General features: G+C 40.2%; 1 protein-coding gene, 1 non-coding gene and 1 pseudogene across 2 annotated transcripts; 2 read left to right on the plus strand and 1 right to left on the minus strand.

The window, feature by feature from the left end:
- The first annotated feature begins 1,396 nt into the window (after nt 1-1,396).
- Jph1 (junctophilin 1) lies at nt 1,397-87,198 on the plus strand. Its single transcript, XM_052175398.1, has 6 exons — nt 1,397-1,918; nt 7,111-7,870; nt 67,160-67,278; nt 78,268-78,911; nt 85,770-85,865; nt 86,275-87,198. The coding sequence occupies exons 1-5, from the start codon at nt 1,540-1,542 to the stop codon at nt 85,848-85,850; spliced, it is 1,983 nt and encodes a 660-aa protein (XP_052031358.1). The 5' UTR covers nt 1,397-1,539; the 3' UTR covers nt 85,851-85,865; nt 86,275-87,198.
- On the minus strand, nt 19,968-21,204 carry LOC127680944 (annexin A7-like; annotated as a pseudogene).
- A 29,995-nt stretch (nt 87,199-117,193) lies between the features above and the next one.
- LOC127681926 (small nucleolar RNA SNORA17) lies at nt 117,194-117,325 on the plus strand. Its single transcript, XR_007977264.1, has one exon. It is a non-coding gene; the product is annotated as a small nucleolar RNA SNORA17 (small nucleolar RNA).
- The last annotated feature ends 26,854 nt before the right edge of the window (nt 117,326-144,179 follow it).

A 144,179-nucleotide genomic window follows, 5' to 3' on the forward strand; every position in this document is an offset into this window, starting at 1 on the left:
TGCTCACCTGTCAGGCAGAAGCCTCTCAGCCTAGGGAATAGCAGGGATGCAGTCTCTGAGAGGCCTTCTGAGACCCTGGCTTTCTCCACTGGCATTGTGAAGGACAGGAGAGACCAATGCCACTTGTAGAAGAGGATGTAATGTGTGATTCAACTATGCTGTTGCCAAATCTTGAACTCATCACAGGTGCTACCATCAAAACACCCCAAGTCATTCCCTAAGACAGAAAGGGAAGGGTATTCCCATTGAGAAAATGGTGAGAAGGTTTAGAGGAGGTATCTGAAGTGAGTTCCACAAGGCAGTCCTGCTGCAGGAGAGTGGATCAGCTGGCACCCGGCCCAGGTTTAGAAGTTCATGGCTTCTTTGTTCCTTTAGAGGAGTGCTTTACTTACCATATTCCTCCTTGAAAACTTGTTTACATTTTTTAGACAGTGGGCACCAGTGGAGAGGTCCCAGGTGTGCATTCCAGGCACTCACACAATGTACACAGACTGAGCTTCTTTGGGTACACAGCTCCAAGCTGAAGAATTTCCGAAGTTGACATGAGGGGACAGGCTGGAATGTAAAAAGACAATGCTCTGTGCTCCTGCAACACCAGCTACAAAGCCCATCATTATTACAAATAAAACCCAAACAACTCACGCCTTGCTCTTTCAGACTGCATTGCCTCTCTCAGAATATTCATGAAAAGAAATGCAAACACATGTGCCCTGAAATGGGTAGGTGTAAAAGAACATTCTGCACAATTATATCTAGGTTTGCTACAGATTTATCACATGCAGACATATATTTGGAGCATATTAATTCATGATGACAGCTGCGCATGACAAATCCAACAGGGCACAAGTTGGAATGCTGGAAAAATGCGCGCGCACACACACACACACACACACACACGCGCACGAATTTTCACCCCATCACACACGTGGCCTCACTTGTAGAAGATTAAACACAATTGAAAAGCCCAAACGCCAGAGGTTCCAGCAGCGAAGAGCCCGTTCCCAACACTGGTAGCCGCACCTTTATCCGCAGGCTTGACGGTCGCACGTCTCAGAGTACACTGGCCCTCCCAGAAACAGCCCACTGGTGCGGACACACGTGCGCGCAGAGCTCGCAAGCCAAGCAGCCAGAGGGGAAGCAAGGCTCCCGGGGCTGGGGGCAGGGCCCGGCGGGCTGGCGCGTCGCGGGGCTGGGCCTCGGCGCCTAGGGAGGAGACTAGGGGCGGGCGCGGGGCGGCGCCCGGCTCACGTGGGCGGGTGGGAGCCGCTGAAGGTCCGCTTGGGAGACTGGTCTGTCCTCTCGCGCGCGGCGCTGGCCCGGGCGGCGGCAGCGGAGGAGGGAGAGAGGCGGCGGTGGCGGCGGCGAAAGAGGAGGGGAGGACGGGGGCGGCGTCGGACTGGAGCCGATCAGCAGTGCGAGCTGCCCGGGGCGCAGTCGTGAGCTCGCCCGACGGGCCCCCACCCCCGAACTACAACCTGCCGTGCCAGGCTCTGCCCGAGTCCGTGCCCCCACGGGGAGCGCGCCGGGGCTGCCCCCCGAATGACGGGCGGAAGGTTCGACTTCGACGATGGCGGCACCTACTGCGGCGGCTGGGAGGAGGGCAAGGCGCACGGGCATGGCATCTGCACGGGGCCCAAGGGCCAGGGAGAGTACTCTGGCTCCTGGTCGCACGGCTTCGAGGTGGTCGGAGGCTACACCTGGCCCAGCGGCAACACCTACCAGGGCTACTGGGCGCAGGGCAAGCGGCACGGGCTGGGGGTGGAGACGAAGGGCAAGTGGATGTACCGGGGGGAGTGGTCACATGGTTTCAAGGGGCGCTACGGGGTCCGGCAGAGCCTGTGCACCCCCGCCCGCTACGAGGGGACCTGGAGTAACGGGCTGCAGGACGGGTACGGCGTGGAGACCTACGGGGATGGAGGTGAGCGGCGTCGCGGGCGTCTCCGCGGGCTGGCGCGGTGGGCTCTTCCCGGGCTGCGGGGACGTGGGGAGAACGCGAGGCGTACGTGTCCGGAAACCCGCCAAAACACCTAGGGAGTCTGCCCTCCCTCTCGCCCTCCTCCCCATCCCCGGGAAGACCACTTGGGCATGGGGCTGGGTCGCGAGTGTTTGCGGCTCTCCGGAGGACGGGGTGTCCATACCCCGGGAATTAGGCAGGCGTGCAGGTACCTGGCGGGGGCCGGAGCCGCACTGCCCCAGGAGTGCCGGGCAGGAGAGGACGCTGTCACTTGAGCCTGTCACATTACGTTCCTGATCCCTCCCTCTCCAGGCTGGGTTTGAAATCGCCACTCCGGAGGAGTTAGAGGGACGCCTTGAGCTGTGTGGCTGCCTGTCGGTGCTGACCGCCCCGCGGTTTGGTTTCACATAGTCTCGTATTTCGCTTCTGGTCCTCCAGTTAGCCTAAAGATAGAAGCCAGAACCCCATAAGTAGGATGTTGGGGAATTGGACCTTATTGAGGGTGTATTTTCTAGAGCCCTAGTTACAGGCAGCAAGCGACATTCCTAATTTTCTCCCTAACTTTCACTTGGCTCCTTAAAGTACTTTTGAATCAGCAGAACTGTAATCTTTACTGACCTGGAGATCTTGGGAAAATACTTTAAGAGAAATCGACGGAGTTTCCATTAAATATTTAAATAGGTTAAAGAGTATGCTATATCCTCCATGTACATTAAGGGGTGTGGCCTAAAAAGTAAGCCTGGATGCGATTTAACAAAGTTTGCCTTTGTTATGTATGTTATAGGAGTGAGTGGGTTCATTTTTTTTCACTAGGAAAGCATACATTAGTGAAAAAGGGGCCAAAACTTGATTAGTTAATTTCTTTAAAAACAAAACTGGGAAAGACAAATAGGACTTATGTTTGGGCAAAGTTTATTTTCTGATAATAAACATAGCCATATTTAATTGAAAAGAATTGTAGGAGGCGATGTCACCTTTTGGAATTAAGCTCCTTCAGAGTTGGAAGATATTAAAGGGACCCAATTAAAACTTTCTCCAGCCCACTGAAATTCCCTTATGCTATTGCTTATGTAAAAGCTTATACAATTTGTACACCACTTGCTCAGAGAACTTGGGCTGTGTTTCAAATGCAAAATAGCAGAATGGTAGGATTTGGTTTTTTTTTTTTTTTTTTTTTTTTTTTTTTTTTTTTTTGATATCATTTCACCCTACAGTATAAAGGATATAGTTCTCGTGGATTTGCGGGGGGAGGTCTCTTAGTACTTTTTCTGTGGGCTGATCCCTGAATGCCTTGGTAGTTTGACAGGGGCCCTTTACTGTTCAGAACCACAATAAAATGCCTTGGGTGACAACCTTACAAATATCGTTTCTGGATTTTATTGGAAGCCCTAGCTCTGATATAATAAAATGCTGTGTTCAGCAATAAAAATTTTTGTTTTTTTTAATATGATCATTGTATAGCCCTTATTTTAAAGATTATAAGATAGACTTATTATAATTTAATTACAACATAGACTACCTTTAAACATTCAAACTCATTAAATGAAACTTGGTGATTTAGGGTATTTGTTATGCTTAGTAATCAAAACATAGCACAGTAATACCGATGTGTCTGTATTGTTTGTACAAAACCAAAATACATCTCCAGATAACAATCTGACTTCTGTTTTAAACCAACTTTGAAAATTTAAAAAGATAAAATTTGGCATCATCACAGTACTGTCGTTTTCTTTTTCTAACAAGCAAACAAACAAACAAAACCCTGGTATGCTATAATCAAGAAAAGATGTTAAACATGTAAGTCACTTTTGAATGCCTACTCTATGCTGGCTAGTTTCCTGGTTTTTCTCCTGTTAACACATTTTATCAGAAAATCCATAATTTAAAAACAATGGCCTAAATGGAACTATATTGATACAGTTAATTCATTCAGAGGTCCAACTAGGACTACCAGCTTCTCTACTCCTCAGTTAGCTTAGCCCTCCCTCCCTCCCTCCCTCCCTCTCTCCCTTCCTCCCTACATATAGTGACAGCAGGGAAGGAAGGACTAATCCCATGTGAGAACTCTCACTTGATTTCACTAGAGATTTCATTGTAAAGCCTCCCTGAAATAGAAACTCCCTAAATATTAAAAACTAAATACATCATATTCATGAAATCCAAGTCCAGATGCCCAGATTCTTTTGTGCAAATTCTGATCTGTTATACTTTATTATGAACCTACTATAAAGCTGTAGAAATCTAGGAAGACCCACTGTGCTATTTACGTATTTGAGACAGGGTTACTGTAGCCTGCACTAGCTTTATGCTGTGTCTCTCTGAGCAATAAGCATTCTGCCTCTACCTTTCCAGGACCAGGAAATATGCCATTCTAAGCATATACTTAAGTTTGGCACACAGTAGTCAAATTTGACTAAAATTCATTTTGGTTCAGAAGCTATTGACACTATTGTGTAGTAAAAGAAAAAAGAAAGAAAAATAAAACAGCAACAAAACACATTTGTTTGTATGTTGAACATGGCCTGGGTATTAGGAACAGAATAGTAAATCACAACTCCTTTTGGACAAAAGAGCTTGGAGACCACCTGCTTCATAGAGAAATAGGTCTTGTTTTCTAGGTGCCTTGACTAAACCAAACCTCTTTAAAATTTCAGACCAACTACTTAGATTTTGAACAGACTGGTTTCGGGTGGTACTGTGCATGTCCTGGAGAGATTTTTCTCCAATACTGTGATATTATAACCACTCAGAAGGGAAGGTCACTGATACCCTTGTTCCCTGCCCCTGTTTTTCTTGAGAGTTCCAAGGATATTTAAACTTTGTAATCCTTGCTGTTCTTTATAAACTGCCTGAGTGTTCAGGCAGGTTTTAGGGGAAGTAAATCCGGGTTTGGCTTTGGAGCTGTCTTTTGGAGGAAAGTGGCCATTAAGTTTCCATCACTGTTTATGATTTACTAAGATGTTATGGTTGTGTTTTAAAAGCATAACTACTTATGTCAAGTAGCATCTTTTACAAATTATGCTAGCAAAATCATTCTGTAGAAAAGTTAGAATGATAGAAATATGGCATTTTAACAAAAAATATTAAAGACAGTGGTTTGTTTTATTATGTGTATAAGGTTATATAGCTTTTATCCTACTATTAGGGTTCATCTAGGAACAGTCAAAGTTGAAAGTTATCAATAATTCATTGTTTTTTCCTACTGAGGCAGCAGTGTTTGGAGATACCCATTATTCAGTAGGAAGCTTATTATTATTATGAGGGGAAAATCCCACTAACTTTTTTTTTTAAACTGGGTTCCTCTGAATAGAGCAGACTGACCTAAACACAGTAGCTTTCTGCCTTAACCTTCCAAGTGCTAGGATAGCAGGCATATACTTCCATACCCAGCTTCTGAAATGTTTGTATATAACAATCTTGCCCTGTTTTGAGAGCTGTGCCCTATCCTCTTTAGAAATTTATAGGCATGAAGTTAAGACTCTGAGTCTACTCAGGACATGGCAATTATAGTACCAGACCCGTTAGTATTTAATTGTTGCTCTGTTGTTAGTGTTTTATATAATGTAAATATGTCAGCAAGAAAGGGAAGGGGGGGTCTTGAAAATGACTTAGGAACAGTTCCTATTTATACAGTGACATAAAACATTGGACAGGCATGGTGTTGTGTGCTTGTAATCCCTACATTCCTAAGGCAGGAGGACTGAGAGTTCCAAGTCAGCCACACTACATGCTAAGAACCATCTTCAGAAATAATAGTATCATACAGCATGTCTTGTCGTGTTAAGAATACATGTACCGCAGTCACTGGAAATCTGCAAGGTAATATAAATTACAATGTATAGTCAAAAACAGAACAAGGTCATCACAGACTATAATCATGATTTATTTTCTTTGGCATTGGGAATTGTTAGGAGTAACACCAAAGTAATTACATATAAACTTTTTCCAGATAGCTCTTAGGGAACATACTAGGATGCAAAACTTGCCTTAATTGAAAGGACATAACCTTCACTTTGAAAATTCTGAGCTCCTTACTTTAGCCTTCATTGCTTCCAAAGTGCATTTAAAAACCTCTATCAGGCTGTGTTTTAAAAATGTATCTTAGTTATTAAGTAGAAGAGCTCTGAAACTATTTTTAGGGTTTATCTTATTCCTAAAAAGTATAATATTCATAGAAAAAGTGATCTGGGTCAACAGAATTTTAATGGATGCTGCTGAGTATTCCTCTGAGATTTGGAAATGCATCTTCCATCCTGTCAGTTCTTTAAAGCTCTTAAACATTATCTTCAGACAGCAAGGGACCACAGAACATATAAGCCACGAGTCTGAGACATTTGTCCTCCTTTGAAAGTAAGTTCCTGCCCTCAGATACTTCCAGTGTGATGAGACTCAAAGCTTTGGTAAAGACTAGGGAAACCCATAATGCCCGGCAGAAACCAGATTTAGCAAGTAATATGGTACTATGTGTCCTCCATTCTTTACCCCATCCCCACCCCACCTCAATATTCAACAGCTTGCCCTTGGGTAAGTGGAGGAAAAGCCAGGACAGCTTGTTGGACAACCATGCCCCAAGTATTCTGATTACTGTTATTAATGTTAAACCTGTGTGCTTTTTAGAATGTTATACCTGAGCATAAACCTAAAAGCCATTTTTTCTTTTTCAGCTAAATATTTGAAACCATGACTAGAATTGATTTTTTTTTTCCGGCTGTGGCACTGCCTTACTCTGATGCTTTCAGGCAGGAAAAGATGATTTCTAATGATCATTCCTTTTGTATTAGGAAAAAAAAAATGGTTCTCAGCTCTGAGGGTGTAGCTCTCTGATGGAGCTAACCTAGAGTGTATAAGGTCCTAGATTTAATCCCCAGAGAAACACATACCAAACGGCGGTTCCTATGGATGCCTATTATTCGTAAAAATAAATAAATAAATAAATAAATAAATAAATAAATAAATAAATAAATAGCAGAAGGCAGGCAATCAGGAAAATTTATACATTAAAGCCACGAGAGTCAAAGTTACCAGGTAGAGGTTCAGAAATTGATTAAATTTGTGTGTTAAATTTGACCCTGGCCCTTCCTGCCCAGGGTACTGTACTGTCAGTATGCATATGTGGTCCCTGAAGACTCACACTATGCCGATCTTCTTTCTCGAAGGTACCTACCAGGGCCAGTGGGCTGGAGGCATGCGGCATGGCTACGGTGTACGCCAGAGTGTGCCCTATGGCATGGCCACGGTGATCCGCTCCCCACTGCGCACCTCCCTGGCCTCGCTGCGCAGTGAGCAGAGCAACGGTAGCGTGCTACATGAAGCTGCCGCCGCAGCTGCAGACAACCCGGCTGGCACAAGAGGTGGCTTTGTGCTCAACTTCCATGCGGACACAGAACTGGGCAAGAAGAAGGGTGGCCTCTTCCATCGGGGCTCCCTTCTCGGCAGCATGAAACTCCGCAAGTCCGAATCCAAGTCTTCCATCTCCAGCAAGCGCAGCTCGGTCCGCAGTGATGCAGCCATGAGCAGAATCAGTTCTAGCGATGCCAACTCCACCATTAGCTTCGGTGATGTCGACTGTGATTTTTGCCCTGTGGAAGATCATGTGGACGCCACTACCACGGAAACCTACATGGGCGAGTGGAAGAACGATAAGCGGAATGGCTTCGGCATCAGCGAACGCTCCAACGGCATGAAATACGAAGGCGAGTGGGCCAATAACAAGAGGCATGGGTACGGCTGCACCGTGTTTCCTGATGGCTCCAAGGAAGAGGGAAAATACAAAAATAATATCCTGGTCCGTGGAATAAGGAAGCAGCTTATACCAATAAGAAATACAAAAACTAGGGAGAAGGTGGATAGAGCAATCGAAGGCGCACAAAGGGCGGCGGCTGTGGCCAGAACCAAAGTGGAAATAGCAAACTCAAGGTATGTAAATATAGAGCAGGTAGTTTGACATAAGGTAGGAATGGAGGCTTTTCAAAACGCTGCAGTTTTTGTCTGTCTGCTGATGGCATCACCGAATAGGTTCCCAGTACACTTGGAGGATGGGCAAAGGGGGAGAAGACTCCAAGAGAAACCATTTTCAAAAACTCTTTAAGGCACATAGGACACCTTTCTTTTTCTAAATTATGTCCCTAATATTTAACAACTTATTTTTAAAGGGTCCTCTGAAATATGCACTGCTTTGTGTGTATCAAAAGAAAATATCCCTTTATTTACAAACTTGTCTACAATATAAGTTATATATCTTTATAATGATATTAAGTTGAACATATTTACAACTCTCCAATAAGATTATTCTAATTTAAATAAAATGAAAAATCTGTTCACTGAGGCTTTCTAAGTGAAATCAGCTTTGAGAAAGACATAAGGGGTCTCGCTGAGGCCAACATAGAAGGTAACAAGACTCATGTTGAGAGCCAGAGTTCCTTCTCAGGAACAGACCAGGAGACTGAGACTGTGAAGGATTGTCCTAGCCTGGGCACAAAAGATTAGATCACTTGAGCATTAAAAGGAAAGGGCTGGAGAGAGCTTGATGTGGACAGACGGGCTTCTCACTGTGCCAAGGTTGGAAGAAGGTAGAGCAGTAGAAAGGAGGGCTGGATCTGCAGGAGGAAACCGGTCGGTAGGAGATGGACAAAGAGGTGCAGATGGGTGCAGAGTTTTGTGTTTGCAGTTTCACTCTAGAAACCAGGCTCTGCAGCTTGGCACAGGGGACAGACCACCTGGTAGGAATAGAGGTTTATTAAGCATAGGTACTATCAGTTAGGCAGGAAAGAAAGGGGTGGTTTTGCTTAGAGTTTTTAGTTTTACAGGTTAAGACTGGCCACTGTTGTGTGTGGCTTCAGTCATAAATTAGGCATAGAATACTTAAAAATCCTGTTTCTGCCTCAGTAATACTCATCTTATTAAATCTTCCCCTGAAAGCACACAATATCAGCACATCAGAGTCTTTATTGGTAGTACTGAATATAATATGCATACAATATTCAGTGAGTGACCCCATCCCTTTTGATCAGACCTTAGGAAATTTACAGCACTTAAACTTTCTTTAAAGATTTATTTATGTGTGTGTGTCTGCATGTGTGTGTGTGTGTGACCTCAAGGTCAGAAGAGGATGTGTGGAGCCCAGAAGTTGCAGCGATAAACAGGTGTGAGCTAGTGTGTGGGTGCTGGAAGCCAAAATCTGGTCCTCTACCAGAGGAGCACATATCCTTAACCTCTAAGCCATCTCTCCAGCCTCAGTATTTGAACTTTTAATGCTCAAAAAAAAAAAAAAGTAGCTTCATAACAGTTCAAAGTAATACTTCCAGAATTCTCAGTTTGGTTTGATTTGAATGCTCCTGTTGTAAGAGAACTGCTAGATCTGAAGCACTAATCGGAAAGTGAACCATAGTAACTTCTTAGCTCTCATGGTTTTTTCTCAACCAAAACTTACATGCTGCCCTCTTTCCTGAGTATCCTTTAGTATGACAGTTTTCTTTGTTAAACACTAGATCTGTGGGCATTTCGGGGTGCTTGGCCCATGCAGTCTTTGCTGACCCTCACTCCGTCTTGGAGCTGACACGGCACCCTCTGCTTACTAGGTCCTATCTCTAATTGGCCTGAGGCAATCCTGCAATCTTCCATTTGTTGATATCCTTACAAGTTAGGGACACACTACAAGCAAGAGTTCAGGCTTAGGGATGGGAGATAAACCTGTTGGGGACACTCCTGCAAATGATGTATTCTAAGCGTTGGTTTTTATGATTCGTTTATACTAGAGGAGAGCACCTAACTGAAATGAGCAGGCTTGCACACTGAGACTACCTATGCTTATCCTGACATTATAAAATAGTTGCCCAAGTTAGAGCCACATCTCTCGTGAAAGACTTGGAGAGATGTCTTAGCATGTAGTTTGGGAACATTGTATTACATAGTTAGTAGTCCGTGCATCTTTAGGCCTTATACTTTCAGCAGCTGAGATTTCATCAAGCATTTTAAAAATATTCATTATGCTAAGTGAAATAATCTAGTGGCAGAAGGACAAATCCTACTTAGACAGGCCATCAAACAGGTCAGAATGATAGCAGTCAGGAAGTGGATGAGCTGAGGAGTTACTGCCTAAGGGTCTGCATTTGAGGACATGTGAAATTCATCAGTTTAAGACATCTGTGCAGTGACATGCCTGGAGTTCATAGTATTGGATTGTGCACTAAAAAATATTTTAAGAGGGCTGGAGTTTTGTGAGCTACTTTTGTTTTTGTTTTGCCACAACATAAAGATGGTATTTAGATGACAAATCAGATAAAAATTAAAACTAAAAACACTCAACTAAATGTTTATATCTTCTTTAATTTTTCCATGCCCTTCCTGGATGCAATAAATACTTCAATGTAGACTTTTGGCATTATTTTTGGAAAAAGTGGCTAACAAATTGACATTTCCCATGAAATAGTTAAGTTTGGACTGACATTTTCCATGGAATGGTTGAGTTTAAGGTTCATGACATAGGTAGATAATAAACAACCCAGAACAGATAGGCGATATGAAGATAGATGGCTTACTAGCACATTAGTTCTTTTAAACATCAACAATAGAGCCCGAGAGATAGCCCAGAGGATAAAGGTACTGACCACTAAGCCGCCTGATAACCTGAGTATCTGGATCCCCTACAAGCTGTCCTCTGACTTTCACACACATGCCCACATAAACACACACAAGCAAATGCTTTTTTTTTTTTTAATTTAAAGTCAAAACTATAAAGGATATGGGTAATTTGTTGACCCATAGAACTTTTCCTCAGGTTTCTGCTCTGGTTCAAAAGTACTATAAAAAGTGACATTCTTTTTCTTGTCTTGATTAGGGTAAAATTCATCATCAGTGACTAACACGGGTCTCAGCTTGGTTGCCTACAAAATATTAAATAGATAAAGAGCAGCTGTGATTATTTCAAGACATGCGCATGCTTAGCCACCTCTCAGCTTCCATGCCAACTGCTGCCCTCAGCCTCCCTGCTGTGTAGATGGGCATATCCTCTGAGAGACTGTCAAATCAGCAAGAACTATGCCAGCACCCAAACCTAGGCCCCAGGTCTTTCCTTCACCCATGTTTACCCTTTGATGGGACCTGACCAGCTGGGCACGTTTTTTGACTCACTGAAATAGTTACACCATTATACCTGAAATTGGATCTCTTACAGCATTGGGCTTGCGTGATACACTTTGGTTTGTATAGAAAAGAATAAAGATGGCAGCCCCAGAGCTTAAAGGGCTATGATATCTTATGCGATGCACTCCCCCTCTTTCAGAGATAATGAGGCTTTTGCAAGATCCCTCACTGTCCCTCTGACTGACCTGCTACCAACACCCAGTGACTATCCTCATAGGGCTTTCTGCCACAGTTCCTTCTGGATGCTTCTCCTTTCATCTGTTTCTTATTCAGTCGCTATTTACTCCATGGCTCCCATAATTCCTTTGGTGAGAGGCTCCATCCACTCCTGCTGCTAGGGAAAGATATTGTAAGGAAGGAAAGCATTTTTTTTTTGAAGGAACAAGAAGTAACCTTTACAGAGCCATACTTCTTTAGAAATGATTGATATTCAGGAGGAATGCAGTCAAAAGCAGAGTTTTGTGATAAGCTGAGTCTTGGAAAGCAGTCCTCATAGAAGAGGAATGACACCCTGGGAGAGTGTGAGAGAACAGGAGAGAGCTCCATGGCTTTAAAACCCCTGGAGGTGGGAGTGTGAGCTTATCATAGCTTCAAGAAGAGGGAGGGATGTGATGGGTTAGAGCTCCCAGGAACTCTTCATTCTGCATACCTATCTTGGCCCCAGGCACAATTCACTAAGGCTAATGAGTCTCACTGGTGTGTGGCTAGCCAGGTTTTAGTCTTGAGATATCAATGACTATGGGACTGTTGGTAATTATGGGTAACAAGAATGATGGCTGCCACCATCAATCACATCCTGACTGTCAGAGCAATGTCTGAACACATAAAGTCAGGAAGATCAGAGTGATCTCTGCTGTGTTGTCGCAGGGATGTCTATGGAAAGTGCAGAAGCAGAGCGTGTGTGGAGGGTCTCAGGTTCAGGTGACCTGATGTACAGGTCACTTTGCTGTGTTTATCTTCAGAACTCCAGGGCAGATTTCACACTTACCAGTTGTAGACTAAATATGAAAGTGTTTCATACTTTTCTGTAGGATTTTTAAAGCCTGCTTCCCATACTTTTACAGCTCTACCTATCCTCCTAAGAGTGAGTCAGTTATGTATGTCTCTTTTGTGGGAAAGCCCCCCAACTTGGGCCTGGTCAGTGTTGCAGTCCACAGTCAGAGGTCAGTATAATCTTCAAGGAAGTTACCCAAGACCTATTCTCTCTACCCTACTTCCATCCTCCTCGGCATAAAGTTCCCATGTTAATCTTGGCTGTCATTACATGACGGACATATGTTGAATCTCTCTCTCTCTCTCCAAGTGAATTGAGAGGAGCTGACCCCACTCTGGTCCCTTTTGTGTCCCCAGCATGAGCTTTGACCAGGGAATAGTGGATAGTTAATTAAATTCTCATTGCTCAGGGTTCTGATATGATTTTGCAGTACACTTAGAACTATAGTTTAAAGCAAGAAAATGCAGTGCTAATAATTTGCTCTGCCATAATTTGATAGATGAGGAAGATTAGAAAATGCAGAACTGAGCGGCACAGGTACTCCTTTTCCTCATGAAACCAACAAGATCATAAGGTCTGGCTAATGGCCAAAGCTAAGCTGTAAGTTGACAAGATATATCCATTCTCAATGGAGGTTGAGCTGGTCCAGTAATAAACTAATTTCTCTACAGATTCACAACCTCCAGGAATTCAGTGCATAGTGATTATAATAACATAGATTCATTCTGTGCATTTGACAACATCAAAATATGTAGTGAATCAGAGTAAGAGAGCATGTTGTCTCCTAAGAGTGAAAGCTACCTGAGTATTAAACTGTCTTTATGGTTTTTTTTTTAAGTTTTTTAAGTTTCTGCTCCTTTCTCTGGGCCATCTTTTTAAACTGAATTATATCTGAGCATAACACATGAAGTTGGCTAGATTGATCAACCCTTTATAAAAATACTTCATCTAATTCACAATTCATTTGTAGGTAATTAAAATCCAAAGGTGTGTGTCAGTGTGCACTGCAGGTCTAAACTGATATTTTGTGGGAAATCCTCATTTCATGCCAAATTGTTGTGGAAAGTCAAGACACTGAAATTATCAAATTCTGTCAGAAGAAGAATATTCTTTTTCTTTTGAGAGTCAAAATGAAAAATTTGTGTTCCTCTTGGGTTCCACCCCCCCAGGGGTGGTATTATTATTGGGTCTTTTTTGGTTGGTTGTTTTGTTGTTGTAGTTTTTGCTATCTTAGTGGGCTTTCTGTTACTTAGTATTTGTGAAACAGCCCATCTCCTGTTTCAGCCTGCAAGATCTTGGCCTGACACTATCCCACGTCTTATTTTTAAGAGCAATTTCATGCTACTTTTTGTAAGTTCATGTACTTGTTGTTGTTGTTGCTTCTTCCATTGGAGATCTAGCTAAGTCTTAGTTTTTGCATGAAGAGGAATTCCAGTGACTTCAAAACTAACTTAATGAGAAGGCTACTCAACAGACTACACATAGACTTTTTCTGCTGAGCAGAGCATGGGGTATTATCCTGCCTGTCTGCCAGTGTTCTTCACATCGTTATACCTATGCACTCTCTGCCAAGTTGGACTCTGTGTGCACAGTGCCAATCTGCTCCATGAAGCTGAGAAAGTAGATCTGTATCTAGCACTTGCCTAACAGGCATGAGGCCATGGATTTGATTCTCTGCATCACACACACAAGAAAACCCCATTTCCAGGCTCTTTTCTCTATGGAGTCAACACATAATCCATAGGCAATTATCTTTTTCACAGGAAGGAAAATAAGCAATTTTAGAAGATATAGTTTTCTTTACTAAAGAATGCCCATTCCTGGAGGAGGAAAAAAGGAGCTGGCCCTAACTTCTTCCCACTTACTTGTCTATGGATTGTTTAATGATAGATATGGCCTTCTCCATATCAGGGCCCCAAAGCTGTCCCCAGAATCCTAGGACTGTGGGTGTGCAGAGAAAACAGTTGGAACCAGAAAGATGACCTCTCAGGGACAGTTCTGTCCTGCCCCCAAGCCAGGAGTGAGGCTTAGCTGTTAGAGGGCTGGGAGGCATAACTCAGGGACACAGAGAAACTACTGTGACAGTTCTGTCCCTCAGCCCTGATGTTACATCACTCAACTACTATTTAACAAGCCATTGCACACAACTCAAGAACTTACTGCTAGGAGGGCCTTCTCATACTGTCATTAGGCTGTCTTGATTCTAAGGAACGTTCTTTCAAAACCTATGTCTTGGCTTATTAGGAAAACCAAATCTTGGCTTATAAGGAAACTCTGAGCCAGTGATGTAGACATATGTTTTGATACAGAAGTAGAGGTAATCAAATAACAACTTAGTGAAAATTAATTTGGGCTTCAATCAATGGCACACTGTTAACCAGACTCTGAGATTCCTGCAGTCATTCTTTCTAAAACTCAAGCCATAAGCATGGCTCTCAATTTGACTAAACAAAAGGCAAAGAGAAGATGTTTTATGTGGTGTGACTGGATTTGAGGCAATATTTAATCCCACAGAGATGTGTGTGGTGAGAGAAGCAGCTTTGAAAACCAGAGAAAAAACAAGCTGAAAGACTGCAGTCACAAGTTTGAGGTCATATGTTGACTTTCGACTGTTCCGTCTCATTTAGTGTGAACTAGACCATGTTCCTGGTATCTAAATATGAAGAATTGAAGCAATATCATTTAAGTATAGCCTTCATTTATAATGTCTCTGGGAAGCCCCTCAGAATTGTGACTGCATCCTCAACTCTGTGCTGTGTATACTCCGACATCAGCTCTGTGGCAGAGCTGCTTGCCTTGTGGGCAAGTGGCAAAATCTCATGTGCAAGTGAGTACAGCTGTGGCCTCCTCCCAGCAGCAGCTGCCAGCAGCCCAAGCTCCCCCACTCACAACTTTCCATTATGGATTAAGCTGACTCTGCCAGTCTCTCCTTACTCAAGACACCAAACTGGACGCTTGCAAGACTAGTGCCTTGCAAATCTTTGAGATGCTTTTCTTATTATAGATGAAATATGAACATTGTGTTTAGGAACAGGATCCAGCAAATGCCAAAGGTATTTATGTAAGTCATTCAGCTTTAGTACAGCAGCCTCCTGAGAATAAAATCAAATCAGCTTTTCAGAATTTTGACCTTCTGTTTTAGTTGGTGTTTCACATTTGTTCTATAATATGCTAAATTCAAGCTAAGCTGCTTTCTGAGAAATTTAATTAATATGTAAGAAGTCAAGACTGGCTTCAAAGTGCTGTTCTCTTCTGACAGTATTCTTAGGAGTTCCATGTGGGCCAGAAAAAAACCTATTAAAGCCAACTGAAGCCTGTGTGTGTGTGTGTGTGTGTGTGTGTGTGTGTGTGTGTGTGTTCACTCACTTTCTATAACTTTTAAACAATTACAGAGCTAATAAATAATTTTCATTTGATTTTTGCTATTTTTAGTCAACTTTGAGTTAAGGTTAAAAGTTTTGGAAATTTAATGGTATCAAAATAATCAAATTTTGGTTTTAATTGCTAGAAGTCTTTTTCATTGTATTACTACTGCACTGGTATGAAATATTAATTTGGTTTTTTAATTTCAAGATGCCATACTTTTTTCATGTATTAAGGGTTTGAGATATATTTGAGGCACCGTTTAGTCAGAATACATGGAAGATACACCACCAAGGCTAGCAATTTAGGGCTCTGGAGTGAGAGTGATGCCCCATTAAGCAGTTGGCATTCGTCATCGTCATACCAACTCTGCCCAGTCCTCCCCATCTCCTTCCTGCTCAGCACTTGAAAATCAGTGGATTCATTGTGTGCCTTCCTTACCTGTCATGTCTTACTATGTTCAGTAATACTTTCATGTGAAATCTCAGAAAATAGACATCCTACTTTGTTTTCTGTTGTGATAAAATACTGACCAAAACCAACATAGAGAGAAAAAGTTTATTTCATGTGCTAGGGAAGAACTTGGGGAAATTTACCCCCGACTTCCACAGCTCAGATCCCAGCTTTAAGGAACCAAGATATTTATAGGTCATGCAGAAAAAGGAATCCTGTGCATGTGTTTATAGACACACCTTTCTAAAAGGGACAAGACGAACAAGTTTCACATCAAATGGCTAGAAATCTATTGCCTCAAGATGATGTAATTCAGGTATTTGAAGTTGTGGAATTATGCTTTCTAAGATTTGTGCTCAGGAGACCTCCTACTCAGTGAGCAAGAACTGTGCTTTTGGACTTTTTTTTTCTTGACTATATCCTAGAACAAAATATTGTCCTTGAAAATTATTATACTACAGAAATACCTTGAGCAAACATTTATGTAGTCCAAGCTCTGTCCAAATATGGTACTAAGCCCTGAGGATAAAGAGATGAATAAGAAAGAAAACCTGTCCTTAAAAGCAAACACCCAGCCCAGTGCACAGTACTACTGTGTATCCGGCAGTGGCCATGGAGGATCATCCAAGGAGGCAACTGACACAGCCTTAGCAAGTTTGTCACAGGTACTTGACTGTGGACCCTTCACAGTCATCATTCTCTAGCCATCGTATCTCCACATCAAACCATCCTGCTTTGTCTAACCTCTCTTAGAGGGTTGTGGTTATATTCCATATGGAAAGTAACTAAGTACAGAAACTGAGTAACTGTCCCCACCTTTCATTTTGTTTTTTGAGATAGGATCTACCGTGTAGCCCTGGCTGTCCTGGAACTCACTCTGTAGACCAGGCTGGCCTTAATCTCACAGAGATTCCTGTGCCTCTGCCTCCTAAGTTCTGGATTAAAACTGAGCGCCACTATACCCGGCACTAAAAATGTCTGAAGATAAATGAACTTGATCATCATAATCTTGGTAACAGAATTTCATGTGATGTATGGAAACAAATGTGTTGGTCACTGTAGGCACTCTGCTTCTCTGGCACACAAAATCTTCCCACCCCTACTTCCTAGACTTCCCCTGAGCCTTACGAAATTCTCAACACACACACACATACACACGCACACTAAGTTTAGAGAGTTAAATTATGTTTAAAATATGTTAGAATTTTGAAGGGTAGTGAGATCCTCTTAGGAGTGTTTGAATTCAGTGATTTCAAAGTCAACGATTTGATTTGTAAATTAATTTTGGTACTGTTTTCAGATAAAGCAGTACAAACATCACTAAATGTGTCCTCTATGCTCATGAATCACTAACTCTGATTTTTCCTCTGTGGCTGTGGATAGTACACTGGCTGATACCATTCAGCCATATGAAGAGCCAATAAATCTTGATCAGTTACCTGGTCCTGGAGCTGTAGCTTGACTTGACATTTATCATCTCGTCTAATTCCCCCATCCCTCCCCTCCCCACCCCCACCATAACTGCATCTGTAAGAAATGGAGAATTAGAAGATCACAAAACAAGCGTGTAATAGATCTAGGCTGAGGCCCAAGTTTCACAATCTCCAAGTTTTGAAAATTGGGCTGGGTGTTTTTTCTGGAAGTTGTGTGCCTCCTTAGGTTCATAAAGGCTGACCTGGCAGGGAGCAATAGTATTGTAGTACAAAACAGATCATACCTCAAAGAGATCATTTGAGCCAAACATGAGTGACCAAAGCCCAACAACATGGGTTCAGATTGCCTCACGTGACATGCTGCATTGTGGTGGAAGCAGTTACCTGAACTAATAATTACAAGGGGATTAGTCACAAAGATTTACTAAATGTACCAGTGGAAACTACAAGTAAGACGGTGACAGCCAAGCTGCTCTAGGTTTCAGATGCTACCTGATGGCTTCTGGATTGGTAGAAGCTAATGGCCTGCTAAGTACTTGTCAAGCAATTTATTTCACAGTTATAAAGATGTTATGTCCGACACAGAGGTGAGCAATGGCTAATAAAGAGAGGAATGATAGCCTAAGATGATTTGATCCTGGATCTACAGTGTTCCTAGTGTCTACAACCATGAAGTTCTAATAATTACTCACTCAGCTTTGTGGGATCCTCAATGTGGATATGGCTTTTTTTAGTCCTAGAAGCTTAGTTTTTGTTATTTACTCTCAGATTACACCTTGCTACTATTTTGTTAAACAGATGCTTTTCGTTGAATATCCACAATTCTTGCAGGCCCAATGTAAGCAGATGTTTAATATAATAAGGTACATTTAGGGGAGGGGGAATCATGAGAAGGCTGAGGAGAGAGGGCGACTGAGTGTCACTAAGACCTGTCTATGAAGAGTGAGGGGGATGAGGCAAGAAGCACATAGTAGCAGAGATGCTGGAGACTGAAGAAAGATCCAGACCAATGCAGTGGAAGGAAAGTGCCTGTGTGTAATCATACAAGTGATTGGATTGTATCGTTTCGAAGGTAGTGGTATTGCCTCTGGAGACATCGTTTCTCCTTCCCTGAAGCCCATCACATGGAGAACATAAGAGTTTCTCTTCTTCCTCCACTACACAATGAACATTTCTCAACATGAGGCATAGAAAGAAATTTTCACTCCTCAACCTTCCCAAGGTATCTTAAAGCACACTGAAGGTTAGGAAATAGTGGTTGGTTTATGTTGAGGGACATGATCTAGAAGGTTTGCAGACTGAAGAAAGTCTTTGAAGTTCTTTGTAGACCCACCAGCCTGTGAAATGGATGGTCTGACTGAAATGGAGGAGAGATTCAAGTAGACCCTTATCTGTAAAAGAGACAAGGTTTTGTTAGGTTTTGTTTTATAAAGTGGTTATTTTGTGCTTATATTTATATTTATTTTTTAGAGAACCAATTTTTATTTTTTCACATGCATGTCCTTATATACATTGACTGTCTTAGTCATGGATCTCTTCTGTATTTCCTTGTTCACAATATCAACCTATCATGGTTTTGTGTGTGTGTGTGTGTGTGTGTGTGTGTGTGAGAGAGAGAGAGAGAGAGAGAGAGAGAGAGAGACAGACAGACAGACAGACAGAGACACAGACAGATAGACAGAGACAGACAGAGACAGACAGACAGATACAGGCAGACAGACAGAGACAGAGACAGAGAAAGATTTTTTGTTTCCCATCCTCCTTACCTCTATTGTTGCCTTCAATTCTTTTGGAACCCTCCTTTCCTTCTCACACCCAACCTCCGTCCCTTGCAACTTTTACTTTATGATATATGTGTGCATTTATAGAGATTTTAATTATCACTCTAGTCAAGGGTAGGGATGGTGAAATCTTATCTTGTATCTTGACCACTTAACAAGACTTGGTAGTCTGGAAGTAGTGAACTAGAATCAGAAGCAACTCTAAGATGTGTGTCTGATGCTCTAATACCCCTGTGAGGTTAGCAAAAGACTTCCCAGACTTTTTTCAAATATATGAAAGAAGTCATCTTTCCGATTATTTTTCTTTTTAGTAACATGAATCAGATTGCTAAAGAAACCTCAAGATTCCTCTCCTTTGTCTGGTTTTTGAACCACACTTAACATTTGATAGAGAAATTACTCAGGAAATAGAGTATAGGGTAAAGCAGCCTGACATTCCTCTTTTCTAATTTCAGATTTATCCTCAGTCAAAAGTTGGTAGAATGAAAGGGAACAGGCTATATTAGGTAACTTTTTAAAAGAGATTATTGTGATTTTCATTCAGTTTTAAATCTTGATAAAAATAAAAACAGTGAGAATGAAGCTTTACAAATATTTCAACCTTACTACATCATTGCTATAACTTGTACATTGGTTGGATACAGAAAAAAGGAAAAAGGCATTAAATAAGGCACTACCCTGGCATAGTCCTTAGTAAATGTGACATGGCTGCATATAGGTCTCATTGGTTGGAAGGATACCCTCTAAACAGCTTTATTCACTTCAAAAAAATCCCTGTCACCTCACTGGCCAACAGTGGCCAGAAAGCCCCTCATGTCATTTGCACCCACTGTGCTTAGATTCTTCCCTTACATCTGGGTGAACATCTGTTTTATCTGAACACGGTTAATCTCATTTTGAGTGACTATAATAGTGACTGGGGGGAGCCACCTGTGTCAGCACCTTTCAGAGAATAACAGAGGTCTGCAGAGAAGGTAGGGTGGTTGAGGACACACTACAAGATGGCCTTCAAACCACTTTCAATATATCCAGAAAACTCTGCTCGCACTGCTTAACAATCTTCATTGGCCATCCTGGAATAAGCCTCCATGGTGGCGTTCAGCTGAGGAAAACTTCTTGTGTGGAGAACCATGTTGAAGAAGGACTCATCCATCCCTGGTCTCCCCTCACCAGCTTGATAGAGGTGTCTTCCTAACCATCTGGCAGTTTGTACTCTGGTTCTCTTTAGGTTCTAAGGCTTCTGACCTAGTGTCCTTCTCAAGGTCTTATCCAAATTCTAATAGCCTCTAACGATATGTTGAATCTCTCAATTGTTCTTGTGCAGAAAACCTTTGAGTACGTGTTCCTGAGTCCCTGCTCCCTGTAAACCCAGGCATCATGGTATGTAGAAGGCATGAACAAGGCAAGAGTAGACTCTTTCATATTCCCACTCAACTCTGACTTGATACCTTTAATTAAATCCTTACCATACATGGTCTTAAAAGCTGCCTTCATTTGTTGCCTGTTGTCATTGGAATGGCAGGACATAACATCCACAATTTCTTATCTGTCCTAATCCCCTTCATTGCTTTTCAGAGTTACTATATTTCTCATTACATCAAATGAGAGGTTAGTTGGCTTGTCCTTTGAGTGTCCTGAGTAATTGTAGCAAGCTGACTAGGGTAAGGAATTTGTCCTCTAAGGTACTGAGAAGCCATCTGTCCTCCAGGAAAGCCACCTGATACTGGATCCTAGGCGATTCATGACCATAAAACTGTGCAAGTGGATATAGATGGCCTGAAAAGCCTGCTTCACCAAGTGGGACCTCAAAGCTTTGACCTCTAGGATATAGTAGCATGTTCCCTGACTATGGGGCACCAGGATAGCCCCCAGGAGTTAGGTAGCCTCCAAGTGTACAGTGGTCTCCAGCTCCTCAGGAGCCACCACATCGTGCTGATAGGTAAGCACCTCCTCCCATTGGTATAAAGCCACTGGATGTGGATACTGAGGGAAACAGGACTTCTGACCTCCAAGAGTATATACCTGGAAAGAGGGATAGAAATAGTCCAGGTATGACATCCTGAACCAGTGAACAACATCCCACATTGTTTAAGCTCTTAGGAACAGGATTATGATTAGAGATATGAAAGCTAAAATCTCCAAAGTACCAAAAGCATGGCTCCAAAACTAGTCATTTGTTCATCTCAGAAACTGTTATTAAATACTTGCATGTTCCACATTGAATTAGACATGAGGGAAGAAAAGGAAGTGTGAGCCTGCCTCCCACCACAAACTAAGAGTTAACACAGATGAACGGAAAGCAGTTTATACAGCACATGTTTATTAGTACTCCACCTTACTTTACAACAGTCCCAAGACAGTTTGCACAAATATTGAGCCAGTTGTTCTTAGAGGAATTAAAAGTGAGTAGATTGACTTGTTTATCAGGCTGTTCCAATGGTTCTGCTGTACATGGCTACATGGCCCAGTAACTTTTCTTCATACTGCAATACAAACTTGACAGTACAAACATATCTTTTTCTTGGCGTGCTAAGCATTAAATGAAGGGCCCAAGCATGCTAGAGAAGTGCTCTAGCTGTGCACTGCTTCCAGAGCCAGCAGAAGTTCACTTTCTGCTTTTCAGTGGGTGACTTTCAACCCATTACTATATTACTGAAATCTGGCTACCAAGTAAGGAGATAATTGCTGCTAGTGTTTAATTCCACAGGTGAAAACCAAAGTAAGAAAAACATACTTGGGAACTGGTTTTGTGGTTTGGTTTGGTTTGGTTTTGCTTTGTTGTTTCAGCATTTTCTGTGCTGTATGATTTTTGACTTTAAAGTTCAGTGGCTAATCGTTAATGTTTGCAAGTGTTTAAATTGTAGCTGCTGTGTTTGTCACAGTTATTGAGCCTTCACAGCATATCATAAATACGTTTCAAGGGAAATGGGATAAACCACCAAAGAGAAGATGCAGACAGGCACCCTCCCATACTAGGGTCCTGGTAAACATGCGTGGGTAGATGCTGGCCCCAAAGAAATGACCAGTAAAGTGGTGTGAATCCTGGGAATTCTGGCACAATAAATATACCTTGGGCAAGGTAGAACTGGTTGGGCATGATGTCATAAAGAATTTGGTCAAGACAGAACTTTATACAAGCCCGGGGAGCCAAGCATCTATCTGGGGTCCATATCACCATTTCTTCTCTTACTCTGTGAGGGCTTGCTTTCTTTGGCCTTTCTCACTGGCTGAAGACAGAAAGCCACCTTGACAGACACCTTCCCACAGGTCCTGGATACTAGCAGGTCCTTGCTTGAGCAGTCTCACCTCTCTGAGGAAGCAGGCAAGTTCTAGGAGAGGTCAGAGATCTTCACGCTTCCTAATTGTTTCTGACAGGACTATACTAATTGTAAATTATTCTCTAATCCAACAACAGTCTTTTGGAAAGTTCACAAAACATAAACAAGTGAATCAGAATATTTCTATTTTTATCAGACTGCCCAGATATGAGTTACTCCTGCAAGTCTTGTCTTACACATTTGGTCTATATGAGAATTTTTAATTAGCCAAAGATAGTTTACTTTTAATCCACTGAGTTTAGAAGGGGCTTCTTAGATATATTGATTTGGCTTAATCATTCCACAATGTGGATGCATAAGAAAACACTTTACCTATAAGTATACTCAGTTTTCATTTGGAAAGTATAGTTGAATAAAGTTCTGGGTGGAGGAGTATTTCTCTTGAGGACTAAATGAAACTTTGTTCTTCAGAATTGTTATACCTGCAAGCCATATTCTGAAGTGTAATAAAGACCTGTAGAAATTTTAAATAGGCTATACAGAATTGGATTTTCTCTGGACATTTTCCAGTATTTTTTCTCTTTTTATCCCATCCATTGTTTTCATATAAAATTCTGTTCATATAATAGCTTTTAGAAGTCTGAGTTAATAAATACTGTACCATTAAACCAGATAGATATTCTGAAAGGTTCCTCCTAGTGAGGCACTACTAAAGTGAACCTGGATCCTTTTCAATATGGGATGACTCGCCTGCTGACAGAATAACATACTTCTACAGTAGTAAAAAAGTGATAATCATGCTTCTTCAGGGGCCTGCTTTATGTTTATTAATATAATGTATAGGCCAGAAGAGTCTTTGTGTGGGGGGGAATCTTAAATGGACTCTAACACAAATGGCAGGACATTTGGGACCCTTTAAATACTTGGTTTTAGTCGATTTAGATTCTTAGAGTGATTTTTCTTTAGATGCTTAATTCAGCATGAGGCTAAGACATAAGGTTCTGACAGTTTGTAGATCATTAGTTCAGCATTACAAATATTACAGATATCTTTTAAGATCCTTATTGAGATTACTGCATAAAAATTTATCAGCTTAGTGGAAGAGTTTATTTATCCCTGGGTCTTTTAATGGCCAATGACACTGATTTCCTTGAATACTCAACACATGTGACCCTTGACATGAAATGAGCAAATTAGAGAGCTGTTCTGACCTCAGACCATGAAACTGTACCCATTCCATTCACAAGCTTCTGAAACGGGTTCAAAGTTTTGCCTGCAGGCAAACTACATGAGACTATTCTGATCTTCCTTGGAGTATTGGCCTTGTCCTGAGTCTGGGGACTAGGATGCCAGAATGACGCCACCTGACTTGAGCTAAGGCCATAGTTTGTGTTCATATGAGAATAGCTTGGAGAGGTTGGGAGAATTCTGATATTAAGTATATGTGACTGTCCCTACAGTGAACAGCAGTCAATGGTGCTCACTAACGTATTAAGCAATCAGTTATTGAGTATGTGCAGGCTACATGTCATAAGCAGGCCTCTCTCCCAGAGACTTATATTCTTTTTTTCCTTGTCATTTTATTAGGTATTTGCTTTATTTACATTTCAAATGTTAACCACTTTCCACGTTACCCATTGAAAACCCCCTATCCCATTCCCTCTCCCATTCCTCCCACCTCCCCCCAATTTTTGGACTTGCATTTCCCTTTTCTGGGGAATCGAGACTTCACAAAACCAATGGCCTCCCCTCTCATTGATGTCTGAAATGGTCATCTTCTGCTACATATGTAACTGGAGCCATGGGTACTCTCTGGATGTTGGTTTAGTCCCTGGGAGCTCTGGGGGTACTGGTTGGTATATATTATTGTTCCTCATGCGGAGCAGCAAACCTCTTCAGCTCCTTGGGTCCTCTCTCCACCTGCTCCATTGGGGACCCTGTGCTCATTCTCATGGTTGGCTATGAGCCAGGGGTGTTTTGCTCCACTTTCCAATAAGGATCAAAGTATCCATACTTTGGTCTTCTTTCATCTTGAGCTTCATGTGGTCTGTGAGTTGTATCTTGGGAATTCCAAGTTTTCGGGCTAATATCCACTTATCAGTGATTGTATACCATGTGTGTTCCTTTGTGATTGGGATACCTTATTCAGGATGATAGTTTCTAGCTCCATCCATTTGCCAAACAATTTCATGAATTCATTGTTTTTAATGGCTGAGTAGTACTCCATTATGTATATATACCACATTTTCTGTATCCATTCCTCTGTTGAGGGACATCTGGGTTCTTTCCAGCTTCTGGCTATTATAAATAAGGCTACGATGAACATAGTGGAGCATGTGCCCTTATTACATGTTGGAGCATCTTCTGGGTACATGGAGTGGTATAGCTGGGTCCTCTGGTGGTGCTATGTCCAATTTTCTGAGGAACTGCAAAACCGAGTTACAGAGAGCTTTTACCAGTTTGCAATTCAAACAGAAGTGGAGGAGTTTTCCTCTTTCTCTACACCCTCTCCAGCATCTGCTGTCCCCTGAGTTTTTGATCTTGGCCATTCTGACTAGTGTTAGGTGGAATTTCATGGTAGTTTTGATTTGCATTTCCCAGATGATTAGGGATGTTGAACATTTCTCTCTCAGGTATTCAGTATTCTTCAGTTGAGAATTCTTTGTTTAGCTCTCTACCTGGATGTTAATAGGGTTATTTATTTCTCTGGAGTCTAACTTCTTGAGTTCTTTCTCTATATATTAGATATTATCCCTCTATCAGACGTAGGACTGGTAAAGATCTTTTCCCAATCTGTTGGTTGCCATTTTGTCCTATTGAGAGTATCCTTTGCCTTACAAAAGTTTTGCAATTTTATGAGGTCCCATTTGTCAGTTCTTGATCTTAGAGTATAAGCTATTGGTGTTCTATTCAGGAAACTTTCCCCTGTTCCCATGTGCTCCAGGTTATTCCCCAATTTTTTAAAAATTTTTTTTTATTCAATATATTCTTTATTCACATTTCAAATGATTTCCCCTTTCCTGGATTCCTCCTCCCCAAAAGTCCCATAAGCCCTCTTCCCTCCCCCTGTTCCCCCATCCACCTCTTCCCACTTCCCTGTTCTGGTATTCCCCTGCACTATTGCACTGAGCCTTTCCAGAACCAGAGGCCACTTCTTCCTTCTTCTTGGACATCATTTGATATGTGGAATGTGTCTTGGGTATTCCAAGCTTCTAGGCTAATATCTGCTTATCAGTGAGTACATACCATGACTGTTCTTTTGAGACTGGGTTACCTCACGTATGATGATGTTCTCCAGCTCCATCCATTTGTCTAAGAATTTCATGACTTCATTGTTTCTAATGGCCGAATAGTACTCCATTGTGTATGGAGTATACCACATGTTTTGCATCCATTCCTTCGTTGAAGGACATCTGGGTTCTTTCTGACTATTATAAATAGGGCTGCTATGAATATAGTGGAACATGTATCCTTAATGCCTGCTGGGGTTTCCTCTGGCTATATGCCCAGGAATGGTATAGCAGCATCCTCCAGAAGTGTCATGCCGAGTTTTCTGAGAAACCACCAGACTGATTTCCACAGTGGTTTGTAGCAGCTTGCAATCCTACCAGCAGTGGAGAACTGTTCCTCTTTCTCCACATCCTGGCCAACACCTGCTGTCTCCTGAGGTCTTAATCTTAGCCATTCTGACTGGTGTGAGGTGAAATCTCAGGGTTGTTTTGATTTGCATTTCCCTAATGACTAATGATGTTGAACATTTCTTAAGGTGCTTCTCAACCATCTGAAGTTCTTTAGGTGAAAATTCTTTGTTTAGCTCTGTACCCCATTTTTAATAGGGTTATTTGGTTTTCTGGGGTCTAACTTCTTGAGTTCTTTGTATATATTGGATATTAGCCCTCTGTCATATGTAGGGTTGGTGAAGATCTTTTCCCAATTTGTTGGTTGCCGATTTGTCCTTTTGATGGTTTCCTTTGCTTTACAGAAACTGTAATTTTATGAGGTCCCATTTGTCAATTCTTGGTCTTAGAGCATAAGCTATTGGTGTTCTGTTCAGGAACTTTTCCCCTGTATCCATGTCCTCAAGGGTCTTCCCCAGTTTCTTTTCTATTAGTTTCAGTGTGTCTGGCTTTATGTAAAGGTCCTTGAATACTCAATAAAATTCTTGCCAACCAAATCCAAGAACACATCAAAACGATCATTCACCATGATCAAGTAGGGTTCATCCCAGGGATTCAGGGATGGTTCAATATACGGAAATACATCAATGCAATCCACTACATAAACACACTCAAAGAAAAAATCCACATGGTCATTTCATTAGATGCTGAAGAAGCTTTTGACAAAATTTAACATCCTTTCATGCCAAAAGTCTTTTAAAGAACAGGAATTCAAGGCCCATACATGAACATAGTAAAAGCAATATAGAGCAAACCAGTAGCCAACATTAAACTAAATGGAGAGAAACTTGAAGCAATCCCACTAAAATCAGAGACTAGACAAGGCTGCTCCCTCTCTCCATATCTTTTCAATATAGTACTTGAAGTTCTAGCTAGAGCAGTTAGATGACATAAGGAGGTCAAAGGCACACAAATTGGAAACGAAGAAGTCAAACTATCACTATTTGCAGATGATATGATAGTATACTCAAGTGACCCAAGAAACTCTACCAGAGAACTCCTACAGCTCATAAACAACTCCAATTTCTCTTCTATTAGATTCTATGTATCTTGTTTTCTGTGGAGGTCCTTGATCCACTTGGACTTGCACTTTGTACAGGGAGATAAGAATGGGTCAACTTACATCCTTCTACAAGTGACTGCCAATTGACACAGCACCATTTGTTGAAAAGGCTATCTTTTTTCCACTGGATGGTTATAGCTGCATTGTCAATCAAGTGACCATAGGTATGTGGGTTCATTTCTGGCTCTTCAATTCTATTTCATTGATCTACCTATCTGTCCCTGTACCGATACCATGCAGTCTTCTCCACTATTGCTCTGTAGTTTAGCTTGAGGTCAGGGATAGTGATTCCACCAGAAGTTCTCTTGTTGTTGAGAATAATTTTCGCTATCCTGGGTTTTTTGTTATTCTAGGTAAATTTGGAAATTGCTTTTTCTAGGTCTGTGAAGAATTGAGTTGGAAATTTTGAAGGGGATTGCGTTGAATCTGTAGATTGCTTTTGGCAAGATGACCATTTTTTACTATATTAGCCCTGCCAATCCTTGAGCATGGGAGATCTTTCCATATTTTGAGATCTTTTCAGTTCCTTTCATCAGAGACTTGAAGTTTTTGTCATGCAGATCTTTCATTTGCTTGGTTATAGTCACACCAAGGTATTTTATATTATTTGTGTCTATTATGAAGGGTGTCATTTCCCTAATTTCCTTCTCAGCCTCTTTATCTTTTGAGTATAGGAAGGTACTGATTTGTTTGAGTTAATTTTCTATCCAACAACTTTGCTGAAGTTGTTTATCAGGTTTAGGAGTTCTCTGGTGGAATTTTTGGGGTCACATAAGTATACTATCTATTATCTGCAAATAGTGATACTTGGACTTCTTCCTTTCCAATTTGAATCCCTTTGACCTCATTTTGTTGTCTAATTGCTCTGGCTAGGACTCCAAGTACTATCTTGAACAGGTAGAGAGAGAGTTGACAGCCTTTTCTAGTCCCTGATTTCAGTGGGATTGCTTCAACTTTCTCTCCATTTAGTTTGATGTTGGCTACTGTTTTGCTGTATATTGCTTTTACTATGTTTAGGTATGGGCTTTGAATTTCTGATCTTTCCAAGACTTTTATCTTGAACAGATGTTGAATTTTGCCAAATAATTCTTCAGCATCTAGTGAAGTGATCATGTGGTTTTTTTTCTTTGAGTTTGTTTATGTAGTGGATTGCATTGATGTATTTCCATATATTGAACCATCCCTGCATCCCTGGGATGAGGCCTACTTGATGATGGTGGATGATCCTTTTGATGTGTTCTTGGAATTGGTTGGCACCAATTATATTGAGTATTTTTGCATCAATATTCATGCGGGAAATTGGTCTAAAGTTCTTTTTCTTTGTTGGATCTTTGTGGTTGTGGCTTCATAAAATGAATTGGGTAGTGTTCTATCTGTTTCTATTTTGTGGAATAGTTTGAAGAGTATTGGTATTAGTCTTCTTTGAAGGTCTGATAGAACTCTGCATTGAACCCATCTGGTCCTGGGATTTTATGGTTGGGAGATTATTAATAATCATTTTTATTTCTTTAGGAGTTATGGGATTATTTATATCATTTATCTGATCCTGATTTAACTTTGGTACCTGGTATCTATCTGGAAAATTGTCCATTTCCTCTAGATTTTCCACTTTTGTTGAGTACAGGCTTTTGTAGTAGAATCTGATGGTTTTTTGGATTTCCTCAGTATCTGTTGTTATGCCTCCCTTTTCATTTCTGATTTTGCTGATTTAGATACTGTCTCTGTGCCCTCTGGTTAGTTTGATTAAGAGTTTATCTATCTTGTTGGTTTTTCAAAGAACCGCCTTCTGGTTTGGTTGATTCTTTGTATAGTTCTTTTTGTTTCTACTTGGTTGATTTCAGCCCTGAGTTAGCTTATTTCCTGCAGTCTACTCCTCCTGCGTGTATTTGCTTCTGTTTGTTCTAGAGCCTTCAGCTGTACTGTTAAATGGTTAGTGTATGGTCTTTCCAGTTTCTTTTTAGAGACATTCAGAGCTATGAGTTTTCCTCTCCTTTCATTGTGTCCCATAACTTTGGGTATGTTGTGCCTTTGTTTTCATTAAATTCTAAAAAGTCTTTAATTTCTTTATTTCTTCCTTGACCAACTTATCACTGAGTAGAATGTTGTTCAGTTTCCAGGTATATGTGGGCTTTCTGTTGTTTTTGTTGTTATTGAACACCAGCCTTAGCCTGTGGTGATCTGATAGGGTGCATGGAATTATTTCAGTCTTCTTATATCTGCTGAGGTCTGTTTTGTGACTGAGTATATGGTCAGTTTTGGAGAAAGTTACCATGAAGTGCTGAGAAGAAGGTATATTCTTTTGTTTTAGGATAAAATGTTCTATAGATATCTGTCAAATCCATTTGGTTCATAACTTCTGTTAGTTTCACTGCTTCACTCTTTAGTTTGTGTATCCTTGATCTGTCCATTGATGAGAGTGGGGCACTGACGTCTCCCACTATTATTGTGTGGAGTGCAATGTGTGCTTTGAGCTTCAGTAAAGTTTCTTTTATGAATGTGGGTGCCCTTGTATTTAGAGCATATATGTTCAGATTTGAGAGTTCATCTTGGTAGATTTTTCCTTTGATGAGTATGAAGTGTCCTTCCTTACTTTTTTTTGAATGGATGGCTACATCTGCTAGTTTCTTGGGACCATTTGCTTGGAAAATTGTTTTCCAGCCTTTTATTATGAGATAGTGTCTGGCTTTGTGCCTGAGGTGTTTTTTCGGTATGCATCAAAATGTTGAGTCCTGCTTATGTATCCAGTCTATTAGTCTATGTCTTTTTATTGGAGAATTGAGTCCGTTGATATTAAGACATATTAAGGAGAAGTGATTGTTGCTTCCTATTACTTTTGTTATTAGAGTCAGAGTTATATTTGTGTGGCTCTATTCTTCTTTTTTTGTTGTTAAAAGACAATCAATTTCTTGCTTTTAATAGTATGTAGTTTCCCTCCTTTTGTTGGTGTTTTCTATTCATTATGCTTTAGAGGGCTGGATTTGTGGAAAGATAGTGTGTAAATTTTTTTTTTTGTCATGAAATACCTTGGTTTCTCCATCTATGGTAGTTGAGAATTTTACTGGGTATAGTAGCCTGAGTTGGCATTTGTGTTCCCTTAGGTTCTGTATGACATCTGTCCAGGATCTTCTGGCTTTCGTAGTCTCTGGTGAGAAATCTGGTGTAATTCTGATAGGTTTGCCTTTATTTGTTACTTGACCTTTTTCTCTTACTGCTTTAATATTATTTCCTTGTTTAGTGCATTTGGTGTTTTAATTATTGTGTGATGTGAGGAGTTTCTGTACACATTTTGTATATTCCTGGGCGTCTCTTTCTTTAGGTTAGGGAAGTTTTCTTCTATAATTTTGTTGAAGACAAATCTAAGAGCTCTGGACCTGATCCCTGGCCATCCAGAGGAACCTGGGGGACTTCCAGAGACAGTCTTGAGTAGGATATTGAGGAAATAAGTTCTTCTAAAGTGAAAAGGGGCAGACAAGTTTCCCAAGCAAAGGAACCTGTATTTGTCAGAGTCTGGAAGGTAAAAAGATCGTCTTTCCTGAAAAAATAAAAGTGTCATTTGTTGTCATTCACTCAGTGTGGTGTTCCTGATTAGAAATACACACTCCACAGGCTGCAGTCTGGTAGTTGTCTCAAATCCTGGGTTGACAATAGTGTGAAGCTGAGCCTGGTGCACAGCTTAGCCTTTGCATACTTCATAGTGCTTCATCTGCAGATTGGGAGGAGTTTTGTATTGCAAAGGTCAGAAGAGTTAAGAAACTTAAACAGAAAGTAGGCACTAAATGTTTACAGTGAGTTAAACTTGACAATAATTTTAGCCAACATTTCCCAATTGCCTATTCATGAAAAGAAAGAACAGAGTGCCTTAGTTGGAACCCAAGAAGAAAAAGACACAGTATCTGGGCTCTGGAAAATGTGCAGTGGAGTGAAAGAGATGGGCACGTAAAAACATGACAGTACAGCATTAAACTAAGCTACACAGATGTCCAGCACGTGTCAGAGCAGTGCCAGAGATCCCTTCTGTGGAGAGGGGACATACTTGGGAGAAGGGAGGTTAAGGGAGAATTTTTTCTTGGTATTCATTTTTGCTTCTTCGTGTGAGAATCAGGGAAGGTCCATCCAGACCTGCTCTTGGCCGGCTTTCAATCCCTGTGGCCAACTTGATCTTGGCTCCTCTCTAACCACCTGAATATGTTTACATGGATCCTTTGGGTATGAGACTGTGGCAAGAACAGGACACATGTGTTCTCTATTTGCCTACTAGCCAGACACAGAAATACAGCTTGCAGAAGCCAATGACAAAAGCTGGGGAACTTGAGCCTCAGAGTGGCCCTGAAACTTTGGGCTTGGGGACTCCTTCTTGGTATTCCCCTGCTAGCTTCATCAGGCTGTTTCTGCTTATTTCTATGGGCTTTAAGTGGCTCTGTCACCTTCCTGTCCATGATGAGGATCAGGATCTCCAGCCATTTCCAGTCCCTGTGTTGCAAGGAGTACCACACACCTCCCCAGGAGCTTCAGTGAGACTCTTCAAGATATTCTGTGAGGTCCACACTACCCAATTCTTTCTGACATGCCTCACACTCTGGCACTGTCCTACAGTCTAACCTCTGATAAAAATCTCTGCCCCTTTTTGTCACTCTGATCCTGGAAAAGAGATAGTCAGCTCTAGGTTATTTGTGGATGCTGAAATTAGGGAAAATGTCTTGTGCTTTGTCACCAAGAGATTGAGAAAGGTAGAAAGGTGATGTGTCTTCAGTGTGATGACCCATATTCTGTCCAGAGAGATTTAGGGTATTTTTAAAATTCTTCCTGTAACATGTAATATGTGAAGACATATAAATTGCTAGACCAACTTCAGATGCTGGCATTGTCACCTTTGAGCAGAGTGACCTCAAGAAATCTACTTCAAACTTCCTCTGTACCATGGGATAAAACTTTATAGAATCTCACAGAGCTAGAGGAAGGCTCACTAGATGGATATGTGTGAGCTACTTGGAGTGTGTGGAAGGTCTTAATTCTAGTCATGGACATGGACATGTCAAGATATTTTGGGTCAGGTTTTCTCCAATGCCAGGTGTGTCTTGGAATATGGTAATGCTTCCAAGCCTTTATATAAGGCTTCTATGGTGTTTCGGGTAAGATATGTATTCAGTTATGAGAGTAATGGGATTTTATGAGCCCTCATAGGTCCCTCAAAAGGAAAACTGCTGATAATCCCACTCTAATCCTGTTTGGGGTAAATTATTTTCTCCTAGTCTACTGCATGCAAGTATGAACAAAAGTCCCAGCTTGCTGTATACATAGCTACACTTCTGTTTGGAAGTTTCTGAAGGCTGTGTACAAGACAGGGTGTGTACAAGACAGATTTTTGTGATTCAGGTTTCATTTTTAAAACTTGAGCCAGCCTAATTTACCATTGCCAGCGATCTGCTATGGGTGCTTAAACAGCTTTGAATGAAACACACCTATGTCTTTGTCATAGTTCTTGCCTGGTTCAGCAGGACTCAATTGAGCTTTGCCCACTTACACATCTGCATTTCTGTGTTCCTCCTCACATTATTCTTAGTGAGCCTGCACAGAAGAAATAAACAAACTTTAAATTGTGAAGAAATCCTCCTTACACTACTTAAAAAAAAAAAAAAAACACAAAGTATCTGTCTTAACATTATTAAAACATCTTTTTTTCCAAATGTATGAGTTTAGACTTTGTAACCAATAATCAAAATTAATTCATTATAATTGGAGAAGCTTGCAATTCACAAAATGATAGCAGAAATTTTCACTTAATAATCAGGAGGTACAGGTCAGTGGTGTGTGACCCCTTTATTGTATGTTACACCAATTTGTAGAAGCCCAAGACCCCATCCTATTACTCACACTCAATGCTTCCATGAGTCAACACTGCTGAGTTTTCATGGTCTTCAATGTTAGCGTCAATCATGCCAATGTAAAATGGTGCACATTTCTGTGTTACAAGGGGAGGATTATGCGGTAAGGTAGAATGCTGGAGCTTTCAGAATGCTTTAAGTGCCAGAGTTTAAATGAACAAAGGAATGTGTCCTTGGAGCCCAGGGCAGATGGAGGAGACCATGGAAAAGGTCTCCTGGGGAAAGAACGTAAGCGTCAGAACTTGAGCCAGAAGAATACCGGGGCACATGTAGAGGGACATAATTAAAGAAAAGAAGAAGAGTACCACACTGCCAGGCCTTTGCACCAAGTCCCAGCAGGACTCGCTCTGGGCAGTTCTCACTGTTGCTGCTGAGCCATTTCAGCTAGCTCTCACAGCATCCCAGCCGTGTTTCCTCTCAGGCTTTAAATGGTGGGAATCCTGCACTCCCGCCCTGCACACAAATACCCTGTAAAACATGACTCTTAAATAGTTAACCAAATATATTTATGTATATAAACTCCCAATTACATAATGCCAATTTACATTGTTAAAGATCTTATCCCAATTTTCTAACTTCTCCAAAACACCAGAAATATGTCTGAAGCCATCTGGATACCCATGTTTCCCTGATATCCCTCTTTCCTCCATTCTTGGTGACCTCCCGCTCTCCCTCTCTCTACCCCTCACTTCCCTTAGCTCCTCCTCCCCTCTCCCATCCAATCACTGGCCTTTCACGGCCTCAGTGTGAATGGATAGGAAATATCTTGCAACAGGCACACATGGAGGAAAACTTGCTCTGAATAGAAAAGACACACAGCAGATGTCGGGTATAAGGCAGTCCAGAGAGATTCCAGGGATGACCTGGACACATTCCCACTTCCAAGGTACCACAGGGGCTGTGATGACCATGCTTACAGTGAAATACCATAGTTGCTGCTGGAACTACATTTAGGGTAAGCCACCAAAGTGGTTTCTGTTTTAATCTTACAAAAATAAATAAAATCAGACCAAATACCTTGATCCATTTTCTCAGAAAGGACCGGTAGAAAGAAATTCTCCTTTTAGGGACTGTAAGCACATGTTGCTGGTACCTGTCAGTTTCCACTGTACATATGCTATAGATGAATCAGTGTTTGCCCAGAGTACATGCATACCCATGTCAGAGTAAACTTTTACATGAAGTTTTTGTTCCATCCACAAAAGTTTACTTTTAAACATTCTAACTCTATATAATTAAAACATTATATGATTTTTTTTCCTGTGTGAACAGGAAACATCATTCCCATAGACTGTCATTCATTCAGATTATTTAAGTTGAACTGGGGCAATGTCTCAGTGGATAAATAGGCTTACCATGAAATCATGTAGGATATGAGTTCAGATCTCCATCACCCACCTGTGACCCCCCCCTACCTGTAATCCCCCCACCTGTGACCCTCCCACCTATGACCCCCCTGTGACCCTCCCACCTATGACCCTCCCACCTATGACCCTCCACCTGTGACCCTCCCACCTCTGATCCCCCCACCTGTGACCCCAGTGTTGGTAGGAAGGGGCTGAGACCTGAGACAGGCATATCCCTCGGGCTTGCTGGCAGGCCAATCTAGATGAAACAGTCAACATTGAGTTCAGTAAGAGAGTCGACAGGGAGAGTGATGGACGTAGAGACCCAAAGTTGACCTCTGGTCTCCATGTACCGGGATGCACATACATGCACACACATGCTTGGGCATGCAGCACATTTGATAGCACACACAAATAATAATATTATGTCAGGCTCTATTTTCTACCCCTTACTTGCTTTCTTACTTGGTGATCTCCAATGATGGTCCACAGGTTCACCTATCCTGAGACATCCGAGTGAGAAACTTCCCCTTATACAAAGTGTCCTTGGCTGTTCATATTTTCCTCTTACTTTCCCTCAGCTCCTCCCAGACTGCCTCCCTTGCCCACATTTTCCTTATTTTGCCTGCTTTCCATCCACTGTTCTCTAAATGGCCAGTTCTATTGTGACTATTTTTAATCCCAAAGTCATTGATTGGGCTCATTTAATAGAGATGTAGAGTGCCAACTTACACGTGTTGTTCAAGTGCTGGTGCACCTGAAATTCTGCAGGAGGTAGCAAGGGGAGTAGACAACCAAGGAGGATGGGAACATGGACCTACATATATATTTATCCCCTTTTATACAAATACCAGCATACTGCAATCCACAGTTACTACCTGGAGCTTTCTGGGGAGCCTATCATCTTAGGCTAGGAGAGACGTATGGGAATCCTCCATCCCATCTGGATTCCATAGCGAGACTGTAGAAAACAGGTTCTCAGTACAGTGTATACTTGTATGAACATTTTAAATAAGTTCAAAATGAAAAATGAAAAAGTCAGTTTAAAAGAAAAGAGCAGGAAGATAGCTTGCTTATCTAGCAGTTGAAAGGTCCTAGATTAAATTCTCACTACTGGGACATAAAGAAACAAATAGGCCTTCAGCTTTAAAAAAAAAAAACAAAAAAATCTTCTGAGTAAAGTTATGTTTTACATTCCACACTGTTTTTTTTTGTTTGTTTTTGAAAAGCAATATGAAAAATATAGCTTAGATTCCTGCTGTTCCCTGATGGTTTGGGGTCTAAGTACTCCCAAGAAATCAAAAACATTAATTAATTCTCCATGGAAATTATACACATGCACTAACTAGACTAAAAAGGAACCATGAACACCGTCATATCAGTTGCATTCAGGTGTTCCTGTGAAATTTTGGCTTTTTTCAAATGTTTGGGTTTTTAAAGCTTTTTGTATTTCAGAACTACAGATAAAGATTAGGAGCCCAGGCTAAAACACTGCCTATACTCTGCTTCTGTTGCTCTTTAGCCATATATATTGCAATTCATCTAACATTAATAGATAAATGACTTCACAAGTCTATAAACAATTAAAACTGACTCACTGGAGCCTGGGGGTGTAATTTGCTTATGCATTCCGTGGCCAGCATGTACAAGACCTGGGCCCCATCCCTAGAACTGGCACCAAAAAGAACGTATTCAGTGTGTAATTTGTTCATCGATGGGGGTGGGGGGAGCCTTATGAACTAGACCATAAGTGGTATAACTGCTCCTCATGGGGGTCCCACTGCCAAGAAGCCTATCCAGGTTGCTGTGTCCTGTCATTATCATTCTTCGTGGGAAAGTTGCAGTCAGAGAGCCAGCACGCTGCTTGGACAGTGAAGATGCTTTTTCTAATTGGTATGCCAGCAGATGGCTGAAAGGAGGAGAACTTGTAATAGCATGTGCAGTTGTCACTGTACTCCAGTGTTGGGTACAGAATTCTGACTAAATAAGGCAATGCCCCAGTGAGCCTTATCAGCATTTGACCGGAATCTGGGCGAGCAGCTGATACACTAGGCCTGTCCACTGTCTTTGCTCTCTGTTCACGTCTTAACAGATGTGTGTTTGTCATATCAAAACTTAACTGGTCCCAGCACTGAGAGTTGTTGCATCTGTACTTTATATAAAGTTGAATAAGAATGACATCTAAGTCTCAGGGAGAGAGTTCAGTAGCATGTTTACTTTTAATGCTGGGTTAGGTTTGTTTAGTTTATCCACCAGCCCCGGCTCCTGAAGCCCTCCCTAACCCCACCTTTCCCTTAGCTCCCACTGTGCCCCCCTGCTGGCTTGAGGTTAAGGGATGGGACAACTGTAAATGTAGAGGTTCAGGGAAAGAAAGTTCACACTCACTGCCACCCATTGGAGTCACTGGATACAGGGGCCAGGGGACAAAGGACAGACAGAACACAAATGGTAAATCCCAGCCAGCCGTTAGCTCACTGCTCCTTCTCGCCATCTCTCTGTTGCCTGTCTGTGTTTATAAAAAGAAAGTAGAGAAATTTGCAGTAAAGTAAAATCCAAGGCCACAGTTCTGCTGCCATTTTCATGGCAATATCATTGGAGCTACAACCTGAGCCAGGGCTTGAGAGAAGGAAGAAAGCCCGTATATTCATGGAGATGCTGTTAAAGAAATTTCTGAAAGTAAGTCTTCCATTAAACCACTGCTATACAGATATAACTAACAATAAAAATGGATTTGGGGGCCGGAGAGATGGCTCAGTGGTTAAGAGTACTGACTGCTCTTCCAGAGGTCTTGAGTTCAATTCCTAGCAACCACAACATGGTGGATCACAACCATCTGTAATGGGATCCATTGTCCTCTTCTGGTGTGCCTGAAGATAGCAACAGTGTGTTCATAAACATAAAATAAATAAATAAATCTTTTAAGAAAATGGACTTCTGGGCCAAAGCTCAGAGGCAGCCTTGGAACTTATGTCCGTCCTCGGTTATCTGCATGCATACATTTTTACCCTCCCAGGCTTTCTTTCACTTTCTCTCTTTTTGTTTTGTTTTGGTTTTGTTTTTGGCTTTTTGAAGCATGTTTTTCTGTGTAGTCCTGGCTCTCAGGGAACTTACTCTGCAGACCAGGTTGGCCTCAGACTCAGAGAGAGCTGCCTGCCTCTGCCTCCTGCGTGCTGGAATTAAAGGCATTTGTGACCACCTTTGCTTTTCTTAACCTTCCCTATGGAACCTGGGCTTCTGACCTTTGTTTGCAGCCGCCATATTTAGAGCTCTTCTTTCTGCTCTATAAGCACTCCAGGTAGTAAAGTATGTCTGTTATGGTTCCTTCATATGTATAAGCTGAAGACAATAGTGATATTTTCTACATCATTTAATTTATATAAGTACACAGCACCATGCTATCCAGCTCACGTTGATTATAATTTTAAAAAATACAATAACCTTTTCTAGTTTCATGCATATATGCATGCACACACATATGTTCTCTATAATGTTTTCAGATTTATCCATTTTACCATATGTACTCCCGGTCCATTGATTTTTGACTGTCACATATTAAAAAACATTATATACCATGTTCACTTAAGTTTTCTTTCAGTACCCATAAGTTCCCCAATTTTTCTCTAGTCCAAACAGTACCATAGTGATCATTACATCTATCTTTTAAAAGTGAACATGCTGGTCACTAAAACACTAACATGTTTTCATCAAACATACACATTTCAAATTTCTTATTTGAAAATATTTTCCCACAATGGACTCCTAGCATTCACAAGTATTCTTAGGTCTCCGTCCCCAGGGTACAAAGAAATATTTAAAAATTCTGAGAGTATAAAATGTGTTCTGTGGTTAGGAAGATGGCTCCTGGGTGTTCTGGTTTACAATCATATATTCACCCATCTTCCCTAACCATGTTTTGGAAAAACTTGGTGGAAGATTCTAGGCTGGTAGACAGACAAGTAAGGTGAAATGACCTGATTCACCCTCCATGATTTAAAGTAGTGAGACATGGAGGAATGTATACTTTGAAATAAAAGTCTTGACCCCACCTTGGGCACATTATTTAAACCTCTCCTGACCTTGATATCTTCACCAATAACATTAATTTACAAGAGACCTCATTATAGAAGTGAAAGGATTGGGTGATTTTTTTGAAATGGATCTTGAGTAGCATCTGTCATGTCATAAGCCTTCAAAGGTGGCAGCTATGGAGTACTGGCTGAGTCCCCTAACCTCAGTTTGATTGGATACTCAGAAGCCTAGGTCTGAAGTGTTGTGCTGTGTTGGTGTTGCCTCTCTATAATCCTGACGACCATTCCAGAGTTAGCAGGAACTGAAAGGAGGAGACTGGCAGTGGGTGATACCAGTGCTTACATGAAAAAGGCAGGGTGTGGAGGGAGGAAATCCAAGATTATCCGATGACGTAAGAGCTCAGAGTATGGACATGAGGAGGGGAGTATGGAGTGAGCGGGGACAGGGCAGGGATAGCTCCCACCACCACACAGGGCAGATGTGAACAGTCTAAACATGATCCCAGGGCTTGGTCCTTGATTCCCAGCAGTGACAACACAGAACATTCTTAGCAACATTCAATTAGAAAGTTGTTGGTGGAAATGTCTAGAGAAGTATGGGCTTAATTTTAGTATGTTGGGTGCTAAGGGTGGGTCTGTTTGGCTGAAAAAATTCTGGTAAACACATCGGCCCACTAAGTATTTTTGGCTATCTTAACCAAATTGGCTGACTTGATTGACTGGCTGATGAGTGGACTTTTTTCTCTTACTATAGTAAAGCAAGCCTTACGTGCTCAAGTAGCCACTAGAGACATTCTCATGCAAGGAGGGTCTGTCAACCAGAATTTTAAAATGTTAGTCAATATCCATATATGATTCTTAGATCTGATAGAAATTCTCTTTGAGTTATCAGCATAGTGAATTATAAGACCTAAATAAAAAATAATGTGGTGAGAAAAGGCTGGGCTTTGTATTAAGCCTGTGAATTCAGTTCTGATTCTTCTGTACACCTCTGCCTACTGGAGCATGTCCCCATACACAGGAAATGGAATAATGGCTAAACTGGAAAATTTTGAGTGTTCACTGCAATAATTTTGTTCATAAAGTATTTAGCAAAAATTTTGCCGTATTTATGCTTGACAAATATAGCATAGAATTCTTATGCCCCTATCCTATACTATTAGAGTATGTGTGGCTTCATGCATAGTATATTATTATACAAATATTAAATGTATAATCTTAATGTTTTGTGCCCTTATTCATCTTGCACTCATGTAGATGATGTGCTCCTTTCCCCCTCAGTTTTCCAGCATCCATTTTTTCCTAGACTGAGCCTTCCCTTCCTCCCATCTGCATTTGTTCTCTCACTGACAAGAAAGGTGAATACATTAGTAATAGAGTTGAAATATAAAGACAAACAAAAAAAATATGAAAAGTGTTTGCTGTAGCCCAGTTCTTGGTAGCCAGATAACCAGCTGTCCTTGGTGTATGGCTGGCAGTGAAAATCACCCCCTACAAGTTTTCATATCTGTGGCTGGGGAAGTAATACCTTTTGCCCAGCCTGTTGAATCTTCATATTTTGTTTTCCATGTGACTCTGTTGTAATGTTCCTACCATGCTCTCTTTGGATGCTGGAACTGAGCAGGCTGGAGCTATAAAGCCTGTGTGTCAGTAGAGATCATATATGTCTCATGCAGACGCTGGTGATATGTGTAAGGGATATGTGAACCTCATCTGTGCTAGGTCTCAGCTCCCTGGACTATGGACAGTTTCATAACAAAACTAAGTGAAATCGTCTCTGGGCTCTTTCTTGATCTCCAGACTATCTTGAATATATTCATCAATAATGCTGGTTTAATCAAAAGGTTACAAGATTAAGACTTTGACTACTATCAAAGATGTAGGTATCCAAATGACAAGAGGTGAATTTTCTAATATAATGTTCATAAACGTAAACCTCTGTTAGACTTTTGCTCTATAGTTATAAAATGCATACAACTTCATTTTTTGCTTTACATATTATTTGGTTGTTTGTATGGAGGGGCATTTTGGTGGGTTTTTATTCAGATAATAGGGAAATTTCAATTAGATTGTATATCTGCCTTTTTCTACCTAAAATGGCTCTTACATCATTTACCAAAGTAAAATAATCATTTCATAGGAAACAAAAATAGGATAAATGGGAGGTGCCTAGATTTTATTTATATAAGTACTTCTCTTATGTTCTTAGTGTGTGTGTGTGTGTGTGTGTGTGTGTGTGTCTGTGTGCTTGTGTGTGTGTTTGGAAATAGGATGTGGATTATGGGAGGCTGGACTTTAACTCGTGGGACAACCAAAAACCACCTTGAACTTCTGGCCTCCTGCTTCCTTCCTAGTGTCTGACATGGTTTTCAAAGGGCCTTCCTTGAGCTTCCAGGTGTATCTGCAGTTGCCAGGAGGAAACAGGGGAATGTGGACAAAGGAGAAAGGTATTTGTAAGCCATACTAGTGTCTGCTTTTTTACTAAGGGCAGATAACATGTTAAATTGATGAGAAACAAATTAGAACTGTTCTAATTCTAGACACTACATTTTTCAATTGCAGAATAACACATCATTGGTTGGGGAAAGGTCTCCCATCATAAAGAGAAGGTATAGATGATGGAAAGAACCCTAATCTAAAAACCTCTCAAAGCTCCTGAGCATAACTTTGCCTGGACCCGACCAGGGCTGCCTGGGAGTCTTTGGTGAAATCTGTTTTTACCATCCATTTTTTACCTTTGGTTTATTCTCATACCTTAAGCCTAAAGTCTGATAAAATTTAACAAGTTTCCAAAGAAACTGAACCTACATTGACCTGAACACAGAAGATATAGGCACAGAGAGAACTATAGTCCAAGTCATTGTTGTTCCAGGAGAAGTAGACCCTGTGACTAGAGGCAAGAGATATCTTCTAGGTGCTCAGCTTCTAAGTCACAAATAGAATGGGGTTCTCTTCCAAAAGTGATGTATCCTGAGGAGAAGGATGGTATTGTAGGTTATGTAACTTGTAACTAGCAATATTGTGTGTATACACTGTATGCACAGGCATAGGTCCATGCATTTCTGCTTCTTGCACTTACTTTATTGTATCCCCACTGGCAATACCAATTCCACACCTCTAAACTATATGTAACCTACCCAGCATTGCAAAGGGCAAGGCAGGACCCACATCCATATTTCCCCAACTTCATCTTTCCCTGATTGCCCTGTTTATCTTTGACCCTAGATTTACCATTATCTTTCATAAAGGTAAAGGGGTAGTGTTTGTCACAATATCTTACCTTATCCTTTGCTTGCTCACTATTTTCTGGTTCCAACATCAGTTAGTTGTAACTAGGTTAATATTAGTGACTCAAAGATGCATCTTGTTATATTTTTATGTGTGATCAGTAATTTGTTACTTATCTAGAAACTCCTTTACTTTAAGCTTAGATGATCAAGAGATGCATCCTCCATATGTAATAGTGGGGATTATTCTCTGTCCAGCTATTTCTGCTGGGACTTTACACACACAACTGTGATCCTCATAAAAGTCTAAAGTCAGATTCTACTGCTGTTTGCTTTGCCAGATGAATAATGTGAAACACAGGCAAGCTGAGTAACTCATCCTGGCTACATGCTTATAAATGGTGAGAACTAGCACTCACATCAGACAAAAGTATAGGAACAGATTCACCAAGCAGCAAGAAGCTTGGCTCTGGATGTAAAATATAAGAGATTTTTAGTTTGACCTGTTTTTGAAGTCTGCGCATCCTAACTGACATGTCCACATCTATAATGCAAGCACAGGGAGGCTGTGGAATTTCCACTGTGCTAATTTAGCTCAAAGATTACCTTTACAACATGATCATGACAATGTTCTCTGCTTAAAGTGCTAGGTCTTCGTTGCCAGGTTTAACAAGTGCAGAGACACCTGAGGCTGCACCCAGGACAAAAAGAGGGGGGGAGGGAACAGTCAGAGCCTCCAGATGGTCTGAGCACTGCAGGGACCAGGATGGGATGCAAGTATGGCCTCGGGGTGGCCTGGCAGGTACATGGCTTCATATGCTACCCCAAGAGCATGGAGCAAAAGCTACAGATGGTTTGACAAGTGTTACCTGCTGAATCTCAGTGGGAAAAGAACAAGGCTGGCAGGATCTTGCAAGGGTCAAAGGGAGGTACTATAGCCACTGAACATAAAACCCTTTGAAGAGTTAAGTATAGCCAGTAGTTACGCATTTCTTGAGGCTAGAGCTATCTCTTGGACTTTTTGTTTAAACTAAAAATTGCTTATTCCTGAAAGACTGTTGTGTGAAAGAATCAACTCACACAATAATAATAATGGTTATCCTAGTATAAGAAAAAATGTGAAATCATATGTAGAAGAGAATGCTCATCTTATAATATAGAAAATCAGTGGAAAGAAAGGCTAATGCAGGGAAAATGCACAGCCTGACCAACACAATGGGTGCAGATATTCAGATGAAAATGGCTTCTTCAAACCCAATTGATAGAACAGGTAGATTACAAAAGATACTACATGTAAAATACAAGTCAAAATGTTAGCCAACATCATCACAAATGTGTATGTGCATCAGTTAGTACAAGGATGAGCATACAGCTGGCTAAACCAATAGAATTTAGTGAATCTGTACTGGCTATACATATGTACATAAATATGTTCTAATGACGATAATCCCAGGCTTTTTCCCCCCAGACTAGTACTAGTCTTCATCTGCTTCATGCTCCATCCCTTTTCATAGAGAAGAGTGAGGGGGTCTCTTGCCGCTTGCTTTTGGAGGAAAGCCTGGTGCCTGTCAAAGCTCTTGCTTTGAAACATCTAGTGTCCATATATGGATGATGTATTCCTCATCTGCTGTACTGTGGCCTTGCTCATGTCCACTTAGCAGCATTGCCATGGTAGGTTCTGGGTGCAGACTTTAAGTGCAAGGCTCAATCTAGATATCAAATGCTACTTAGAGTTCCATGGGAGAGTCCCACATAGTTTTCCTTGTCATGCTTCCTTTAATAATGAGCCTAGGGCTGGGTGTGTGGGTATGTGGCTCAAAAATAAGCACTTGCCTAGTAAGCAGTGTAAACCTGGGTTTTATCCCAACATAAGGGATTGGGGCAAAAACCCACATAGTACCTAAGAGAAAGAACAGACAAAACTACAACTGGTCATTTTCTTATTAGAAATGCATTCAGGAGGAAGATGGCGTCATATTCTGTCTATTAAAATTTAGAATTAACAGACTAAAAGCCCAGAGCACTGAGGATTATATGAGATTTATTTTGAGATATGTTTTGCTTATATTCAAATTATAATTATATTTGATGCCACTTACATGCCTTCCAGTAAAAACAAACACATCTGTTTTGATCAATTTTTTACATCTCTGCTTTATCACTATAGAAATAAGTTTGAAAATATGTATCCCTGACTACAAGTAATCAAATAGTCTGCTAAGGGTCCTTTGTTAAGGACAGTTAAAAGTGGTTTCAAGTTTATTGATGAGTCTATGTGAGTAAATACTATTTTAACATATAACATTTCTAAAGTTTTCTGGCTGGTTCTGGAGACAAAGCACAGGCTGTTGTTCACTACCTGTGTGGGTAATAAAGTACTTAGTTTTGATTTTGATACTAATGCTTTTATTTTTGGAGGAAGATTGTACCCAGGCATTGCCCATTCCAGACAAGAACTCTGCCACTGAGCTATATCTTGGCTTGGTTGTAAAGTTATTTAGCAAAAACAACCAGGTAGAAACTTGGCTTACAACAGTAAATATCTCATAACCTAAGCAGTCAAAGTAAATAGTGCCAAAATAAGTAAGCAAAAACTCTGGTCTCAACTTACATGCACTTAGGCCTCTCAGAGGAATATGATGGTATACCTCACTTGAATTTTCACCCTCTACAGAGGAAATGGGCGTACCAGTATCAGCATCACATAGTTCAGATCTGATGAAAGTCCTAGTTCTGTGAAATACTTCTGCAAAACTGCCTTGTCTTCCAATTCCTCACAATGGAGTCTTAAGGCCAACATGAACTGTGAACATAAAGACCAGTGCTCCACAAAAGTGTTCTATTTTACATTATCTTTAACGTTTAGTATTTGAGGACATTTCCCAAGTGTTTTTCCTCTGTAAAGCAATGGTGTAACTCCAGGTAAGCATTCCCCCTCCTGCCTAACTCCGAAGTCTAGTCCAGCCATATGAAGGGACAGGCAGGGGACCAGGTTAGGCACCATGCCTCTCCTTATGTCCCCCTTTTCATGGTTCAGATATCTGAGAAAGCTGGCTTTGTATATGGGTGCCATGTCCTTGATGGTGCCCACAGTGGATACATTACATTTCCTGAAATCCTTGGAAAATTATTTCACTGACGTTCAAGCCACTTAGCCTGGAGCCAGTGGGTCTCTGCTTTCCCTTTTATTATTGAGCATGGGGAGCCAGGAGTGGGAGTGGAGATGGCTTGTGTGATGGGGGTATGAGATATAGAATCTCACAATTTGATTTGCAGCCAAAGCACAATTGGATTATGTCAAAAAAGGAAAAGGTGCCATGTGCGTGCATTAGTTGTTTCTTCACACTGCCGGCCAGTTTAAATATAGCCGACTACTACAACTTGTCCAGAGTTAAAATAGCTCAGAACAAGTGGCAAGTGGCAGGGAATGAGGCCCTTTGCCAAGAGATGGCAAAGAGATGGAAAAACAGGCCTTTAAGCTAGATAGTAGGGCTCGAACACAGCAGGATGGGACACTTGTGACCCTACTGGTGGCTTTCCATGGCTCCCATTTCCCACCATGATTCCGAGAGCATGTAAGAACTTTGGTAACAAGCTCAAATACCCAGAAGGCTGTTTCCAAAGCTAAGAAGAAACTGTCTATATTATTATAAAAATAATATCTCGTGACTGAATTCCAGTTTAATGATTTCACATTAGAAGTTGGGTGGTACCATTTGCAATTAGGTTTCCAGACAGAGGAGACATTTTTAACCCGTGAATTGAATTACATTGTGATACCCGTGAATTGAATTACCCTGTAATAAAGACTTATTGGACAAAAGAACCCACTGTTTCAACTAGTGAAATTATAATTTAAAAGTTTAAGCAACCATGACTTAACTCGTTGCCAAAACAAAGTGAAGAGTCGCCATAGAATCTAATTTTGGTTAAACACTTCATCCCTAAATTGTCTTGGTAGATTTTTAGTTATTCTTAATTTCAATCCTGTCCTGTTGTGTGAGCTCTCAACAAAAACAGAAGACATTTTATTAGAGGAGAATGTATGCAGTTAAGTGTTAGCCCGGAGACAAAACACCTTCAAATACACAGAGCAGTAGCTTACAGTTGTTGGTGTCCATTGCTACAAAGAATTTATCATCTTATAGAATTTAATTCATAGGTACAATTAATATGCTTAAAACTTACAATTAGGACTGTAAAGCAGATTTTTTAAAATAATTCCTTTTGTTTTAAAAGTAAAACTAAGTCATTCATGCCTCCCTTTCTTTTCCTGCAAGCTCACTTATCCCTCCTTGCTTTGTTTCAAATTTATGGCATTTTTTAATTATTGTTAATATAGACATGTATTCCTAAATACATAAATATAACCTGCTGAGTGTGTAGACTGTTACTTGTAGATTTGCTTTCCGGGCTGACAGATTTGTATAGGATAACCAATTAGTGTGTTCTTCCCTGGGGGACTGTGCCTCCTGCTCTCAGCATTCTGTGGATGCCTATGGTTCTTTGTGTGCTGTTGAAGCCCTGATCCTGACCACTTAGGAATGTTTGTTGTCTTTGTTCAGCTTATGTTTAGACTGTCATGTTGGTGAGACTGGATCAAGTTTCTGACACTATTTGGAGGCGTAGTCTCATAACAAATGTCCTGATTCTCCGGCTTTTAAAACCCTTCCATCATGTCTTCTACAATGATCTCTGAGACTTATGTGCAAGAATTGTGTTGTAGGTGTATCTGTTGGGACTAGACTCCACAATTTTGCAGTTTGAATAGTTGTAGTCTTTTTTAAAAAAAAAAATGATATCCATCTATTGCCAAAGAAGTTTCCTTGTTGAGGGGTGAAGACTGCATTCATAAGGACAAATATTTAGAAGGTAGTTAAGGATTGTTCTAGTTTAGTAAAGTAGAGGTTGTAGATTTTCCTCCAGAATCCATACTTCTCCAGCCCTGGGTACCTGGTTGTGTTTTCTTTCCAGTTGTCAGATTCATAAGTCCAACTGGAGAACTGTTGGTTAATGCCAACGTAAACACGCCACTACTGTACGCTTGGGGTTATCACAGCATGCTGGTTAGTATTGTGGGTCATAGGCATCCTAGCTGAGTAGAGCTGTTGGCTTCTTACCCCATTTGGAAGTTTGAATGGTACTTTCTGGTACCCTGAAGAGTAATTTTTAAGGGGTAGGCTTTCAGGTAAGTTGTAACTCAGAGGCCTCGTGACCATGTGTTTGAAATGTATGGTGTCTTCAGCAATAGGGACTCATGTTCCACCTCATGGGGGCGGGGGGGGGGGGGGCAACCAAGTGCAATAGTAATAACTTGTAATGTTTGGGTATTCTCTTGAATAGTCTTAACAGCTCAAAAGAGAGTTTCTCATGCCTGATATTGGAATTTTTTTTAGGTGATCTTTAGCTCTTAAAGGGAGTATTGTCAGCCCAGAGGAGAACATTTCATTTTAATGACATATGTATATTTATAAAAACCTTCTTAAATTGTAGTTTTTTTAAGTAAATAGTAAAGCCATCCTTACTGTTATTTTATCCTCCTTTTTCTCTATCTCCTTCCTCCTCCATAATTAGTGCCCTCACTCCTTTTTCCTATTTATTTGATGAGATCATTTGTATCCTGCTACTCTGCTATCTCTTGCTCCCCTACCCACCACCCTGACAATGCTCCTTTTTACTTCCTGGTTTCTGCACTTGTTCCAGGACATGCACTTGCATTGGCTTCAGAGCTAGGAGCCTCTGATGGGAGAGAACGTGAGATGTTGGACTTTCTTGGTCTGCAGTTCCTCATTCAATACAATATTTCCTAATTTCATCCATTTACCTGAGAAGTTTATGATGTCATTATTTTTACAGCTAAATAGTATTCCACAGTGTATATGTGCTTTCATTATCTGTCTGTTGGTTGAAGGTCATTTAGCTTGTTTACATTCCATAGTGGACTGGCTGGTTTTGTGTGTCAACTTGACACAGGCTGGAGTCATCACAGAGAAAGGAGCTTCAGTTGGGAAGTGCCTCCATGAGATCCAGCTGTGGGGCATTTTCCTAGTTAGTGATCAAGGGGGGAGGGCCCCTTTTGTGTGGCACGATCTCTGGGCTGGTAGTCTTGGGTTCTATAAGAGAGCAGGCTGAGCAAGCCAGGGGAGCAAGCCAGTAAGAAACATCCCTCCATGGCCTCTGCATCAGCTCCTGCTTCCTGACCTGCTTGAGTTCCAGTCCTGACTTCCTTTGGTGATGAACAGCAGTGTGGAAGTGTAAGCTCAATAAACCCTTTCCTCCCTAAATTGCTTCGTGGTAGTGATGTTTGTACAGGAATAGAAACCCTGACTAAGACCACTTGGTACCAGTGTAGTGGGGTATTCCTGTGACAACTTGACCGTGTTTTGGGAGGGCTATGGAAGGACTTTGGAACTTTGGGCTAGAAGATCCATTCCACGTTAAGAACTCTGTGGGATATGTAGGAGCTTAGAAGATAATGTTGAGAACAACATAAAAGATGGAGGCCTGGCTTGTGAAATTTCAGAGGGAAGATTAAAGACTCTTATCAGGGCTGTGTTTTGATTGTGAAGATTCTGTGGTTTTGGTTAGCTGGGGCTGAAGAATCAGCTGTGATTAACAAGACACCAGAACCACTAAAGCAAACCTTTGTGTTACTGGGTCTATTGATGTGGGTTAGCTGGAGCTAAGAAATTAGCGGTGATTAAGAAGAGACCATTGATCTTCCTGCCTGTCTGCATCAATACCAAACAGTTTTTATCACTATTGCTCTGTAGTATTGCTTGAGGTCAGGGATGGTGATTCCCCCAGAATATCTTTTGTTGCAGAGAATAGTTTTTGCTATCCTGGGTTTTTTGTTATTCCAGATGAATTTGAGAATTGCTCTTTCTAGATCTATGAAGAATTGATTTGGAATTTTGATGGGGACTACATTGAATCTGTAGATTGCTTTCAGCAAGATGGTCATTTTTACTATATTGATCCTGCCAATCCATGATCATGGGAGATCTTTCCATCTTCTGAAACTTTCTTCAATTTCTTTCTTCAGAGACTTAAAGTTCTTATCATATAGACCCTTCACTTGCCTTTTGAGGCATCAGTGGGAGAGTGGTCTTTGGTCAGGTAAAGGCTCAATAGAGGCCACAACAAAGGGAAACAGATGAGGGGAGGAGGTTGGGGTGGGGAGGTGGGACTGTATCGAATAGAGGGGCCTATACATGGAGGCAGTGGGTGGGAGGAGGGGTAGGGAATCGTTGGGGAGGGGGACTTTTGGGAGGGGGAAATTGGGAAAGGTTTTATCATTAGCAATATAAATGAAGAAGATACTCAATAATAATAAAAAAGAAAGAAAGAAAAGAAAAAAGAAAAGAAAAGAAAGATAGATAGAGTGGCAGAATCCAGAGACAAGGGCTGACAGGTTCATTCAGTATTCAGGTACAAAAATCCTGATGAATGTGCAAACATGTAACTGTATTCTTGGGAGTCTGGGGTCTGTTCTGTTCTGTTTTTAAAGATGAATAAAAGGAAAAGAAAGAGAAAAAGGAGACCAGCATCACTGAGGTGAAATCTTCTGGGAAGTGTCTTCTGAGAGCACAGAGGCTGTGTTCCAGAGATATCCACAGTTGTACTTTGTGCTGTGGCTGGACTTGGTCCTGTGTAAGAGTCACCCAGGTGGTACTGGTTTTGAAGGCATGAAGGGGTCATGAAGAGTAGCTGAGGTACTGTGAGAGGCCATGGAAGGCCATTGGTGAAGGTGCAACCTCAGTTGCAATTAATGCCCAGGACCGAAGGGGTCATGCATAGGAGATGAGGCTTGGCACTGTGAAGAGAGCCTAGGAGAGGCTTTTAGTGAAGCCTAGTGACAGCAGAAGACAGCAGTGTTTTGGAGTTGCCAGTGCCATGCGATGACCACCAAGAACAGAAGCAGCAGCAGTGAAGTACAGGCAGCTAGAGCCTAGGAGATAAGGTGTGTGCTACAAAGGGCAGAGCTGGAGAAGTACCCCAAGTCCTTGGAGGAGCCCAGAAGGTCGTGAGTTGGATCCCAGACATTGAACCATTGGAGTTTGAGTTTTGCTTTTAATTGTGACTGTGCCCTGATATTTTTCCCTCTTGAAGGAAGAAAGTATCTTGGTGGAGTCCACAGTAAAGAGACTTTAAATTTTTAAAAGACTTTGAATTTTAAAAGATATTGGACATTTGTAAAGGGATTGAACTTTTAATATGTAAGGACTGTGGAACTTTTAAAGTTATTTAGATCTTGGGGCTGAATAAGAAAGTAAGGGTTGAGGCTTAACGTGTTTGTGTGTCAAGTTGGCAAGGGGTCAATTGTACTAACTGGTTTTGTGTGTCAATTTGACACAGGCTGGAGTTATCACAGAGAAAGGAGCTGAAGTTGGGAAGTGCCTCCATGAGATCCAACTGTGGGGCATTTTCTTAATTAGTGATCAAGGGGGGAGGGCCCCTTGTGGGTGGTGCCATCTCTGGGCTGGTAATCTTGAGTTCTATAAAAGAGCAAGCTGAGCAAGCCAGGGGAAGCAAGCCCATAAATAACACCCCCCCCCCATGGCTTCTGCATCAGCTCCTGCTTCCTGACCTGCTTGAGTTCCAGTCCTGACTTCCTCTAGTGATGAACAGCAGCATGGAAGTGTAAGCTCAATAAACCCTTTCCTCCCCAACTTGCTTCTTGGTCATGATGTTTGTTCAGGAATAGAAACCCTGACTAAGACACCTAGCTATCCTGAATAGAGCAGCAGTGAATATGGCTGAGCAGATATCTGTGGAGTAGGAGTGGTTTCTCTGGGTCACATAGGAGATTTATCACAGTGGCTAGAGCAGTGTGAAATATCAAACAATCTCATCAACGCTGTGGCTGTGGGAGAGTTCTCTCCTCATGCCTTAGCATTTGCTGTCAGTTGTTTTGTTGACCTTTGCCATTTGACTGGGGTAAGATGAAATCTCATATTTGTTTTGATTTTCCTTCCCTATTTGCTAGGGGAAATGAACATTTTCTCTTTTTTTGAGATATTTCTCAGCCATTTTTTTCTTTCAAGAACTCCGTTCTGGTCTCAGGCTCATTTTTTAGATGGAACAATTAGTGTCTAGGCCAGTGTGTCCAGTACAGAGAAACCTTTCTTATCCATAGATTCACCTCAGGCAATCTCATTTCTAAAGTATTACATTGAAAATACCAGAAACCAACATTACAAGAGTCACTAACGACTTTTATGGTGATGCTCTCTTATGAGTGTTTCATTGGATTATTAAAGTATTAATTTGTTATCGTGCCTTACTTACCATTAAGTTAAACTTTACCATTGATTAGTACATTAGAAAAATACCACACATAGGATTGGGTCCTGCTGTGGATCTAGGCATACACCAAAATCTGGGCAGAGTAGAAAGGAAATGAGTGTGATTTGAAATTAGGCTGAATTACCCTTGTATCACTCTTAGGTATTTGCAGATTACTCATTGTATCAAAATTTTGTTTGAGGTTGAAAATGACCATGAAAATGTGAAAAGCATGAGATGAGAGAGGCTGGCCAGAGTAATTATTTTAGGAAACACTAATTCAAAAACACCTGTGTTCCAAAGACATGGCAGCAGAAGAAGCAGCAGCCACTCCTGGTGGCACCAAGAGCTCCTAAGAGTGTAAGTTGTAGGTAGTGGGCAGCTCACAGCCTCCTGTTTCTACCCACTGTCTCCTGCCTCTTGTCTCATACAAAGACACTTCTTCACTCTCCTTTTCCTGTGGAATACCTGCCACTCCCAGAGTTCCTGCTACTCCTTGGGGAAAATGCTATCTTCCTGGAGGGATTCACACTCTCCCTTCAGGCCCTTCCAGACCTCGTTGTGACCCTTGCTCCCCATTGCTTGATATCCCACTTCCTTGCAGGGTAACTGGTCAATCCCAAAGGATTTCACATGAAATTTGTCAATTCTCCTTTCATAAACATTACAGTGTTTTGAGCCCAAAATTATACATGGCTTTTACAGGTTTCTACCAGAATCTTTAAAAAGCTGTCATGGGTGCAGAGTTCTTCAGTTTTTAAGTACAGGGATATTTTTTGTCTTTATGCTTCATACAGGATAAAAATCAATGTTTGGTAAGGCTAAGGTACATCTTTTTGTTACCAAGTCTGCTGTTATTTCAAAAGCATGGACTATTGCTTAAAGCCCTCAAGATACTACATTAAGTAGCAGGACTTTGGCACTGGGTAACTCTCCCTGCCTCTACAGGGTCCTGTGTGATTTACCATCATTGCAAGACAACATACGTCAGGCTCTGAATCCTTACCTCAATGGAAACGCCATTGGCTGTTCCCCTTTGTTCTTGAGGATAACATCCTCCTGTGCCTCCAATCCTTGAGTATTATGTAGGATGCTGGTTTATGTCTGTCCACCTCTCACTATGGCATAGAATCTAAGAATGCAAATTCTGCATTCCTCAGTGGCTGTACCAAGGACTCCACCTGATCCCACTGGCAGGCCATAGGACCAGTCAGTCCCCACGAAGACACAGAAAGGTGAAATCTTGCCTTCATTTTCATCACCATCTTTCATCTTTATTTTGATGTCTATGTATTCATCTTCAAAACCATCTTTGCCCCATATTATAACCAAACGCTATTTTTATTTAAAAGACTGAAGAACAAGCCAGTTGCCTTTGTTCATGTATTCATTTCCACCTTTCTTCTCTCATTATCTTGGAACAAACTTTTAGTTTCACCTATTGACTGTCAAGAGAAAGATTGGCCTAAGGATAAAAGCACCACAGATACTGAAAGCAAATAGAGACAACAGAAAGTTGTTGATTCAAAGAGGAAAAAATAGAGAACATTTAAGAACCCAAGAGAAACTGGATGAACTACTGATACTTCCTTTAAAAGTTGAAGACATTAATTACTAATTTGGTGATCTAGGGATGGTAGCTGTAACTTGACTGAATTTGTAGCATTTTTTTTAATATTTTTATTTTCTATATTCTTTGTTTACATTCCAAATGATTTCCCCTTTCCCGGATCCCCCCTCCCCATATGTCCCATAAACCTTCTTCTCTCCATCCCTTCTCCAATCACCTCCCTCCTTTTTCTCTGTCCTTATATTCCCTTCCCATGCTAGATCAATCCTTTCCAGGATCAGGACCCTCTCCATACTTCTTCATGGAAGTCATTTGTTATACAATTTGTGCCTTGGGTATTCAGGGCTTCTGGGTTAATTAATATCCACTTATCAGAGATTGCATTCCATGTGTATTCTTTTGTGATTGGGTTACCTCACTTTAGGATGCTATTTTCCAGATCAAACGATTTGCCTAAAAATTTTGTGAATTCATTGTTTCTAATTGCTGAGTAGTATTCCATTGTGTAAATATACCACATTTTCTGTATCCATTCCTTTTTTAACACTACCTAAAAATGTTCCTACTGAAGTGTAACCTTGCTGAAAACCAGACCCTCCTGCCATCTTCAGGAAGCTGTTTAGAAGCTGTGTGATTTCATTTGAAAGTTAGCCAAAATTGCTCTAAAAATTGTAAGAGAGAGCATGATTATAAGATGTTATGGAAACAAAATCCTAAAGCAGAAGGAAAACTACCGTGAGGGTAAAGTAAGTGTAAACTTTGTTGAGCTCATATACAAATCTGTTTCACAAGGTCCTCACTAGTCTTCCTTCTAAGGGTTAAGAGATCTGGGCCTAACCCATTCCGTTGACTGGGGAGTTGGGTAAATTTCTCATCCATCCATTTTGGAGGAGGCCACATTGCTCTTCTTTTCATGTAGGTCCCAGGGACTGGACTCACATTTGCAGTCCTGGTGGCAACTCACTGGGCAATGCCACCAGCCCCACCTGGGTGAATGAGGTCTCAGATCCCAACAGAAGGAAAAATAATGATCTGTTGGCTAGGGCAGGGCCACAGAACTCTTAGATGCCCTTCCAATTTCCAAGTGTGTTTCTAAGTATATCTGGTAATATAAGTTTAGAGCATTGTTTTAAAACCAAAAGGCTGACATTTTAAGGCAAATATTTTCAAGGACATTGTAGTTAAACTGCTGCATGATCCCTTTTCACAGACCAGGTATGATATAGAAGTAACAGAACTGCCGTGCCTACCAGGAAATGCAAAGTAAAAAACAAAAACAAAAACAAAAAACATCAGTGGGAGAACTGCCATACCCTCTTATTTGGTAATTTCTCACTAAGCAACTCTTCCATAATAAACTCTACAACTGCAAAATGCATGTCTTGAAAACACTGAGAGCTTAAAATGCAAACTAAAGTAACTAATTCCAATAGCTTGTGTTCATGCTTGGAGCACCAGATACTCAGGAGAACAGGTCCCTTTACTGTTTCTATCTCAGTGGAACCAACTAAACTGGAAACTGGATCCTTGAAATCTTTAAAGAGCCATTTCAGATAGAAAATAAAGAAATAGGAAATGGGTGTTTTATTAGCTAAGAGAATGTCTGAACTGTGTGGTCAAGGAGATGTTCTTAATCATTTGTACCATTTTTAAAGAGTAAAGAGGTATTGCTTATCCTTTTTTGCAGGTGTGTTCATATGGAAGTCAAAGGTAAATGTCGGATATCTTTTATATTAAAAGATTTCTTTATACTATGTTGTTATCATCATCATTAATTATTGGTGTAGGGGTGAAACATGGTCTTGCTTTGTAACTGGCTGGCCTGGAACTCACTGTTAGACCAGGCTGCCTCAAATTCATAGAATTCTGTTTGTCTTTATCTCTAAAGTGATGGGTAATTTATTATTTTAAGAGTGGGGGTCAGTGTGTGAGAGAAGGTAAGAGTGTATTGAGGTAGGTAAGTGCTTACTTGTGTCTTTAAACACCAAAAGCCTTGGCTCCTAGAGCTGGAGCTACAGGCAATTGTGAGCTGCCTAATGTGGATTCTGTGAATTGAACTCAAGACTCTGAAAAAGTACCAACTGCTCTTAACTGTTGAGCCATCTCTCTATACCCAAGATATATTCTTGATCAATTTTCATCTTATCAATAAAGAAAGAGTCTTTTCACTTGAACTCAGGGCTCCCTGATTTGGCTAGTCTGACTAGCTACTCATGGCCCCCAGAAGCCAAACCAACTTCTGAAGCTGGAGTTACAGGTGGGCCACCACCACTCCCAGCATTTACATAGTGCTGAGAATGCCAGCTCTGGTCCTCATACTTACGCTTTACGTCATTTCCTGACCCAAGGATGTGTTAATGTATAAATATCTATAAAATGGCCTAATTTGAGCACTGCAGAATATGCATGCAGAGCATTAATCAGAATATGTAGGCAATAGGTCAGCTGTGAACTGATTACGTGGCCAGTTTGTCACTGACTAAATATCTCAGCTACCAGCCTGTATTCCTGATCTACGTCATCTTAAACTGCTCTTCTTCTTAGCCATCCTTTAACTCTATCAGTCCACTGTCAGTGGACTATCAGAAAGGGATGAGAAACAGATCGCTAGCATAGAAATACAAATGGTGTTGACTCTCAATTCTCAATGGTTACCTAAGTTCTGAACGTTGCCAGGAGCTTTACCAGGAATATCCAGATGTTTCCTTAAAATGCCAAAGAAAAATTGTCTTAATGATTCTGTGTAGTTTGATTTTATGAAATATGTACTCATTTTTAAATGTAATTTAGTTCACCTGTTTCTAAAGACCTAATAGCTGCTAATTTGAACTTCAACTTAAAAATAATGACTTCACAAGAAAGGTACACTCAGAATAAGACTATTCCTACAAAATGTATCATAGAAAAGGACATGAGCTGTATTGTAATCAACTGAAAAAACACCCTTAACTGTCTGCATTTATATGACTTTGGCATTCATCAACTTACTTACCATTATTCTGCTGTCTCTGGAAGAGCAGCAGCTGTTAGCTAGGAACAGGTTCTCCTGTCCAGAGCTTTAGGGTGAGTTCCAGTCTATTCTGTATTCTCTTTGTCACAGGTCTCTGCTTCAAAGACCATCTTTGACTTCCCTTCACCCAGAGAAGTCCTGCGTGAGATGAAAAATTCCATTTACCTGACTTTTTTCCCCCTCTGGACTTTCTCAATAATGCTGACATTTTATAAAGTGCTCATTCCAAATCTTCACCTTTTTAACTGCCATGATTCTCTCCACTGTCCCTTCTTTTCTGCAGAATGGAATAAGGGGCACTTACATTCTAAGTAAACTGAATTAATTTTGAGAGTACAAATAGCTCAACCCTGACTCCCCAGCAATTTTGAGGTATTATTGCCTACCAGACAGAAAAAGTAAGGAAATGGATAAATAGCTAACATGAAATAAACTGGGGTGAGAGACTAAGTCCAGTTCCAAAGACCATAGCACAAACTCTCTTTAAACCTTAGAGCCCCTTAGGAAAACAAACTTACAGTGTTAGGTCAATGTATCACTATTTTTTTCCTGCATCTTCCCACTTCTTCTATAACATGACTCCTGGTGTCATCTTAGAGTGTCTTCATTTTCTCCTGTTCATTAAACATCTCTCTACCTACCTCCCAATAGCTCTTATTTTGTAAAATGTGAGCAAATCATCTTTCTCCTTGACCCAGCTAATTTCTCTGGTTATTGTCCAAATTTCTTTCTGGGACAAAATTTTCTAGTATGTGGCATACATCTGCTTCCTCTGTTTCCTCTGCCCAGTTCTTAGCAGTTTACTCCCATCAGCAGTGGCCTCCTTATTCAGACTGCCTTCTCAAAAAGGTCTTATCAAACCCAGCTGCCTATGTTCAGCCCTTCCCCTTCCCAGCACATGCTGGGGTTGACAAACCATCCCACCCTATGAGTCTATCCACACTAGTTCCAGAGTGTGCACATTAATCAGTCACTCAGGCTGAGGAAACTAAAACTACCCCAGAGAAAAGACAGATTTGCCTCTGCCCCAGTCTATTCCTGACAGATGTGCAGGGTTTACCAGAACCTTGGAAATTTATGTCTAACTCCATGCATCCACCTGTACTGTTCTTTACTACGTGGGTCCCTAAGTCACTTTGGGCCCAGTTCTCAGCTTTTTGATTCACTTTTTGCTAGGTTTAGCCACATATCTTTGAACTCCATCATAGTCTTCATCTTGCTATTATAACTTAGACCTTGAGTTTGCATTGTAGTGCTGTATTTATAACTATAAATGCCTATGTCATGTAAATATCTGCTTTCTAAAACCTAGCTTGTCACCCCCTCCTGCACGATGTCTCTCAGTAGTGAGGTCATGCATCTGGACACCTAATTGCAAATCTCAGGGTTATCCCTGATGTTGTTCTCCGCACCCATTTGTCCATCCACAGATATTTGAAGGCAGTCTCCATGCCAGGATTTCTGTTAAAAGATAGCCTAGTGGGTATGTTTCAAAGCTTAGCTGTATCTTCTCTGAACTGTCTACCGGAGAGTTTCCCCATCAGAGGTATTTCCTTCTTTAGAATTTTTGCTATGGCTGGGATTAACAGTGACTTCTCAACTAAGAGCAGAACCTCCTTGGGTTTTCCTCTTGTCTTTTGTGGACATATTGGATTCTCTGTATCTCTGTAGATACTACCCAATCCCTGATTTTCTTCTTAAATATAAAGTGTTTATAATGCAAGCCTTTTTGAGTATAGCATTCAGTCATACTGTCATAACACCAATCCCTACAAGTCTCTTGTGTTGAAAAATTAAACCACTGCCGTGATATAACCTCCCCCATTGTCTCTCCCTCCAGCCCCTTTTTTATAGTGTATATTATTCATTTATTTATTCATTTTATTAGATATTTGCTTTATTTACATTTCAAATGGTATCCCCTTTTCTCTGAAAATTACCCCTCTGAAAATCCCCTATCCCATCTCCCCTCCCCTTGCTCATCCCCCCACCCAATTTTCTGACTTGCATTCCCCTAGTCTGGGGACTCGAGCCTTCACAGAACCCATGGTCTCTCCTCTCATTGATGTCTGAAATGGTCAGCTTCTGCTACATATGCAGCTGGAGCCATGGGTCCCTCCATGTGTACTCTTTGGTTGGTGGTTTAGCCCCTGGAAGCTCTGCGGGTACTGGTTGGCACATATTATTGCTTTCCTTTTCTTTCTACACATTAGTATACTGTATGTACCTCATATAAAACTTATTTTGTGACATATTTCGTTTACTTTAAGATCCTCAGGGTTTACCCATACAGTAACAAATGTACATATTGTTCTCTTAAAAGCTGAACAATATGCTTGTATTGTTTACTAATATTTTTTATTTGTCCCTTGATACATGGGTGACTTTCTACTAAAAGGATATGCTGATTATGAATTTAACAACAACAACAAAATTATCGAGCCCTTGCTTGTAGAGCTGGTGTATAATGAATGAGTCTGAGATGGGGTCTCTTATTTTGCTTCAGATTAACATTTCCCCAGGTTTAATTGTGCGTTTGCTGGCACTGTGCACTCTTCTTTCTTTGAGATGCAGGAATGCCTACATAGTCTCTATAACAGCATCAGTTTTTGATCTGCTAAAGTTTCCTTCATCTAATCAATTATGAGTAGTTATAGTTTCAAGGTGTGTTTTAATCTTACTTAACAACCCTGTTTTTGAACTTGTGTGGCCCTCATTAAAAGGACTTTTATCCACAAACAATTTTAAGAATAAAACATTCTAATTTCTTCTATTGGATTTCTAGAGATAAGTCTTAAGGAAAACATCACAAGACAATTTTTAAGCAAACCAAACATGACAAAATATGGCTATAATCAATCCAGCACTTGATTGTAAGTTGAAGGCCAGCTTAGACTATATAAGCAAGACACTGTATAAAAAGAAATAGCTTAGTGGTAAGGAATTTGCCTGGCATATGCAAGGCCCTGGGTTTAGTCTCTAGCAAGAAAAACAAAGTAAAAGATGTAACATAGTCCAGAGAAGAATTAGAGAGACTCTTTGGCCTGGCTTTAAAAAAACATAGAGCTTTTCATGGGGCTACTGAGATAAACATGCCTGCTGTGGAGCCCTACAACCTGAATTGCATTCCTGGTACAAACATGACAAAAGAGAAAAATCTCTACAGAGTGCTCTGCCTCCACAAGGATAGCATGACATATACACACAGATGTTCACAGAAGCAAACAAATAAACAAAAATAAATGTATATAGCCTTTGAATTCATTAAATCTTTAAGCAAATATTAGAAAATAAATTTTAAAGGACTTAGTAATGAGGATTTATTTTTCTAAGGTTTAAAGTGTTCGAGATAGAGGAAAAGGAATCTTATAAATGAAAACTGAGCAGTACACTAAGGTCCCCCCAAATACATCTGTCCCCAAGGCAGTAGCATACTGTGGGGCCAAAGTTGAGAAACTTTAGTAAGACATCAGTTTATTCATCAAGGAATTGGCTATTCTGCTTCTACATCCTGCCAGCTTACAGAAAGTATCTATGGTACATGGCGATTGGTCACATACATACCAGGATTCCTGACATGAGGTGTTCAGTGAGAGCCCTGCAACTATACAACTAGACAAGGTACCTGTGCATGTGGACTGAGGGCTAGCATACTCTGAGTCCCCTGGTAGCTTTAACAAAAAGAGGAACAACAGATGATGCTGTTTGGGTTGTCTGATACTAGGAAGCAAACCAGCTAATTATCAGAGACAAAACTGTTCCTGCCACTAAACAGTAAGAGTATTGTATCCCCTGGCTCGTTACAGAACTGACAATGGAAACAGAGTGGAAAACGTTTTGTGAAAGGTTTGTAAACAATTTTCAAGTGGACCTTGGCTCCCCCATCATCCCCAGTGAGCAGAAGCCAAGGGTATAACTAACTACTGCAGTGTGTAGACACTTCTCAGATACAAAATGTACTCTCACTTGTGATCTCATTGACAAGGATCACTTGAGGCTCTGAAAGGATTTGGCCTAAGTGTTAATGCTAAAGGCTCATTTCTTCTAACGCATTGTGTAAAGGTTTAAGTCCTGGAAGGATCAAAGAGCAATCTTCACTAACAGTACCCTGCCCCTTCATGTCCATGTTATGTCTAAATACTTCAATATCATGCCCTTTTATGTCCCGTGTTATATATAAGTAACTTGCTTTTACTTTCAGATAAGAGGACGTTGTTAAATTAATGATTCACTATTAAATTATTTGTTAAAGTAATAGTCTAAGAACTCAGTCTTGCAGTTGCCATTGTGGGTCTTGTTCTGTTTTATTTGTTGGTTTTTAAGGCCTTTTATGAAAGAGAACATTAACATTCAAGAACTCATAGGTGGAAAACAATCAGATGTGGTCTTCTGAACCAGAGTGGGACAGCAGCAGGATCTTTTTCATTCTAGATAGAAATCTTCATCGTCTGTGAGAGTTAGCAAATGTGTAAGAGATGGAAAGTTGCTCTTCCAAGGAAGTAGATGCTGAGTCTTGCTAGGCCAGTCTTATCAGAGGACCAAATCAAGACTGAAGCATAGCTTACTTATGCCATGCAAGTGCCTCAGAATGAAGCCCCCAATTTTACCTAAGTCTGTAGAGCCAGTTGCCCTCTGTCCTTACCCAGAGTATTCCTTGCTCCACAGACTAATTTATTCTTTGTAAGTCCTGCAACTATCTGAATAAGATAATTAGTTTTCTCAAATCTAGTTCTCACATACAGGAATACTGTCATAGTCCAAAAGAAAGATCAACAGGTCATTTTTCTTTTGCATTTTATCACCCATCATGCCATAGCTCAAGAAGTAATTTTTGTTATTGCCAAGCATTTCCAAGAGAACCAGAGGGAATTAGGATTTGTTGAGGTGTTAGTGGGGAAGAACTGGAGAGTCTATCTCTGCCAAGGTAACCCCCAAAGAATACAAGGGCTTTTGAGTCTAACATCTCGCAGACCAGGGTGGTTCTGAACCAAGATTTGGTTTCCACCAGCCAGTTTCTCCTGTTTTTAAATTACCTGAATAATATTCTTTAGACATTTGGATGTCATAGAAAATCCCAAGGACAGACCTTGAACCTATCAGATGGTGGCCTTTGCCATCAAGTTTTAAGAGTCCCATGACTTTCTATATAAGACATTTTAAAGAATCAGTGTATTTTCAAAGTACTTTATTGTTGGGAAGAAAATGGATAAAATGTAGAAGTAGCAACTTGGTAAAGATCAAAGGTAGTTTCACCTTTAACAAAATCATGTTTACTTCTGGATTCAAACTTTCATCAGCTCTATCTGTAAAAGCCTGCGGTGGAGCAGGCATATAAGGGCGTGTGTGCCCCTTAGAGGAGTGAGTACTGAGACTAAGGGGACAACAGTTGAAGGTACTTTCTGGAAAAGCATTGTTATATTTAAGGAACATCCCATTATTAAATTCTTTTAAAAGTTCAAGAATATTGAGGAAAAGATTATTTTCTTCAGAGTAAAGTGACTTTAGAACTCAAGTTGCTGATGAAAAAACTAGTTTATAATTACTCTGACTATGAATAATCAATCTAGAAGTTCTGGCTACTCCAAGAAAGGCAAGCCAGCCACCAGGTTTCTGCATCCAGAACTTGTTCTTGTTCTTAACCAGTTTATCCTGGAGTTAAAGCATTATAGACTTACAAAAGGGAATCAATCTTATTTGTAAGGGTTCATCCTAAATTTAAAGCATGATAGACTTGCAGAAGTGACATCCTAAAAGGTCAGTGGCTGCCGCCTTAGTTATAAGTGTGACTTCTCAGTTACTTTACAATTATATCATTAGGGAAAGTATGTGATAATAGTGTGTGCAGATCGAAACTGTAAAGAGCCAAAGACTTGTATATATCAGGGGTCTTAAAAAATGAAAAGGATCTTGTGTCTGTCTGTCTGTCTGTCTGTCTGTTTCTGTAAATTTCTGTCTGTTTCCATATAACCAGCTCAGGTAGGATCCTGTGCTAAGTACCTTCAGCTGATTTCCTCAGACTGAATGTTCTGACCCTGAACCCAGGTACAGCAGCAACTCTGACCAGCCATTTGTAGGTTTGGAACTAGCCATGGGACTTAAATAACGGAGCTCACACACAAGCCAGGGCAACCTCCAAAGTCTAACCATGCCAGTGACCTTGACCCCATGGAGCTGGAATGTACTCCATTTCTCATGGTCGTAACCACCAGAAGTTCTCTAACAGTGTCTCTGGGTACAGATGTGGATGTGGTCTTGCTCATATGGCCATCTGTAAGTAATCCTGACTGACAGACACTGTACCTGGGTTATACAGAAAGGATCAGTCTGGCTGGACCTTCAGGGAAAAACAAGTAAAAAAGTAAGTTAGGTACAAGAGTGTGACTGCAGCTTCATTGACTGCGTTTCCAAGACATGTTGACAGGAAGGGTAATCTGTAGCCTACTCTCCAATTTGATGGATTATAAAACTATATAGAGATAATATTTCCATTGTATTTGGCTTGACAGAAGTGTGTTGCAGTTGTATCAAAATATGTTGCTTAGTTTTATGGATTTATTGAAGTGTTAGGAAATCACATAATAAGGGATCATGGCTGTACTTTTACAACTTCATTAATTATAGTACCTAGACATAATTAGGCTCTAGCTAAGAATACCACAGAAAATGGGACATCATTCTGGGAAGGAAAAAAAAGAATTGAGAAGCTGACCAAGTCATCATTGAGTAAAGAATTGTTCAGCTTCCATGTATATGTGGGCTTTCTGTTGTTTTTGTTGCTATTGAAGAGAAACCTTAATCTGTAGTGATCTAGTAGGAGGCATGGGATTATTTCAGTCTTCTTGTATCTGTTGACGTCTGTTTTGTGATGTCCAGTTTTGGAAAAAGTACCATGAGGTGCTGAGAAGAAGGTATATTCTTTTGATTTAGGATAAAATATTCTATAGATATCTGTTAAATCCATTTGGTCCATAAGTTCTGTTAGTTTCACTCTGTCTCTGTTTAGTTTGTTTTGCTGATCTGTCCATTGATGAGAGTGTGGTGTTGAAGTCCCTCATAATTATTGTGTGAGGTGCAATGTGTGCTTTGAGCTTTAATAAAGTTTCTTTTATGAATGAGGGTGCCCTTGCATTTAGAGCATAGATGTTCAGAGTTGAGAGTTCTTCTTGGTAGATTTTTCCTTTGATGAGTTTGAAGTGTCCTTTTGTGTCCTTTTTGATGACTTTTAGTTGAAAGTCTATTTTATCTGATATTAAAATGGCTACTCCAGCTTGTTTCCTGGGACCATTTGCTTGGAAAATTGTTTTCCAGGCCTTTCCTCTAAGGTCTTGTTTGTCATTGACACTGAGGTGCATTTCCTGAATGCAGCAAAATGCTGGATCCTGTCTACGTATCCAGTTTGTTAGTCTATGTCATTTTATTGGGGAATTGAGTCCATTGATGGTAAGAGATATTAAGGAATAGTGATTGTTGCTTCCTGTTATTTTTGATGTTATTTTTGTGTTTGTGTGGTTATCTTCTTTTGGGTTTGTAGAGAGAAGATTACTTTCTTGCTTTTTTAGGGTGTAGTTTCCATCCTTGTGTTGGCATTTTCCATCTATTATCCTTTGAAGGGCTGGATTTGTAGAAAAATATTGCATAAATTTGGTTTTGTCATGGAATATCTTGGTTTCTCAATCTATGGTAATTGAGAGTTTTGCTGAGTATAGTAGTCTGGCCTGGTGTTTGTGTTCTCTTAGGGTCTGTATGAGATCTGCCTAGGATCTTTTAGCTTTCATAGTCTCTGGTGAGAAGTCTGGTGTAATTGTGATAGATCTGCCTTTATATGTTACTTGGCCTTTTCCCCCTACTGCTTTTAATATTCTTTCTTTGTTTAGTGCATTTGCTGTTTTGATTATTATATGACAGGAGGATTTTCTTTTATGGTCCAACCTATTTGGAGTTCTGTAAGCTTCTTGTATGTTCATGAGCATCTCTTTCTTTAGGTTAGGAAAGTTTTCTTTAATAATTTTGTTGAAGATATTTACTGGCCCTTTAAGCTGGAAATCTTTACTCTCTTCTATACCTGTAATCCTTAGGTTTGGTCTTCACATTGTGTCCTGGATTTCCTGGATATTTTGGGTTGCAAGCTTTTTGCATTTTGTATTTTCTTTGACTGTTGAGTCAATGTTTTCTATGGTATCTTCTGCACCTGAAATTCTCTCTTCTATCTCTTGTATTCTGTTGTTGATGCTTGCATCTGTGATTCCTGATTTCTTTCCTAGGTTTTCTATGTCCAGAGTTGTGTCCCTTTGTTATTTCTTTATTGTTTCTACTTCCAGTTTTAGATCCTGGATGGTTTTGTTCAGTTCCCTCACTTGTCTGTCTGTCTGTTTTCCTGTAATTCTTTAAGGGATTTTTGTGTTTTCTCTTTAAGTGCTTCTACCTATTTATCCGTTTTCTCCTGTATTTCTTTAAGGGAGTTATTATGTCTTTCTTAAAGTCCTCTATCAGCATTATATGAGATGTGATTTTAAATTTAAATCTTGTTTTTTTGGTGTGTTGGGGTATCCAGGGCTTGCTGTTGTGGGAGTACTGGGTTCTAATGGTGCCATGTTACCTTAGTTTCTGTTGGTAATGTTCTTACATTTGCCTTTTGCCATCTGGTTATCTCTGGTGTTAGTTGGTCTTGCTGTCTCTGTCTGTGACTTGTTCATCCTGCAAGCCTGTGTATCAGTACTCCCAGGAGACCAGTTCTCTCTGTGTATGCAGGTGTATAGGCACTCCTGGGAGACCAGCTTCCTCGTGGCAGTATTTGCATATGTAGCTCTGTGGCCCAGGATCAGCACTGGGCACAGATAGAAATCAGAAGGCTCCTGTCCCCAGCTACCCCTGGGTTCTTGTGTCCTGAGGGTTTTGGGCCAGTTCTTCTGAGCAGGAGGGGTGGTCCTACCTGTACTCTCAGGCCTGTCTGCACCCCTGGAAGGCTAGGTATTTCCCTGTATCACCTGGGTATGCAGCCCTGTGGCCAAGGATGGTTGACTTGAGTGTTCTTATACACATTTTCTTCCCACCTTGGGCCCATATGCAGCTTCCTTGTCTTACATCTTGGGTAAATCTGTTGTTAAGTGATGAAGTAATGTTGACGCATCTGCAGTAACGTTCTTTGTTCATATAAGTGCCTGTATTTCATCAGGTATAGTTCATTGCTCAGATTAGCATCCGAACCTACTTAGGTATATTCTACAAGCTTCAGCACATCTGTAACATCTACTACAGTGTCACATGGGGTTGTTTCTCTCTCTCCCATAGATGTGCCCTCTGCTCTACCTGTCCCCTCCCAGCTGAACCCTTGACGGCCATGTTCTCCTTAACATTCCTATAGTTTTGTGGTGTACTAATTTTTTATTGAAAATAGACCTTTTTCATACAATATATTCCTTACTTCACTTATTTTTAAGTGGCAGTCCAGATATTCCTAAGGAATCATCATTCATTTATATGTAAGTTAGGCTCTCAGTAAATACTGTGTTCATGCCCTGGGTTTGCAGCAAAGTCAGAAGGTAAAGAACCATAGTGTTTGCAAAGTTACAGATCTCTAGCCCCAGCTAGGTTCTAGAGAGACCTGAGATGAGTCCACGAGAGTCCAGGATAAAAGGAGCTGAGTGGAGAAAGTTGACTGGGGCCTTTTGCTGGCTAACACCCTGGTCCCAGATCAGACTGTGCCTTCCCATTTTATTTCTAGTGGTTTAGCCTGGGGAATCAGAGTCTTGGTCATCTCCAATTGCCATTTGTGTCTCCTCAAAGACCAGCTGGGGCATAGTGCCATTTCCTGAATCACGCGCCCCTATTGTCTGAGATGGGTGTGTATACTGCTTTCAGACTTTCCTTAAACTTTTACTACTAGTTATCTGCTGTGCTGCCCAGTGCTGGTAAAATACAGAATTTCTACAAAGGCATCAGAGTAGGTATACATGCTAGCTAGCCATTGAAACACCAACTGAACAAGTCTTGAATTTGGAAAACAGACATACACGCATATATTATTCATACACAACCCAATACTCCTCCTCCCCACACACACACTCCTTCACATTCTATTTGGTCTATCCTTAAGAAGCCCATTTTTTCAGTTCTATGTGTGTGTGTAACACATCATCTATTGAGGTCAGATCACATTTTGTGGAACATAGTTCTCTTGTCCTATATGGGTTTGGGGATCCAAACTCCCTTTGTCACCCTTGGAAGCAAGTGTTGCGCTATCTCACTGTCTCAAGCTCAATTCTATGTGTGAAGGTGACCATGTGTATTCAACTGTGCTTGTACACATGGAGACAAGAAGGACAGTTTTCTCTGTTGGGCACTCTGAGGCGGGCACTGTCCAGGTCATTTTTTTAAATTGAAAATAATTCTTTTCATACTGTATATTCTGATCATGGTACTTTGTCTCTCATGTCCTCTCAGATCCTCCCCAACTCTCTTCCTATCCAACCCCATGCTTTGTTTCTTTCTCTGTCTTTAGAAAACAGGCAAAGGAAGCATGCACCCCTCATAATTGAGACAGGGTCTCTCCCTAGACTGGAACTTGGTGAGCCGCAGGTATCTGCCTGTTTCTATCTCCCCAACACTAGGTTGACAAGTGGTTTTTCTTTCATTTGGGGAACTAAACTCAGATCTTTATGCTCGCAGAAAAAGTGCATTATTAACTGGGCTATCATCCCAGCCCAAGAAGCCCAATCTTTATTCTCCCTTCTAACAGGTGAGATTTTTAATGTATGAGGATGGACCAGGGAGAGGATGGAAGACCAAAAGATCTATTACATCCCTACCAGCTCTGCTTCACTGGCTCCTTTCTGTTTCATTCAAATTTAAAAAAAAAAAAAAAAAAAAAAGGGAAAGGGAAAGGGAAAGAAAAGAAAAGAGGCAAAGGCAAGGCCAGGGAGATGGCTTAGCATGTAAGAGCACCTCCATGGTTTGAGTTCAGTCTTCAGAAGCCACACTGTAGAACAAAAACCAGTTCCTACAAGCTGTTCGCTGACCTCCTCACACTCCTAGCAACACAAATAACTTCTATTTAAATTAATCAGGTAAGTAGATGTAAGTAGACATCCCTTCCAGGGCACACTAGTGAACACCTGTGGTGTGCTAAGCTTCTTCCCAGCAATATGTCCAGTGTCTTTGTGCTGATGACCTGAAGTAGCACAGCAGAGGGTTTTACACATAGGAATCAACCAGTACTAATGGTATCAGTTCTGTTCATTTCTGCCATTGGGCAACTTTTCCTCAGTCAGATTCTTACTCAGTTCTGCCAATGGAACTTGGTCATTAACATGCAGCTAATTCATATGCTCAAATCCTACTGTACTCAACCAATCCTAGTTGGTTGTCTTTTGGAGTTGGGGGAATAGGATGCAAAATCAGCAAAAGGGTTGGTCCACTCAGTCTTGACCACCAGACACAGTGTCCAATGGTAGAGACTTTGTTCATGATCTTCTTTTCCCTCGGAAGCAGGACTGGGGTGATTCATCTGTGTAGTGGCTGCTGCTGAGGTCTCAGTAATATGACTAAAAGTTGCTCTTGTAAGTGTCAGACCATGATCACAGTTACCATTTCTCTCCCTAGATCAAGGTTTGCTTTTCCACAGGTAATTAATGCAGTGACTTCTCTGCTGACCAGCCTTTTTATATCCATGCAGGACTGCACATGCCAGAGCGAAAGCTGATGCTGCTGACCAAGCTGCCCTGGCTGCTCGCCAGGAGTGTGACATAGCAAGAGCTATGGCCAGAGAGCTATCACCCGATTTCTACCAGCCAGGTAAATCTTGATTCCTTCCTTTGCTGGGGCAAGTTATTCCATGGGACTTTTGTTTCCTGTGCTTTATTTATTTAGTTTTTGAGAACTTCATCATGAGCAGGAGATATACTTCACTCCTACCTCCCCATGTTCTCCTGTGTGTCTCCCTCCCAAGCACATGACCTCTACAATTATTATTGTTATACATGTATAAATATATGTTACATAGATGCACACGTTATATATAACAAGTGTCTATTTGCTTTGCTTGTGTGTCCATGGCTGACACTCGGAATTGCACAACCTGTATCAGAGTTCATCCATGGAAGAAGCTGGTTCTTCCCATTCTCAGCAGTCATTGGCCTCCTATAGCTTTTCATCTGGGTGTAGGGCCATGGGGAATTTTCCCCATTCCTGTTAGCATGTTAACTAGTATTGTCATCATGACAGTCTTGTTTAACAACTGTGTTGTTGAGAGGTCATGGCTGCTTTCCCCTTGTTACGTATAGGAGCTACTATCAAACAGGAGACATCCTGAGCCTCTAGCTTTCACAACCTTTTTGTATTCTCTTTTGAGATTTTTTTTCTCTACACATTAGGTTGTATCTACTACAGTTGTTTCAGTTGCAGCTGGGCATTACCCAGTGACTTATTCTCCACATTTTGACCAGTTGTAGATCTCTGTAATGGTCTCCACCTATTACTAAAAGATGCTTTGATGGGGAATGAGAGCTACACTTACCTTTGAATATATAGATAAGTATTCAGAATGCACAGAAACCATGCTGCTCTCTTTTAGGATTCATGCCCTCCCTGGCTATGAATCTGATTTTGAAGCACCCGGCGTGAGTTCTCTCCTGTGGGGTGGACCTTATGTCCACACAGATAGCTATTAGTTTCCTCCAAGATGAAAATTCCACTCTTGCGCCTTTGTGGATTTTATCCTGGTTCAATTATTGTTCAGGTCTATGGGCTTTAGAACTAGGTAAGAATTCTCTACACTAATTTACTATGGCTGTATCAATTTGAAATCCCATCAGCAGTGATTGTGGTTCTCCTTTCCTCAAATCCTCTCCAGCATTTGTTGTCAGTTCTTGATCTTCTTTTCTTCTATATTCTTTGTTTACATTCCGAATGCTTTGCCCTTTCCCAGTTCCCCCCTCCCCATCCATCTCAACACCCCCCTCTCATTTCCCTGTCCTGGTACTCCCCTACAATGCTGAATCAAGTCTTTTGAGCACCAGGGCCCTCTCCTTCCTTCTTCTTGGGAATCATTTGATATGTCAATTCTGTCGTGGGTATTCAGAGCTTCTAGGCTAATTAATATCCACTTATCAGTGATTGCATTCCATGTGTATTCTTTTGTGATTGGGTTGCCACACTTAGGATGATATTTTGCAGTTCCAACCATTTGCCTAAGAATTTCATGAATTCATTGTTTTTAATTGCTGAGTAGTAGTTTATTGTATATAAACTCATTGCTGAAATGATTGCTGATCATTTCTAGAAGTTTTCTGTTGAGATTTCTGTAATGTCTATATTATTTATAATTAATTTATAATTATTTATAATTAATTTATAATTATATATAATATATAATCTGTAGGTCAGGTTGATTTTTTTCTATTTGTATGCCCTCAATCTGCTTCTCTTGCATCATTGCTTCTGTTAGTGTTTCAGGCACTTCATTGACAAGGAGTAGGAAGGATGGACAGCCACGCCTTATTCCTGGATTCTAGTAGGAGTGCTTTAAATTGTTCTCCGTTTAAGATAACATTAGCTGTAGGTTTGTCATAGATGGCTTTTATTAGGTTGAGGTGTGTTCTCTCAAGTTCTACTCCCTAGGACTTTTATCATGAAGGCATGTTAGATTTTGTCAAAGGCTTTTTTTGCTTCTATTGAGATGATCATGCAAGTCTTTTTCTTGTTGTTGACTCTTCTCCTGGCTTAGGTATTAGAGGGATACTGTCTTTGGAGAATGAGTTGAGAGTGCTCCTACTTTGAAGTGTTGGTTGCACTTTTTTGAAAGTCTGGTTGAATTTGCTATGAATCCATCTGGGCCTGGGTTTTTTTTTTTTTTTTTTTTTAGTTAGAGGCTTTTTGTCACTATTCGACCTCTGTATTCATTATGGGTCAGTTTGAATGGTCTCTTGTTGGTTTAACTCTGATGATTCAGATGAGGCTAGAAATATGTTCCTTCTAGGTTTGGTAGTTTAATAGAATACCAGTCTTTAAAGTATCGCTGTAGAATATTCTTAATTTCCTTGGTGTCTGTTATAATGTTTTCCTGTTCATCTCTGATTCAGTTAATTTGATGTGGGTTATAGTTTTCAGGGTTTGTTTATTTGACTAATTGAGCTAAAGATCTCTCTATCTTGTTTATCTTTTCAAAGTACCACCTTTTAGATTTTTTTATTTTTTGTTTTTGTTTTGTCTTGTTCTTTTTTATTCTATTTCATTTCTAATCTGATTTTCTTTCCTCCAGCTGGATTTGGGTTTATTTTTTTCTTGTTTTCCTAAATTCTTGAGTTCCATCTTTGGGATGGGGTAGAGGTGAAACGAGGTCTCTTTACACAGCCCTGGCTGACCTAAAACTTGCTATGTAGACCTCAAACTCAAATCTCTCTGTCTCCTTAGTGCTTAGAATAAAGGCATATACCACCACTCCTGGCTTGGGAGTGTTCTGATATTTTAATATGGGCATCTAGAAATATAACTTTCCATTGTAGAACTGCATTTAATGTGTTCTGGAGGTTTTCTTATGCTGAGGTTTCATTTTCATTTAATCTCCACGAGTCTGTGTACAGTCCTTTGCTGTTTAAATTTCATTATATTACAGTTCAAAATGATACATGGAATTAATTTTTTTGAAGTTTTAAAGATGTGTTTCCAAGGCTATGTGATATCTTTTAGAAAAGTTTCTGAAGGCTGCTGAGTAGAATGTGTAGTCTGTGGTGTTTGGATAGAATATTCTGCAGATACCTATTTGATGTACAGTGTCATTCAGTTCTGACATTTCTCTGTTTAGATAACCTGTCTGTTGGTAAAGTGAGGTTTTGAAATCACATCTTATTAACTGACTTAGAGTTAGCATGTGACTTTCCTTTCAGTAGTGTGCGTTTAATGAAGTCAGGTACATAATATGTTTAGGATGGCAATGTCTTTGTGGTTAATTGTTCCCTGGATTGCACTGTGGTCTTTATCTCTTCCAGCTGGTTTTTGGTTGAAGTCTGTTTGTCAGTCAGTTATAAGGACAGTGCAGCTTTGGGCTTTTGCTTCCATTTACTCATCATACCTTTGTCCATCCTTTCCTTTAAGGAGGTGCCTGTCTTCAACGCTAAGATGGATCTTTTGTAGACAGCAAAAAGGTGTGCTTTGCTTCTCAATCCATTTAGCCGACCTGTATCTTCTGACAGGTAGTGGGGGCCGTTACTCTTCAAAGTGTGTGTTGATTATAAGCATTTAGCTTGTTGGCTGTTTTTGTTTGTGTTCTTGGTCCTGTCTTGTGTTTATTTTATATTTCAGTAGTTATTAGTTCATTTATTTTCTTTCTTTAGTCTCTCATCTGTGTTTATCCTTTTCATCAGTCTGAAATACTGCCTCCAGGATTCTCCACATGCTGGTTTGGTGGTGTATTCTCTCTTAGTCCATTTTTATCATGGAAATTCCCTTTCTTCCCTCAACTATACCTGGTAGTTTTGCTTGGTACTGTAATCTTAGTTGGCATCCATTGTCCTTTAGTAATTGAAGTAATTACTCTATGCTCAAAAATTTCATTGAGAAACTGGTTATTATTCAGAAGGACTTTTCTTCATATGTGACTTGTCTTTTCTCTTGCAATCTTCAGTAGTCATCTTTTGTTCTATGTATCTAGTGTTTGGACCATGATATGCTGTGGTGAGTTTCTTTTCTGGTCCTGCCAAGTTGTTTTGTGTTTCTTATATCTATCTGGGTTTGTCTCCTTGGTTTGGGGCTGTTCTCAGCTATTATTTTGTTGAAAATCTGGTCTATGCAACTGACCTGGAATTTTTCTCTTTCATCTCTGCTTATAATTAGAAACTTTGGCCTTTTTTGTGGTGTCCCATAGTTTCTGCATGTGTTGTTATTATTGTTTATTTCTTGTTTGTTTGTTATAAATCCTCTACTTTATCTTCATATCCCACCATTTTGTCTTCTTGAGCCATTCTTGTGGAAGACTTTCCCTCTGAGTCTTCAAATTGGGCTATTGAAGTTTTCATTTCAGCTTATGTTCTCTTCAGTATTTCTATTTCTTTACTGAATAAGTTTTAAATCCCGAATTGGCTTCAGAATTCCATCCAGCTGTACATTTGTATTTTCTTGGGCTTTGCTTAGACATTTTTTGTTATTCCCATTAAGTTCACTGAGCTGTTTGTGTTTTTAAACTCCTTGAATTATTTGATGAAGTTTAAGATTTTAAGTTTGTGTCTTAGGGTCATCTGTAATTCCCAATGGGGAGCATCTTTAACCCAGGATGGATTTGAGGGAGAAAGCCTGTGTTGGTCTTTCACACTGTATTTTTACAGTATGACTTGTGCATATAGGCTTTTTTTGCTGCCTATGTGTCTGAAATGATGCGTCATGCTAAGTTGTTCAAACTGTGTGGCTAAAACAAGGCCTGTGGGTTGGGGATAGTCAGGCTGACCAGGTTCTAGAGACTTAACAGGCTTGATCCATGAACAGATGTATGACCCAGACCTGGAAACTGAATATGGTGTAGGCAGACTAGTGTCTGGGGGACTCAGCAGACTGGATTAGCACACAGGATATGTAACTAGAGCAGAGCCTGGGTGTTGAGATGGCTTAGGTAGGCCTGGGTGTTGAGATGGCTTAGGTAGGCCAGCACACAGTAGGTACAATCCAGGCTAAGGCTGGGTTTTGGAGAGGGTCCAGGCAGGATAGAGTTCAGAGACCTCACCACCTGGACCTGGGCACAGGGCAGGAGACCTGAGCAAGGCCTGGAGGTTGGATATAGTTCAGACAGCTGGAAGAATGGGGAAGGGAAGCACAGGTGGCCTACATCCAGTGTAGATGTCAGTACAACGTGTAGCAGTATTTGTGACCACAAGGCCCCTGTGAGCAGTCAGGGCTGGGATCAGATGAGTCTGGAAGGAAGATGCTGCCAGTACCAGAGCAATTGGAATGGAAAAATAGAGAAGTCAGCTAGGCCTGTGCCACATGCTGTGCCCCTGGGAGCAATCAGAGCTGGATCTTTTCCTTTAAAAGTCTATGTTTTTTAATCTCAGCAATATTACAAAATAAGTGGGAAAGGACAAGAGGCTACCTGAGTGAGGGCTTCTGGCACGCCAACAAAGTGGAATTAGCGCAGTCTGGGTTGAAGGAGAGAACCTATCTCAAAAAAAAAAAAAAAAAAAAAAAAAAAGGTGTGACTATTAACTGAGGAGGACAACAGAATATCAGATCTCTAGTCTGAAGAAATAGCACCAGTGCATGTGCACACACACCCCACTCCCCACAGAGAGAAAGGGCACAGTAGGGAGGGTAGGAAAGAAGAAAGTCTGTAAAATGCAAGTTACAGCACTATTCTGGACAGGTGCCCCACTGGGTTGCTTGAGTGCCTTGATAGAGTGACTTCTTCAAGAGTGATAAAATGAGTATCTCCATTTATGTGCACCTTATTTAAAACATTTAAATACATTGGTATAATTCACTAAGAAAGGAACCTTTTGCATATTTTGAAGTGACCCCTGATGAATAAACTCTGGTTCCCTGGATTCCCTGGTATGTAAGTACCTTGGCAGATTAGACTTTCCAGGATGTGAACCCCACAGGAAGAGCTCAGCAAGCAGAGGGAATTTTGTCCTGTGCTCCCAGCCATGCTGCCTTCTGGGGAAGCCACACAATGGGGAACTGTAGGCTTGAACTGTTTTGCAAGCAAACAAACTTACCATTGTTGTCTGCATATGCTAATTCTTGGCTCTGCTGTTCATTCTGCTGCAGAGCTGGGTCCCTCTAGACTTATAATAGGTGTTACCAAAAGGTAAATGATACTGAAGGCCATCTCTTTTCGAGACTGAATGGTCTTTAAAAGCCTTTTTATGGCGGAAAAGCATTTGAAGAAAAAGAAATATTGTGGGAAAATGTAATTCCAGCCTTCCTTAGCCAAGCAGATGCATAGAAACAAGTTGTTCATCAGTAATGGGTACATTCTAGCTGTATGAGATGACAGTGAGCCTCTTCGAGCCCAGAGCTACAGGGAAAGTGCAGTCCCCTTTGACCCACAGCCAACACTCCTTTCAGTAACTGTATAGAAGGCCTGTGCTGGCTGTTATGGGTCTTGTCAAGGATCTTCACATGCTTCCCAGTCTGCATTTACGGGTGATCAAATCAGATAGGCTTTTGCAGAAAGACTTCCAGTACCACCTGTAAGCGAGCTCATTTAATTTCTACAGCTCCAATGCACGTATCACCATGGTTTGGAAGGCATATGCTGCAGCCTTGGAAGAACATTGACTGCTGGCTTACAGTTTGCAAGTTTTTGTAGCAGATTGCTTACTTTTAAGAGCTGGCAATATTTCCATCATTGTGAAATGTCACGGCTTTAGTTCAGAAATCCAGTGTTATATAGACCAATTAAAATTACAAGATAAAAACAGACCTGTGTAGGGGTATTAAGTTCTCAAACAGCTAAGTTTGCACATACATGGAAAAACCTAAATTTTAGTGACATTGAGAATTTGGAAAGAACTTTGCCCCTGGAGGGTTAAACTTGAAAATGAGCATTAATATTATGGAGATCAGTCAAGAGATCCTCAGCAGTAGTTTTAAGGAGATCCTCATAGCATGACTGGATATATAAAACATCAGAAGCCTCAGTCTGCCTAGGAAGTATAGAGGTAAGTGAGTCACAGAGACAAACACTGGCATTGTCCTTCTAGACCCTTCCTAGAGAGACCTGGGCCAGAGCTGGCTCTACTGCAGTTTCATTGACAAGAATATTTCTATTTATGTGGCCAAAGGTAGGGAACTATAGCCAGGAAACAGATCTATGCTCTACTGGCATCATTGAAATCAAGGAGATAGATGCATTAGGCTGGCTCATCCTGATGTCATTACATAGCTGAATCATCTCTTACCCCTTATCCTGGGGAAGTCATGATGTTCTGCCCTCAAGAATGACATTTACTGGTAATATCAGTAAAAGTCATGCACCTTGTGAACCTTCATATTGCTCACTGTAGATAAGTGAGTTGGCCTTACAGTATGTTGTGTCAGTCTTATGTTTTATAAAGGGGAGTCTGTCCCAAGTACTTTCTGGGCTAATAACTCAAGTTTGTTTCTTTCTTTCTTTTCTTTCTTTCTTTCTTTCTTTCCTTCTTTCTTTCTTTCTTTCTTTCTTTCTTTCTTTCTTTTCTTTCTTTCTTTCTTTCTTTCTTTTCTTTCCTTTCTTTCTTTTCTTTCTTTCTTTCTTTCTTTCTTTCTTTCTTTCTTTTTTTTTGTTGTTATTTTTTTCAAGACAGGGTTTCTCTGTATAACCCTGGCTGTCCTGGAACTCACTCTATAGACCAGGCTGGCCTCGAACTCAGAAATCCGCCTGCCTCTGCCTCTCAAGTGCTGGGATTAAAGGCATGCGCCACCACCGCCCGGCATAACTCAAGTTTCTAAGGCAAGAGGACTGAGCTACAGCTTTTGAGAATGATCAAGAAGAGATGATATTAGAGAAGAGGAATAACTGAGGAAATATTTGCATGGCTCTTCACCCCACTATTTGAGTTTACTTTCAGTCATGATTTTGCTTGGGTGTGGAAAAGTGTAGGGTATGTGTGTGTGTACACGAAGACTCCTTTGATCTCTCTCCACCTTATTTTTTGAAAGAAGGTCTCTTACTGAAACTGGGACTAGGAAATTTCATAAGACTAGCTGACCAGCAGGCTCTAGGAATCCCCCTGCCTCTTCCTTCCCAGTGCTAGGATCACAGGCATAAACCACCATCCCCTGCTTTTGATAATGGGTGCTAGAGATCCAAATTCAGGTTCTCAAACTTCTATAGCAAGCACTCCACTGAGTCATCTCCCAAACTGTTCCCTCAGTATTCCTATCTCCTTTCTAATCCCAAGTCATATTAAGTAAGGCATTTTTTTATTCTTATCAATAGGTCTGGCAATGAGTTAAATAAGCTGAAACACTGCCTTGGTATGTGATAAAATTCTTTCGTTGAGTCCTTTTGGGAGAATGCCAGCTGCTTCCCTAGGCAGCATCCTCAACCAGCTTTGTGGTCACATGTGGAAGTGCATATGCTCACACATTACACCATTGATTATTTACATGAAAGTGAAATCTGTAATCTATGTTACTAAGTGTTTAGTATGCTTGCATTTCTCATAAATTAGAAGTCAAGGTATTGTTTATTACTAAAGGCCTGTGCCAACCACTAATATATACTGGTTTGGGTTAAGTAAAGGGAAGTATCCAGGAGTAGATGGCTTATGAACTCACATTCCAAACCTAAAATTCCAATTTTTTTTTCATGAAGTAGAAAAACTGAATACTCTGCTATTAAATGTAAAAGTGGTGAGTCCTGGGCCTACTGGTTATTCTGACCAAACTGAATGGTGTATTCAATTTCACAAATGTATATTGAGTGACAGCTACTATAGGGTGTCAGGATAGACAGCCACAGCTCACCACCAAGAACACTGACTAGTCACAGACACTGCAGGATTTTGACAGATGGGACTACAAGGTCCTTTAGGGACCATGATGTCATTTCTACTGCTTGTATCATCTCTGTATAATCTTTCAACCTATTCCTCTTTTCCTGATTGGCAGCTTTGAGAGAATGACTAGTTTCTGTTGAATAAATCACTCCTGCTGCTGCAGTAAAGACTTTGATGTGGGCATTGACTTTATGTGGTCAGGGCAGTCTTAAGTCAGCCAATGGCCAGTCCAGCAACACTCACTTCTGAAGTTCAGACTAGATTCCCTGCTTTCACCATTGGCCAGTGTCTGCTCAAACTCTTCATGCCAAGTATGTAGAATTACCTTTCTGTGTGGGGATGGTGGGCTGGCTGATCAAATGTAGAATGTTGTAGACCAGGTGACTTTTTCCCAATGTGAATCCCCAGACAGGCGAAAATCTCTTAGGATTCACAGGTTCTGCCTATAAAAGCATGACTGACTACAAATTCCAGCTGCCAAACTCTCAACATTTATTTTAGTTTCCCTCCCTGGCAATAATGGCTGGTTCTGATAATGAGCTACCACACTCACCAGCTTTATGTAGCTGCCATTATACATACCACATGTTACTACACAGAACCAATTGCAGGCATAGAATGTGCCTTCCAAGAGAAAAGAGTGAAGGAAAAAAAACTGTCTACTGCATCACATTAACTGTTTTGTTTAAGATTAATTGAATCTTGCTCTGGAAAAATCTAGCTGTGCATCTTTATATTTGGCTAGTTCTCACAGGAATGGGCCACATTGGAACCACTTCCCACTGGGGCAGCCATGTAAGGCTGGCATTAGGTAGGCAAAGGCCAATTTGATACCCATGATTTTTACATGATTTCAGTCACATATCTAATGTGTGGAATCACCTGGAACATGCAAATTCAGATGTCTCTGGCTTGTATTTCTGCTTTCCACTAAGTTGAAACCTATGGGATGTATCTGATGAACCACAGGAATGGGAGCCATTGCTTGAGACTGCGTTTGTTTTCCTTGAGCAGTCATTTTCCAGGGCAGAAAGCTAGGCATTTCTAAATACTAACATTGCTAGCCAGATGTACTTCCATTATTCTAGCAATTTCTTTGATTACAGCAGATTTCAGCAACATCAGCAACCCAGCTGATAGATGTAGCTGAGGATCTCTGAAAAGTCTTAGTTGTAAGTGACTGAGCCAGGTAGACCTTTCCTAATACTCCTAAGATGAGAAGCCTTTGCAAAAAGCAGTATGTCAGACTTCAGTGGGGGTTACTTAAATAAGTACATTTGGTGTAATCCACATTTGAATTCACAGGTCTGTTACTGTGACTTCCTCGATGCGGGCTCTCCATGAGATTCATAAGGATGAAATAAGATGTTTTTGCAGGGGGTTGTTTTTGTTTTATTTAACTATTTATAAAGCACATTTGAAAATGTGTTAATATTCAAATATTAACATATATATAATTATATGTATGTATATAACACTGAAATGATAACTGTAAGCTGTAAGTGTGGTCTTAGGCCACTTTACTGAATAGGCACACAACCATACCTGGCTTTTGTTAGGTAGGTTCTGATGACTGAAGCCAGGTCCTCAAGCCTTTGAGACAAACACTTTAGCAACTGAGCTGTTTCTCTAGATGCTACTTTAAAAAAATAAATAATTTTAAATGGATTTTTTAAATTGTTGTGAATGTTTCTGAAGTATATTAAAAGATTAAATATAAACCCTGAGGCTACAGAGCCAGAGATGGCACCTTGTCATAGATACTGCTAGTAACATGGTCCTGTTGTAAATGGACTGTACAGAAGTTATTCTAAAGAGCACAGCGCAAAGGCAGACATTGTTCTTGACCAGAAAGTTTCAGCAATGATTAAAAATACTCTCTTAGCAGGCTCTCCCTATATAGTGCAGATCTCTTTAAACTGCTGATCAGACAAAAATAAGCTTATTTCTTTTTTCAAGTTCATGCTGTCTGTACTTTAATTATCTATCCTACATATATGGGGGTAAATGAGTTTTGTTGAGTTTTGACCAACATGAGTTTTTGCTCTATGCCAAATAACCATATTCTTCAAGTAAACACTGTTAGAAATTTTAGACAAGTATAAGATTTTTCTATCTTTTATGTTATCAATATACTATAAAGAGTGGCAAGTTTTGAAAGCATTTTTCAGTAGTAATCCTTTCCTTGCACACTGAAACAAGTTCATACCTTACAAGTATCTTCAAATTGAGGAGGGAGGGAACTGATCTCATTTAGCAAAAATGATAGTCACCTTTTATTACCTTCTTTTCCTTTCTTGTTCCTTTTTTCCAGGCCCTGATTATATCAAACAACGATTCCAGGAGGGGGTAGATATTAAAGAAAACCCAGAAGAAAAGGTCCCAGAAAAGCCTCCCTCACCAAAGGAATCTCCTCATTTTTATCGCAAAGGCACGACACCCCCCAGGTCTCCTGAGGCAAGTCCCAAACAGAGCCACTCTCCTCAGTCTTCCTCCCCAGAGTCTGCGAAGAAACAAAACCCCATTCCAGGGGCAAAACTCAGTCAAGATAAACGGAGCCTAGCTGAGGAGCAAGTGACAGCCATTGTTAATAAGCCCTTGATGTCAAAGGCTGCCTCAAAGGAACTGGGAGCATCCGTGTCCAAGTACTCTGGCCGCCACTATGTCCCCAATCCCAGCAATGGGGAGCTGCACTCTCAGTATCACGGCTACTATGTGAAACTGAACACACCTCAGCATCCTCCAGAAGACAGGGAGGATGACAGCAGAGTCATCCAGTCTTCCTCAGCATTGGTACCTAGGCAATCACCTAACAAGTGGGGTCCCCCTAAATCTGTGACAAAACCAGTTGCCAAAGAAAGCAAAACTGAGCCAAAAGCAAAGAAGTCTGAACTTGCTATACCAAAGAATTCAGCAAGCAACGATACCTGCCCTTCTTTGGAAAAAGAAGCTAATTCCGTAAGTCTTGCATGAGCCTTTCCCTTGGTTTTGTTCAGGGAGCAGTATGCATGGGTAGTTTTATATCTTGACCACATCTAGACAGACAAAGAGCCTCAGTTCACTGCAGGAACTCATGATAGCAAAGAGTTCTCTGAGCAGAAGCCCTGTGGCTACTCAGCCAGCCATTGCAGACAGACAATTCAGGTAGCACTCAAGCCTGGCCTGCCCCGGCATGTGTTAGCAAGTGTTTATCAAATATGTCTTGGTGAACCTCTTAATTACTTACTCAGTGGCCCCTAAAAGGGAAAACAAGGCCAACTTCCCACAGCCAGAACCTTTCTGTATAGCAACTAGGAATTCTGAGCCTTTCTTTGGCCCTTTCACAAAGGAACATCACTTGCAGCCATTGTAAATTCTCGTAAATATGGAATTTGCCTTTTCCTTCATGAGCCAGGCTCTGCAGTAGAATGTTTTTCTTTCCAAGTGAGAAAATTTTACAACAACACAATTACTTTATAATACATCTCCAGATGTAGGAGTTCCTAGATTCAGCAGTCTAATAGATGCTAGTCATTGTTGATGGGTCTTAAACAGCTTAGACTTCTTTTGGCCAGTAAGCTTTGTGTTATTGATGAATGTCTACTACATGTTCCTTGGCATGAGGTTGATTGGGTAAGTACGATATGAAACTGAGATTTTATCAGGCTCCATAGAATTTATAGGATCTGAACTTTTTTTTTTCTCTTTTTTTTTTTTATTATTCGATATAATTTATTTACATTTCAAATGATTTCCCCTCTTCTAGCCCCCCCACTCCCTGAAAGTCCCGCAAGCCCCCTTCTCTTCCCCTGTCCTCCCACCCACCCCTTCCCACTTCCCCGTTCTGGTTTTGCTGAATACTGTTTCACTGAGTCTTTCCAGAACCAGGGGCCACTCCTCCTTTCTTCTTGTACCTCATTTGATGTGTGGATTATGTTTTGGGTATTCCAGTTTTCTAGGTTAATATCCACTTATTAGTGAGTGCATACCATTAAAAATTCAGGAGACAGCAGGTGTTGGAGAGGGTGTGGAGAAAGAGGAACACTCCTCCACTGCTGGTGGGGTTGCAAATTGGTACAACCACTCTGGAAATCAGTCTGGCGGTTCCTCCGAAAACTGGGCACCTTACTTCCAGAAGATCCTGCTATACCACTCCTGGGCATATACCCAGAAGACTCCCCACCATGTAATAAGGATACATGTTCTACTATGTTCATAGCAGCCCTATTTGTAATTGCCAGATGCTGGAAAGAACCCAGGTATCCCTCAACAGAAGAGTGGATGCAAAAAATGTGGTATATCTACACAATGGAGTACTATTCAGCCATTAGAAACAATGAATTCATGAAATTCTTAGGCAAATGGATGGAGCTAGAGAATATCATACTAAGTGAGGTAACCCAGACTCAAAAGGTGGATCTGAACTTTTTAAGAATCTTTTTATTTGAGTGATTTAAAATAAATTGTTAGGTTATCTTGATCATATATGCCTCTAGGTGGTCCTGTTAACTATGAAATACAACTAGGGAGTAAGACACCACCACTTGATGGCAATTTGAAAAAAATATATTTCTGGAATCCTAGTCAAGAAGATTATAGACTACCAGTTTCTTATTTTTATTACATTTACTCATAGGGTTAAAGAAATACAATTCATCTTTTTTAAGATGCTTGAATATTTAGTAAGTATTTGTCATAAAATGTTTGAACATTGATATACCTTATTATCTGTTATTATAATTCTACCACTACTGATTCATTGTATGAAACAATCAGTTCTTATTAGACATTCAACATGAATATTTATAGGGCTTCTTGTATATATTGTGTCCATTTGCCTGATTAATAAGTGGTGGATCTAAACAGTGCCATTCCAACTACAGTGCATCTTTGCCTACCCGATAGGACATTTAGTTTCCCACATACCACAATGGAATCATGTATCCAGCAGCCCCTCATCTCTCCTGTGTGCTGGCACTTGCATTGCCACTGTATTCAGAAGAAGGTTTTAGTTTTTAAACTAAAGGTTTAAAAACTAAAGTTTTAGTAATGTGTAGAATTCCTTGTTAATTATTCACTTTACATCACAATATCTGCCTCCCCTCCCAGTAACCCCCACCCCCCCATCCCACAGTTCCTCCCACCCCCACTTTTCACTCCTCTGAAAAGGTGGAGGCCCACACCAGATATTTTGTATAGGTTCTTGATGTAAGCCAAGCTTCCAACTTGATCAAACCCCAAGCTGCATGTTTATGAGACAGCCTCAGCAGCTCTATCTTCCCCTTGAACTTGAGGATTCCCCTGAGAATGACATTCTAGTCCGAGGAGTCAGATTGACTGGTCCTCAGTGAGAAACTGGTGCTTTCCTAATAGCATCAAGAAGCTGCCTTGTGTTCCTGATGCCAGCCCTGGAGTAACACAGTGACACGTTATTGTTTAGAATAGTTAGTGAATGACTATGGAAACAATGGAATGCTGCCTACTGTTCTGAACAATCGAGAGCATTGTGCAAGTTCAACATTTATAAAGAACAGTTTATAATTCATAGAAACATTGACACAAACGCAGACGTGTAGAGGATGCCCATAATGTCGGCCAGTACTCTGTGTGAAGAGCAGGGGAAGTTGTTATGTTCTTAATACAGGACTGAGTGGAGTTAATGCTCAAAGGGCATTATTATTATCATTATTAATGACATACTAGTTGAAGTATAAATAGCTCATAAATGGCTCAGTAGATTCCATTTCTTTTATGTTCAGCCTGGATAGGTATCTAGAAAATGTAGAAAATCTTCTGAGATAGAGATTAACACTTAGAGGAAATTAGTTACTTAACAAGAATGAGAAGGTAGGCCCCTTTGCAGATTGCAGCCCTAACACAGGCAGGATAGCTTCTCATAATTTGACATCCTGTGGTTTATTTTTCTAACTGCGTGAAAGTTTCTTCTGATGTGTACCTAGCATCTGCCTTCTTGCTGCTTCCCATCATACCTGTCCCAGTCTGGGAAAACAGGACTAAGCTTGTTTTCATTTTGCTATTTTAAGCCACCTCTGGTGACCATAGCAATATTTATGGGAGTTTACCTTAAAGTTTTTCACCCAGTAGCCTGCCCAAGGTGTCTGAAGAAAATTGAGATAATTGCCAGTTAAAAATAGCATCCCAGATTTTCATTTTCACCTAGTGGTTGTTAGAGCCTCCCGTTGCTGGTCTATACTCATCTTCCTGAGTGATCTTTAAAAATAGCTTCATAAGTGGGACTAAACTGATAGGCTAAATATGAATGTGTATGAGAGCACATACAGAATAAATACATATGTGTGTGTTGAATAGGAAACACATATGTATTTTTCATTCTGGATAAAGCATTTATATGTTATTCATTGATTCCTGGTTAAGTACAATAAAATATAGGCCAAAGCTTTGAAAAGAGATATTTTGCTACTAAATTCAACCCAAGACAATCTATAAAGCCCAGAGTACGAATCAATTCAAAAGAGTTTGTGTAAACTCGCAGCAGCTTACCAGGATTTATTAAAGATTTACCTGAGGCTTAACTTTGTTTTGTTTTGTTTTTTTTCTTCTTTTTGCTGGGATTGAGTCGAAGACCTTGTGCATGCTAGGAAGGTGTTCTGCCATTGTAGTACACAGCCTTCAAAGGCACGCTGTGGTTCTGTGTCCTTGGTCCTCTCTGGCCCTGAACCAGATTGGTTCTCACCCAAACTTTTGTCCATACTTCATGCACCCATTATCTTGGGGAGGAATTAAATGTACTAGCCGCAAAGAATTAACGCAACCCCAAATTGTACACTTAGAAACAAAGTCTAAGCAAGGCATGAATAACCATGACATATATTTTATGCTCAGAAGTGATATTGAAACATTATCTAGTATTTTGAGCTCTAAGAGTTTCTCTATCTTAATTTTGCCCTGGTTAAGATGCTGTGTAGATTAGAACTCACCATTTAATGCAGCTGGCTTCATGCTGTACACCACAGCCTGCCCTTGAACTAATAGCAGCGTTCCTCTGTGTCATCCTTCAGAGTACTAAGATTGCAGCATGAACCACCATGAGTAGTTGACTAGTTGGAGGTTCGTAAGATTTTGTTTCTCTGAGAATTGAAAGATACAGGTAAAAACATTACCTTGCATTTCTTCATTAGAAATTGTTCTTAAACTAAGGTCTGTGCTTTTGTAGAGATAGAGAAAAAAGTGTAGGGTACCCAGTGGGCAGCATAATATTTAATTCTGCCTCAAAAGTTCCTGGATTTGTAAATAGTTTGTAAATATTCTAATGTACTTATCCTCATGATACCCTCTAGTATGGAACTAATAATCTCATATGCAGAAGAAATAAAAAGCAGGTGCTAATCTACTTAGAGATGTTTAGTCTGCTGCCTAGCATTTAAACCCTATTTTTCTTCCTTGTTCTTGGGGCTTAAGAAGTGGAAGGTTGCTTCTCTTCCCTCAACGGGCCCTGTTTTCAGTCCCCACACCCCAATTTACTAACAATGTACTTGTTCTTTAATGCAGTGATTGGGCCTGTTTTGTTAAACGTTAAGGTGTTCTCCTTAAGCTCTGGCTGCATGAATGAACTAGACACCACAAGAGTCAGGCACTGGGTACATAGTGAAGAAAAGGTCAAAACCTTTGATACTGTGGCACTGAGCCTAGGTAGGGAAATGGCAATACAGCCACAGATATCAATGAACTGTGACAGGTGTTATGACAGAGGAAGAACAGGGCACACTATGACCTCCACCAGAGAGCAGGCCCACGGACACATGGCGTAGGATGTCCTTCAGTCAGTGGTAGGTAGCCTAATCTAAGGCCCAGCCTGGAAGATGAACACTTTACCAGACTTCCCTGTTCAATAGTGTCACCAGAGAAAGCACATCCTGTAACCTTGTTTCCACACAAACTTATTTAGTACTCAGAATGTGACTTCTTCTTCTTGTGTACCCTTAATTAGAACAATTAGTTTTGATTAGAAAGGTAGCTTCACAATTAAGAGAATTTGCTGCTTTTGCAGAATACCCAGGTTTACTTACCAACACCCATATGATGGCACACACTCACTCATAACTCCAGGAGACCCAATACCTGATCTGCATCTACAAACTAAGCACTCACATGGGCACATGTAGATGATACAGAGGCTCTTGAATTAATGAATAAACAATAGGGGGACTATTGAATGCTAAACACACAGGGTTATCTTTTTAAAGGTATATATGTGTGTGTGTGTGTGTGTGTGTGTGTGTGTGTGTGTGTGTGTGTATATGTATATGTATATGTATATGTATATGTATATGTATATGTATATGTATATGTATATATAAACCCCTTTTCTCTCCAGAAGACTGGAGATGGACCTTTGCACTCTGTGGCTGAGACCACACTAGATCCTTCCTCAGACCTTTAACTTTATCTGATCTCTCAGTTAATCTATGGAACCCATCTTTTATGAATGGTGTCACTTATACAAAGAGTTTTGACATGGTCAAATCTTAAGTTTTGTCATACACACAAAATTGAATTATCTTCAGAAAAGTTTTCTGCAGGCTGTGATGTACACAGAGACCCCCCCACACACACACACACAGGCACCACTAAACTCTCCCCTCTTCCACAAATACATAGAAACATTTAGGCAAAACACTCATACACATAAAAATAAACTTCTCAAAAGTCAATTCATTTATGTTTGACAGAGAGGCATTTTAGAACACTACTATTTAAGAATTGTGTGCTATTTTAATAATAATTTCTTTTGAATACCGAGATCTTATCATTCTAATAAAGGCAGTTTTTAGCTACCACCAGCCTAAATAGCTAGGCCATATAAGCTTTGCCTTTACAAACAAAAGCTTGGTGATCTTGGGTTATCTGGTACTTATTCTAATAGGATTTATCAAAATAGGAGTCTACTGTTGGTTCAATATGCTTGAGTCTACAGCGGTTTGGTTATGATTCAAGAAACAAAGAGTTAGACCTGAAAAAGCAACTGCTGTAAGTATTCAGCTTCTCATTTGTAGGAGGAAGGAGTGGAACCCAGAAAAAGCCCCCCCCCCCCAAAAAAAAGCCAGAGTTAAGCTGAGGGCTGAGCCTGTAACTCAGTTAGTAGAGTATATCCCAGCATACACAAATCAGTCCCCTGCCCTACATAAGCCAGGGATGTTGTTGTATTCCTGTATCCCAGCACAGTAGGAAGCACAGACCGGGGAGCATAAATTCAGAGTCATCCTCAGGTACACAATGAGTTCAAGACTGGTCCAGGCTACATGAAACCCTATAAAAATAAAAGTACCTCTCTGAGTGTTCTGAATTCCTCCTTGGAGGAATGAAACCCTCTGGTTTCATTAGTTTCTACCAGCCTTGATGAGGAACTGCTCTTCCTTTCTTACTCTTTCACTTTCTAAGGACAACTGAGTCCCACTACTTCCCAGCTCCTTTTCAGTGACCCTTCCCAGTGTGGGAGATGAACATTGTTACAGAAAGACATGCTGAGACTGGGTCTCATTATGTAGCCCTGCTAGTCTAGAACCCACCACATAGACCAGGTTGACTTCAAACTCAGAATGCTAAGATTAAAGGTATATGCCACCTTACCCAGCTTGAAGATGTCTTTTAATTTGATTCAAATCTAGGCTAATTTTAAGTGGAAGTTATATAACACCATGTAAGTGTAGCATTACTGTTCTTAATTCATACCTTTTGAAAGGGCTGTTGTCTTACATGCCTTAGTTTCTGCCACAATGTTTGTATGCTTTCATTTCTACTAATTAGTAGCAGCCATACTGACATGGAAACATTGTGCTTGCTCTGTTTCTCCTTCAGGGCCCTAATTCCATCATGATTGTCCTGGTCATGCTGTTGAATATTGGGTTGGCCATTCTTTTTGTTCACTTTCTGACTTGATTGGAATTAGGAAAGGTAAGCAAAGCCTTAATTTCTATAGAAACTCATAGTAACATTTTTTTTCTAATTTCAATTTACATTTTTTAAAAAATGACATTGTCCTTCACTTTAATTTTGAATGTGACTCAGCGTGGTTACTTATTGCTATAACTCTTTTGACCCTTCAGTGAAGTTATGACAACTAGTGGAGTTAGCCCACAGTTCTGCCTTGGTGTCCACACCCCAGTCATACTCAGACACAGGCAAGGAGGCTTGGATTGGGATGGGATCACAAGAGAGATGAAACTTGGAAAATTCAGCCAGAGGACCTTTCAGGTCCCCCAGGACTGCTTTGTGTCTTTAGGGTCCTCTGGGAACGGAAGCACACAGCCATGTTGGAAAGCAAAGCTTAATAATGATTCTTTTTTAAAATCTGCTGAAGCAGCCCCATCCGGCGAAGTTCTTGGCATTGGCTTCTCCATCTGTCCTAGCAGAGTGTGACTAAACGGGAGTTGTATGGACCTGCATATTTTTTTTTGATGGAAGTCAACAGCTGCCTTACTATTTTACCATCTGACGTTTTTAGTAGGGAGCTGGGAAGAGAAGACTGCCAGAGGAATTCAGTCTGAGGATTGTGTTGCGGTGGGCGTGGCTCCAACATTCACTCCTATCTCATTAGAAGTAGGTAGCAGCATCACTCAGCAGTCTTCTGCTGTGACCTGCTACTTTAACATCTCCTGGAATGTTCTGGAAGGGAATGTTTCATTTGCTTGTGCACGACTCTGCTCATTTCTGCTGTTTATTTAAATATGATGTATAGTCATATTAAAATATGTGCAGTCCTGGATGGATGAGAACACACAGGTTGCATCTCAAGGAAAAGCAACAACAAAAGACTAGTTAAAAAATATATAGTATTTATTTTAATAGCAATACATTGTTTTCATGTTGTTTATTCCTTTCAAACCTATAAAAGGTTATTTATCTTTAAAATATAGTGATCTGAAGGTATTATACCTTCCAAAGATGTAATTTAATTTTAAATATTTTTTAACATCATTGAGGTGAATTTTTGATGCACTCAGGAGGTGCTAAATTTTAAAAGCTGAAAGACGACAGAATACTAAGAAATGTAGTCAAAATGTTGCATGGATTGCAGTAATCAGTGGTTAAGGGTTCGGTTTCATTGCTGACGTATGTTACAACCAAATAAAATCTTGTCAGTGGCTCTGTTAATTCCCATGAAAGTTAAGCAAGATCTATTAATAGCTACTCTTCTATTTCTCCACCCCACCCCCAACTCGAATTTTGGTTGAATGCCTTCAGGTAGACAGTAAAGCTTTGTTAAGTCACTGCTCCTTCTCTGCCTTCTATGTTTTTCAAATTTGTTTTGTAATTCTATATTAAATTTTAAAGACTTAGACAGTTTTATTTTAAATATTTGTCTTTTGCTCTCCTATATCATTCTGCTATTGATTTTTTTCTATTATATAATTTACTCCAAGCATGCTTACCTAGGAAAACTACATGATCTTTATAAAAAATAATTATTTCAAAAGAAATCAAGGTAGGAAATATATATCTGAGTCTCTTAAAGGCATTACCTTGTGGAGGGGGAACGCTTCCTTATTTTTGTCCATGATGTCATGGTGTCAGCCGAGTCTATCACATAGGGGCCTCTGCAGAGCAGAAGAAACAGTATGTGTCCCTCCTCTGGCAGCACAGGTGAGGCCTACATGTTGCATCACCTACAGGGTAGTAACCCAGTGGTGGTTTCTGCAGAAGTACAATATATTGAGACTCTTGGGAATGACCACTATGGATTAAAGAAGAAGGCAGAAAGAGAGCAAGTGAAAATAAAAGTACAACTTGTATATTTATTTTTTACATTTTGCTTTGACTTTTAACTTTAGGGAGTCCATTTTTATTCAAGAACAAACTAAGTCCGTCTATTGTCTCCAGAGTCTCCTGCCCCTTCCTACCCCTGTAGCTCCTTATGCTGGGAAGGCTGGGTATTTTTTGTTTTTGTTTGTTTGTTTGTTTGTTTGTTTTCTAAAGAAAATAGAATATTTAATCTTATTAAGTGTTTATTTAAATGTGTAATGCTTTGAAAATAATGGACAACAGAGAACTAAAGGATGTTTATAAAGTGAGCTTGTTGGCTACATTTATAAATATATATATGATTTATAAGCTTTTTTAAAACAAAGCTCAAATTGTGGGTATTTTTCTAAAATGTGCACAGCTGTATTTTCCATGAAGGATCTTTCTAATGGGTTGTTATACTGTACTCTACATTTTGGACAGCACATGAAGTCTGCCAATGTACTTAATAAAATATGACTTTGTTTATTTAAAGTTTCTTGCTGTGAAAAGAACTCCCTACTTGTGGGTTCCTTAATTTATAATCCTTGAAACCAAAATGTATAATGTACAGTTGGCACAACTGTAACTGCCCTAATAAAAATGTTGTTATTAATAAAGATGGAGGTGTCTTTCCTTTGTGAGTAAATTATTGACTGAGGTGTGGGGAATGTTAGAGATGGTGGTATTAAAAGAGAAACCTTACCTGATGAGATGGCATAGCAGGTTAGGGACCATGCTGTCAAGCCTAATGACCTGAGTTCAATCCCCAGGACCCACATGATAGAAAAAGACAACAGAATCCTGAAAGTTGTTCTCTGACCTCCACACATGGTATGTGCCTGTTTACACACGTGTCCACAATTCAATAAAAAACTTACAAAAGATATGTGCTGAAGAATTAACAGAAGTGGGGAAAAGGCCAGTACAGCCAGGGGCAGGAAGTAGGCACACTGCGGCACTCTGTCTCCTTGCCTTTTATACTGGGACACTCTCTCTCTCTCTCTCTCTCTCTCTCTCTCTCTCTCTCTCTCTCTCTCTCTCTCTCTCTCTCTCTCTCTCATTTTAAATAGGTTCTTTCCTTACATAATATATCCTAATTATGGTTTGCCCTCCCTCTACTCCTCCCAACCTCTCTCTCCTCTCCAATCCTCCCTTTCTGTCTATTAGAAAAGACTCGCCCCTAAGAGATAGTATAAGAAAAAACAAAATTATCACACCAAGAGAAGGCACAGAAATCACAGAGACCCACTCGTTTGCACACTCAGGAATCTCATGAAAACACCAAACTGGAAGCCACGGTATATAAGCAGAAGACCTAATACACAGGCCCTGTGCATGCTGCCTCAGTCTAAGTGTGTTCGTGTTAGCTTTGTTCGTGTTGATTTAGAGGATCTTGGTTTTGATGACCTCCATCCCCTCCAGCTCTTAATACTCTGTGTCCTTCCTCTTCCTCTGTGTTCCCTGAGCTCTGAAGGGAGGGATTTGATAGAGACAAGCCACTTAGAGCTGAGTGTACCAAGGTCTCTGTGTCTGCACACCTGGATATGGGCCATCTGCTATAGGAGGAAGCATCTTTGATGGCTGGACAAAGAACGGATCTATGAATATAGCAGAATATCATTTTTATATCACTGTGGTGTTTTTCTGGGGGGTTGGTTGGTGCTGCTGTTTGTTTATTTCATTTTGTTTTGTTTTAGACTAGTAGTATTTTGATTTATCCTTGGTCCCTGTACTATCTAGTCTCTGCTTCTTACTCACCTAAGCAGAGGTGGATATGGGTTCTACCTCTTGGAGTGGGCCTTTAGTCAAATCAGTTATTGGTTGGTTACTCCCACAGGCTTTGTGTCACCATTGCAATAATATATTCTGCAGGCAGGACACCATTGTAGATCAAAGTGTTTATGGCTGCCTTGGTATTTGTGTTTTGTGTTTTGTGTTGTTTGTTTTGGTTTGTGGTAGTGTGGTTGGTGAATATGCTTCTGTACCAGAGACACTAGAACATAGGGTTGAAGGCTATATGTTTGTGCCAGCTCAGCGTCTCTGTGTCCAGTGAGTTCTGTGAATATTGTCTTCAGCAATGGGACCTTGCTGTCAGCTTGCAGAAAGCAATTTATAGTCTTGGCAACAGCTTGAGTTGTTTAGGAGTTCCCATGGACTCCTTTAATTAACAACTCAATTAGATGTAACACAGTCACATCACTGGACAAGAGATATAGTTGTGACTCTGTCTCCCCCATTACTTGGCAATTACATTTAGATTGCCTTTTGTGTGTATATTCTAGGCAGTTTCTACTGTTTAAGCTTCCATAGTACCCCTCAAGTGCCCCTAAATTTTTAGCTGTTTCTACCTGTATTCCCTCCCACACCTCCCTCTTCCCTCTCCCCTCTCCCCTCTCCCCTTCTGTTCCAACCCCCACCCATTCATCCATAACTATGTATTTTATTTCCCTTTCCTACCAACATCAATCTGTATCCTCTAGTCTTTTAGTCTATACCTAACCTCTGTGGTCCTTTAGATTGTAGTTTGGTTATCATTAACTTAACAGCTAATATCCATATATAAGCAAATACATACCATGTTTGCCTTTCTGGGTCTAAGATACCAACTTAGTATGATTTTTTTTTCTAGGTCTGTTTTTCTACAAATTTTATCGTATCATTTTTTAAATGGCTGAATAAGACTCAATTCTGTAAATGTAACACATCTTCTTTAGCCTTTCTTCTGTTGAGGGGCATCAGGGCCATTTCCAAAGTTTGGTTAGCAGTGAACATGGTAGATCTCCTATGGTAGGGTGAAGTGTCTCTTGGGCTCATCCCCAAGTGGGGTATAGCTGGATCCCACAGTAGATCAGTTTTCATCTTTTAATTTACTGTCATACTTATTTCCATAGTGGCTGTCTCGGGAACACTCTTAAAATGTGAATATTGAGCATTCAGTAAAATTCATGATGTTTTCTCCTGATAAAAGCAATAACGTTCTAGTTCAGGACTTCATTTATGGCATATAGCAGAAAAATAATCAAATACTTTCACCACTGTATGCAGGGAAGGCAAACACAGTGGGAAGAGAGGTCAAAGGTCATCTAATTTTCTCATTTTCTATGGATGTTTGGGCAACTGCATCTAACTAGTGCAGCAAGTGTCTAATGCGCAAATACCTCCTTCTAAAGTCAGTAAGAGTTTAAAGAACTACCGATTTAGTTCTTTTAGGAGCCGTTTTATGTCCTACATTCTCAGCGCTCGGAGAACTAAAGCAGGATGATAGACTCCAAAGCCAGCCTGAGCTACAGAAAAGTTAGGAAGAGCAGCTTTACATCAAGTGATTGTGTCAAATAAAAAGCACAAGAGGTTAGAAACATTAAAAGCTATCACGCTTTACATTATCATATGGCCGCAAGCCTATGGGCACCAAGGAGACAAATGTGGTTTGAATTAGGGTGATACCCATAAATTTGAAAAATTTGTCCTCGGTTGGTGGAACTGCTTGGGAGGGATTAAGAGGTGTGGCCTTGTTAGAGGAGAAGGTATATCGTTAGGGGTGGACTTTGAGATTTCAGAAGCCCACAAATTCCCTCTCCCTCTCCATTACATTTGTGGATCAGTGTGGACCAACTCTTAGCTACTACCTCAGTGCAATGAATGCCTCTCTATTGCCCATGATTGTCATGGACTCTCTCTGAAACTGTAATCACAAAATAAGCTTTTCTTTAAGTTTCATTCACCATGGAGTCTTATCTCCATAATAGACAGTACTAAGACACTCTTATTTGTGATGATGCATATGGCGTAAAGGATTTGGCATAGTGTTTCACTCCTGATGTACACTGTCCTTTCCTCAGTATTTCCTTATTTGATGGTTTGATTTTCTTCTATTAAAATGTCTGTGCAATGTAATCTTCCCCTATTTTGTGATAACCCTGTCCATTGTTTTCTTTAGAAATCAGCATAACATATTGGTTTGTCCAAGCTATTAATAATCCATCTATTTTTGTGTTGATGATCCTGTTGCCAAGGAGGCACTCCAACCTTCTTGATACACCTCCCAACTTTCCAGATGTTATGCCCCTGCTGTGTGCTCACTACAAACCTTAAAACTTCAGTTCTGTATTGTTCCTAACCATAGTGCCTTATGTGTCTCCTAGGGCCAGTTTCATGCAATGCAGTTTGACAAAATAGGTCAGATAAATGATGCTATTACTTCAAATAGAGAGGTGTAAGAAGTTGGGTAAGAAAGATTACTCAGTGGGTAAAGTGTCACAAAAGCATAAAGAGTTTGAATCCCCAGTTCCCACACAAAAGCTAAGCCTGGAGACTTATGTCTGTAACACCACCTGGGAATGGAGACACAGACAGGAGAGTCCTAGAGACCCTCTGGCCATCCAACCTAGCCAAAATGCAGAGTTTTGGATTAAGTAAGAGAACTTGTCTTAAAAAACTAAAATAGGTAGAGAAAGTAGAAGCAACTTCATGATGACCTATAGCCTCCATGTGCTCACACATAGTCATGTGCACCTAAATACATGCATGTGTGTGCGTGCGCACACACACCACAGATGAAAGAGAGGGAAGGAGAGAGGAAGAAAGATAGATCATGAGTTTAGACATCTTTTTCTCAGATGCCAAGCATTCGTTTTCCTTCAAGTCTTCCAACAACATACCAGCTTCTTCTGTTCCCACCAAGCTTGTGTCTCTTACAAGACTTTTTTTTAAATTTACATTCCAGTTGTTGCCCCCCTCACAGAGGCCCCCCCTCACAGTTCCTCATTTCCCTTGCCTCCAAGAGGGTGCGTCCCGACCCCACCAGGCCTCTCCCTCCTCTGGGGGCTCCAGTTTTTTAAGGATTAAGCACATCTTTTCCCACTAATGCCAGACCAGTATACCTCTGCTACATATATGCCAGCAGCTTTGGACTAGTCCATGTATGCTTCTAGTTGGTGGTTTAGTCTCTGGAAGGCCCTGGAGCCTGGGTTAGTTGAGACTGCTGCTCTCCCTGTGGGGTGGCTCTCCTGTTCAGCTTCTTCAGTCCTTCCCCTAATTCAACCATAGGGGTCCCAGTTCAGTCCAATGGTTAGATGCAAGAATCTGCTTCTGTCTCAGTCAGTTGCTGGGAGAGCCTCTCAGAGATCAACCATGCCAGGCTCTATGAGCACATCACAGCAAAGTAGTGTCAGGCCTTGGTACCCCACCACACTGGGCCAGTAATTGGGCCCAAGAATTATTTTGGTGTCTATGAAATAAGACCCTGAATGGGTTGGTTTATTTGTTTTTAATCAAATTTTCAGTTTACTCCTTGCAACAAAGGAAAATAAGTCTGTATGTATGGCCTTATTTTACATATGGGCTCATTTTAACAAATACCTTTTTGGGTTTAGTAATTTTTACTTTACCATCAAGTATGTATTACATATTTTATCCATGCAGTTCTACCAGCCTATGGTCATTAAATATCAAATCCTTCCTGAAGGAATGTCCTCTGTGTATGGAATCCTTGTAATTCATACAAATCATTGTGTTTCTTCACAAAGGCTAGAGGCAGACAAAATGCAAAGCAATGGATGGTCATCAGAAGGTGCATTTGTGCCTGATGACGCATCTCACGTGAGAGGCTTAGGAGCGTTCAGTAATACTGAAGACTCATCCGACTAAGTGTGCCTGCTCATTAATGCCTGTAGAAAAACTGAATGATAAAATGATATAGCTAAGGTGCACGAGGAGAGAACTTGGCAAAGGTCTGCCTACTGATGATACTTGGTTAGGGGAGTGAACTGGTGCATGGGGTCTCAGTATTACCATTGATGTGCAGTAAGTATTAACAAGCCTAGTTTTTAGATGTAATTGCCATTGCTATGAGCACAGGCAAATGGTGGTGGCTTTAAATAACAATTAGACTCTATTTAATCAGAAATAGCATAAACAGAAGATGATGTTATATCATCTAGTGCTGGGTACCATAGCAACCATTCATTTATAACCTCTACCGTCGAGAAAAATAGTTAAAAGCCATACATGCTACTGCTCCATGTAGACTATCAGAGAGTTTATCTTCAGTCCAGTGTTAGCTACACTCTTGTGCTTGTCTTTGTGAATTAACAGGAAGCAATTCTGCTTTGAGCTTCTTTCATTATCTTAAAGAAACCTGACAGAAGAAAATCTACTGAAACTTTAAATAACTTTTATATGGTTAAAGCACAGAGACTTTTTTCTTTCACCATATCTCATATTACATTGAATACAAGTGAGAAAACATATTCTCAAGTGATTTTCAAACTCTAATAAGTGTTGGAACTGCCTGGAGGTAGAAATTCTTCTTTGTATCCTTTTCTGGCATAGTTTCTAAAGAGCAAGTCTAAGAACTTTTATATTTTTCCTCTTGTTTTTGTTTTATTTTGTTTTGTAGCAGTACTAGGGATTGAACCCAGGACATGCTTGGCAAATGTGCTCCTGTGAGCAGTCTTTCAGCCCTCTGTTTTGAGACAGAACATTATTATATAGCTCAACTGGCCCTGAACTTGTCCTGTAGTCAAGAAGGAATTTGTGATCCTCCTACCTCAACCATTAGCCAACTGCAAACCCTGGCTTAGAATTTTTCATTTCTAACAGTCCCCTCGGTGATGTGGAAGCACAGTGGTCCTCAACCTTCCCTGTGCTATGACTCTTTAATGCAGTTCCTTGTGTTATGGTGACCCCCCCCCAACATCAAATTATTTCTGGTGCTGTTTCATAACTATAGTTTTGCTACTGTTATAAGTCTTAATGTAAATATTTTTAGACATGGAGATTTGACAAAGGTGGCACATCCCCAAGGGGTACACAAGTATCAATAAGCACCTGCCTTCAAAGACCTCAGCTTAGCTGCATAAATGATACAATAAGAGAAAAGAAGACTAAAGAGCAGACATATATAGCAACATAGTATTAAATGCTTATAGTAACTTAATGAGTTAATAATTTTCTCCTGCTTGCATAAAAGAACACCAAGGCTCAGAAGATTGACAGGGCTGCTTTGTAATCCACATAGCTGCCAAACTGCAGAACCAAGACTCACAGCAAGGTGCCCAAGTTTCACATCCTGGATGCACTCTATTCTGTCTCAGGCAGCTTAGATTCTGTTCTCTGGCCACTAAGTGGTTAAAACACCAGGCACAGTTAAAGCCCTTTTGACTGCCAGGCTGAGCAGGAAGGTTGAGTCTTTGGTGTTGATGCAGCATGACATTAATATCTGAGGTGGACAGTGATGCATATTCCGTTGGTACATGAATAAGTCGTCCTCAAGCATATGTAGTAGTTTTTCTTTAGATATTTCTCTCAAACCAGATAGGATGTTGGACCTCATCCTTCTAAGATTTGTACACTCAGATCTTTTGCTTTTATCAGACAGTTCTCACATTCCTCAGCCTACACACAACTCCCTCTATCCATCTGTGAAGATTTTCGCCCCGATTTTGACTGGTTTTTAAAGGAAACAAAACATTAATGACGACTATGGTGTTTGCATGTACAAATTCCATCACTTCCTCCTGACCTCCCTCAGTGACCACTGGCCTAGAAAAGGAAGTGTCATTGCCAGAGAAAGGCAGACACTAACAGGAAGCAAGTCTGCTTTTGAGAAAACATCCTGCTCCTTATTTTTGCCCACAGATGTGTGTAGGGCTTAGGAAGAGTTCTTCAAGGAGCAAGGACAAGTTCCTGCTCTGCACCAGAGCCTTCTCTCTCAGGCCTGAGATTTTTTTTCCACCATCTGATGATGTACAGAAAAGAAAATGCATGGGTAAATAAACATGAAAAGATACTCATTCTGAGTAGTAGCTACGGAAGTTCAAACGATATTATTAAAATCTAGTGCATGCCATATTGATTATATCCTTAATTGAAAAAGAAAAGGCTTGAAGAGGGCTGGACTTGGAACTCAGGTTGCTATTGAACAGTGCCAGGCAACTTTCCTGATCACAACTCCCGCTGCTGTAGAGAGTTCTTTCCTCAGAGACTCTCCACTATACAGTGTTGGTCTTCAACTCTGTTTAGCAATTGTCTGGTTTTCTATCTCTACCCAAAACTGCATTTCTAACAGAAATGGGCAGACTTTATATCTCATGCCCTATTATCTGAGACAATGCTACACACATACAACATTAATTAGCTGATTAATGAATAAAACAACTCTGCCCTTGGATCCTCAAGCTCCTGCAAAGTAGCTATTTTCCATAACATACTTTGAAAACCCTACCATCTAGTTCTGGCTTTCATTGTCAGTGTCTCTTTGCTACATAGAGAAGGAGTGTTGATTTATAGGAGAGAAAGACATCTTAAGATTTACAAAAGTACTGCTGAAATGCCATTTGCCTCCACTTTTCAAAGCTTCTGGCTGAGTACTTTTGTGCAGTTGGTTTGGTAAGCTACTTGTTCCTGTATCTAAGAAGTCCATCCACCATGGCTGCACCAATGATTTCTCATCACTCAATAAGACATTACACTAAGCTGGTTACACAGTATAATATTAGAAGTTTATTTCAGAGGTGAGAGATCCTGATTCCTTATTTATTTCACACTGACAACTATGAGGTAAAGAGAACTGGGCAGACTAAAGTAGAGAGAATTCCATCAGTATGTTGAGTGATCTGGTGTGAAGAGTAAGGGAAAAGAAAGATTCACAAGAACAGCATTCCTGGCCTGAGCAGCTGGACTTTCCGATGCCCTTTGCTACAGGGAGTAGGAGGGGTGGAGCAGGTGACCTCCAGTGAACTGAAGACATTGAAGTCAGCGTTAGATGTGGACCTGAGATGTCTGTGAAACTGCCAACTAGATAGAATGTCATTAGATATGCAAGAACACTGTACACAGGATCCAGACATGTAGTGAATGTAGCATGGGAATGTGTATTTTTTTAAGTGCTATTATTTGTTCTGCTTGTTACTAAGTATTCTTCCTGCTCCTATAAGTTGGTATCTTCATGTTGTTCCAGCTGTTACCACCATCCATCTCCAGTGGAGTTTTTGAGTTTATTTTCATTGCAGTTCCTTCTATATTTTGTTTTGTTCTTTGTTAGTGTATTTGTTTGAGACAAGATCTCACTTTATAGCCCTGGCTGTCCTAGAACTCACTGTGTAGACCAATCTGGACTTAAACACACAGAGATCTGTATTGATGCCACTGTATCTGAAGTGCAATGAATAAAAGTATATGGCACATGTTCAGACTTAGTGCTGGAAAGAAAACTCTATAGTACATACCTATAATATTATAGAGATATTTGAAATTATTATGATAACCCTTTTAATCCCTGAAGCTGATATCACAAATCAAAAATGCATAATTTTTCTAATTCATGCATTTATATGCCTAATTATATACCTAGTCATAAATTTATGCCTAATTATAACAAGGAATTTGAAAATCAAACTTCTATGGATAGCTATTGATGTTTAGCTTCTACTGAATTGTAAAGGTTCTAGAAACTTTCTTGATGAGGAGGAACATGGGCATCAAAGAACCATCTGCTAATCTCCATGAGCATGCCCCTTTCTGCTCCAGGAAGACTGGGTGGTGGCCTCCTTTCTGTACTCCTAGCTTCCCTTGCATCTGAACTTCCTGCTGAAGGTAGCAACACCAGTATTTTTCAATTGTCATCTACTTGGAGAAATGTTCTAACTTACCTAGATAGAGGAAGAAGTTGAAAAAAAGAGAATCAGAGCTCCTTCAGGCCATGTGAAGCCAAAAGTGTCATAATCTTCTCTTCTCTAATGGCCTTTCAGTTGTTATCCCCTAGAAAACAGCTCCTCCCTTCAGGGGCTTGATGAAGTCCACTGATCTACAGAGGATATCACTGGGAAGTTGCTAGAATCTCAACTGCTAAAATACCTCCATATGATAGGGAACCATCACTGGATAATCCTGGATAATCCTGGTACTCTTGCCAGATAAATTGACTTCCTACACTTAATGTGAGGGCCAGGATCATGTGATCTAATTCTAGTCAACTCATTTGGATCTTCTGGAAAAAAAAATTTGTTTCTTGGCTGAAAGAAAGACAGCTATCAGAGAAGCCAATGGTGCTAAACCATCCTCATATCCATTCAAATTCACTCTCCCTGTGCTTCCTCTCCTTTCCCTTTGCCCTCTCCCATCTTGAATGGAAATGTGATACATCATGCTATGACCGTGATCTTGCAACCAAGAAGCAACAAAGGTAACAAGTATAAGACCAAAACCCAAGAAGACTTGAGAAGCAAAAAGTTGGGTAAAGCCTGGATCTTTTAATACTAGTGTTGAATTCTTCATGCTAAGTAAATGTGTCATTGCAGCCTAATTCCCTCTTTTCAAGATAGTAGCTGTTATTAAAATAAAAGGGGATGGGATAAACAAGCCTTATCGGTCATATTCATGTTTGTCATTTGTACCCACATGAAAAATATTTTGAAACTGTTTACAGCCTAACTTCTATCTGTGATTCAAAGAGCTACTCTTCTAAAACACAGAAGACCCTGAATTGACACCACACCAACCTAACTCCACCCTGAGCCCTCCTCCCAAGCCTAACTAGAAATGTCCCTTCCTCTGCAGGCCCAGCTATGCTACAACCCCCACAAATGGTAGGAATTGCACCCTATGCAGTGGATACCAGTTCCCAACTATTGGCTGGCCTATCACAAATGCTCTATGAATGATTGACTGTTTACCTTATTCATGGCAATAAATAACATGAAGTAGCCATTATCGTTCCAGATTTTACTAATTAAAAACAAGTCAGACAGCATAGAGTGGCTTGCCTACCCAGTGGCAAGTACCTCAGCTAGAATTTGAAACCAAATTCTATTTTTGAAGCCTGTCTCATAAGGTTTGCGAGAGCTGGCTTCCCAGATTAACAGCATTACCAGGCACTAAACTTCCAAGCAGAAACCATTGTTCCTTCCCCACATCACCCATGAGCCCCTCTTTTCTATGTCCATTGTTTCTACCCTAACTGAGCTTGTTAGTTTGGGGATCTCTGATACACCCAAACCGGAGTTATTATCAGCTTCTTACCTGTTACAATCATGCTAGTACCAGAAGGCAACAGAGCCCGAAGGTAAAATTTTCAGAAACTGTACCCTTAGCCAGCACTTTATTCAAAGATGCACACTAGCTTCTTGGCCACCCATGAAGTTAGAAGAAACTGGAAACTGGCCCCCAACATCTGACTTTTTGATACACAGTGCTTGGTACTTAAAGAACAGTTACTCTGCCATTGGGTATCATACCCGTGCAGAGCCTTGCCCTTTTCACTGGCCCTAGGGACTCTGCAAGAGCATAACACAGTCAGTCCTCATGCTCACAGGAAACTTAAGAGCAGTCTCCTCAGCCATAAGCCAGCCTGTTATTCCTCAGGAACTGTTAGCCTGCATCCTGCCCCTTGTATACAAGAATATACCCTGGAGTTCCTGAGTTCAAGGGGCTGCCCAACTCTTGAGAGATCCCTACAAACCAGACCAGACCCCTGTTTCAGGTGTGTGTGGGTACAGGCTCAGGCTGCTATGCATGTCAGCGCTTCCAGTGGAGACATGCAGCCTTACAGTTAGCCATTTCATATTAATAAGTTAGACTGAAGATGAACTATTCTCACATAATTCAAACTACAGAAAATCAATCCTAGAGGAATGCTCATTCTTGAGAGCTGGCCTTCTGGTTCTGCATCTCCTCCATCCTTTTAGCTGTGAGTTCTTTATGTTTCCTCCCTTGGGATGTCCTGTTTAAACCTGTCTTACTATGTTTTGATTTCATGCATATATGATTTTGTTTCACTATAGTAGCCATTTTCCCTTAAAAAAGATTTCATAATGTCATCATATGGTATACCATAAATATAGACTTTAAAAAACTGCAGAAAACAGTCACACTCATATATATATATACGATATTTCTGTACACATCAAAAGTAGGCACAGGTATAAGGCCCTGGGTTCCATCACAAGCTCTGGGGAAGACAAAGAAAGAAAGTAGGCGCAGATCAAGAAGACTGAGACCACTCAAGTGTCTTTCTTGGGGTCTGATTCTCCTTCCATTCAACATGGTTCTGTCTCTGTTTCCCGTGTTCTGTTCTTCTTCCTCTTCTCATTCTGTGGGCCGACAAACACATTTAGAACACAGAGATATATGACAACCTCTGCTTCATTGCAATCTCACATTCCACACAGGCAGGCAGGCATACATGCATACATACATACATACATACATACATACATATATACATACATACATATATACATACATACATACATATATACTTACATGCACACACAAGCAAACACACACATACACTCATATATACATACAAACACACACACACACTGACTTCTCAGCTCTGCCGCCCCCCCCCCAAAGAAGAATGCTAAAGGATGGACAGAAGGTAAGGAACAAAATAAGCCACAGATTCTATATAATTATATTAGTGGGCTCTTGGGTTTACTTCAGCCCTCTATATTCACTCTATCCCTACTATCATAAAGCACCTTTGGAAGGCTAAACTACACAGGGTCAGCTTCAGTCAGTGATAGAAACTAATATCCAACTATCTACAGTTGGTTAGTTGGTTTCTACATACTGCTTACTGAGACACATGCCCCTGACACAGCTACAATGGACATATCTTGGGCCAGCACCTAAAGAAAGGAGGCAGAGGCAAAAGCAGGGCAGGGTGACCCATGATGCAGTTCCAATAGGAAAATCAGTAGACCCCATGGGGAACTTGAGCTCCTAGAGAGCCATCAGGGTATGCTTTGGCTGGAAGAGAACCTCAGTACCGTCAGCTTGGGGGTGGTCTGTGTCAGTCACCAGGGGAAGTGAGAGGTGTGGTCCTAGTTGAAGCTACTCTGTAAGCATAGGTGATCTCAAAAGAACTGGTATCACACTCACCCAGGAAATAAATCCCTCATTGGGTATCCATAGTACCACCAACTTGAAATTTCCTCCTTAGACTTTCGGGGAGAAGGGATCCAGGAAAGGGAAAATCACTTGAGATGTAAATAAAGAATATATCGAATTTAAAAAAAAAAAAAAAAAAGAAATTTCCTCCTTAGCTAAACTCACTTCCTCTGGTTGGTACCATACCATTTCTACTCACAAAATTGCACCTCTCCTCTTATGTCCCAACTCTGGCCCGTCTTCTCCAAAGTACAGCTTCTGATACTAGCCGAAGACAACTGTATATTTTCTAAAAGTAAGGCATTGCCTCCTACCCCCACCTTTCCTCCCAGCAACAGTGTAAGGAAGATGAGCTCTGTACATCAATCCCCAGGAGAAGCCTTACTTTCTGCGGCAGCATGGGCATGTTGTTTAAACTCTTCCAGTGCCAAATCTCTCAACTGCAAAATGGAGACACTTTATGTCTCTCTGGTTTGCATATTCAGACCCCCAGCATACCTACACCAAGAAAGCACAATGTCCAATAGCTCTTATTTACAGCTTTCTTAGTCCTCAGTACCTTGTTGAATCCACATTGTCATTACAAATGCTCATATAGCTGAAAGCATCACAACAGATCCTGAGACCTGACTACACTGATGCCAAAGTCTAAGACCTGATGCTTCTCCACCTGTGCTGCAAAAGTGCTTCCCATCAGCACCCACATAGCATATCAGAACCTCATTGCCTCTACTGAGGATATCCTCATCTCTCAGAGCCAGATGAAACAGGACCTTCTTGGCCCTGGTTCTGACTGCCATTTAGAATTCATGCCTCTTCCTATACACAAAGACATTATACTTTTACTTCATATAAGATCTTCTATCATCCCCCTTTGTACTATGTCTACTTATGTCACTTTTTTTCAATATTCTAAAAGGAAAAGTGATGGTCTGGCTTATTGTCACCCTCACAGTATTTGGCATTAGGGAGATTTTTATATAAAGGTAAATCTGTTTAATAAAGTTTCTTCCAAAAACATATTTATAGTTCTCTAATTTCCTCAGAAAGCCCTTCTGCAGCTCTAATTTTATCTCCATAATAATCCTCAACATTTTTTGCTAAAGTTCCTTTTTACCTTGTTGATGGAAGGAGTTTGATTTGAAGGAAAGACCCATCTGGGTCAGACATCCTGTTTGGGTTTGTCTCTCCAAGATTTTGTGTCCAGCTTAGCCACATGTCAAGGTGGCAAACAGTCACTGGACTGAGGCTCACAGAAGAAGCTTGCCTGGCGAGGTCATAGAAATCATCAAATGAAATTAATGCAAGCCATAGTTCTCCAGCCTCAGCCTCCTCAGGGAACCTGTAAAGATAAGTATCTGCCTTGGACTTTGAGAAAATTTAAGCTCTCTCCTTTTTTCCTCTGGTCCCTCAACAACTCCTCCCTACCAGAAGCCGGGAAGATCGGATGTCCTCCCTTCTTAGAGATCATGAAACTGATCTGAGATGCCCTCCTAAAGCCCCAACAGCTCACCTGAGAACATGCAGTTAAGGGTATTGTGAACAATATTACATCTCGGAGTAAGGCCACTTTGTTAGGAGGGCTGATTTGAGCTAGCTCATCTTCTGTAAGAATACTGTGCTAGATGCCATGGGAAACACAAAAGCAAACCGCCTCTTATCATCAAAGCAAAGACCCTACTGAAAGAGACAGATTGTCCTGATCCTGCCTCAAGGATGAGTCACATGTGTAAAGCAAATGTTAAAAAGCAGCAATGAGTGCTTGCTGCCTCATTATCTAAAGATTCAGTGACCAAACAGTGAGGATCTCTAGATGACACATGCAATTATACTATCTGTAGCCACAATCAGTAAGAACTCAGATCACTGTTTCTCATTCCCAGATAACAGATTCTTCATGCGGGGATCCACAATTGCCTTGAGGCAAAACCTCATTTGATGGTGTCTTGGTTTCAGTCCAGTGTGGGCAGACAAAAGGAAACACACTAATTCTCTGCATGTACAAGGTTAACAAGCAGTGTTTCCTTCGTTTTGAGACATCTGCTGCCCTCTGATACTATTTCCACTGGGGTGGGGGGAGTGGGGGCATCAGAAAAGCAAGTTTGTTTATATCTATCAGGAGCTAGACAGGGTTTCAACCTAGGTATGGACCCACATACGAGCAGGCAATAGGAACAAGCTGGACAGGAATGCAGGGTCCCTGCTAACAATAGGCTGGTTCAATACAAGTTGATAAACATTGTAGAAAGAAAAGAGGAAGGAGTCCGGCAAAAGGGAGGGAGGGAAAGATTCACCAGCTGATTCATGAATACATTATCAGTACTACGAGAAATCATTTAAATATTCAACTTGGGATACAGCTTTAATGCACAAAGACCTCCTGAGGATGTCTAGTGTCCTGTCCACCACTCTATACCTTACTCGTTGAGACAAAGAATCTCCCTGAACCCATTGCTCACTGTTTATCTCCCAACTAGGACAGCTGGCCGGCAAGCCAGTCTTTCTGTTTTCCTCCCTGACAATGCTGTGGAGATGTGGAGGGGGTGGGCAGCTTTTTAACCATGTCTCCATCTGTCTTGGATTCTAGTGCTTTTGCAGCAAATGCTCTGACCCAATAAGCCAGCTCTTCAGCACAACTTGATGCACCTATAATTTATGTATGTGGCCATCCTTTTCATAGTCCCGTCGTCAACACCTAAACCTCTTTTAGGTGCTAACTAAAAATAACATAAAATTTAATACCATTGAAGAAAACAACCATTTTTGTTTGCTTCTGCTACATGTATTCTATAAACATCCGTGCTTTCACTTTCTTTCATTTTTATTTCTTTAAGACAGTCTAGTAGTTCAGGCTGGCCATGAATGCCCATGCCATTCTCCTGCCACAGCCGCTCATACTGGGGTCACCAGTGTTCACTATCTATCATGCCTGGCTCTTGAAATGGTATTTCAACATGATTTCATTTGCATTTCCACAACAAAGAATTTGGGTGAACATATTCTCATATACATATTTGTTTAGTTTTCTTTGAAGAAATGTATATTCGAATCTGTTGTCCCCTTTTTGTTGTTGGGTTGTTTGTTTGTTTTGATACAGGATCTCATGTAGCTCTGGCTGGCCTGGAACTTGATATGTAGCCAGGAATAACCTTGAACTCTTGACCCTCCTGCCTCTACTTTTCAAGTGCTGGGATTTCAGGCATGTCCCATTACACAGCTTTGCCCAGCACAAACTGTTGCCAAGTTTGAATTGGTGAGCTGTAAATGTTCTCTGTGTATTCTAGCTGTGTATTCCTAAGACATGTTTGTAAAACATTTCCTTCATTCTGGGGCTTACCTCTTCACTTTCGTTGGTTGTTGTTGTTGTTGTTGTAGGCACAATGATTTTGAATTTTGATGAAGTTAAAATTATTTTTACTTTTGGTATCATATCTAGCAAACTGTTGCCTAATCTAAGATGAACATTTATCTTTATGTCTTCTTTGAAAAGTTTTATAATCTCAGCCCTCAGGTTTAGGTACTATTTGTTTTGATTTTATTTTAGTAAGGGGTGTATAGTTGGGGCAAAATATTTTTAAAACATTTATATAGAGTTAGAAGTTCTTTTAAATTACCTATGAGCAGTATACTTTGACTTTATAGTTAATTTTATCTTAGTAGTTTATTTCACTCAATGAGTAGTCAACATTGTGACAGGCTCCAGCACATAGAACAATAGAAAATGAGTGCTTCCTACTTCAATGAGTTAAGACTGAGAAAGAAATAAAGAAATTCAACAGTTATTGTAGGATCCTCAGTTGATGGTACCTTCTGGGAGTTATGGGACCTTTAGGAGGTAGAGCCTTGTTGGGAGAGATAGTTGCTAGGGTCAATGAAGTTTTATAGTGGCTTGTATTCCATCCTATCACAAGGACACTTCATCTTATCACAAGAACAATTGTTCAGCTACATACATAGAAAATGTATTTGTAATAGCCAGAAACTGGAAACAACATAGACATCACTTAACTGAAAAATGGATAAAGCAAATCCATGAAATTTGCAGGCAAATGGGTAGAACTATAAATGATCATTCCCAGTGAGGTAACCTAGAACAAGAGAGACAAGCATAATAAGTACTCACTTATAAATGGATATTAACTGTAAAATAAAAAAACAATCATTTGACAGTCCACAATCCCAGAATGGCTAAGAAAAAAATAAAATGGAAGTGGAATCACAAGGATCTTCCTGGGAATGGGAAATAGAATAGATTTCTCATGTGGACTCGGGGAAGATGGGGACAGGAACAAGAGAAATCAGAAAAGGGGAGGGAGGGAGAAAGTACTGGGAGAAATGACTGGAATTGGAGGCATTTGAGGTACAAGGTGGAAACCGAGTGCAACAGAAACTCTGTGGACTCTATAAAAGTAACCCTATCAAATACTCCTAGTAAATGGCATGGAGCCTGAAACAGACATCTTCTGTATCTAGGCAAGACCTCAATGGAAGGATTGTGACAACAACCAAACACAAAACCTTCAACCTACAGTTTCTCCCACTTGCACAGTGTTTTAGGACCAGAACCTAATTTATAATCATCATCAAAGAGACCAGAGAGATTTTATTCAGCAACTGATGGGAATAAAGGCAGAGCTCCACAGTGGGTGGAGCTCACGGAATCCTGTGGGAAAGGGGGAGGAAGGAGCAGAAGAACCAGAGGTGTCAGGGGCACCCCACAAGAACACAGTCCACAGAATCAACTTACTGAGTCTCATACGATTCTCATAGAGATCAGGGAGTCTTGAGGGGTCTGACCTAGACCCTCTACATAAATGTATGGCCAAGTAGCTTAATGTTCTTGTGAAAATCCTTACAGTGGGAGTGGAGGGCTGTCCCTGACTTTTACCTACTTGTGGGACCCTTTTCTTACTCAATAGCAAAATCAAATAATTCAATTTAAGAAATGTGCAAAGGATTTGAATAGATCTTTTCTCAAAAAATGATATCTCAGTGGTCACTAAACACTTAAAAGTCTTCAGTACTACTATTCATTGGGGAAACAAACTTGGACCTATTCTAAGATGCTTCTTCATACACATTAGGATGACTAGTCTCATAAAATCAGAAAATATCAGGTGTTGATGAGGATGTGGGGAAATCATAACCCTTAGATTATAAGACAGAGCAGCCACTGTTAGGAACCACTGTGTGGTTTCTTAAAAGGTAGAAACATTGATCATATGACTTAATTCAAACACACACACACACAAACACACACACAAATTGAAATCAGATATAAACAGACATCTCTCCACCAACGTTTATGAAGACCTTTGTTACATTACCCCCAAAATAGGTAGAAACACCCAAGTCCATCAACAGAATATTAGCTAAATAGTAAATAAACATGGAATACCATTGAGCCATAAAATTGAATAAAATACTGGTATACCAGACAGACTTTGAGAATATGGTAAGTGAAAATTAAATGATTGATAGCACTTATTTGAGGATCAAGTGTAATCAAACTCATAATTTCAAAAAGCAAAGTGCTAACAACCAAGAACTGGAGGAGTGCATGGAAAGAATTGGCATTTAATCAATGATGTTGGGTTTGGATAGATAAAACGTTCTGATGGATACAGGATCTATTTTATAACACTAAACTCCCACAAATGCTTTAAATGGCCCATACCATGTTGTACAGTAAATGAAGTAGATGGAAATGGGAGGCAGTGATATGAACTCATCTAACCTGGGGAATAGAAACAGACAGACAGACAGACAGACAGACAGATACTGAATCTAGCTCCAACTATTTCCAGACCTGGTAAGTAAGGTGAGCACAACCTCAGATAAAAGAATTATTCTGCATGGCCTTAGCATCAGCTGCTAAGAAGTCAAGTGACTTTATAGAAATTTGGTTGGGGGTAGGGGGTAAAGCTGGACAGTGAGAGAACAAAAGATAGGAAAAGCCAAGAGTTAAGTTCTGTTCCTTCACCTCCCTGTTGGACTGTAGCAGGAAACAGACCTCTGAGATGTATTGTGTAGACCACTGTCAAAGAAGCTGTCTAGACAAATCTCTGAGGCATCAGCCAGCTTATTGGCACATTGTGGGGTGCCACCCATCTTGTGTTTGCACCTGACCCTCCCCTACCTGCAGGTGCTCCCAACACACATTGAACAACACTAAACAATGCTGCTTAAGCCTTTCTCCAGGTCTTGTTTCCTAAGTTAAGGCAATGTGTTTGATGATATTTTTTCCAATTAAAAAGAGAGCTACTTAGTATTTTAAAAGCCTAGTGAGCAGAACAAAAGGCAAGAAATTGGACCCAAGCCAGTGAACTTGGAGCTATCTAGCTACACAATTAACCAAAACTTTAAATATAATTAGATTTTTTTCCTCTAACAAAATCGAACTTCTTTATTTTCCTTATTAGTCTAAAAAGGACTAAAGCACAAAAGAATAAAAGAATCTAAGTTCTTAATTATTGAAATTTTGAAGGGATGGAGCCCCAAATGAAAGACATAGGAGAATGTCCGCCTATGCCGTCCTCATCTGACTTGGTGTGGAATTTAGAGACAGTCAGAATCCTATCATCCTGGAATCTGAACTCTCAGACTACAGGCTCAACCTAAGAGACTCCAAGGTCAAGCAGTAGTTTCTATCTTGACACCAATTCTAAAACTCATTGGCAACCATGATAATAAATACATACATACATAAATACATAAATAAATAGATGCCTGCAAGCAGAATGGGCCTGGGCTAGATAGCCCAAGTAAGAATCCATCATGATGGCATTTCTCAGAAGTCAAAAGAACAGTTAAAAGCTCTTCTGCTTGACAAAGCTTCAAAGTTATTCACTTCTGGAGCTACAACAGGGAGCCAACACTGAGAGAGAAGATTATCCACCAAATACACTTATAGGGCTGGGGCATGGAAGGCCATGACCTCCAGCTCCAAGATTCTCATCTCTGATTCCCTAATCAGAAAAATCAAACACCTCTCAATCCAAGCTAAGAATATGAGGATGGATTTGTACCCAGAGACAGAGATAAATTCATTGTAAAATGCACACTATACCCATACCTCAATGTCATTGTGTTCTTGTTCTCTCTGTCCCCTAGAGTCCTTTCTTACAAAGTGAGGACATGGCAGCATCCTGCACACATTCTCAACACTGTGCCAGGAAACAGCTGATGTGTCTAGGCATTCATGAACCACCCAAATTCCATACATGGCTCCAACAGAAACACTGCAGGCCAGTCCCAGTGTGCTGACATGTGCCTGTTGGAGACAGGAGGTCAAACTGCTACTTTGACATCAAGTCAAGAATTTGTAACCCATGGTCATAGTAGTATCACTATGTGAAACAGCCAGAAGATGGAAGCATCCAATGCCCATCAGTGAATGAATAAACTAAATGTGCTATATACATAAAATATTATTTAGATTTGAAGAGGATCTAAATTTTGGCATGTGCTATAACCTATGTAAGCTTTCAAGACAATTAGCTACGTGAAATAAGCCAAACAGAAAGAAATGGCATTTAAGTAAGTCTACCTCTGTGGGTCCTGAAAATAGAGAGATTCATGGATGCAGAGAATAAGAATATTGTCAACCAAGAGGGTCATGGAGAGTTGGGAGAGGTTACTGTAATGAATCTAAAGTATTTGTTTGGGATGATGAGCAAATTTTGTAAATGGATAATAGTGAGGGCTGCATAACAGGATAACTGACCATTGTACAAATGAGTTAAAAATAAAATTTATTATTTCTTTAGCATAAATCTTTTAGGTTATATAGAAAGCATTCTTTGAACAAAGATAATCTGCTTTGAAATAGGCTGTTCCAGGGTCAGGGAGACGGCTCTGTGGTTAACACTGCCATGCAAACAAGAGGACCAGAGGACCCCCAGAACCCACATATATGCTGGATGAGTGTGGCAGCTGCTCACTTGTAATTCCAGGCTCTAAAAGGAGAATAGGATATTCCTACAGCATGCTGGTTATCTAGCCTAGCTATATTGGTGAGCCTGTATTTGCTTAAGAAACCTTGCCTCAGTGTCCTAGCACGTGGAGCTGACCCTGTGTCACAGTGCTCCATACCCAAATACCATCAGGAGAGAGGTGGTCTCCCAGGAGTGCTGACAAGCCTGTGAGCACAGGTAAGACTACCAAATTCCTGGCCCAAGAGGGACCTTCCCAAAGCCATCAGGACACAGGATCTAAAAATGGAAGTAGAAACAAAGATAATAAAGATAGTGCCTTATCCAGTCAGCATCAGAAAGGCTTTCTCTGGTAGCAAATGAAAATAGATGCTGAGACCCACAACCAGACATCAAGTGGAGAGAGTCTAAATAGGAGGTCTTCATCAAACTCCTCCCCTCAGAGCTCCAGGAAACCCACAGAAGAGGAGGCAGAAAGCCAGGAAAAGCCAGAGGAGATGAAAAACGCCAAAAAAGAAATAACTAAGCAAAGAGCATATGAGCTTACAGCCACCGAAGCAATAAGCACAGGGTCTACATGGGTCAGCACCAGGTCCTCTGAGTATGTTATAGCTATTAACTTAGTGTTTTTATGAGACCAGACCATGAGAATAAATGGGTCATGCATAAACTATTTGTTCTGTATGTAATATTAATCCTGAGAGACAGAGCATTAAGAATTAGAATTTTTTGCAACCTGCACTCAAGTCAAGGACAGCCCTGACTTCAAGGGCACCCAGAAACACCATTTAGCATTTAAGACTCTGTCCTGTTCACTGTTTAATCCCAGCAACAGAGATAGCCAGGACAAAGAACAATATCAAACTAAGTGTTGTTCAACACTTTGTAGGCCACTGTGATTCCATCCATGTCATCCAACTTTTACTAAAACCTGAATGTCACTGTCATCATGGCTGTATAGTTGATGAAAGTTCAGGGCTCACCCCCACACACACTGTCCGCATCCTCCCCTCCACCCCACCACCCTCACACCACATGGCATGTGGTCAACAGGTCTCTGGATATCTCCTGTTTTACTTTTAACCTTCACAGCCACCTGCACAGCCTTGGGATACTGTGAGGACCTCCTTGTCACTGAACTCCAGCACAGCAGCCAGAGGGCAAAGCCCAAGGCAAGATTATTTTTAGAGCTTCATGCATTCTGTATATTAACCCACTGTTGGATGCATAAAGGCCTAGTCTCCTTCTGTATACTGCCTTTTCTCTCTGCTGTTTTCCTTACTGTGCAGAAGTGTGTTTTTTTTAATTTCATATAATCCCACTTGTTATTTCTTGCAAGCTTTTCCTGAGCTATCACAGACCTTCTCAAAAAAGCCCTTGCATATCTATGCCAATATCTTGAAGCATTTCCCCTAGCAGTTTTAGTTTGAGGTCTTAAATTAAGGTCTCCACTATATTTTGAATTGACTTTTGTAGAGTAAGAGATACACGTCTATTTTCATTCTTCTACATGTGGAGATCAAGTTTACCCAGGACCGTTTTTAAAGAAGGAACAGTTTTGTTTTTTTTTTAATGGTATATTTCTGAGTCCACTCTACTGTTCTGGTCTACATGTTTGTGGGCACCATGGTTACTAAGGCTTTGCTGTATAGTTTGTAATCTGGTGTTCTACTCTGATATTAATCCTTTTGTTCTTTCTGATTTGTGTTGTTTTGACTACTTGACATCTTTTGTATTCTTATGTACTGTATGATTATTTTCTACTTCTGAGGGATGTCATTTGAATAGCAATGGAGATTTCTTTGAAAGTGTAGATCCATTTCACAATACTAACACAGCCAATTTATAAGTATTGTAAATCCTCAGATTTTCTATTGTCTTCTTCAATGTCTATTCTCAGTGTCTTAAAGTAGTAGAAGTCCTTCTCCTACAGGGTTGGGTCCATTCCTGGACAGTTTTTTTTTTCCTGAAGCTATGATAAATAGAATGATTTCCTTGTTTCTTTCTCTCTAAGTTCTTATAGGTATATTCAAGAGTAATATATTTTTATATATTGTGCATCCCACTACTTCACTAAAAGTTTATCAAGCCTTTGAGTTTTCTGGTGGAATATTTAGGATCTTTTAAGTAGAGTCAAATAATAGGCAAATGGGCATAGTTTTATTTTTTTTCTTTTCCTATTTTTTCTCTCCTTTGGTTCTTCTTGCTTTATTGCTCCAGCTCAGACTTTTATCGCTATATTAAATAACAATTAAGAGAGTGGACAACCTTGTGTCCTGATTTCTTTCTTTCTTTTTTTCTTTTTTTAGTTAGATATTTGCTTTACTTACATTTCAAATGGTATCTCCTTTCCTCCTTGCCCTTCCAAAAAACCCCTGTCCCATCCCCTCTCCCCCTGCTCACACACCCCCAACTATCCTGACTGACACTGCCCTACTCTGGTGCATCAGGCCTTCAGAGGATCAATGGCCTCTCCTCTCATTGATGTCTTAAATGGTCATCTTCTGCTATATATGTAGCTGGAGCCATGGTTCCCTCCATGTGTAACCTTTGGTTGGTGGTTTAGTCCCTGGGAGCTCCAGGGGTACTGGTTGATACATATTATTGTTCCTCCTGCAGGGTTGCAAACCTCTTCAGCTCCTTGGGACCTTTATCTAGTTGCTTCACTGGGGACCCTATGCTCAATCTATTGGTTGGCTCTGAACCATGATTATTTTGATCCACCTAAGAATAAGGATCAAAGTATCCACACTTTGGTTTTCCTTCTTCTTGAGCTACATGTGGTCTGTGAGTTGTATATGGGGTATTCCTAACTTTTGGGCTAATATCCACTTATCAGCGAGTGCATACCATGTATGCTTTTGTCATTGGAGTACCTCACTCAGGATGATAGTTTCCAGCTCCATCCATTTGCTTAAAAATTTCATGAATTTATTGCTTTTAATAGCTGAGTAGTACTCCATTGTGTAAATATACCACATTTTCTGCATCCATTCCTCTGTTGAGGGACATCTGGACTCTTTCTAGCTCCTGGATATTATAAATACGGCTGCTATGAACATAGTGGAGCATGTAACCTTATTACATGTTGGAGCATCTTCTGGGTATATGCCCAGGAGTGGTATAGCTGGGTTCTAAGGTAGTGCTATGTTCAGTTTTCTGAGGAACCACCAAAGTGATTTCCAGAGTGGTTGTACCAGCTTTCAATTCCATCAGCAATGGAGGAGTGTTCCTCTTTCTCCACATCCTCTCCAGTATCTGCTGTCCCCTGAGTTTTTGATCTTGGCCATTCTGACTGGTGTGAGGTGGAATCTCAGGGTTGTTTTGATTTGCATTTCCCTGGTGACTAAAGATGTTCAACATTTCTTTAGGTGCTTCTCAGCCATTAGGTATTCCTCAAATGAGAATTCTCTGTTTACCTCTGTACCCCATTTTTAATAGGGTTATTTGGTTCTCTGGACTCTAACTTCTTGAGTTCTTTGTATATATTGGATACTAGCCCGCTATTGGATGTAGGATTGATAAAGATCTTTTCCCAATATGTTGGTTGCTGTTTTGTCCTATTGACAGTATCCTTTGACTTACAGAAGCTTTTCAATTTTATGAGGTCACATTTGTCAATTCTCAATCTTAGAGTATAGTGTTCTATTCAAGAAATTTCCCCTGTGCCCATGTGCTCCAGGTTCTTCCGCACTTTATCTTCCATTAGATTCACTGTATCTAGTTTTCTGTGGAGGTCCTTGATCCAGTTGGACTTGAGCTTTATAATAATGGATCAATTTGTATCCTTCTGCATGTTGACTGCCAGTTGACGGAACACTATTTGTTGAAAATGCTGTCTTTTTTTCTACTGGATGGTTTTAGCTCCTTTGTCAAGGATCAAGTGACCACAGGTGTGTGGGTTCTTTTCTAGGTATTCAATTCTATCCATTAATCTACCTGCCTGTCATTGTACGAATATCATGCAGTTTTTATCACTATTACTCTGTAGTATAGCATGAGGTCAGGGATGCTGATTCCCCCAGAAGTTTTTATTGTTGAGAATAGTTTTCGCTATCCTGGGTTTTTTTTATTATCCCAGATAAATTTGGAAATTTCTCTTTCTAAGTCTATAAGGAATTGAGTTGGAATTTTGATGGGGATTGTGTAGATTGCTTTAGGCAAGAAGGCTATGTTTACTATATTAACCCTGCCAATCCATGACCATGGGAGATCTTTCCATATTCTGACATCTTCTTCAGTTTCTTTCTTCAGAGACTTGAAGTTCTTGCCATACATATCTTTTACTTGCTTGGTTAGAGTCGCACCAAAAAATTTTCTATAATTTGTGACTATTGTGAAGAGTGTCCATTACCTAATTTCTTTCTCAGAGTCTTTATCCTTTGAGTATAGGAAGAGTTCTGATTTGTTTGAGTTAATTTTATATCCAGCCACTTTGTTGAAGTTATTTATCAGGTTTAGGAGTTCTCTGGTGGATTTTTTGGGGGAGCCTTAAGTATGCTATTCATATCAATAGTGATACTTTGACTTCTTCCTTTCCAATGTATATTGCTTTGACCTCCTTTTGTTGTCTAATTGCTCTAGCTAGGACTTGGAGTACTATATTGAACGGGAAAGGAGAGAGTGGACAGCCTTGTCTAGTCCCTGAATTCAGTAGAATTGCTTCAAGTTTCTCTCCATTTAGTTTGATGTTGGCTATTGGTTTGATGTATATTGCTTTTAATATGCTTAGGTATGGGCCTTGAACTCCTGATCTTTCCAGTACTTTTATCATGGAGAGATGTTGGATTTTGACAAATGCTTTCTCAGCATCTAATTAAATGATCGTGTTCTTTTTTTTTTTTTTTTGAGTCTATTTATATAGTAGATTTCCTTATTTTGAACCATCCCTGAATCCCTTGGATGAAGCCTACTTGATCATGTTGGATGATCAATTTGATATGTTCTTGGATTCGGTTAGCAAGAATTTTATTGAGTATTTTTGCATCAATATTCATAAAGGAAATTGGTCTAAAGTTATTTCTTTATTGGGTCTTTGTGTGGTTTAGGTATCAAAGTAATTGTGGCTTCATAAAACGAATTTGGTAGTGTTCCCTCTATTTCTATTTTATGGAATAGTTTGAAGAGTATTGGTATTAGGTCTTCTTGGAGGTCTAATAGAACTCTGCATTAAACCCATCTGGTCCTGGCCTTTTTTTGTTTGGGAGACTAGTAATGACTGCTTCTATTTCTTTAGGGGTTATAGGATTGTTTAGATTATTTATCTGATCCTGATTTAACTTTGGTACCTGGTATCTATCTAGAAAATTGTCCATTTCATCTGGATTTTCCACTTTTGTTGAGGATAGGCTTTTGTAGTAGCATCTGATGATTTTTTTGGATTTCCTCAGTATCTGTTGTTGTGTATCTGTTTTCATTTCTGATTTTTCTGATTTGGGTACTGTCTCTGTGCCCTCTGGTTAGTTTAGCTAAGGGTTTATCTAGCCTGTTGGTTTTTTTCAAAATACCTGCTCCTGCTTTTGTTGATTCTTTGTATAGTTCCTTTTGTTTCTACTTGGTTGACTTCAGCCCTGAGTTTGATTATTTCCTGCTGTTTACTCCTCTTGGGTGTTTGCTCTAGAACCTTCAGATGTGCTGACAAGCTCTTAATGTATGCTCCTTATACCTTCTTTTTGGAGGCACTCAGAGCTATGAGTTTTCCTCTTAGCACTGCATTCATTGTGTCCCATAAGTTTTGTTATGTTGTGCCTTCATTTTCATTAAATCTAAAAGGTCTTTAATTTCTTTCTTTCTTTATTCCTTGACTAAGTTATTGTTGAATAGAATGTTGTTCAGTTTCCATGTGTATGTGGACTTTCTGTTGTTTTTGTTGTTATTGAAGACCAGTCTTAGTCTGTGGTGACCTGGTTGGGTGCGTGGAATTATTTTAATCTTCTTATATCTGCTGAGGTCTGTCTTGTGACCAATTATATGGTCAATTTTGGAGAAGGTACCATGAGGTGCTGAGAAGAACGAATATTCTTTTGTTTTAGGATAAAATGTTCTAATAGGTATCTATTAAATCCATTTGGTTCATAAGTTCTGTTAGTTTCACTCTTTCTCTGTTTAGTTTGTGTTTCCCTGATCTGTCCATTGATGAGAGTGTGGCGTGGAAGTCTCCCACCATTATTGTGTGAGGTGCAATGCATGATTTGAGGTTTAGTAAAGTTTCTTTTATAAATTTTGGTGCCCTTGAATTTGGGGCATATATGTTCAGAATTGAGAGTTCATCTTGGAAGATTTTTCCTTTGATGAGTATGAAGTGTCTTTCTATCTTTTTTGATTACTTTAGCTTTAAAGTAGATTTTATTTGATATTAGAATAACTACACCAGCTTGTTTCTTGGGACCATTTGCTTGGAAAATTGTTTTCCGGCCTTTTACTCTGAGGTAGTGCCTGTTTTTGAGGTGAGTTTCCTGTATGTAGCAAAATGGTGGGTCCTGCTTATTTATCCAGTCTGTTAGTCTATGTCTTTTTATTGGAGAATTAAGTCTATTGATAGTAAAATATATTAAGGAGAAGTGATTGTTGCTTCCTGTTATATTTGTTATTAGAGGTGGATTTATGTTTGTCTGACTCTCTTCTTTTGGGTTTGTTGAAAGAAGATTAATTTCTTGTTTTTTTCTAGTGTGTAGTTTCCCTCCTTTTGTTACTGTTTTCCATTCATTATCCTTTGAAGGGCTGGATTTGTGGAAAGATATTATATAAATTTGATTTTGTCATGGAATACCTTGGTTTCTCCCTCTATGGTAATTGAGAGTTTTGCTGGGTATAGTAGTTTGGGTTAGCATTGATGTGCTCTTAGGATCTGTATGACATCTGCCCATGATCTTCTGGCTTTCATAGTCTGTGTCAGAAGTCTGGTCTAATTTCGATAGATCTACCTTTATATGTTACTTGACCATTTTCCCCTACTGCTTTTAATATTCTTTCTTTGTTTAGTGCGTCTGGTGTTTTAATTATTATATGATGGGAGGAATTTCTTTTCTGATCAAATCTATTTGGAGTTCTGTAGGCTTATATATTCATAGGCATCTCTTTCTTTAGGTTAGGGAAGTTGTCTTTTAGAATTTTGTTGAAGACATTACTGGCCATTTAAGATGGAAATCTTCACTCTCTTCTATACCTATAATCCTTAGGTTTGGTCTTCTCATTTTGTCCTCAATTTCCTGGATGTTTTGGGTTGCAAGCTTTTTGCATTTTGCATTTTCTTTGACTGTTGTGTCATTGCTTTCTATGGTATCTTCTGCACCTGAGATTCTATCTTCTATCTCTTGAATTCTGTTGTTGATGCTTGCATCTGTGACTCCTGACTTCTTTCCTGTGTTTTCTATGTCCAGATTTGTCTCCCTTTGTGATTTCTTCATTGTTTCTACCTCCATTTTTAGATCCTGGATTTAAATTCTGTCTTCATATTATATGTATTTCCTTTGAAGCCTTAACTTGGGACTAAAGATATCTACCAATTACCATGACAGGCATATCAGACTGTAAAAGACAGAAAAGAGCATTCACTGCAGCTTATGAAAGATATCTGCCATTTCCCAGGAAAAGATATAAATACCTCTCTCCATTGTTAGCTCCCTTCTCCCTCATCATTCATAGTCTACAACTATATCTTTCAGCAGACTGGAGGGGTAGGCTAAGTTTTTAGTGGACCAAGATCCCCAATTCTCCATTCTTTTGCCACTGAATAAAAGCTCTTTCTTTTCCCATCTGTCTGTCCCTTTGATCACTGGCTTTACCAGGCAGCAGCAATAGACTCTTTCCATAATCCTCTCAGTTGCAGGTTGTTACAAAGGCAAGTTGATTTCTGTTCTCCAAACAAGTACTTAAGAAATGTGAACAATTAGATATAGGATTCTTAAAGTAGAGGCAAATGCAATTTAAGGAAGCCAGAACGGAAAACTTCTATAAACCAGTGGGAATTATATGCCTAAAAGCTTGTAGACATGGAAGTAAAGAGACCGTGGCCATCTAAAGCAGAGGTGGTTTCCATTCATTCATTTGACACACTTACTCAGCAACTAATTCTTACTAACTAGCTACAAGCCCTGAGCCTTCAGCATAGAAACCATATCCTATGTGCCTGCCTGCATAGAGAATATATTCGTAAAAGAGACAGAACAATTAAGTAATCACACATATAAACACTATGGGTCACTTGGGGAAATTCAAGGAAAGCGGTTGTGGTTGGAGCAAACACTGTTGGTGATTCAGGCCTCAGTAATGGCCATGCTTCATGGATGGGCCTATCCTCTGAGATGTGTGTCACTTGTGGGTGAAACCCTTTCCCCAGCATCTTACTCCTAAGTAAGATGCCCTCTGACACCTGGTACAAAAAATATTTGGGACTTAGCAAACCTTGGTAGCCATGGCCAATCTCAAATAGGATTCAGTAGGAGTCTCAACATTTGCCTCAAGGCATAAACTTTGCAATTCAGTTTACCCTCCAGGCTCCCTTACAGATCAAGCAGAAGCCAGGCTCACTTGAAACCATACCCTGGGGCTCTCTCCACCTCCATCAGTTTACTGACTGGAATCTTGTTAATAAATCCTGAGCACACTCACCCCCCACCTCAGAATCTATTTTTAGGTAATGTCATCTAGGGCAATAACATTCTGAAAGTGCCTTCCCCTAGAAATGCTGCAGGTGTGTCTGCTATGTCACATGTGTGTCACTAGGTGGCAGAGAAGAGAGAGGCTATGTCTATGCTCAGTGCTCTGACCTATGAACATCTGAATGATCAGGAGCCTGACATTCCCTGAAAAAAAAAAAAATGAGCCTGAGATAATCACCAGTCCAATGCCAGGCAGGCCCAGACTCCTTAGCAGAAGTGAGCCCACAACTGGCACTATGGAACTCAGACAGGGAGCTAGCCTGAGATGAACACCAATCCATTCTGGCACTGTGCAATATAGACAAGTTTATATACAATTGGGAGGCTGGCCAAGTCCAATATTTGCCCAGGGTCAAATTATGTGTCCATAATACACAAGTGGGGGACATGGAACTCCTTAGACCACTCTTGAGATCACCCCAGACACTCAGAGACCCCAAGTGCCAAGTAAATGTTGGACAAATGGAAAAGAAAGAGAAACAAAAGGCTGTGCGGACAATGAAGACAGGCAGAACTGGAGATCAGAGGGTAGCTGAGCAACAGTCCAATGTGAGTAGAAAACGATGACACCTGGGACCATGTCTGCGTTTGTGACCCTGCAGCCACAGGGTTCTGTTACCACCTAAGTCCAGTGATGTCCACAGTCTGTGGTGCCAACCAGGGCTATGTTGATGTCTGAGAGCTGTGCAAAACTGGCCCACCCTTCACCTGGGCATTTTGGAAGAGCTGGCCCTGGGAGCAGGAGAGCAGGAAAACTGTCCCTGCCCTTCACCAGCTGCAGCACTTGGGAGAGCAGGCTCTGTACTTCACCTGGGCATCACAATAGAGCTACCCCCAGATATAGTGGTTGCATGTGAGCCAGTCCCCAGGACATAAGTGTGTGAGTCACCCCTTCCTCTTGTCTACTATATGGTGGCATAAGGGACAGAGCTCTCTTCTCCCTCCCTTTTTCTCTCATTGCAACTTGGGTTCATGAGAATAGGAAACCTGTCTCTTCCTCTCACCTGCTGTAACACTCAGGAGAGCTGACCCTCATGGAAGGGGCATGAGTAAAACAGCCCTGAGGGTGTGAGCATGGGAGGGTAGGCCTACAACTTGTCTGCCATTTGGAAGCCTGGACAAAGAAGAGATGCCCTACCCACCCTTGAGCCTTGCTGCCTATCGCTAGTAGAAGAGCTGGCCCTGGGGTCATGAGAACAAGAAAGCTGTCCCGGCCCCTTACCAGCTGCAGTACTCAGGAGAGCAGCAGGACCTGCAGCAGGTTAAGGCTGGCCCTAGTAGTGGGCATTGCTGATGAGCTATTCCCAAGAGCATGAAAGAAGGAGAGCTGGTGGGATGACCAACCTGGATACTCTCAGGCCCGGATCCAGGGCTTTGAATTGGCCCACTCCAACATCTACCCCCATTGATGAACTGCTGGCGTACATGAAGGAGACAGTTCTACATATCCAAAATTACAGGATCTTCATGACATAGGACACAAGCCAGCAGAGAGGAATCCCAGTAAGGTTCCAATATTGATGGTGCAGCAAAAGCCAGAGGCCTCATACCAGTCCAGCAAATCATTACAATGAGCATTTGTAAGCCAAGAAGTGTGGGCAAAAGGATGTACTGTGGGACACACTGTGATACACTACAGCTTCCACAATAAATTTCTTTTCCTCGGTTGTGGGGGAGCTGCAAGGTTAGCGGGTGGGTTGGAGAGAGGGGGAGATGAGTAGGATTGGAGTGCATGATGTGAAATTCACTAAGAATCAATAAAAAGGTTTTTGAAATAAAAGATTCTGAAAGTATATGATTGGGAGATTTGAACAAGGCTTTCCTGAGAAAATAATTGATTTGGGGGGTGGGGATCAAGATAATTGTTTGCATCTGACTCAGAGTGTATCATGCTAGGTCCCTTTTTTGTGAGCGCCTCATGGCCTCAGTAATAGTATCAGGCCTTGAGACCTTCCCTTGAGCTGGATTCCACTTTGGGCCTGTTGCTGGACCTTCTTTTCCTCAGGCTTCCAACACACACACAGAGTAGAGGACTGCCAGGTCTGTGTTCACTCAGAGATGATGCACCTAACCGTCAGAGACTGGAGGCCCCAGGGAGTTTGGAGGTCAGGAGGGGTAGGGGTGGGGGTGGGAACATCCATGTGAAGACAGGGAGGTGGGGAGGAGGTATGGAATGTGGAACAATCTAAGGGTAGACAGAGGTGGAGGGAATAAAATATGGAATATAAAAATTAATTAATTAATTTTAAAAAAGAAAGAAGATTGTTTGATGACAAGGAGACAGACTTCCAGACAGAATTAACATGAACAAAAGTCCTGTGGCAGAAAGGCATGTGGCTTCTTGGATCACCTGGAAGTTTGTATACAAGAAACTGCATAGTAGGAGGGAGGCTGGAGTGATATAAGAAGAAACAATGGGCTCAGACACAAGCCCAACATCAGTTTACAGACCAATGTAATTATGGCACTCAGACAGATGGAGGTGTGGCGATCTTGAATTCATTCAAGGGCAGCTTGAGCTGCATGGCATGACCCCATTTCTACAAGGAAGGTCTCGATGCTGCTCTTTCTAGAATAGCAGAGTGCATGACAGTGAAGCAGCTCTGCCCAGATTCAAGTCTTACCTCTCTAACTTCACAGGGTATGAACTATTTTAGGTAACCTCTTGAGTATCCATTTCCTGTGGGTAAAATGGGAATAATGACAACATCTTCTTCTAAACTGCTGTAATATTAAATAACTTAACTGAAAAACACTAGAAGCAGATGACAGTAGATTCTGCCTATTATTAATATTGTTATCAACATTTGTTTTGTATATACATATTCTAAATATATATACTTATTCTATGTTTTATATATATGTTATTTTATAAGTATATATACATACATATATATATACACTTATCCTTTAAGTATTATATATAGGATTTATTATAATGATTCACAGGCTGTGGTTCAGATGATCCAACACTGGTGGCTATGAACAGAAAGTACCCGTAGTTTCTCAGTCTACGAGGTTGGATGTCTTAGCTGGTCTTCAGTAGATGCTGGAATCCAAAAAATGTAGGCTCTAATGCCAGTGAAGGAATAGACATGCTAGGTGAGAGCAAACAGGCAAAGAGCAAAACCTCCTGTACTGGTTGGTTTTGTATGTCAATTTGACATAAGCTGGAATTATCACAGAGAAAGGAGCTTCAGGTGAAGAAATGCTTCCATGAGATCTAGCTGTAAAGCATTTTCTCAATTAGTGATCAAGGGGAGAGGGCACCCTGTGGGTGGGGGCCATCCCTGGGCTGGTAGTCTTGGGTTCTATAAGAGAGCAAGCTGAGCAAGCCAGAGGAAGCAAGCCAGTAAGAAACATCTCTCCATGGCCTCTGCATCAGCTCCTGCTGCCTGACCTGCTTGAGTTCCAGTCCTGACTTCCTTTGGTGATGAACAGCAGTGTGGAAGTGTAAGCTGAATAAATCCTTTCCTCCCCAACTGGCTTCTTGGTCATGATGTTTGTGCTGGAATAGAAACACTAACTAAGGCAGCTCCCTTCTTCCATGTTTTTATATAAGTTTCCAGCAGAAGGTATGACCCAGATTAAAGGCATGTGTCTCCTCACTTCAAAGATCTGAATTAAAAGTGGATCTTCCTACTTCAAATTTAAAAAAAAATCCCTCACAGGTATGCGCTCCATTTTTTGAATTTTAGTTAATTCCAGATGTTATCAAGTTGACAACCAAGAATAGCAATCACCATGTTCATATTTCAAATGATTGTTTATGAGTATAGGTTGTAGGGTTACAGTGATAGACATAGCATTCTAAAGTAACAAAAAAATGGCAATCCTTAGCTAAACTGTAGACAGTCTGGAAATGTGGCCTCCATTTCTAATTGGATGCCTTCAGTGCCAACTAAAGAGAATCACGGGTATGAATCCTAACTCACAGTCCCAAACCTACCAGTAGCACTGCCCTTGAAACTCTGAAAGACCTAGGGCCACAATGATACAGAGATAGAACAGTCTTCTTGTCAAGTCATGTAGTAATTGGAAAAGGGCTATACGGGAGACCCAGGCCTAACTTCCTCATATAGTCTCTGTGCTCAGAGGACACCAAAAAAAAATAAGACCTTCTACAGATACAGCAAGACTCACAGACTATGGCAGCATAAGACCTGCACAGGTCTAAGCCAGATAGATCCCAGTGCTGAGAAGGAAAGGGCACACAAACATCCATCCCCAACCCAGAAACTATCTCCACTCAATATGACTAGCAAAAGAAAACTTACTGGAATCTCACTGGGTATACAAACCACACTTAAGGGTGGCCCCATGCCCAGAAGTAGATAGCTAACACATCTGGGTTTCTGGTTGCTTGCTTGATTGTTTGTTTTTCCTTGACAGGTCCTATGTCTATATATTATGATTTCTATTTTTATGTTTTTATGAGCTCCTATGCATATGAATATGTATGTCTCAGGATCTGAATGTGTTTCTTGTGTGTTTTTCTTTTTCTTTTTCTTTCATATTCTTTTTGTTTTGTCCTAATCAGGGCAAATTATTTGTTTTTATTTTACCTTGTTTATTTTTTATTGTTTTTCTTTGTGTTTGTTTATTTGTATTTTAAATGTCCTTTTGTTTTGTAACAAAAGATCAAGAAAAGTAGTTTGAGTAGATAGGGAGGTGGGGAGGATCTGGGAGGATTTGGTGGAGGGAAACCATAATCAGAATATAGTGCATGAAAAAAATCTATTTTAACTTTTAAAAATGAATGGTATAAAACATAGAAATGGTTAGTGTAATACCCTAAAGATATTGCATTGTGTCTATTGCTTTTATGTGCTTCTGATTAAACCAAGAATATTTTTAAAATATGTTTCCTCTATTTGTACAAAAACTGAAGATCAAATAGGCTAAGTGACTTGTTCAGGAAGCTACAGCTGCTCAATGGCAGGGCTCTGAACTAGTTCTAAAAAGGAACAACAATAACACATAAACAAATGGACAAAGACTACATCAAGGTTCCAACGAAATGTCTGGAAGACTCAAAGAGAAGTTTTTCAACAGCTTTCATGCTTTAAAAGAGATCTAGGTCACTGCCAGTTTTCTCTTCTTAAATAAGCACTAATCCTGCCTTCTATTATGTCAACTGCTATTCACCGAGGACCCTCACAAAATAGTAGGAAATACCAGCTGAGAGCATCCATGATGTGCCAGCCTGTGAGACTGCACAGGACCCAGGAAAAGCAGTGGCTTACTAAGCTGTGTGGTAAGTCTTAAGAGGAGAATGCATCTGTGAGTCAGGGAACTCCCAAAGAAGGCACTTGCCCAGCTTGAAAAGGTCAACACAGCTTCAAAGGGAAGGTGATATTGAAACTAAGTACATCAAGGATTATGTGGAAATTGCCAAATGAAGGAGAGGAAGAGAGAAGCAATCCAAGCAATGGGAACAGTTTGATCAAAGGCAGGGGGGGGGCTTGCAATTACACAACACATCAGGGGAACCTCATTTGTAGCTGGGAATAGAACCAATTTACAGAAAGTCATGCCTGTCATGCAGAAGAGTTCGGAATCTGATCCTGAAGATGACAGGTAAGTATTAAGTAATTTTATTTTTAAATAGGAGCGGTGAGATCATATTTACATTTTATAAAGTTCATGCCAAATGATTATTTAGAAGAAAGTACACCAAATGAGAATAGTTTTAAGCAATGATAATCAAGTGACATAGAATTATAAACTACATTAATGAAATCAAAACAAAAATGTTTGAAGTATATCAGTAATTAACTAAATCAGTAGTAATTCTGTGTCTGTGAATTATTGGCCAAAGTTAAATCAGAAATATAATAACTTATGGGAGTTCCTCAGGTGTATTGAGTAATTTAGTAATTCAGCAAATCAGAAGTAATTCAGAAGTTATGTGGAATATCAGAAAGAAAACAATAAAAACTTACAGATTTCCAGTGAGCTGGAAAAATACCAATGAAATGAAGATTGTATAGGAAGTATTAAATTGAGTTGAGTTGAATTGAGACACAGAGTTGGAAAGTCAACAGGATATGGGAATAAAGTTGCCAGTAGATTGTGGGGAATGAGTTAGAGTTCCAGGAGAAAGAGCTGGAACAAAAACTGGATTATCAGATGGTTGGGAGTTGGTAGTTTTCATCAAGTATGAACTCAGGAAGTACACCCAAACAGAAAAAGAGCAAAGCTGAGGACAAATTTGATATAACAGTGCAGAGTTGACAGGACAATAAAGACAGAAAGAAAGGCTGCAAGATAGCTCAAAAATAAAACACTTGTCTCAGAGGCAGGAAGACCAAGTTTGGATCCCCTGAACCAGAAGCGATAGCAAAAATCTGAAATCCCAGCACTCCTGGGATCCCTGGGAGTTTCCCTGCTAGCTAGACTGGTGTATGCAGCAGCAAATGAGGGATACTGTCTCAAAACAAGGTAAATGGTAAGGACTGACACCCTAAGTGGTCCTCTGATCTCCACATATGCACATACACATGAATACATAGCACACATGCCTACACAAAGATTAAACAAGAAGTGACTAAATACGGAAGGAAATGTGAGGAAGCAGGTAGAATCACAGGAGAGTAAAGGAAGGAAAAATAGAACACAGTGGACATTTATTGAATTTTGGTTATATATTCAGTTCAGCCCCCTACTAAAAGTATTAAATATGTTTTCTTAATCTGCTTGGAAAAATTCCATGAATAAGTTATTAGGTTTCTGATTTAACTGTAGCTAGTAAAAGTGAAATATATTATCCAGGATCACATGGTAGATGGTAAATGAAAAAAAAAAAAAAGGAAAGGCAGACCTTTCTGGCTCCATGGCCCTTTCCATAGTATAAATTACATTAGAAAAGTCAAGTTAAATGAAAGCTGAAAACAACTGAATGAGCTTGAGAAACTGTAGCCCAGTCAGAGGCAGAGTGTCATTGTCATGTATCATAGAGTGAGTAATGGGCTAAATAAGCCAAGATGGTGAAAATAGACTTTTCCTTTCTTTCTTTTTATTTTTTTTTTTTTGAGAAAATTGCCCTTACCATAAACAAACATCTTTTAGTATTAGCGAACATCAAGTTGCTGTTCTTAGATCAGTCAAATAAGGATGAGAGACATAGAATGTATTGTCAGTTAATAGAAAATGGTGAGAAAAGAAAAATGCATCCCTGTTGGTAAAGTACCTGCCAAGCATGCAAAAAACACTGAGCTAAGAGAGTGGCACACATCTGGAATACAAGAAATCTCAGGATACAGGAGGGAGAGAATCAAGAGTCCAAGACCATCTTCTGGCAGTCATGCTCATTGTCCCAGAGGATTCAATCCATGTGTACTTGGACACATTTGGGGCCTTTGGTAAGACAGAGCGTCATGGTAGGAAAGAAGGCATGGAACAAAGCTGCTCACCTCATAGTGTATGGGAGCAATGGACCAGAACCTGCACATATCCCTTAATGGTATATCCCAGTAAGCAAACTTCTCTCTGTTAGGTCTTAAAACATGAAACCTTTATTCTGCACACTATTAAGTTGGAGACCAAGCCTTAAACATGGGAATTTGGGGAACACTTGATATTTAAACCATAACAACCAAAAAGAAAGTAGAGAGTAAGAGGTACAGAGAGAAAGGACTATAGTCTTTTAGGTATACTATATATTTCTGAGATTTGAGAAAATGCTTGAATAAAACCTTGAATGAGAAAGGCATAAAAATATCCCAAGAGGGAGTGAATGGCAAGTCCAAAATGCAGGACCTCACTAGCACTCTGCGGTCAGCTAAGAGGCCAGCAAGATAGGTACAAGATCAGAGACTACAGTAATCAAGACCATGGCAAGAAATCTGGCTTTTATTCTAAGTGAGATGGGAACACCTGAGAAGCAAATAATGTTGTCTTTCAGTCATCCTAAACAGTGAGGTGACTGGATTTACTCTCTAGAAAGTAGTACCTACCATGACTGTTCTTTTGTGATTGGGTTACCTCACTTAGGATGATATTCTCCAGTTCCATCCATTTGTCTAAGAATTTCGTGAATTCATTGTTTTTAATGGCTGAATAGTACTCCATTGTGTATATATATCACATTTTCTGTATCCATTCCTCCATTGAGAGACATCTTGGTTCTTTCCAGCTTCTAGATATTATAAATAAGGCTGCTATGAACATAGTGGAGCATGTATCCTTATTACATGCTGGGGAATCCTCTGGGTATATCCTCTGGGTACAGCAGTGTAGGGGAATACCATGATAGGGAAGCAGGAAAGGGTGGATTGGGTAACAGGGGGAGGGAAGAGGGCTTATGGGACTTTCAGAGAGGGGGGAATCCAGGAAAGGGTAAATCATTTGAAATGTAAATAAAGAATATATTGAATTAAAAAATAAAAGGTAGACTCAAAAAAGAAAGCAAAAGAAAGAAAGAAAGAAAGAAAGAAAGAAAGAAAGAAAGAAAGAAAGAAAGAAAGAAAGAAAGAAAGAAAGAAAGAAAGAAAGAAAGAAAGAAAGAAAGAAGGAAGGAAGGAAGGAAGGAAGGAAGGAAGGAAGGAAGGAAGGAAGGAAGGAAGGAAGGAAGGAAGGAAGAAAGAAAGAGAGAGAGAGAAACTAGTGCCCCTATTTTTTCTTCACAACCTGGAGAGAGCCAAGCAAGGTAGCAAAATAGATTAACTAACACAACACTGGTGGGCCAGGTCAAACCCAGGGCAGGATTCTCTGTGGTATCACCTGCCACTGTTTCAGCCATCATATCCCTAGCCTCAGTAAGGTATGGCATTCATAGTAACCACTTTGTGTAGAATGACCCTCAGAACTCTTGCTTGGAAGTCTGAATCTTGGCCCAGTCTCTCTACCCAGACAGATGCACTTAGACAACAGGAACCAAAAATGGAATGGAACTCTCCAGTACCCACAACCTTGAATAGCCTCAGAGACATGCTTTGTCCCAATGTGGCCTCAGAGACTTAAAGGCTGAGCCTGTGGTCAGAGGCAAAGGTTCACTGGGTGTTAGTACCAACCCTGCCCATCCTGAGGCCCTCCTAATGTAGGAAGTTAATAATAGACACTGACTCCATCATAAAGGGATTCCCAAGAGCATCCTCGTGGGGCTCTGCAGCTGACCACAATTAGCCTCCTCCTCTTCCCAGAGATTCCAGGTGATGGAAACAATAGGCTACAAGGCAGCTTCAGCTAAGTATGTAAGCTCTCCAAAATGTGGGGAAGTAAATCTTCCAACAAAGAACCATTTATCATGATTTTGCTGTCACCCTTGATCACCTTTCTTCTAAGGCTATTGGCAGTGTGGACATGTCAACTGAGGTCATCAGTAACTGCTAAGCCCTCCCTTCCATAACTTTAGGGAAAAGAAGGTCTGACTGGAAAGAAAACTTCTCCCTTGAAATTTTCACTGACTTACCTCCCAGCAAAGGTCTTTGTACAGGCCAAGGACCGACTAGCCCCAGAAACATGAGGGTCCATAGGACTAATGTGATATAATCAAACAACAGCATTGGAATGTTTTTGCTTCTTTGCTTCTTGAATTATGTCTTGGATTCGTGATTTTTTAAGATTTATTTATTCATTCATTTATTTATTTAATGTATATAAGTATGTTGTGTCTCTCTTCAGACACACCAGAACACATCTAGTCCCATTACAGATGGTAATGATCCTCCATGTGGTTACTGGAAAATAAACTCAGGGCATCTGGAAGAGCAGTCAGTGCTCTTAACCACTGACCCATCTTCCTAGCCCTGTATTTATGATTTTATTTACACCTCAAATCCAAAAAGCTTCATTAAAGTCAGAAGTAACTATTTTACTTTATTTAGAATATTTGCTAAATATTCTATAGCTCTCTACTTCTGTCTTATTTAGTGTGTAAAAAAAAATCTTCAAAGCATAAGTCCATATAGACAACAGGATCTGTATTCTAGAAAATTTGAAAATGATTTCAATTGTAAAAAGTTTTACATTTTAACTAGCTATATATGATATTTCAAATTTCCATTATTTCCACATTGCTAGGTTTAACTAAATTACATTTAGACAATTATGTGTATGGAATAAAGCCATGGCACCTCATATTCATCTACACAGCACTGATAAATATGTCCTGCATTTAGAGAGCATAAAACACATAATGCAAATGCATGGGTGAATGGATGGACAGTCTGATGAACAAATTAGCAGTTACATTGAAGAAACCATGGTAGTAGCAAAATAGTTTTGCCCATCCTCTTAACCAGAAAAGTCCTGTTTGGGGAAAAAAATTCCAATAGCATATAGTTAGTTCAATCATTTCTGCTAACTATTCTAAGAATGCAATCAAAGGAAACAGAAAGCATCAAGACATTTTCTGTTTAAAATTTTGTGGGAAAGATATTTGACCCAAACATCAAAATCAGTGAACAGAGGAAAAACAACCACTTCTCCAGAAAAACAGAGGTGACACTTTTTTCTTTGCAGAAATCATGGTAATATCATTTGTTGTGCAAATTACATATATTTATTCTTCATATGATTATTTTCATAATTACAATGGTAACAGCATGTACAAGTTTAAAGCATATGGAAGTACATAAATGTAGAATAAAAATCTTCAGGTTTCTAAAAGGGAATCCTGGTTCTTTTAATTGTGTCCAATTTTTCTTTGATGTAAGACTTTAGTAAAACAGACTTAGAAGAAATTAAATTCATTCCAGTGGTTCACTGTCCTTCATTCTCTAAACAAATATCAGCTCCTTGAGGACAAGATGGGCAAGCATGTGCCTCACTCATTGCCCTGACTCCAGCATCTTTACACAGAAGGTGCTCTACAGCACATAGACTATGCTGGATACCCACATCCAATTACAGTATCATCAGTAGTTACACTGGTGGGAACTTGAGTAAAGGCTGTTTTCTTGAGAAATTAGAAGACTGGTATTTGAATAAAATCACTCACCAATGTTCTAGACTCAGTCTTCACTTATCATTCTTATTATACTCCACCCACAGATTTCACAAATCTACTCCAACCTGAATTGGTCCCCACCCTTGGACTCTCACACTGTACTTGTTTTCTTATGTTCTCTGTTAGACGATCAAACTTATTGAGATAGGGAATATCAAAACTGGTTATGAGCCAAGCAATAGGTCATCTCAGTATTGAATCAATAAACAACTGGTTGAGTAGACAAGTAACCAGTTACACAAAGAAATAGCTTCATTCCCTGAAAGGAATGTAATTAAATGTGACTCTTGCTGGGAATTTGAGGAATGGAACAAATATAGTTCTGGGGAGCATTGTTACATCCTTGACAAGCAGCTACTTCCTTGGCTATGTCTGAATGAAATGAACCTATGGCAAACTCCTTTCTAAGGCTTTCTCTTACTTAAATTAATTGAGTCATACTTGACCCAAATATTGGGATTTAAGAATTTTTCTCCATGTAGAGATTCTATTTCATTGCTGATTCCCCAACCCCACCCCCCATCCCCCACCCTCAGGGCTACTTTTTCACTTGATGAGCAGTTTTTTAATGTTACATAATTATTTTGAATATTTATGCAGAAGAGTGTGATGTTTCATTACACACACACATACACACACACATACACACATACACTGTGCAATGATCAAATCTGACTATTCAGCATATTGATAACCTTAACCATGTATAATTCCTTTATGGTAAATAAATACTCAAAATCCTGTCTCTACCTATTTAGGAAAAAAAATTAACTAGTCACTCATTTCTGCAATCTTAAAGAAAGTTACTAAATAGACATTGGAGGCTGAGTGCACTATTACAGAAACACAAAGGCTTTTATTATCCAAATCTTCAAATCATCTAAGCAGAAACTTTAAATCCCAACCTCCAAAAAACAGTGTTCTTCATTCATTTAAAACTTAAAGGAACCCCACATCTCAATCAATTGCAAATTTTGTTTTCTTGTGCCCCCAAGAGAGAGTTCCTGGCCTTTTTCCAGTAGGAGTCTTGCTGGAAACTGAAATAAGTCCAGTTTCCCCAGCAGCTACTGGAAACCTGAGCCCAGCAGCTGAGGGCTTCTATGCAGAGGCCAAGTAAGACCCATTTTACCAAGAAAGCTCACTTATTTTCCATAGCATTTTAAAATTGAGCTTGGAACCACTATTTATAGCTTAACATGTAACATAATATTTACTCTAGGCTTCAGTTGGAATGTTTCTTGTAAATGTCAGTGGATTATTTACTATGGTAAACTAATTAGTTACATAAGTGCTTCCCTTTGTAGAGTGGAGAGGAAACTGTTAATGCTTCTTGGATTATTAACCTTGTGTTATTATCATTTGAAGTTTTCTTTATATTTAAGATAGTTATTTCAAGACTGTAAAACTTTGCGAAGGTAACCCATGTGGCACTTTTGTGAAGGTCTTCTTCCACTTTAACTCACATAGTAATACTAAACAATGGACTGTGAAAACTATCTGCCTGAATTAAAAGAGGATCCTTCTCCTTCCAATTTGAAGATGGAACAGAAATAGACATTGCATGTTCATGTTCTTGATTGATGATTTTAACACATAATATATTTATGACAGCTAAATCAAATATTAAAAAATGACTGTAGATGAAAGAAACTTGACCAGACACTTCTCTAAGGAAATTCTACAATGATAGAATTTGTGGACTACTCCAAAATTCAGACTGATGTGATATTAAATTACAAATAGCGTCTACATTTAGAGGACCATTTTCAACATGCTTTTCCTAGTTCTAAGCACAAAGAAATTATTACCATGACATTTTCAAATGAGTTTAAAATACATTGAAAGAACTCTTATGCAAAATAGAAAAAACCGTTGTTTTTTAATTACTTTTTACTACTGTCTTTCATTTTTCTGAATCTGTATTTTAAGTGGATTAAGATACATTTCTAAGTAAGGAAGTAACACAAAATGAAATCACACGTGAGTGACACTTCATTGCAGATTAGAAAAGGTTTTGATTATCATCAGCATTTATTTAAAAGTAATTGGAGTTTTCTTTGTGCCAGGCTTTACTCTTTGGGCTCATGTGAGTACATATTTGATATTTATGACAGTGTAACCCGCCTACAGTTACATCAAACAGGCTACCTGAAAAGGAAGCTGGGGATGTATGGGAAGGCAGCAAAAAGAGGTGGAGACCAAGATAACACCTGCTCTTCAAGGTCTCAAAGTTTAATGAAGAACTCCAAATATATAGGCAGGGGAAAACCCTTCCCCGAAATTCAAAAATGGATTTCCCTGGCCTGGCAGCAGCTTCGTGGCCCCATAAGCTGCTTGCTGTGGGCGTCTGGGGGCCTGAGGCTGGCCCCTCTGCCCGTTTCCCGACACAGGACAGCCCTGAATATCTAATTTAGATTTACAATCTCTGGCCCAGTGATTACCTTTCCTGCACCTAGGACAAACTCCTGGGCCATAACTTGATTGCCCGCTTCTGTTCCTAGGGCAATCACTTCTAAAATTACCCAAACCTCCACATTTAAAACATGCTTTATTCCCTCATCTCTGTGAAAATGTCGCTTGCACAGTGGTTCCTTGCAAAGCTGCAACCATGGATAGACCTTGATTGTATGAAGGCCCAATCTCTACACAAAGGCAAATATACCCAGCTAAGTCTGTCTGTCTCTTGTAAGGTCTAATGGCAGCATGACAAGCTACATTAGCATTCTTATAAGCCAATTGTGTGACAAATGGATTTTCTGCTTGAGAATCTCCAAAAATTCTATTAGCTGATTTCAGTAGCGTATCCACAAAATCCTGAAAAAGTTCATCAGGAGCCTGTCTAATGCTAGCTAAACTTCCACTGAGATCCCCTTTAGTCGGTAATTGATTCCACGTGTGGTGGGCAGCCATTGCAACCTGCACATACACTCCAACAGGAAACCCAATCTGATTAGCATCACCTTCATATTGACCTTCTCCTAGTAGAATGTTAGTATCCCAATCTGGATTACCTACCTGAGCATTCATTGAAGCAGTTCTCTTACTAACTTCACTCCATTCAGAATTCCAAAGCAAGAAGTCTCCTCCTGACAAAATAGCCTTACATATAATCTTAATGGTTAAATTTAACTCCATCACAGTATCCAATAAAGCTTGTGTAAAAAGAGCCATAGGGCCATGCTGTACCACAGCTGAGTTTAATGCCTTTATTACTTTGAACTCCAAGGTCTGATATTGTCTAACTCTATTTTGCTGATCTATGATCTCAAGGACAGGGAAAATCAACAGGTCAGATTTATCCTGTCCTTTCCTGTGAGCCTGACTCACAGCTCTTTCTAGCAGCGATTGGTGCATCTCAGGATCACTGCTCTTTCTTGTACTTGATACCCTTTTTAGCTCCTGTAGCTCATTATTCAATTTTTGCAATTTAATTTCAAACTCCAATTTATGAAGTTGCATATCCATCTGGGTATCATCTTATACAGTAAAGGCCATAGGTGGAGCCAAAGGTGCATTAGGAGGCCAATCCTCACCATAATATTTGGCAGCTCCTTCATCTGAATGAGCTTTTTCCTCTAATGTTAGCTCATCGGTAGTGTCTCTATGTCTTTCTAATTTAGGGTTGAGAGGATCCTTTTCTGAGAAAGTCCACTCTGGCAGGCTTCCTTCTTGAGATTCTTCAAGTTCTCCCTGTCTGCTATCTGATGCCTGCAACTTCTCTTCATCAATAATGTCTTTTATAAGCATCCAGAGGCAGAGGGTAGTATTATCTGCCTTGGTGGCTCTTAACACTTTTTTAAATTTTTCCAGGTTCTCTTATCTAAAGGCCTTTTATCTAGGAACCATAGGCAACAAGAATCTATCCGATCTAAAAAAAAAAAAAAAAAAAAAAAAACAACAAAAAAAAACCCTTCTAGCCATTGTTTTTCAAACCCTCTCCTTTCGCTTGAAGCAGCTCTTGAAGGCTGTGGACAAACGCCAGTTTAGAACTTCCCTGTTCCATTTTCCACTGTCAACCCCTAAGCGAGTTCAACACTGGGTCAACGCTGTACCACTTATCCTGTATCCTTCTGCAGCTACAACAGTTTAAAAAGATGAAATTTTAGACTAGTACTAGTATTTAACTCCTGTAGTTGCTCACTGTGCAGGATACCATCTTTTTCCGTTTTCTTTGAAGCTTTGCCAAGACAGGGTCACCTGAGGAGACATTCCCGTGTCAGGACACATGTTTGGGCACCAATCTGCAACTGCCCACAGTTACATTAAACAGGTTACCTGGGAGGGAAGCTGGGGATGTATGGGAATGTATGGAAGGAATCCAGGTTCAGGACAAGAGCACTCTTCCTTGTCCTGAAAAGCAGTAAGAAACAACATATATTCTCAATATTTAACTCAGATCCATGGGAATGACTGCGATCCTAGATGAGCCCAGGAAACTAAAATTGTTTTTGTAATAATGTTAGGATGGCTGTTATCTGCCATCTCTAATCTTTTTTACGCTAATATATAAGGTAATGTTTTTTTTCAGATGCTGCTTGGCAATGCAGCAGATCAAATGCAGAGTCAAACAGGACAATGCAGCTGACTTCTGTCAAACCAGCAGTCAGAAGATGTGTGAATGTTCAGCACTGTTGCCCTTTTTACTAAATTTTGTTGTTGCCTTGAGGAAATAAATATGTTCATAAAAATTGTGGAGTTTGAAATGTAATGACTTTGCTATTTGTTTGAATTTTCTTAATTTTAATTTTTTGTATAACAAATATCAATACATGCTATCTATACAAACAAAAGCCCTTTGAAGTTCTCAATAATTTTTAAGTGTAAACAATGGTAAAGAAGGCCCTAGGATAAAAAAAAAAGGACTTCAATGCAGTCTTTCATAGCCTATAAAATGAGCCCTGCCATATTGATTACAATAGTTATGATTGCAGCAGCATAACAGAATCTACATGTTGTCAAATCTCCAGATTAAAAGAATAAATAAAGATGCAAATATTTTTGTTATGGGAAATATTAAATACTTCCCACACTAGTGCCAGTGGCAAGGAATGCGAGCTGCAGAGCTCACACAGGGCCACAGGGCTCCTGCCTGCTGTGTCTCACTCAGCACTCCCTCTGCCCACCATCTCTTCAGCAGGGAACCCCAAGTTCCTCTCACTACTACACTACTGCACAACACCCCACACACCCCAAAATCTGCCTCCACACCACCTAATTATCAAGATTCTTAATGCTTAATTAACCCATCAGATTTATGAATAAATAATATTACAATTTACAAGATGTTAATATAATAATTTTAGAGCCAATTAATAATGATAAAAGCTTTATCCCAATACTTCTAGCCTTATAAAAACATAGCTATTTGTAGCTAGTAAATGCCATGCAGATCCACTTCCGAAGCCATCTTGGTTCTCCTCTCCTCTCCTCCTGGAATCTCTCCTTTTCAACCAATCCTAGCTCCACCTCCCTGTTCCTGTCCAGTCACAGGCCTTCCACTGCCCTAATGTGATTGGACAGGAAAAATCTTGCAACAAGTTTTCAGTGTCTAAATATACCACTTGACTCAGCTGAGATGGGAAACTTTTTTAAAAGATTTATTTATTTATTATATGTAATAATATAAATAAATGTAAATATATGAAGACACTGTAGCTATCTTCAGACACACCAGAAAAGGGAGTCAGATCTCATTACGGATGGTTGTGAGCCACCATGTAGGTGCTGGAATTTGAACTCAGGACCTTCAGAAGAGCAGGCAGTGCTGAGCCATCTCTACAGCCCAGAAAACTTTTGCTTTAAATATAAAAACACTTGAATGATTATTTATAAAACTATAGTTTGTAAACAATCTGCTGTTCAGTTTGTAAAGTCCTCAGACAAGCACAGGCTACATTTGCTTACTTCTGCCTAACAGTTCTATTTGTGAAATTTTCATTATTATAACAAAACATATAAAGTCTTGACATATGTTCCTTGGCACAAACTAAAAGGATAAATAATTCATTTGAGCTTTTGTTTTGTTTTGTTTTGGGGTCCCAGGTTTCAGTTTTGCTGATCCACTTGCTTTGGGTATAGAGCATATGGAAGGAGCAAGTAGTGGCACACATTACCATTTCATGGTGGCCAGGAGGCCAGGATGTAAGAATAGTGAGTGAGTAAGAGACCCAACCCAATGACCCAACTCCCCGAACTAGGAGCCCTGTGGACAGTCTCTACTATCTCCCAATATTGCAGAGCTGATAAGGAAACCTTTACAAACAGGCTTATGGGAGATATAGTAGTACATAATCTAAACAAAGATGCTTTGCCTGGCATCCAACCTCAGTATCTCCTAGTCCTACCCGTGCCCAACTATACATTCTACTTGCCTTCTTTTCAATAGTTACATTTGCTATGGTTTGAATGTTTATCCCCAGTATTTTTATGTCTCCTGTAAAGGTTATTTGGAGATGAGCATTTACTGAGTAATTGGGTAACAGGAATACTACATTGGTAGGTTAAAATCCATCCACATATTAAACATCAGTAAATTTAAACAATAGTTTTTAAAACTGTTCTCATGTATCAGTTTGACTGTCTCTCATGAACAGACTTTCATCATGAACTGTCTCCCATCATGGGACACCCTATACCTTCTTAGGACTCCACAGAATTCTGACCTATGGGAATTCCTACAGCACCTTGGGCCTCTGCAAAGTTCTGATCAATGGATGGCTCTCCTCATCAAACCCTGCCTTTCAGCCATGGACTTCTCAGATTTCAGAACTGTAAGGAATAATTTTCTTCGAAAAATGTAAGTAATTTCAGGTATTCAGTGATCAGAAGAGAAAAATGGGATTGAGACAACATGGAACACATAGGTTTTTGTATCCACTCCCTCCTTACTTGAATTGTGAGCTCTGTATGGGAATATTTATCTCTCTGTATCCTCAATACTCAGAATAGTTCCAGAAACACAGAATTTGATAAGTAATTATTTCAACAATAAATGTTTGAAGTAGCTTCCACCTGGTACTTTCTGATGGGGCAGACTCCTGACTGGTCTGCTCCAGTGAAGACACCATATCCTGATCCATCCTAGAGAACCCACTGTACTCTCAGAGCAGTTGGTAAGAAACCCCCACCCCCTGGAGTCCCAGAACTGCTGCTGGGAGCCCAGTGGACTCAGGACCCATCACTCATGAAAACCTCCACCCTTCCAAATACCACCCCCCTTCTGTCCCTTCTGCCCCTTCCACTGCCTGGTCCTTTCTGCTGGGGAAGACTCTTAGCTGATCTGCTCTAGTGAAGACACCATATCCTGACCTATCCTAGAAAACCTGCTGCACTTAGAAAAGTTGAGGACCAGCTGCCTTCAGAGCAGTTGGACAGCTTCTTCACTGCTTCACTGAAGACACAACAGACTGAAGGCCTCCCAGGAGATTTGCTGCAGCTAGGGCAACAGATTAGCAGCTTCTCTGCTCCTCTGAAGAGCCCCTGCAGTTGGAAGTCCCCACAGGTAATCTGCTACAGCCAGGGATGTAGGCCTACCAGGAGACCTGAAGCAACCCAGGGAAAAAAGAGGCAGACTCCAGACAGTCACCCAGACCAACAAACACCACAGATATCCAGATGGTGAAAGGCAAGTGCAAGACCATAAGCAAAAGAAGCCAATATATGTGGGCATCATCAGAACCCAGTTTTCCCACCACTGCAAGCCCTGAATACAGCAACATACCTGAAAATCAGGAAGCTGAGCTAAAATCCTATCTCATGAAGAGATAGAGTCCTTTAAGAAGGATATCACCAACTCACTGAAATATAGGAAAACACCGGTAAACAGGTGAAGGAGTTGAATAAAGTGATCTAAAACCTAAAAGTGGAAGTAGAAACAATAAAGAAAACACAAATAGAGGCAAACCTGGAAATGGAAAACCTAGGAAAGATGTCAGGAATTACAGATGTATGTATCACCAACAGAATGCAAGAGATAGAAGAGAGAACCTCAGGTATTGAAGATAATGTAGAAGAGATTGGCACAACTGTCAAAGAAAATTCAAAGCATAAAAAACTCATAACCTAAAACATCCAGGAAATTCAGGACACAATGAAAAGACAAAATCTTAGTATAAACAGGATACAGAAAAATGAAGATTCCAAGCTCAAAGGACCAGAAAATGTCTTCAACAAAATCACAGAAGAAAACTTCTCCAACCTAAAGAAAGAGATGGCCATAAATGTGCGAAAAGCCTAAAGAACACCAAATAAATGGGACCAGAAAAGAAAATCCTCTTGTCACATAATCAAAACACCAAACTTCACAGAACAAAGAAAGAATATTAAAAACTAAAAGGGAAAAATGCCAAGTAACATAGAAAGGTAGACCTATCAGAATTAGACCAGACTTTTCAAAAGAGAATATGAAAGCCAGAAGAGACTGGTCAGAGGTCATGCAGACTCTAAGAGAACACAAATGCCATCCCAGGCTACTACTATACTAAGCAAAATGCTCAATCAACATAGCTGGAGAAACCAAAATATGCCAGGACAAACCCAAATTCAAATAGTATGTATATACCAATCCAGCCCTATAGAAGACCATAGAAGAAAAATTCCAATACAAGGAAGGTTCTTGTGCCCAAAAAAGGACAAGATATTAAGCATCTTACAACAAAGCCAAAAGGAGAGAACAACAAGCACATAAAGCCTACCAAAACAAGCATAGCAGGAAACAATAGTCATCTCTCCTTAATATCTCTTAACTGACTATATGCATATACAAGATCCAACATTTTGCTGCATACAAGAAACACACCTCAATAACAAAGACAGGCACTATCTCAGAGTAAAAGGATGGAAAAAGGTCTTCCAAGCAAATGGTCCCAAGAAACAAGCAGGAGTTGCTATTCTAATATCCAATAAGATAGACTTTCAATCAAAAGTTATCTGGCATGATGAAGAAGGACCCTTTATATTCATCAAGGGGAAAATCCACCAAGAGAACATCTCATTTCTAAACATCTGTGCCCCAAATGCAATAGCACCCACATTCATAAAAGAAACTTTACAAAACACATTGAACCCCACACAATAATAGTGGGACACATCAACACCCCACTCTCAACAATGGACATGTTATTGAAACAGAAACTAAACAGAGACACAGTAAAACAAAGAGAAGTTATGAACCAAATAGATTTAACAGATACCTACAGAACATTTTACCATAAAAGAAAAATATACACCTTCCTCTTAGCACCTCATGGTACCTTCTCCAAAACTGACCATATAATTGGTCACAAAACAACCCTCAACTGATACAAGAAGGTTGAAATAATCCCATGCATCCTTTCAGATCACCATGGCCTAAGGTTGGTCTACAATAACAGCAAAAACTTTAGAAAGCATGGAAACTGAACTACTCTTTATTTAATGATAACTTGGTGGGGGAAGAAATAAAGAAAGAAATTAAAGACTTCCTGGAATTTAATGAGAATGTTGACACATTATACCCAAACTTATGGGACACAATGAAAACAGTGCTAAGAGGAAAGTTCATAGTACAAAGCATCTTGGTAAAGAAACTGGAAAGATCTTACACTAGCATCTTAACAGCACACTTGAGAGCTCTAGAACAAAAAGAAACAAACACACCCAAGAGGAATAGAAGGCAGGAAACTCAGGGATGAATTCATCCAAGTTGAAACAAAGAAAACAATACAAAGAATCTACAAAACCAGAAGCTGGTTCTTAGAAAGAATCAGCAAGATAGATAAACCCCTTGCCAAACTAACAAAAGGGCTGAGAAGAAGTATCTGTATCCAAATTAACAAAATCAGACATGAAAGGGAGACATAACAACAGAAATGGAGGAAATTCAAAAACTCATCAGATCCTACCATAAAAGCCTATACTCAACAAAACTGGAAAATCTAGATGAAACCAATGATTTTCTAGACAGATATCACATATGAAAGTTAAATAAGAGCAGGTAAACTATTTAAACAGGCCCATATAGCAAAAGAAAATAGAAGTCATTAAAAAATCTCCCAACCAAAAACAACCCAGATCCAGATGGATTTAGTGCAGAATTCTACCAAACCTTCAAAGAAGACCTGACACCAATTTTCCTCAAACTATTCCACAAAATAGAAACAAAAGGAACATTACCCAACTCATTCTATGAAGCTACAATTTTGCTGATAGCAAAACCACACAAAGATCCAACAAATAAAGAGAACCTTAGACCAATTTCCCTTATGAATATTGATGCAAAAATACTCAATAAAATTCTTGGCAACCAAATCCAAGAGCACATCAAAACCATCATTCACCATGATCAAGTAGGCTTTATTCCAGTGATGCAGGGATGGTTCAATGTACAGAAATCCATCAATGCAATCCACTACATAAACAAACTCAAAGAAAAAATCCACGTGGTCATTTCATTAGATGCTGAAAAAGCATTTGACAAAATTCAGCATCCTTTCATGCTTAAAGTCTTGGAAAGAACAGGAATTCAAGGCCCATACTTAACATAGTAAAAGCAATATACAGCAAACCGGTAGCCAACATCAAACTAAATGGAGAGAAACTTGAAGCAATTCCACTAAAATTGAACTACACAAGGCTGCCCCTCCTCCATACCATTTCAATATAGTACTTGAGGTACTAGCTAGAGCAATTAGACAACATAAGGATGTCAAAGGTATACAAATTGGAAAGGAAGAAGTCAAACAATCACTATTTGCATATGATATAATAGTATACTTAAGTGACCCAAAAAAAAAAACTCCACCAGAGAACTCCTACAGCTGATAAATAACTTCAGCAAAGTGGCTGGTTATAAAATCAACTCAAGCAAATCAGTAGCCTTCCTATACTCAAAGGATAAGCAGGCTGAGAAAGAAATTAGGGAAATGACACCTTTCACAATAGCCACAAACAATATAAAGTATCTTGGTGTGACTCTAACCAAACAAGTGAAAGATCTGTATGACAAGAAATTCAGGTCTCTGAAGAAGGAAATTTGAAGACCTCAGAAAATGGAAAAATCTTCAATGCTCCTGGATTGGCAGGATTAAGAGAGTTAAAATGGCCATCTTGCCAAAAACAATATACAGACTCAATGCAAGCCCCATCAAAATTCCAACTCAGTTCTTCATAGAGGTAGAAAGAAATTCTCAAATTCATCTGAAATAACAAAAAACTCAGGATAACTAAAACTATCCTCAACAATAAAAGAACTTCTGGGGGAATCAGTATCCCAGACCTCAAGCAATACTACAGAGCAATAGTGTTAAAAACTGCTAGGTATTGGTACAGTGACAGGCAGGTGGGACAATGGAATAGAATTGAAGACCCAGAAATGAACCCACACACCTATGGTCACTTGATCTTCGACAAAGAAGCTGAAAACATCCAGTGGAAAAAAGATAGACTTTTCAACAAATGGTGCTGGTTCAATTGGAGGTCAGCATGCAGAAGAATGCAAATTGATCCATTCTTATATCCTTGTACTAAGCTCAACACCAAGTGGATCAAGGACCTATACATAAAACCAAACACACTGAAACTAACAGAAAAGAAACTGGGGAAGATCCTTGAGGACATGGGCACAGGGAGAAAGTTCTTGAACAGAACACCAATAGCTTATGCTCTAAGATCAAGTATTGACAAATGGGACCCCATAAAATTACAAAGTTTCTGTAAGGCAAAGGACACCATCAAAAGGACAAAATGGCAACCAACAAATTGGGAAAACATCTTCATCAACCCTACATCCAACAGAGGGCTAATATTCAATATATACAAAGAACTCAAGAAGTTAGACCCCAGAAAACCAAATAACCCTATTAAAAATGGGGTACAGACTTAAACAAAGAATTTTCACCTGAAGAACTTCGGATGGCGGAGAAGCATCTTAAAATATGCTCAACTTCATTAGTCATTAGGGAAATGCAAATCAAAACAACCCTGAGATTTCACCTTACACCAGTCAGAATGGCTAAGATTAAAAATTCAGGAGACAGCAGGTATTAGCAAGGATGTGGAGAAAGAGGAACACTCCTCCACTGCTGGTGGGGTTGCAAATTGGTACAAGCACTCTGGAAATCAGTCTGGTGGTTCCTCAGAAAACTGGGCACATCACTTCCAGAAGATACTGCTATACCACTCCTGGGCATATACCCAGAGGATTCCCCAGCATGTAATAAGGATACATGCTCCACTATGTTTATAACAGCCCTATTTATAATAGCCAGAAGCTGGAAAGAACCCAGTTATCCCTCAATGGAAGAATGGATGCAAAAAATGTGGTATATATGCACAATGGAGTACTATTCAGCCATTAGAAACAATGAATTCATGAAATTCTTAGGCAAATGGATGAAGCTGGAGAACATCATACTAAGTGAGGTAACCCAGTCTCAAAAGATCAATCATGGTATGCACTCACTGATAAGTGGATATTAACCTAGAAAGCTGGAATACTCAAAACATAATCCACACATCATATGAGGTACAAGAAGATGGAGGAGTGGCCCCTGGTTCTGGAAAGACTCAGTGTAGCAGTATAGGGCAAAACCAGAACAGGGAAGTGGGAAGGGGTGGGTGGGAGAACAGGGGGAGGGAACGGGGCTTATGTGACTTTCGGGGAGTGGGTGACTAGAAAAGGGGAAATCATTTGAAATGTAAATAAAAAATATATAGAATTAAAAAAAGAAAAAGAAAGAAACTATTTTGTGGAAGAATATGGGCATGTGAAGTGTTATGCTGAAATGCCATTGAGCAGTATGGACACAGCTAAGTGGGTCATTCTAGTGTGAATATGGGAAGAGGAAACTGCTAAGGAAACACACACCGTGGAGGCACATAACTTGACGTTTCAGATGAGAGCAGTGACTATCAAGAACTAGTTTAGAGATCATTTTATGATACTTTGCTAAGAATCTTGCTTCAATTTCCTGAGAACTTGCGTATGGAATCTATGATAATGACCTGACTTTTTTGGCAGAGGAAATTTCAAGGCATGATAGTATTCAAGCTTGTGATAAAGCAGCAGCTTTAATTGATAAAATGATCAGCACCATTGTAAAGAATCTTCCTATTCAATGCGTAGGCAATGTGGAAAGTACCCTAAGGACATAGTTTTACCCCTCAAAGAGGACTCCATCTTGTGAAAATCCAAATTCATTTAAAAGCAACTGATATAGTTTTGTCACAAAAGACTTGGGCTGCATCTTGAGCTGGCCACAGAACTTGGCAATGTCTTTGGCATCAACCATATGGTACTGGTTTTGAAGCCATGGAAGACTCAAATTGAGGAAGTCATGGAGAACAACTGAAGCCAAGCAATGTGTAGCAAGATAAAAGTGCCTACAGAGATGACCTGAGAGGCCACTGTGAGAAGTTATGTTGATAAAGCCTCAGTTGCCATATAGATCCAAGGATATTGAAGATGCTAAAGGCATGGACGATCTGCCAATGAAATCCATAGATGTGGAGTAAATCTGGCTCAAGCCTAAGAGAAAAGTTATGTAGGGAAGAGGCAATGCTGGAGGAATAGGGATAACAACACTGTTAGAGCAAAGCAAATCCTAGATATTACAGGATTTGGTGTTTACCCTTTTGGATTTTGATTTTGCCTTAGTGTGATTGCTTTATGCCCTTGTTTTCTCCTCTTGGAATAAAAACACACTCTATCATACTGGATATTGGAAGAATATAACATTTTATTTATAGATACTCAAATTTAAGAGGCATAGGCTATTAAAGCTGGGCTGTATTTACATATTGAAATAAACATGAGATTTTGAAGACAAATGGTAGAAGGTTATGGCTTAAAGTCAGATGTTTGAGTGTCAAGTTGATAAACAGTAGAGTTGTAATGGTTACTTTAGTGTCAATTTGATTCAATCTAAAAATATCAAGGGAAGGGAGGCATTTTCAATGAAAGACTAGATTAGGCTGACATGTGGATGTGTGTGTGAAGTATTATCTTTTTTGCTTGCTTGCTTGCTTGTTTGTTTGTTTGTTTGTTTTTCAAAACAGAGTTTCTCAGTATAGCCCTGGCTATCCTGGAACTCACTCTGTAGATCAGGCTGGGCTCAAACTCAGAAATCCACCTACCTCTGCCTCCCAAGTGCTGGGATTAAAGGCGTGCACCACTACTGCCTGGCATGAAGTATTATCTTAATTATAAGTGAGAAGATATGGCCACTACAGTTGTGAATGACAGCCTTTGGGAGAAAGTAGACTAAGGGATAGCATTAATCTCTCTCAACTTTATACCTGCAGGTATGATGTGATCAGTTCCCCCATTTCCCTCCTCTCCTTTCACCTCCTCCCCTTTCCTGGGAGACCAGGGAGGAGGGAGGGGAGGGAGGATGGAAAGTGGGGAAGGAGGGAGGGAAGGAACAAAGGCCAGCAAAGACTAAAATATTTACCTTTCATTAAAAAAAAATCCTTGCCAACTTCTGATCTATATCCAGTAAACTATCTAGTCAAACCAAGATTATGTCTACACAAATGGTCTCTAAAATTAAGATCCTGCTATTACACTTTGGCATGGAAATTCACTAATGATGTGGCCCTTTTTATTTCTGAAATATACTAAGAAAGTAATCTTCAGGAGTTGTCCAATGGTTGTAGATTCCTATCACACAATTATCTATCAAAGATATGCTTTGAAAAGGCAAACACTGTTCCTTCAACATGTATATTCATTAAATCATATATATTTACTTCCATTCATATCGCAATTAAAAGACAGTTCACTTGCCTTAGACTGTAAAAATAAACCCTCTAAAAACAATACACCAAACCAATTTCAGAAGATGGTACTTCAATTTCTAGAAGGCCAGGAAGGAGGACAATTAATAGGCAAGTATAGCCAGCTGCTTGCTGCTTTTTTGTATGTATAAATAAATAAATAAATAAATAAATAAAATTTAAAGGCAAAAAATTTTAAGAGAAATGTAACAATTTGAACATGCTTTTTTCTCTCTGTAGGAAACATTTTTGGAAAATAATCTCAAAACAAGCATAGAATAAAATGAGTTAAAGTAGAAATTTATAGTGAATGACTAATTAAAGATATTACATTATAAATATTGGGTAACTGAAAATTAAGTATGTTTTGATTCATCAAATTACTGAAGACAAAGTCACTTGCTGATGCTTTATGATGATACATCTTATACTAAGTAGAAATACCAAAATAAAAAGCCAGTCTCAGGAAGATCATGCATATGTGTGTGCTTTTGTGTGAGTGTTCATGTGTTGGGGGTGGGCAGACCTTGAAAGGTAGGTTGTTCCCCAGTTGAGCTAAGACTTGAAACCCTGGAAATCCTGAAGGGATGGTAGATACTTCACCTGTTCCTGGATACCAAGCCCCTGTTACTAGCCACAGGCCCCAAAGATTTGTGGCTAACAGTCACATAAGGGCAACACCCCAAGTCCCTCCACTTGTAGAGGATGTGGTCACATAGGCTTCCAGTTCCACCCATTTTGCCTAAGAAATTCATGAATACATTGCTTTTAATAGCTGAGTAGTAGTATTACATTGTGTAAATACAACACATTTTCTGTATCCATTCCTCCACTGAGGGACATCTTTCCAACTTCTGGCTATTATAAATAGGGCTGCTATAAACATAATGGGGTATGTGTCCTTATTACATGCTGGAGAATCCTCTGGGTATATGCCCACAAGTGCTCTAACAGGGTCCTCTAGTAGTATTATACCCAGTTTTCTGAGGAACCACCAAACTGATTTCCAGAGTGGTTGTACCAGCTTGCAATCCCACCAGCAGTGGAGGAGTGTTCCTCTTTCTCCACATCCTCACCAGCACCTGCTGTCTCCTGAGTTTTTTATCTTAGCCATTCTGCCTGGTATGAAGTGAAATCTCAGGGTTGTTTTGATTTGCATTTTCCTGAATCCTGAGTGAGATAACCCAATCACAAAAGAACATACTTGGTATGCACTCACTGATAAGTAGATATTAGCCCAGAAGCTTGGAATACCCAAGACACAATTCACATATCAAATAATGCCCAAGAA

Source organism: Apodemus sylvaticus, chromosome 3 (genome assembly GCF_947179515.1).
Source record: "Apodemus sylvaticus chromosome 3, mApoSyl1.1, whole genome shotgun sequence".
NCBI classification, from domain to species: domain Eukaryota; kingdom Metazoa; phylum Chordata; class Mammalia; order Rodentia; family Muridae; genus Apodemus; species Apodemus sylvaticus.

Coding starts and splice junctions, on each gene's coding strand:
- Jph1 (XM_052175398.1), top strand. CDS start 1,540: ATGACGGGCGGAAGGTTCGACTTCGACGATGGCGGCACCTACTGCGGC. Junction 1,919..7,110: donor GGAGACCTACGGGGATGGAG/GTGAGCGGCGTC, acceptor TCTTTCTCGAAG/GTACCTACCAGGGCCAGTGG. Junction 78,912..85,769: donor TGGAAAAAGAAGCTAATTCC/GTAAGTCTTGCA, acceptor TTTCTCCTTCAG/GGCCCTAATTCCATCATGAT.